Genomic DNA, 142,858 nt, shown 5'->3' with positions numbered 1-142,858 from the left:
TTGCTGCTAATCCAGCCAGAATGAGATTTAAATGCCCAGTCAGTACTGATATCAGAGTAGCTAGCAAGAGAATAGAGATTGGTATCAATTATTTTATGTGTGTCTTTGTCTCTTTCTCATTTTGAGATTTTCCCCAACATGACAAAATTTTCTCTAATTACTCCTGATTCTTTAGCCCAGAAGCAACAGGTTTTTCCCAAAGCCAAACATAGTCTCCTTTGACTCATGAGAAGTATGAGCCTCTCCAACAATTTTGTAGGACCTTTTTTTAAAAGGGACTCTGTTGTTTTCCTTTAGAAATGGAAACTTTTAATATTTATAGGTCCTGATCAACCTGTCTACTTAGTTTGGTAAACATCAGAAGAGGCACATTTACTCAATAAATTAGTATATGCCTATCAGTCTCAGGGGCTCAGTGATATTGCTATAACCTAGGTGAATTAACCATAAGGTGAATAGCAGATATCAGAATAAGGGGAGCTGTCTAGATGGAAGGTATGGATAAAAGACAAGATAATTTGGGCTGTTCTCCCCCAAGTCACAATGAGTTTTATCAGTCAACAGGTTGACAGTCTTTTAGTTCCTATCTCTATGTAGTATGGGGGCCATGGGTCTAACCAAAATCAGCAATCCTGGCCAATTTATGTCTGGGAATCATTAACTAAGTGCTGGACTTTGTCAAGAGTGAAGCTAAGGATGAGGACCCCTCAGCTTCCTGGACACCACAAGGTGGGACTCTGGCCCTGGGTGTGCTTAGGAGCCAAGGTCTAGGGACCTGGCTAGGGAACAATTTCTAGTAAACCTATCCCTAAGGTCCCCTGATTCTCCAGGATTTCCCTGTTTCTCAAAAGCCAGGAAAAAGATTCTAGGAGTTTTCTAGGAAGCCTCTATTTCACAACTCCCAGTTATTGTGATAGAAACTCCCTTGTTCCTGGTAACTATGGGGGCCAGCCATGGGGCAAGCACATAATTATAAAGTCTGTATTCTTATCTCAAAAGATAAACTCCCATATCTTTCCTTTCTCTAGTACAACCAGACATTTGAAGTAGGCACCAGTGGATAAAGGTCAAGATGAATATTGGTTGCTAATCTATAGTCACACCAGCTAATGCCTTCCCTGTATCAGTCTTGCTTAGTTCCCAGGTCCAGACCTGAGGGTAGTGGGGGTTAGACTTTTACCAAACACAAGTCTCAGGAGGCAGAGGAGCAGGGAATGGTAGGGCCTGGTGCCTGGTGGAATATTAATCATAATGGGTCCATAGTCAGGGAAACAGAACATTTGGCAGCAGTGTCTGTGGCTTACACTTTCTTGGCCTGGGTGTGGTGGATCCATGATGTTCTACCAGCTATCTTCACAGCCATATGAGTGTGGAGAATCCCTGTGGAGAGTCCTTTTCAAGTTGGTTCCAGTGCCCCCTTGGCTACCCACTTGAGCCAGATGGTTATCACTGGACTCAGACAGGGGAAACTGATGGCAGAACTGGAGGTGGACTGAGTCTCTTGGCTAATCCATTGAACTGGAGTGCCTGTGGTGACTTAAAAGGAATGTTTAGAGAGTTCTTCCAACTGCTGGTCTGAACCTGGGAAGCAGTGGGGTAGGTCTTCCAACATAATCATATAGAGAGTAAGTCCCTCCCTATATGGGGTGTGGTGGGCCCAAAGCACAACACAGGAAGGAGGTCTATTCACCCTTCACTGGACTCCAATGAGAGTGTTGTTTGAGATTTTTTTTAAATGTCCTATTTTTGGTGGTGGTGTTTTGGTTATTTTTTTTTAACCTGCCCAGAATTCTAAGGTCTATATGCACAATGAACTTTTCAACCTATGTGTAATGCTTTAGCTATTAATTGAGAGGTTTGGGCTATGAAAGGCAGGATATTGTTCCCATTGCTGGGGGAGTCCTGGAGGAGCTCCCCGCTCTCTTTCTTTTTTTGGTTTTTCAAGACAAAGTTTCTCTGTGCAACTTCCCTGGCTGTCCTGGAACTCACTTTGTAGACCAGGCTGGGCTCCAATTATCAGAGATCTGCCTGCCTCTACCTCCCCAGCTACTACTTGAGCAGTTTCAATCTAAGTGGGAAAAGCATTTGTGAAAACTATAAAGTACCTTTACCTTCCCCTTCCAGGCCATATTTCAACGAAGTCAGTTTTCCCAAAGCTCAGTGCAGTGCTGGTCTCTCATTTGAACTCTTCCTGGGTAAGGGTTCTCTGCTTTGGATTCACTTGAGCACAAACCTGGCATCTGGCTGAGACATTGCCCACTAGTCTAAGTATAACATACCTTGGTTTGAGCCACTCAGGTTTTGTGAACCCTAGATGAGTAGTGTGGTGAAGGTCAGTTACCAAAGTCCTGTCATGTGTTTCTGGGAGAATGATCTTTTCCTCTGGTGTCCTCCATCAACCTGTGGGTTTGAGCTGTCCATTCCTTCCTTTGGTTGACCCATAGAGTCTCAGCCTGCACCAGGCTGTGGTTATGTCATGAGAATATCAGTTGGCCCCCACTGGTCTTAGGACCTTTTGTCAGGCAGCCATGCAGTGGCCCTGTTACCACTTGCCTCAGGGAAGTCATCTTTTTGTTGTTCATGGAGTGGGGCAGCAGAGCATAGCTAGCAATTTTTTTTGTGGGGGAAGCCAAATAGCCTCTAGGAGGGCCAGTACTTTCTCTTTGTTTTTAATGTCCTTTCCCCTGGCGATGTGAAGCCCTCTTTCTCTATTGATCATACTGTGGATATGCACAATAGTAAAAAGCATGGTGACTGTCCATGTGTATGGTGGTGGACTCTCCTTTTTCCCTCCTGAGAACCTAGGTCAGATCAATCGGTTCTGAGCTCTACACTGAGGTTCCTAGCTTGGGCCCAAATTGTTTCAGTTAAAGTAACTACTGTAGCTTCCATGTACTTGGCTTCATCTTTCATTTCATTATAGTCATGGATGAGCACTCGCAGGTCATCATCAGGCAAAAGGATAGCAGGATCGATTGTGGTAACTTTTCAAACTGGACTTAAAGGTGATCCAAGAGCAGGGCCCTGTACTGGGTCACACAGGCATTACACAGCCAGTGTTCTGGTGTTCCTCAGAGGACTGCCTCAATGGCATGGGGTCTGTGAGTATATTTGACCCAGAGTTAACTTGTTTTTTTCATTAGCTCTTAGATATGTGGGCCATCCCACATATCTGGCTACAGGGTCCAGATATGTCACAGAATGTTTCCACAGCCCCAAAGGGTGTGTTTAAACCCCTTTTACAATGTCTTCTCTTTCATGGGAAAACAGATGAAAAGGTTCTAAGGCTTCTGGAAGTCCTAGGACTGAAGCTGAAGGCCGGGCAGCTTTTAAAGCCTCAGATGCCTTTTGCTTAGACTCAGTCCAGGGCAGGGGTTCAGCGCCCCACTTTGTGCTGGTGTAGAGGCCTTACTATTCTACAAAGTCTGGTATCCAGACACAATACCTAGCAGCACTTGGGACTTCTTAAACCTGCCTCTTAAGTCTTTGGAGTTGGGATCTGAAAGATGGCAGCAGACCGACTCTGAGAGGGACCCCTTTTGCCTCCTCTACACTGGCAGCCAAGATAGGCAGCCTCTGATGTACAAAGTTGGGCTTTCTTAGCTGACATTTTGTAGGCAGGGTCTGTAACTCTTGCAGAAGTCCCTCAGTGACCTTTTATATTGTTTCCCCAGGAAATCTCTGGTTGAAGGGCAGAAAGTCAGTGCCTTACAAAACAGGATCAGGGAAGTTTTAAATCTTTGGGGCAACCTGGTCCGTGTAAATTGCCCACTGTAACCTCTCTCTGAGTCTGTCCTTTTAAAACCTCTGCCAATGGGAGGCTGAAGAATGCATCTTTCAGATCCAAAACAGTGCATACCTCTTTCTCTGAAAGAATCAGACTCCTAAGAATTAGAGGTCCCAGGTTTCTTCACAGGCAGGAGAGGTATATAGGAATACCAGAGTAGCTGGCAGGGCACCAGGATGCCTGCCTCTCTAAGTCGGGCAATATTGACTGTGATTTTCCTTTTGTTTACTCTGGGTGAGGGTATCTGAACTGGTTAGTTGAACAATTAGAAGAACTTGGTGTTTGGCTAGTCCTAGGGGTTTGTCTCTGCCCAGAGTGCTGAGAATCTTTGTTGTCAATCTGAGAGTTCCACTGTATCTTTTGATTGTAGGTAGGACTGGACTTTCAGATGAGATATTCTTTGAACAGAGGGCAAGACACCAAAATGTTGCTGCATGTCACCATCAGAGAAGGTGGTGATGTTATGCAAAAGCTGTTGTCCTAATCAGCTCTCTAGTGTTAAATGACTTTTGAGCTACCTCCAGCAACTGGAACCTACTTACACCTTTAACTTTTTTTAACTTTATAACTGTTTTTTCTAATACCTGGGGCCTACTGGGTGACAAAAAAAAAAAAACAACTTTTTTTTTTTTTTTTGCAGCTGTATTTAATCTTCCAAAAAGGACTAGTGAAAATTGTTTAAAGTCTCCTTGGTTAGTGTTGGACAGAAAGGAAAATATGTTCTGTCCAGCAGTGATTTCCCCATCACCAAAAGCAAAAGCAGAATTATCTAAAAGGTTAGTACATTTAGAGACTTCCCCAGAACTATGGACTTTGATGGATTAGACCTTTGTTTTCATTTTGGCAGATGATACTGTCTATGTATCAAGTTTTATAGCCTGAATGGTACTTCCATCATGGAGTAAGCTGTGCTGAGGTCTTGGGTCCCGTTACAGTATGCAATTAGCATCAACCAAGCTGGGATGGACAAGTGGTCCTGTATGTGAGCAAGCACTTCTCACATCCTGACAATAAAAACAGTAGCTACTTCATATTTCTTTGATATTTCCAGTAGGAGTATAGATGAAGAAGCTGTTAATTATACCTTCAAATCTCTAAAATGGATGAATAAATTCTGCTCAGATGAAGTAAACATGAAACTTAAGATATATCTGAAAGAAAATCCTTTACTACTTTGGGAGCACATTCCCCATGGAGGAATACTCCCTTAGCCTAGAGGCAGGAGGGAGGGCCTCGTCCCTACTCCAAATGACTTGACAGATATTGATGATCCCTCCTGGAAGGCATCACCCTCCCTGTGGAGTGGGGGGGGGCAGGTGGGATGGGAGGGGGAACAGGGAAATGGGAGGGAGGGAGAGGGAACTGGGATCGATATGTAAGAAAAAATTATGTATGTATGTATGTATGTATATATAATCCTTTACTCGAAGAAATAAGATTTTTAACTAAAAACTGACATCCAAAATCACTAGAGACAAAATTCTCAACAAAAGACATGGCTAAACCTAAGAAAAAGTTTATGATGTGCTGTCTCCTTCACAAGATCACCAGCAAAGGTCTGCCTACATGCTTGAAATTTCACTAGTACGAAATTACTTATTCAGGAGGTCTTTGTTTCAACAAACACTTATTAAAACTCAGGTAAGAACAGAAAGTATAATGTCACTGTATGTGGCTAGGGCTGCTCCCAAAGTCAGCAATCAGTAAAAATGTAACACAGGTAAGTTGTCATGTTTTAATTGTCAGACATCAGAGGCACTGATGCTCAGTGTGGGGACAAGTCCTCTTCTTCAGCTCTCCAGGTTCTCCTAGGAAGAACAGTGAGAATCTTAGTCAAAAAAAAAAAAAAAAAAAAAAAAAAAAAAATGGTCCTCAGAGCTGTCTAAGAATCCAAGGAAGTATCTGTAGATCCTGCCAGGGACAACCACATCTTTTACTACAACTTCTACTGATGCCAGAAATGGAAAGAAGTACTGGAAATTAGTGGAAACTCTATGGATTATTAAGATAAAGGCTTAGTGTTTGTTTTCTAATGAGAGGGAACAAGAAAGGATATGGATTTGACTGGGTGGATGAGGAGGTGCAGACATCTAAGAGGAGTTGGGAGAGGAGAAACCAGAATCAGAATATACTATATGAAAAAAATCTATTTTCAATTAAAATTAATTTAAAAAAATACCTATTTTTTTAAGTAGAGGTGCCCAGTGGTAATGGTGAATGCCTTTAATTCCAGCACTTGGAGGAGGGGGCAGAGGCAAGTGGATCTCTGAGTTCAAGGCCAGCCTGGTCTACAAAGAAATTTCCAGGACAGCTAGGGCTACACGAAAAACCCTGTCTGGAAACAGACAGACAGACAGCCAGACAGGATGTTCCCTATAGTCAACTGTAGATAAGACAAACTGCTGTTTTTCTTTGAAAAACAATTTTTTTTTCATACAATGCATTTTGATCATGTTTTCCCCTTCCCCAATTCATCCCAGGTGCTCCCCAAATCCCACCCACCCAACTTTATGTTCTTTCTCTCTCTCTCTCTCTTTAAAACAAAACAAAACAAACAAAAAACAAGAAACATAGACACAAACACAAACACAAAGTAGAAACCAAAATATACAAGACTGACAAGAAATAAATTCCCAAGCAAAGCAAAATGAGACAAAGTCTACACAAATACCATTGAGTTTATTTTTTATTGGACAGCTACTCCTGGGCATGGGGCCTACCAGGAGGTATGGTTAATAGACCCAGTGAGACTCCATCAGAAAAACAAAATAAAACAAAAAACCCTAAATTTTACTTTGCCAGCGGGTATCAATTATGATTGGCTTCTTGGTTAAGGGTGGGAACACGTGTTCATTCCCTGTCTCAGGGCTGGGATTACATTTTGCTTGAAGTTATGCAGGCTGCCTTGGTCTCTGTGAGGTCATATGTGCATTAGCCCCATTGTGTCTGAAAGACACTGTTTCACAAACTTGTTTTTCCTAGGTAATATTAAAGATTACTCTGCAGGCTGGGAAAATGTCTCAGTAGGTAAAGTGCTTGCCATGAGCACAATCATGAGGATCTGATACAAATCCCCAGAGCACATGTGGTAGTATGCACCTGTAATCCCAGTGCTCCTACAGTGAGGTGAGAGGCGGGGCAGAATTCCAGACACTCATGGACCAGCTAGCCTGGCATATGCAATGGAACTAAAAGAGACCATGTATTAAATAAACAGTCAAAGGCAAGGACTGACATCCAAGGTTGTTCTCTGGTCTCTACATATGAATTGTAGCATGCACGTGCCTGAACTCATGAGCATACATATACATATCACAGATATACAACACACACACACACAAAGATTATTTTAAATTTCCTCAACACATATTAAAGATGTTCAGGAACAAAGACTCAGAAATGTACCAGGAAGCAGAGTAAAGCCAGGCTGAGATGAAAACTCCATCATCAATAAATATACTTTAGAGCTGATTATATATGGTAGAGATTAGCTTTACAGCCAGTGGTCAACATTTCAGGCAGTGTTGTCCAAACCTCACAGGCTGAGCTTTTATTTACCTTTTCTACGAGAACTTACAGAAAGGTTAATAATTAAGAGTCCCAGTTATTAAAACCAAAACAGCACAAATGCCTAGCAAAGTGTGGGTGGGGCTTAACAAAAACTTACCCATCCTCCCTGGTCCTGGATAAATTCTCGGATGGCTGTATTCCCATTGATCATGCCTGTCATGCAGCTAGCCACCTGTCTTGCCGTTTCAGGAGCCTTACGGACCACATATTCAAGAAGTTTCACTGACACTGCCAGAAAGGCTCTTTCAAAAGCTAGGGTGGGGTCTTGAGTACACCAGGCCATGCTGAGAGACTGGACTACATCCCTGAGAACAGTTCCTGCCTGTGGAGGGAGACAGGCTCTGTCAGTGTGGCTCAAACAGGCTTGGAGTCTGCAAGTCTAAGAAGTACTCTTCAGGAAGTGGCCAAGGTTCCACTGGTAGCCCAGGGGAATATTAGAGGGCAGATGAACAAATTTCTTAGTTTTAGCATTTTGATACTTTAATATTAGAAAAACATTAAATACCCCCATCAAGCTCATGATTTTAGATATCATTGGGTAGGATGAACAAAATACTGTGAAAGAAAACTAATAAGCACATCATAGTGAGCAGGTCAAACTGTAAGGGCATTATTTCTATGATTAGGAAATGTTTATCAAGGTCTAAAGTTAAAACAAACAACAAAAACCTCTTCCTCCCCAAAAAAATTAGCACAAAGACTATTGGGTGGAGTCAAGGTAGATCTTTGAGGTATAAAGGGGGCAGCACTTGTCAGATCAGAATGTTAAATCTTAAAAAAGCTAAGACTAGAAATAGCTTCAGAAGGTACCTATATCTGAGGATTTTTGTTTGTTCTTTTTACATTTATGTATTTACTTATTTCGTGTGTGTGTGTGTGTGTGTGTGTGTGTGTGTGTGTGTGTGTGTGTGTGTACACAGGCCACAGTGTAAATGTGTTAGTTAGAGGACAACTTGCAGGTGAACTTCTTTCCTTCCACACAGGCATCCCGGGGACCAAACTCGAGCTCTCAGAGCTGCCAGTAATTTTACCCAGTCATCTCTCATTGACCCTATATCTTAGTTTCTAAGTATCATTTTTCACTGAAAGAAACCAGAGTTGCCTGGTTCAGAATGTCTAATATAAGACCTTCTGCTAGAAATTAAGCAAATTTGAAACATGACAAAGAGACAAGTCATGTGGTTCTCTCAACAAGACAGGACAAACTCAACTTTATTCAGGGATATTCAATAACATTTCCGATCATCTTGAATTGTCAAGGTCATAAAAATATATGAAAAGACCGAAGGATCAATACATACCAGGAGACTAGGACCCATAACTAAATGCTGCATATGAATCTGGCTTGGATATTTTGCTATAAATTATATTGTTGGGACAAGTGGCAAAAATTGAGTGGACTATCCAGGTCACAGTTGTGCCTTTAATTCCAGCACTGGGAGGCAGAGGCAGCTAGATCTCTGTGAGTTAGAGGTCAACCTGGTCTGCAGAGCTAGTTCTAGGACAGCCACATCTACACAAAGAAACCATGTCTCAAAAAACAAATCAAAACAAAAGAACAAATCAGTAGACTCTTAGGATTCAATGCTATTATATATCACTATCAGTTTCCTGGGTTTGAAGTTACATTGTGGTACTATAAAAGAAGGTTCTTACTTGAAGGGAGTATAAAAGTATTAAAGAGTGAGGCTCTATCCTATTAATTACTCTCAAATGACTGGAGAAACTCTCCATACCAGCAGTTCTCAACCTTTGATTTGCCACCCCTTTTTGTGGGTGTGTTAAATGATCCTTTCACAGGGGTCGCCTGAGACCATTAGAAAACACAGATATTTACATTACAATTTATAACAGTAGCAAAATTACAGCTATGGAGTAGCAATGAAAATAATTTTATGGTTGAGAGTCACCACATTAGGAACTGTTATTAAAGAGTTGCAGAAGCTTGGACATTGGTGGTGCTCGCCTTTAGTCTCAGCACTCGGGAGGCAGAGGCAGGAGGATCTTTGTGAGTTCAAGGCCAGCCTGGTCTACAGAGCTAGTTCCAGGACAGGTTCCAAAGCAATACAGAGAATCCCTGTCTCGAGAACCACTGCTTTTTACCATGCTTCCAACTTGAGTTTGAGTTTGAAACTGTTTCAAATGTCTTTTTTCCTCCTTATTTTTGTTATTATTGTTGTTGTTTTGTTATTGTTCTAAGTATAGAAATAAAAGTAGACCTAGTTAGTAGCCATATAAGATAGCCTCAAGGCCAGCAGTTGGAAGTAAGATTCTGTCTGAATGTAACCCAGGCACATCCCCTATGCTGTCCATTAGGAAGAATAAAGTGTGCCTCTGAAATCACCTAGGTTCAAATTCTAGCTTTAACATTTACAGAGTAAGTTTCTTACTTGTTTCCTTATACCTCCGTTCTTTGTATATTTAAATGGTAGCAAGTCAGGAAGTACTTAATGAATACTATTGTGTATAAGGAACATTTCAAAAGTATATGAATACCGAAAGGAAGAAAACAAGTTCGGTATTTGCTTTCATGGAGCTGTGTGCTGATTGAGAAAGATCGCTCTAAGAATAACAGCTGTATAATAATCCACACATGAATGCAATGATTAAACAATGAGATGTGGTCATGCAAAGTAATATGGACTAGCTGCTGTTGTTGATATAATCAGCAGCATGACTTGGAACATTGTCTTTATAGCTATACAGAGTCCAAGTGCTACCGCCAGTAATCAAGACTTCTGAGGCAAAGCCAGCAGATTTCCTTAAGGGTTTCTCGAATTGCGTCAGACTTCTAAACTACAATATTTCTGAATCTTACTACTGGACTCTGGGATGAGGGGAGAAGCTGACTCCCAGAAGGGTTAAGCAGTTAAGCATTAAACTGATGAATAATGGAGCTGTTGAGATAGGTCAAGAATTAAAGATACTTGCCACACTAATCTGGTGACATGAATACAATCCCTGAAAACTACACAAAGGTGAAAGGGGAGAACACCACAAAACTGTCCTTTGGCCTCCACAGATATGCAGAGGCACATGTGTCCCTCTGCCAACACCACCCATACACATACAAGAAGGAAGAGGAAGAGGAGGAGGAAGAGGAGGAGGAAGAAAAAGAAGAAGAAATATACATATACATAAAGGATTATTTTCCAAGAATAGGAAACTGTGAGTGAGATCTATGCACACTAAGGACAGCCCTGATGATTTGATGAAGCCTATGAGTTCCTTCCTATAGTCCCAGATTGTTATTAATGTCTAAAGAATTAGCAATCACATTTCTTTCTATAGCTTCTTGAGCAAACATAAACCTCCAAATCTTCACTAAACATTTCTATTCCTAGTATACAGAAGTAAACAACAAGGAAGGAAGGAAGGAAGGAAGGAGAAAATTTAAGTTCCAAATAGAACAAACAGCAGACAATATTAAAAATCAAAAATCTGACCTGTCCTTGAATGGTTTCTGCAATGACGTTATTGGCAGAAGCTTCCAGATCTCCATTGAACTGGTCACCCAGCATTCGAAGGCGACCAGCAATAATAGACACATCAAAAGAGCAGGCCTCTCCTAAGACAAAGAAAATACCTTCACCATGCTTGAAGAGATGGGAAGTCTCCTAAATCTTGGCAAAAGGGAAATGTTCTCGTCTTATTTTCTGGTTTGTTGAGACAGGTTTCTCTATGTAACCCTGGATATCCTGGAACTCACTCTGTAAACTAGGCTTGCCTATGCTACATTCTCAAGTTTTTAAAAACAGTTTGGCATCATTTGTTCTCAGTAGTTGCAGCCAGATAATCTTCTTTATTGAGAAGCTCTTTCCTTTCTAATATTGCCAACAATTTAGGACTTCCCTTTGAAAACTTAAGAGGAAACAGAGAAAGTATGTTCTGACTCCATTACCCACCTGTGTTCACCTCAGAGTAGGGGCCTTACCTGAGTATGGTTCATCTGAATCCAGTAGATTCCGGCTAGCAACCTGTAATGTTGGGGTCAAAAGATCTGTGAGTAGAGCATTCATGACACATTCTGTTTGCTCCTCAAAAGTCTGGGGGTTCTTCATTTTAGACATTTTCCACAAACAAGTGGTTTTCCACTCAGCAGAAGGTTAGAAAACCTGGCAAACCAGTTGTGCCTGCCTGCCTCTTATTGCTTCCTAACTGGGTATGTCCTAGAATCATTCCCACTAACTTTTTTTTTTCAAGAGTAACTGCTCAAAAAGGTACAATTCTCTCAGTTCCGTATCTCTGAACCACACCCTTGCCAGTACATAAGATTAATGAATAGCTTTTATAGATAAACAACCTATAACTAAAACAGAATTGAGGAAGATTCTCTTGAGCAAGTTTCTTAAGAAATACTTCCTGGAGCTGACAGCCACCAATGGCCACCTCTTCATCCTTTACATCTGTAGGTTGCCTCCCTACCCCAGGGCCCTTGCCCTCACCCCACTTCTGCAGAAGGTTTCAACATTAAACTTGCACAATGTCTTTAAAACCAAGAGTAGTGGATTTTGATAAAACATGGAACAACTTCCTAACTCCAGTCAAAGCTGTTGCCATGCTGGAATGTGTTGAGAGATCAACATGGAATGGCCATTTCTCAGATATCTATGCTTTACGTGTGGCCTATCCTGAACCACTTGAAGAAAGGCTTTGATGCAGAAACATAGGTTTTTACTTTAAATCATGTTTGGCATTTGCATAAGAGAGCTCTGGAGTCAGCAAAGGGGGTGAAGTGGAGGAAAAACTCACCAATTTCATCACTGTTTTCAAATACATCGATGAAAAAGATATTTTTCAGACGTTCTATGAAAGAATGCTAGCAACATTTCTAATTTATGGGTTGTCTATGTCCATTGATTCTGAAGAAGCCATGTTCCATAAATTAAAGCAAGCCTGTTATGAGTTTATCAGCAAGCTGCATTGGAAACCAAGACACAGGGAAGATTAGGGCATTAGTTTCCAAATATATGTCCTTCAGGCTGGTGCATGGTCTCTCACTCAGGCTCCTTAATCCATATTTGCAATTTGCCAGGAGTTAGAAAAAAGTATTCAGATGTTCGAATTACTTTATAGTTTAGCATTTCAGTGGAAGGAAACTGGCATGGTTACATCATGTCTGTACAGGTGAAGTTAAAATGGACTATTTGGGAAATCTGCCTGTAGCTATGGTTACAGCATATCAATGGCAGTTCTTCTTGCCTTTAAACGCAGTGAAACTGTCAGTTATAACTTCAAGACAGCACCCAGATGAACAAAAAGGAACTGACCACAATGATCAAATCATTACTTAGTGTAAACATGATTAACCATGATTCAGAAAAGGAAAACATTGACACACGACCTTCATTTTCATTAAATATGAGCTTCAGCTATAAGAGAACAAAATTTTAAAATTCCTTCATCAATGAAGAAATATCCATCACAAGAACTGGAACAGCCTAGAAGTGCTGTTCATCATCCGCATCATGAAAGCATGCAAGGTACTTTGGCACAGTGCCCGCAATCCAGAGACAATCAGCCAGTCAAGAGCCATGTTCAGTCCCAGATCATTGTGATTCAGAAGTGCATAGAAGTCCTGCTAGATAAGCAGAACACGGAGCAGTTGAGCATCGGCAGACAGATACTCTCACATCTCGTGACACCCGTCCTGGTGCTGGTGTTAGATTATTGGTATCACCATTTGGTGTGTCCCTGTGGGGAAAAGCGGGCCTGTGCCTCCATACTGTGGTCATTTGGCAGCCCCTGTTTTTCTGGTGTTTACGTTATCACCAATACTACATCATGAGCATCAAAGAGAGTGAATGCCTAGAGCTCTTTCAAGCTCATGTCATTATGACATTTCTTAAAATAGTATTTAAAAACTAGTTAAGTATTGCTGAATTGTGGGGTATGGTTGGGTACTGTTTTCCCCTCTTCCTGTTTGCAGTTGATGTGTTTGTGTTTTTTTAATGTTTTTTTTTTAATTTATTTTTTAAATTCCAATCCCAGTCCCCCCACTTCCTTTCTTCCCACTCCCTCCACTCCCCCCTCCTCCCATCTGCTCCACAGAGAGGGTAAGGCCTCCCATAGGAAGTCTACTAAGTCTGTCCCAACATCTAGTTGAGGCAGGACCAAGGCACCTCTACACTCCCACACCCCTGTGTCTAACGTGAGCATGGTATCTCTCCATATAGAATGGGCTCCACTAAGTCAGTTTGTGCATTAGTGTTAGGTCTTGGACCCACTGCCAGTGGCCTCATATATTGTCCCAGTCACACCATTGTCACCTATATTAAGGGAGTCTAGTTTGGTCTTATGCAGATTTCCCATTTGTTTTTTAATGTATCTTAAATGACATAAAATAAAAACTTAAATATTGTAATATGACAATAACCTAATAATTGTCGGGCGTTGGTGGCACACGCCTTAAGTTACAGCACTTGGGAGGCAGAGGCAGGTGGATCTCTGTGAGTTCAAGGCCAGCCTGGTCTAAAGAGCTAGTTCCAGAACAGGTTCCAAAGCAATACAGAGAAACCCTGCCTTGAAAAACCAAAATAAATAAGTAAATAAATAAATAATAAGAAACATAATTGAACATTAAAATGACGACCATGATGTTGCTGCTTGTCAAAAACAAAAACAAAAACAGATGCCTTTTTCTTTTAAGATTTATCATGTATAGTGCTCTGCCTGCATGTGTGCCTGCAAGCCAGAAGAGGGCACCAGATCTCATTATAGATGGTTGTGAGCTGGGAATTGAATTTAGGACCTCTGGAAGAGCAGAGAATGGTCTTAACTTCTTAACTGGCTAGTCATCTCTCCAGCTCCCAGAATGCCTTTTTTTTTTTTTTTTTAAGGAAGGAAGGGAGGGAGGGAGGGAAGAATAAAACAAAAAGAAAAAAATACTTCCTGTTAGGTTGTGTATCTGATGTAATCTATAGGGAAGTTTTTGAAGCTATGAAAGACCAGCATTCAAACGACAGCTATTGACAAGTCACATAGCTTCTTGTGCTCTCGAGATACAATGGACTATAAGAATATAAAAGTGAGGTGAAGCTTGGGGCCTGGGAAGCGTTCCTTAGAGTAGTAACTAACACCTGGGGTTAGTTCTAAAGGCTAATAGGGATTCATTAGGCAAAAATAAAATAAATAAAGGTAGAAGACTGATGTGGAAGGATGACAGAGATAAAAGCTAGGAAAGTGGAGGAAACACTTGCTTAGGTGTTTGAAAAATCAGAGTGATAATAAAATATTTCAAAGGGGAATTCTATGAACTAAGATAACATTATGTGAAATGATGTGACACTATCTGGTATGTGGTAAATGTTAAATATCTTGTTTAGCCCAAGGTTTAGTGATCAGGAAACAGAGATTCATTCCTTAACAATAAGTTTGTCATAAAGGATTAAACTTCATTATTGTTTTAGAAGATCTCAGGATTAAATACTCACCTGTAGTGGCTGCCTACATGTCTTTTTGTGAGCCTTGGCCTTTAATGTTTGAACCATCTCTCCAGCCCTAGGCTGCCTTCTTAATGCAGCTAACCCCAGATTTGAGGTCTGGGATTCAGATGCATCATTCAAATGTACCCACAGACCTAACACCCAAATTTGTCTTTCCCAGTGAAATTAACTGCTTTGATTGTAAGAGATTCAAGCATAAACTGTAGGCCAGTTATTCAGAATGGGATTTCTACCCTACAAAATAATCAGATATTCTATTTTCTTCCCATTCTAAAACTAAATAAATAATACACACCTATTAGACTGGCCATAATCCAGAATGGGACACCACCAAGTGCTGGAAAGGATGTAAAATGATAGGAACCCTCATTCATTAATTGTGGGGATGTGAAATGGTAGGATACTTAGAAGACAGTCTGGCAATTTAGAGAAAGTAAGAGAGAGTGAGAGAGAGAGAGAGAGAGAACCCACAGCATTTTTATTGCCATACAAAATAGGAATTGCACTTTTTGACTTTTAACTAAAGAAATGAAGATTTATGCTCCCCAAACCTGCTTGTGGATGTTTATGAAAGATATGTTGTTGGTTTTTTTTTGTTTGTTTGTTTTGGTTTGTTTTTTTTTTTGTTTGTTTGTTTGTTTGTTTGTTTTTTTTTTTTTGAGGTAGGTTCGCATGTAGCCTGGGTTGGTCTCTAATATACTAAAAGCAACCAACCATTACCTTTTTTCTTTCATCCCAATGCCTCCATCTCCCAAATAGAATTGTGTGTCTACCACCATATCTGGTTTATGTTGGAAGCCCAGGGTTTCATGAATACAAGGCCAGCACTCTACCAACTGAGTTATATCCCCAGCCCCATTCATGGAAGCTTTAGTCAAGGAATGAGCAAGTCAACTTCAACACACACAGACGATGAAATATAATTCAGCACTAAAATGACAAGCTAATTATCTGTGAAAAGAAAGATGGAATTTAAATAACTGAACTTTGCTACATAATTGATGAGGTAAATTCAGCAATTATAACAAATGTTCCACTCTGACTGGGCTCTCCCACATCAATCATTAATCAAGAAAATAACCACAGACCTGCCTACAAGTCAGTCTGACAAGGGCAATCCCTCTCGAAGTTCCCTTTTTCCCTGAAGTTTCTTTTTTCCCCAACCACTCTAGTTTCTGTCAAGTTGACAAAAACTAATCATAACTGTAGGGTAAAAGTGCCAGCCAAAGAAACCCACCTTGGCCATGACACCAGAGCCAACTCTGTCCCTGACCAATGGAAACACAAAACACCAATCCCTGGGCACCCTGACTCTGAACCCAGAGCTAGTGAAAGAAACACACCCAGTATCTGAAACCTGGGCCCCGGGAAAGAAACGCTTTATCCCTAAACCCAGAACCAAAGAAAAACACCTTGACCCTGAAACCAGTGCCAAGGAAACACACTTTGCCCCTAGAATCAGAGCCAGTGAAAGAAATATGCCCTGGCCCTAAAATTAGAGCCAAAAGGCTAAAATAGACCAGTAAAAGAAACACAGTTTGGCCCTGAAATCAGAGCCATCTCTGCCCCTGATCCACTAACCAATCCTGGGCAGGAAAACTAACCAATCCCTGAGCAGAGAAACCACCCCTAAGTAGCTCTGTATAAGCCCCTCTGCCTGTTCAGTTGCTGGTTGTTCTTTCCCATCCTGCCAGAGGCAGCCACTCTCCTGGACTCCCCAAATAAATCTCTTTTTCCAAAGAGTCTCCAGCTTGGGTGAAGATCTTCATTTGCCAACACAGAAGAGCTTGCTGAAACATCCCTAGGAGACTAGGCAGAAAACCTTGCTGAGGCGTTCCCTTAGGGGGGCTGAGCAAGGCTGAGCAGAACTGATGTATCATCAATCCTAATTTCAAGCTCTATTACAGGGCAACAGTAATTAAAAAAAAAAAAAAAAAACAGTATGGTATTGATACAAAAACAGACAGGTTGGTCAATGGAATCTGATTGAAGACCCACAAGTAAATCTACACACCTATAGACATTTGATTTTTTTTATAAAGCTAGAAATTCACAATGGGAAAAAAAGAAAGGCTCTTCCACAAATGGTGTTCCAACTGGATGTTAACATTATTAAGAATCAAATAGATCCATATCTATCACTCTGCACAAAACTCAAGTCCAAGTATATCTAAGACCTTAACATAAAGCCAGATGCACTGAACTTGACAGAAGAGAAAGTGAGAAATAGCCTTGAACACTTTGGCATAGAAAACAACTTCCTGAACAGAATACCAATAGTGCAGGCACTGAGGTAGACAATTAATGAATGGGACCTCATAAAACTGAAAAGCTTCTATAAAGCAAAAGACACTATCAATAAGACAGAATGGGAAAAGATTTTCACTGACTCCACACCCGACAGAGGGCTCACACCTAAAATATATAAAGAACTCAAGAAACTAGATATCAACAAACCAAATAATCCATTTTTAAAATGGGGTACAGATCTAAACAGAGAATTATCAACCAAGGAATCTCAAATGGCTGAGAAGCACTTAAAGAAATGTTCAACATTCTTAGCCATCAGGGAAATGCAAATCAAAAATACTCTGATAGACCATCTTACACCTATCAAAAAGGCCTGGTGGTGGTGGTGGTGCAGGCCTTTTATCCCAACACTCGGAAGGCAGACAGATCTCTGAGTTCAAGGCCATCTAGGGCTGCGGAAAGAACGCTGTGGAAAGAACCCTACCTTGAAAGAAAAAACAAACAAACAAAAACCCCAAGTGACAGCTCATGTTGGCAAGGATGTGGAACAAAGGGAACATTCCTCCTTTGCTGGTGGGAGTGCAAACCTAGTACAGCCACTTTGGAAATCAGTATGGCGGTTCCTCAGGAAAATGTAAGTCAATATGGCAGTTTCTCAGAAAATTGGGAATTGATCTATTTCAAGACCCAGCTATACCACTCTTGGGTGTATATACCCACAGGATGCTTCATCCTACCACAAGGACACTTCTTTAGCCATGATTATTGCAGCTTCATTCATAATAGCCAGAAACTAGAAACAACCTAGATGTCTCTCAATGAAGAATGGATAAAGAAAATGTGGTGCATTTACATAATGGAGCATTACTCAGCTGTTAAAAACAATGACATCATGGAATTTGCAGGCAAATGGCTGGAACTAGAAAAGACCATTCTGAGTGAGGTAACCCAAACCCAGAAAGACAAACATGGTATGTATTCACTTATAACTGGATATTAGCTGTAAAGTTAAGGACAATCATAACATAATCTGCAGACCCTGAGAGGCAAAATAACAAGGAGAGCTCAAGGTGGGATGCATGGATCTCCCTGGGAAGGGAAAACAGATTTTGCAGGTGGGTTGGGGATGGGTGGGGATAGGAACAGGAGGGACCAGCCAGAAGGGTAGGAAAGAGATGGAGGGAGAGATTACTGGAGAGACAATTAACATCGTGGGGCAGTTGGGTGGTGATGTACAAACCTAGTGCAGTGGAAACTCCCTGGAATCTATGAGAGTGACCCTAGCAAAGTCTCCTAGTAATGGGGGATACAGAGCCTTAACTGACCAACTTGTACAACCAGGCAAGGATGCTAGCAGTGGAGCTGGGACATCAACCCAGCCACAAAACCTTTGACCTACAATCTATCCTGCCTGCAAGACATACTGGGACAATGGTGATGTGGAATTTGTGTGAGTGGCCTACCAATGACTTGTCCAACTTGAGGTCCACACCAGGAGGGGGAGCCCAAGCACCTGACACTGCCTGGATGGCCAGGAACCAGAGGCTGACAGCCCAGAGACCCAGGATAGACCTAAACATGACTGGCAAAAAAAAAAAAAAAAAAAAAAAAAAAAAAGAAAGAAAGAAAAAGAAGTCAATGAAAGGATTCCTAAAGATATTCTGCTATACTCATAGATTGGTGCCTAGCCCAACTGGTATCCCAGTGATGTCAATCAGCAACTGATGGGAAACCTACAGCCAATCTCTAGATGGAGCCAAAGGAACCCTGAAGAAGATGGGGAAGAAAGACTTTAGGAACCATGGGGGTCAAGGACACCACCAGAAAACCCACAGAATCAACTAACCTGGGCTCATAGGGCCTCAAAGACTGAACCAACACACACAGATCCTACATGGGTCTGAGACAGGTCCTCTGCATATTCCTTATGCTTGTGTAGTTTGGTGTTCTTGTGGGACTCCCAACAATGTGACTGGGGGGGGGGGGTTGGTGTCTCTAACTCATTAAGACTTGGAACCCTTTTCCTCCTACTAGGTTGCCACATCCAGCCGTGGTATAAGGGTCTATGCCAGTCTTACTGTATCTTGTTAGGACATGTTTGGTGGATATCCCTGGAACAGACTTTTTTTTTCATAAAAAAGGGAAGCAGAGGTGTTGATCTGGTGGAAAGTGAAAGGGGAGGTAGGGTAGGGAATAGGAGTAGTGAAGGAAAGGGAAACTGGAGTCCAAAATAAAGTTAAAATAAAATTTTAAAAAGTGGCAAGATAGAATTTTGTTGTTTTGTTTTTCAAAACAGGATTTCTCTGTGTAGCACTGGCTGTTCTGGAACTCGCTCTATAGATGACTGGCCTGAAACAGAGATTCAGCCGCCTCTGCCTCCTGAATAGTGGAATTAAAGGCATGTGCCACCAGCACCCAGCCAGAATAGACACTTTAAATCAGGTCTATGGTTGTAGAGATGGCTCAGCAGTTAAGAGTACTGTTTGCTCTTGTTGAGCACTTCGTGTTAGTTTCCAGCACCCATACACAGCAGCCAACAACCATCTGTAACTCCAGGTCCAGTTGATCAGACACCCTCTTCCGGCCTCCATGGACCCTCACACACATGATGCACAAACACATATACAAGTTAATAAATCTTTTCTTATTTTATTATTTTTTATATGTGTGGGTGTTTTGCCTCCATGTATGTCTGCACCATGCACATGTCTAGTACCTGCCGGCCAGGGGAGGGGGCGAACAGTTGTGAACTGCCATGTTGGTGATGGGAAGCAAATTCAGGTCCTCTGAAAGAGGCGCTAGTACTCTTAACTGCTGAGCTACCTCTCAGGCCCCATTAATAAAGCTTAAAAAAAAAAAAAAAAGTGGCAGAACAGTCTATTCATTGTCTGTCTGTTTTGCTACTCTAACCACAACAGCTGACATTAGTCCCCTCAAAGCCTTGTCTCATTATAGGATCCTGGCCCAAGGCCCATTTTCTTTCAACTGCAACACTGGTGTATATTGATGAATTGTCAGGAGTAAATTCTCTTAATATGGAAACCTCTAAGAAAATAAGTCATGTTCCCTTTCTCCCCCAAACACCCATTAGCTCAGAAAAAAATAATTAGAACCCTCACCCAGATAAGGGAAAAACATGTAACTGTCACTAGTGCATAGCAACAAAACTATCGTCAGTTAACTAACATAAGTGACTGCCCCCAATGGCTTTCATGAATACTCATTTACTACTTGTTTACATGAGTTACATAATGCTTACCTACCATCTAAGGCTGAGATTGGGCCATTGTTCTTAGCAGACAGCATGAGGTGCCCTCAGGATTTTAAAAGATAAGCAAGCATCCATTTATATTACATCATCAAGCCACTTGTACACAGAAGCTAAACAGAGCTACTAAGGTGGAAAATGTTAGGAATGAATAAGTTCATGGTACACATGAATGTTGGTCATGTTGTTTACAAATTAGCTAAGCCAAGTACTGGAAAAATCAGTACTTCTCTGAGATCATTTTAAAGTATACTTTCCAGGGGCTGGTAGGATGCTCAGTAGATAAAAGCACTTGCAGAACAGGCCTGATGTCTTGTGATGTATCCTCAGAACACAGTGGAAGAACAGGATGCTGCCCTGCAACAAAAAGTTGTCTTCTAATCTCCACCAGCATCCTTTGAGAGGCACACAGCCTCCTCTCCTGCCACCACTCCCTACCAGTAATAAACTTTTTAAAAATCTAAAGTATACCCTCCAGGTCAGGCGTAGTGCTGCATACCTGTAATAGCAGGACCTGGGACTGAAAGGCAACATGGGCTACCATAAAACAGAATATCCTGAGCTATATACAGCAAGTTCTAGGACAGCCAGGATACATAGCAAGATCATGCTTCCAAAACCCAAAATAAATAAATAAAAGTACATCTTCCAAAAGCAATTTCCCAGGGCAGGGAGATGGCTCAGAGGTTAAGAGTACTTGTTCTTGCAGAGGACCTGGGTTTGATTCCTAGCACTCACATGGTGGCTCAAAACCATCCATAATTCCAGTTCCAGGTCATCTGATGCCCTCCAAAAGCACCAAGCACACACATGGTACACTGACATACATACAGACAAAACACTCACATAAAATAAAATGAATAAATATAATTTTAGCTCTACCATGTATGCCTCATACATTATAAAACAGAACCAAGTAGAATTTTTTTGTTTTGTTTTGTTTTGTTTTTTGAGACAGGGTTTCTCTGTCTAACAGTCCTAGCTGTCCTGGAACTCACTCTGTAGACCAGGCTGGCCTCAAACTCAAAGAGATCCACTTGCATCTGCCTCCACAGTACTGGGATTAAAGGCATGCACCCCTACCCCCAGTGTAGAACTTAACTCGTAAAGCTCCAAAGTGGCATCAGCTTAGTAGAAATATGGGTAAGCCATGTATAATTTTCTTAGGTTGACAATCCAGCTAAAATGTTTAATTTTTTAAAAGTCAACCAATTTATTGAATCTCCATAACTGCATCCTATATCTTCATTCTTAAAATTGATAGAACTTGGGGGCTAGAGAGATGGCTCAGTAGTTAAGAGCACTATCTGGTCTTCCAGAGGTCCCGAATTCAATTCCCAGCAACCACATAGTGGCTCACAGCATCTAAAGTGCTATCTGGTGCCCTCTTCTGGCCTGCAGGGATACATGCAGATAGAACACTATACATAATAAATAAATATTTTTTAAAAATAGATAGAACTTTATTTTTGGAATTTTCTTCACTACCTACATAGACAAGTCATGCTTTTACTGAATAAAAATATGGGTGAAAGTCATTCTGAAGTTCCAGGTCAGCCAGGGCTATACATTAAGACCCTGTCTCAAAAACACTAAAACAATGCCCATCATGCAATTTACATATCAAGACAGGAATTCTTGAACCAAGCTAGTAGATGAAATGCTACCATAAGCCCTCCAAGATGTGCCTTAAGCTCAGTTTGTTATGATCTCTGCTTTCATAGGGAAAATCTGTCATAAGAAACTCTTTTCTGTACATATCACCCATGGAACTACATGTACATTTCTTTTACAAATTAAAATCTGATGACAGGGCTGAAAAGATGGCTGAGCAGTCAAAGCAGATTACTATAAAAGTTGAAGATACCCAGAACCCATAGGGCAAATTGTCCTCTGACCTCTATACATGTACCATGGCACACTTATACACAATAAATGTAAGAAAAAAAATCTGATGACAAAGAAATGCTTCCCTTCATTCTGACTGCCAAATCACTTATAAAGCCAAATCTGAGGCTAATGTCTCAGCTCTATACTCTAAACATCTATTTTCCCATTCCAACTGACCTTTAACTGATGTTTCTTTCTGTTTTCTGGAGTTTGGTCTTAATACAACTTGCTGTCATTCTTTTGCATCTACAGCATTAGTGATATCACTGTATAAAATACAGTCAAGTGTAAATAAAATAAAAACTTGAGCACAAAGAATAAGAAAACAATGGCAATAGAACTGCTACAAATATGAATACCAACTTAAAAACATTTTCATAGTTATTATTTATTTGGTGGGAGCAGACACACTTATGACACAGTGTATGAATGGAAGCCAGTTCTCTCCTTCTATCATATGGGTCCTGAGGATTGATATCAGGACATCAGGCTTGGTGATAGGTGCTTTACCCACTAAGTCATCATGCCAGACCACTAATTTTTTTTTTAATTTTTAAAAATGTACTTACTGAATGTAATGGAGTATACTTTGTGCCACAGCATATGTGTGGATGGACGTCAGAGAATAAACATGTGGAAGTTGGTTCTCTCCTTCGACAATGTGGGTCAGGGGTATCCAACTCAGGTTTGCAAGCTTGGCAGGAAGCACCTTACCTGCTAAGTCATCTCACCAGCACTCTTTTTTTCTTGACAGTGTTTCAAACACCCTATTGTAGCTGACACTGACCTGAACACTGGGATTACAGGCGTTTACCACTGTACTCCATTTTATGTAGTGTTGTAGATGGAACTCAGGGTCTGTGCATGCTAATCTACCAACTGAGCTAACATCCTCAGGTCATGGCAGCTTTGATAGCTTGAATAAAGATCCCTAATGAAGGCAGAGATTGCCACAGAAAAACGTCCTGAAAGAGCTCACAACTAAGAAAGACATACTACGTGTTGAGACATGAGAGTGAGGAACTGTTCAGGCAAGAAACACATGTTAAGGCTCGGGATGAAAGAGCACTCAGAGAACTGCAATAAACCAGTTTTTTTTCTTCTTTGGTAAACCACTTTGTCAGAATAGAGGATGTTTCAGGAGTGGTGAGCCATGACACTGAAGAGATACTCTAGATTCAAGATCAAGAACTTTTGGACCGCTGGGCAGTGGTGTTGCATGCCTTTAACCCCAGCACTCAGTTGGAAGAAGCAGGCAGATCTCTGTGAGTTCCAGATCAGCCTAGTCTACAAGAGCTAGTTCTAGGACAGCCTCACAGAGAAAAAAAAAAAAAAAAAAAAAAAACAAACAAACTTTTGGATCCTAATCTAAAAAGCATGTCTGGAAAAACAAGAACAGTTTACTTAAAAAAAAAAAAAAGACCCTCGAAAATGACATCTACCAATACACCCTCTAAAATAATCTCCATCCCATCCTTACCCCCTACCAATTCTACTGTGTAAAATTCTCCTTTACAAGTAGGATCAATCCCTGACAGGCTACTGTGTAAAATTCTCCTTTACAAGTAGGATCAATCCCTGACAGGCTAGAATCGAACAAGGAAGGAGACATTGAGTAAAACATAAGAACTGTGATTCCCAGATTGCCCATTCTCTTCTGCATTTGATAGGTGGACTTACAAGCAGCTCTACAAGAAAATGAAGGAACTCTGAAAGCCATTCATATCACATCAAGGCAAGCAGCAACGCAGTTAAGATTTTATGTCTCCAATTGTTCCTATCACAGTTTCTAATACAGAAACAAAACCATGGAGTGTTTCAGTCCTGGCCTCACTCTGTTTCACAGAGATTTGCATTTCTGAGTTCTCAGGCTTTAAAAGCAATTCAGTTAAGAAGATACAACCAGTATCATCCTGAGCACTGAGATAGGCTTTCCAGGGCTGTGCTCCAGCCCTGCTCATTGCGATGGTCTGAACGTTCACTACTTTTAGAGCCATTTGGAGAGTGTCCGGCTGGACTTCTCCCTGCCAAGGAAACACCTGTTGATGAGTAACTTTGAGATTAAGCCATGTTTTCTCAAAATACTCAGCAGTAAGCTGGAGATTGGGGACCAGCATGAGAGCTTCAGAATCAGGAGATTCTTGTATTTCTTCTTTGTTCTCTTCAGAAATCAAGTGACCTAAAAGAGTCAGAAAGCTTTTATAAGAGATGCTCTTAATCAGCATTTTTACTTTACATTCCAAAACATTCAATGTGCTACCCTTGTACTCCTAGTACTTGGGGTGGAGGATGAAAGCAGGAGGATCAAGGGTCAAGGGAAGCCTTAGGTACACAGCCAGCTCAAGGCCATATTGTGTCTCATACACATAAAAGCAAAACACACTTATACTATGACTTCTGTCTTCAGATAAATGGCTTAAATAACCAATGATGAACTCCCCTCGCAAAAGATTCAAATTCAGGCAGCAGTCTGAAATAGCTACAGTATTTTACTTCCCACCAGTCATCACATGGAAAGCTTTACCATGTAAGGTAAACACTATTTTTACCTGGTGTGGCCAAGGATGCATTGACAGGAAGCTCAAGGCAATGACGCTCTACCTTCTGGCATTTAGAGATAGTTGCCCAGTGGGCTTTGCCATACACTGGCACCAGTGTATTAAAATCTGAAGCCCAACTATTCACAGGTCGTTCTGGCTGATCCTCCAAAAGTCCAAGAGAAGGGTCAGATTTAGGACTGCACAGGATCTGTTTAACTTTATCAATGCCAACTAACAGGAGACGATAATAGAAGAGACCTCGGTCTCGTACAGCCATGTCCTTTTCTTCCTCTGAGAGAAAACAATGAATTAAGTTAAACAAACCAACAAACAAACCAGCACCCTGCTCTCTTCCAACTTTGTGCCAACCACAAGAGGAGAAAAAAATGAAGAAGGCAAGATACATTAGAAATTATCATTTCCTTCTCAAGTCTCAGACATGATTTACCAGACCATGAAAGCTATGAAGACTTTAGTATGAGTCTCAGCAAGTACTATTGCTCTGGAAAACCTACCTATGCAGTAATGTAATAGACGTCCCAGCATGTCTTGGCACTCAGCAGGGCGTGAGAGAAAAAGGCGCATTAGTGCAGTCAGTAGCTCCATCTTAACAGCAGGAAATGTCTCTGACTTCACATTTTCTACAAAGTCTTCCAACACATAAGGAGCATTGGGGATTTTTTCCCCATGGACCCCAAGTAACCAAATAAGTGCCTGTTTCCCCTAGGAATGAGAAAATAATAGATGCTTAATATATGGCTGTCCAAACAGAGGAAACAGGAGACAGTCATGGGTTCTGCTTTTCCCCTAGTGCCAGCCGATAAACTGCACCCTTTCACTGGTGTCAACTTTGTACTGCATGCCCTGCTCCACTACTTCTCTAAAATAAACAAGAGTGAAATTCTAATGCACATGGGCCTGGGGTTAGAGATGCAATGCAGTTTGCAAAATGCCAACTTAGCAGGCGTAAGACCCTGAGTTTGATGCCCAGAATCACACACACACACAAAAATAATACTGTGTGTGAGGTCCAAAAAAAGAAAGCCAGGCGGTGGTGGCCCACGCTTTTAATCCCAACACTTGGGAGGCAGAAGCAAGTGTATCTCTGTATCTCTGTGAGTATGAACCCAGCCTGGTCTACAGAGGGAGTTCCAGGACAGGCTCCAAAGCTACAAAGAAACCCTCTCTCAGGAAAAAAAAAAAAAAAAAAAAAAAAAAAAAAGGGAAAAGAAGAATCATTAAACCGGGCCCCAAACTGAGAAAGCTTTATTTATTGATTAATCAGCATGGCCTAACAAAAGTTTTGAGTTTCCCTTTGCGCATTATAGCATTTTTTTCTTTCCTTTTTCTGCTTTCATCATCTCTTTTTGATAGTGTCTCACATAGCCCAGGATAGTTATCTTGCTTAGCCCAGGATAGTATCGTGCATAGTCCAGGCTATCATCAAACTCACTGTGTAGCTCACTGACTTTGACCTTGGACTGTAATCCTCCTGCCTCCACCAGCAGAGTGAGGGGTTATAAATGTGATCCTCACACCCAACAGGGTTTTCCTGGAACTCATTCTGTAGACCAGGCTAGCTTCAAACTCAAGAGATCCACCTCCTCTGCCTCCTTGTTGTTTTTTCAACTATGTAACTCTGGCTGTTGTGGACTCAGTATGTAGATCAGGCTGGTCTCAAACTCACAGAGATCCACTAGCCTCTGCTCCCAAGTGCTGGCATCAAAAGTGTGTGCTGAAGTTTCATCTTTCAATAGAAACTACTGAGAGAATTTCTTGAAATCTTTTTATGAAAGTGGTTATTAGAATATTCACAGACTCATCAGTGACATTTCTTAAAAGACCATCTGTCTAGGTGTCCCCACCCTAGATATTTAATTTAGCAGTCTCCATGGGGAGGAAGAAAACAAATTTCTGGAAAAAAAAAATACCATGCAGGCCAGACATGGTGAAGCACACCTTTAATTATAGCATGCAGGAGGCAGAGGCAAGCCAGTCTAGTCTACATACCAAGTACCACACCAGCCATGGTTATATAGTGAGACCCTGTCTCAAAAATTAACAAACAAAAAAACTGCCATCAACAAAAAAAACTCCATGGTGTAAATCTCTGACTCATAATTATTCAAGAGGACAGTGGTATCAAAGAATTTGTCATTGAAACTATAGATAAGTCTCCTTTTTATAATTTGTGGGTTATTTGTGTCCCAAAGAGAACCTAAGACAAAAGCAAGCCTGAGTTCCTACTTGGACCCAGGATGTTAAAAAGAGTAATCAGGTTCTATTTCAGGGTTAGGAACTGTCTCAGTGGTGGAAATAATTACCTAGCCTGAGTCTGGTCCCCAGCACCACAAAACCAAACCAAAAGCAGACCCCGTTTCAGAAGGCATGGTCCTACAATCCCTTCTATGATTCCAAGTAAAAAGAGGATTATATTCTACCTCACTGTCTTGAATGTTCTCCTCACAGCCAGGCAGGGCCTGACACACAGCTTCAGTACACTGAGGGCACAACCAAACCAGGTCTCGGAAAGTCTGCACCACTACTGCAATAAAGCCAGGACAGAAGAGCACAGGGTTAGAAGGTCCATGCAGGAAAGAGTCCCAAGAAGAGTCATGTATTTGGATTACATTTCTGACTGAATTTCTGGAAAACAGGTTTTGGAGGGGTGGTTATTAATTAATTGAGAAATGGAAGATACACATGAATTTTACACACATCAAACTGAATAAATAGTGAATAAATAGAAAAGTACTTAGTAAATACAATGCTGTGGACAAATGTGGGGTAGTGTTGCTGACAGACACTGAACACAGTCCTGAGACTGGTGGCATGAACAAGGTGCCTAAACTGCAAAATTTAAAGACACACGACACTGGCACTTATATAAGCCTCAGAATAAGGTCTTCCTAAATCCTTGCTTGCCTCACTTCAGCCTAGTCTTGGAAGCTGGATGAAGCTCTTTTTGAAGCGGTGTGAAGATAAAAGAGCTTCCTGGTATCCTAATTATCCACAGTACAGTCCTGTCACTCCAACAGCCAGAAGAGGCTACCATGTTAAATCTATAGAGCCTATGCTTCTCTGATAGCAACAGATGATGATGCAAGGACATGTTTAAGTCTAAATAATTGAAATTCATTTAATAAAAATTTTTTTAAAAATAACTACTGTTAGCTAGGTACTTGATTAAGAAAGAAAAGAAGGGAGAGAAGGCGGAGGGAGAGAGGGAGGGAGGGGAGGAGGGAGGGAATAAAGGAAGGAAGGAAGGAAGGAAGGAAGGAAGGAAGGAAGGAAGGCAGGAAGATTTACTTTTAGAAAGGCAGGCATTACCTGTAGTGATGTGTTCTTGTCGGAGACTCAGCAACTCTGTTAGAATCTGTACACACTGGTCTGTGTAAGTCTTGGCAATGCTACCTACAGAGGATGGAAAGGTGAAATTCTAGCATGTTGTTCTAAAACCATTTCTCATTAGTCAGAGGCAAACGCAAATTGCTGCAGCAGGAGGTTCATAAATTAGAGGCTAGTCTGGCCTACACAGCAAGACTGTTTTAAAAAGGAAAAACAAAGAAAAAAGACAGAGATGTTAATGATGATTAATCTTCACTGTCAACTTACTAGATTTATAACCACTATAGAAACACACCTATATGTATGTCTATAAGAGTGTTTCCAAAAAGGTTTATCTGAATATGACAGGCACCACCATGTGGGTTGGGATCCCAGAATGAACTAAAAGGAAAAAGTGAACTTAGCACCAGCATCCATCCTTCTCTACTTCCTAATGAAAATGCAGTACAACAAGCTGCTTCATGCTCCCGCCATGCTGGACTGCATCCCCTCAGACTGTAAGTCAACATAAATTCTTCTCTCCTTAAGTAGCTTCATATCAGGCATTTTGGTTATAGGAATAAGAAAAATAATTAACAATAACCAAGTCATCTTTAAAAGAAAAAAATCACTAATTACAATTAAATTAGATTCTAAGGCTTGTACAGGGAACTATGGTTAAAATGAATTCAGTTTTTTTTTTTTTTTTTTTTCAAGTGACCAAAAGAAACCTTATGGAAAAGGAAAAAGATCCCCATAACACATGGTTGAAAGCACAATAACAAAGTACAGGATGCAGTTTTTGGCCTGTTTGTTTGCTATATCACCTAGGGTGGCCTTGAACTTGTGATTATCTTGCTTTGGTCTCTTGAGTGTTGGAATCACAGGCACATAGTACTTTTGACTGAGGCACCCTTCTGGATGCAACACACTTGAATAGAAATATTACTGTTGGAGATACATGATAACAATCTTTTAAGTTTGGAAGAATTTTTACTGTCTTCTTTGCCTCTAGCAACTATACTTCAAATATGAGAGTTCTTCGTTCTCCTCTACTTAGTTTTAGCCCTCTCAATCTTAGTTCATCAGCTGTTTTCATTCTTTGAATGTTTCAAACCTTTTAGGTTCCAGACGAGAAGTCAGAAAGTCTCTAAAATTAAGGAATTACTCTGTTGATCTAAACTTAGCACTATATATAGCCCTTAATAGAAGCAAAGGACTTTTAGTCAAGAGAGATGGCTTCCACTCAGTTTAGAAACTACATGGTCTTTTGGACACTTAGCAACCTTTTTGTACCTAAGTTTCTTCATCTTTAAAATACCCACTATTCTGCCCGGTGTTGGTGGCACATGCCTTTAATCCCAGCACTCAGGAGGCAGAGGCAGGTGGATCTCTCTGAGTTCAAGGCCAGCCTGGTCTACAGAGTTTCCTCCAAAGGACTACAGAGAAACCTTGTCTCGAAAAACAAAACAAACAAAAAATACCCACTATTCTCGATTGCCTTACAAGACCATAAGATGATATGTATGTATGTATGTATCACATTTTGGATAGAAGGTAACATAAAAACAGTATAAATTTTAAGTATTGTTCAAGTTACCTATACTGTCTACCTTGAGAAACATCTGCCTTGATTTAAAACAACACTTTTCCCTTGCATGTAATCATGACCCAAAACATGACCCAAAATAATGATATTTTTGTCTCTGAAACAAGACTCATTACTACTGTCCTCTGTTTCCCTGACTGCAGTCTTTAGCAGGCTAAGCTGGGGTCACAAGCAGTAAAAGCAGCAGGTACTGTACCTATGGCAAAGATGGCGGCCTGTGCAAAGTCAGCAGCCACATCAGTGCAGTACCCTCGAAGCTCTTCTAGCACCTGCTGTACATTCTCATCATTCACCAGCTCGCACAGCACTTCCACCTTCTGTAGCTTGATATAGTGAGGCTCCGAGTAAGAGCAGAAAAACTTTTTGTAGTGACTGCTAAAGTGACCTGGCAAACTATGCAAGACTTGGCGGACATGACAGAGAGCAGCAAAACAGAGCTCACGGCTCTCTGACGAACAGGCAGCTAGCAAGGGTCCCTTGACTCGTACAAGCACATCAGCTTGTACATGGGGGAACTTCTTTGCCAAGATCAGAAAGAGTTTGGTGGCTCCCATCACCACACCTGTGCTGCTGCTCTTGAGATAGCTGTCCAACAAATTGAGAATATCAAACAGTTCCTCCTCACTCCGAGGTTGGTAGCGGAGCAGAAAGTTCAATACCTCAGCCTGGCCCCATTGATCCAGTTTTGACATTCTGTCCAAAATGAAAACAAAAGCACTACTTTAATAACAAATGGAACATTCTCCATACAACTGCCATATAGCTGTTCATCATTACAAAAGGGAGAGACAACTCTTAAAATAGATTATGACATGTTTGAATTCTTTTTACATTTTAAAACATAAGCTTTATTGTCCACAATAAAGGCTGTTTAGATGGCTCAGTGAGGAAAGGCATTTGTTACCAAGCTTGCTGACCTAAGTTCAATCTCCAGAATTCACATGGTGAAAGCAAAGAAATGATTCCCAAAGTTGTCCTCTGACTTCTAACACATGCCACAGCACATGCTTGCATGGACACGGACACACGGACACACACACACACACACACACACACACACACACACACAAATAATAATGAGGTTTTTTTTATTATTATTATTCTAAGGGGGCTGGAGATAAGGTTCAATGAGTAAGAACATGCACGACTCTCCCACAGGATATGAGTTTGATCCCCAGCAGCCAACCATATCAGGTGGCTGGCAACCACTTACAACTCCCACTCCAGGAGGATCCAACCCCTCTGGCCTTTGGGGGCATCTATTTTCACATGCAATTATCTATATACACATACACAATTAAAAATAAAACATTAATCTTAAAAAGAAAACCCAAGAAAAGTAGATGGTACAAGTCTAAAACCAAAGATATGATCAATATATTCTAGATCCAAAGTCTCTAACATTAATTTTTTTCCAGTACTGGAGACCGAACCCAAGGCTCATACATGCAAGCTAGCAATTATGTTTTGTTGTTGTTGTTTGTTTTTTCCAGACATGGTTTCTGTGTAGCCTTGGCTGTCCTGGAACTTGCTTTGTAGACCAGGCTGGCTTCAAACTCACAGAGATCCTCCTGCCTCTGACTCCCAAGTGCTGGGATTAAAGGCATCTGATACTACACCTACCACTAGCAATTATTTTACTGCCGTACTCTATATTGTACACCTCAAATTTCAGGTTTTCTATATTTTTCCTAAGGTTTATTTATTTTTATTTATGTGTAAGTATTTTGCCTATATTTAAGTGTATTCATGCATGTCTGGTCCCCCTAGGAGGCCAGAAAAAGGTGTCAGATCCCCTGACCTAGAGTCATAGGCCGTTGTGAGTCACCATGTGGATGGTAGGAATTGAACCTGGTTCCTCTGGAAAAGCAGTCAGTGCTCTTAACCACTAAGCCATCTCTCCAATAACCCAGATTTTCTAAATTATAAGATAAATGGCTCAGTTTGGGGGGACATAATAGGTATTACAGAATGAATTTATCTCCACAGCTTGCTTCTACCATCTTTACATATCAAAAAAAAATTAAGTCAGATAAGAGAAATTTTCTCAATAAATATGAGGAAATTAATAATTGCAGTAAACTGGGTAAAAGTGTTTGCTATATAAACCTAATGATTTGAGTTCTATTGGAACTGACATGAAAGCGGAAGTAGAAAGTCACCTCTTCTAAGTTGCCTATTGATCTTCATACTTTTGTTGTAGCATATACACAAACCCACATCACCACCCCCATGATACACAATAATATTTAGTTTAATTCATCAACAAGATCTTACCATGATTCATATCTCATAATAAAAAGAGCATCCAAACCTATTTAAGAGATGGTGGGCAATGGGCTTATTAATGACAACACCTCCTTCCTGTTTTAAAATTTCTTCTAGAGACCTCAGACAGTTCACAACCACAATTGGATCCTGGTCACGCAGGAGACTGTATAACTCATTGACTAGAGCACCATCTAAAACAAAGATCAAAGATTACAAATAAAAGAAAACTTGAGTCATAGGGATAGAAATAGAGTAGCAGCTCTAGGCAGACACAGTTACATCTCTGCTAAAACAAAAACAAAAACAAAAACCAAAGGCAACAAATAACATCATTTTGGGTACTAGACAGGACATCTAAATTAAGAAATTAATTTCTTTCAAAGATTGAAATAAGGAGCTAAAACAAAAACAAATAAAAACAAGCATCTGATTTAGAGAGACATACAGTCATGGAGAAACATTATTACTTTCTGCCAAGCAACATAGTTTTTTCTTCCAAAATTATATACAGCAATAGAGACACAAAAAAATATTGGGCAAGGTAGATGCTCTTACCCACTTCAGAGTCTCCATGAAGATTATGCATCTTGGCACAGCCAAGGACTGCCACTCTTCTGACATAGGAAGCCTTATCCCGCAGACCATTAAGAACAGGCTGTTGGATATATTCCTGCACACCAGGCATCCTAAGAAACACATCCTGTAGTGAGGCAGAGCTTGAAATGCTAGTTTTGACATAAGTAAGCTCTTCTTCAATTAACAAAGGTTTCATTTACATTTAATAATTCATGCCTGAATTTATCTATCTGATCACAAGAAATTGGAGGGGGGCTGGAGAGATGGCTCAAATCACTGACTGCTCTTCTAGAGATCCTGAGTTCAATTTCCAGCAACCACATTGTGGCTCTCAGCCATCTGTAATGAGATCTGATGCCCTCTTCTGGCATATGTGCAGGCAGGTCACTATATACATAATAAATAAAATAAATCTTAAAAAAAAAAGAAAAAGAAATTGGAGAAAGCCTCTATCAAATTTAAAAAGCCATAATTTGGCTTTTCTTTTGGAATAATGCTACACAGCCAGAACAAATTATTACAATAATAACTGATTAAACCTTTTGTTTTGTTTTGTTTTGGAGACAGGGCTTCTCTGTGGTTTTGGAGGCTGTCTTGGAACTAGCTCTTGTACACCAGGCTGGTCTGGAACTCAGAGATCTGCCTGCCTCTGCCTCCCAAGTGCTGGGATTGTAGGCATGTGCCACCACCGCATGACTCTGATTAAACATCTTTAACCGAATGAAATTTAGAACTATTTTACCAAGATAAAAGTTTAAAACCATCTTTAATAAAACCATGAGATACAGCTTAGAAGGTCAAAGCAAGGGCTGAAAATCTGAGTTCAAGGAAGAACAGTATTTTCCTTAGTATTAGGGAACTTAAGCTGTCCTCATTAAAAACCTGCTAACTCATTAGCCACTCAGGACCAGGCAAGGGATAAAGTGCTCACCTGAGGCTACACATACTCCGTAGTGCCAGTCCTCGAACCATTGGATTGGGGTCTGAGCAGTCTTTGCATAGTGTATTGATGGCCAAGAGTGCCAGATCTGGTTTCAAAGGTGCATATGTGCCCATATACAGATAAACCAACTTTTTCTGAACAATATCAACAGTGGCACTGGCCTTCACCATTTCCATGAAAACACCAGACATGTCCAAACCCTGAGTCATGTGCCTGTAAGGAATACAGAGAGCAGAAAGAAGTAAAACACACAAGCCCCAGTCTGTAAGAGGAGTTTTATAATAAGTTCTGGTTATCTAAATTATGATCCTTCAGAGAGCTGTAAGTAGGTCTACCTTGTCTATTACATCACACAAAACTTCCTATTATGGGCCTGCAACTGTTGCTCTGTGTGTTCAACACTGTTGAATCCTTAGTACATTCCAATGAAATGATATGGGGATGGAACATTCAACTTTAACATTCCGGGGATATGCTATGGGCACATCTTTCAAAGTTATAGGCTGGAGAGGGAGATCAATAGTTACTTGGTAATTTCGTTGCTCTTGCAAAAGAGCTGGGTTCAGTTCCCAGCACCCACATGGTAGCTCGTAACCATCCAAAACTATAGTTCCAGGGTGCCTTCTGGCATACACAGGCAACAGGCATATGTGTGATGGACTTACATATGCAGGAAAAACACCCATACACTCATCTTTTTAGAAAGTAAAAATAAAAAGCTGGCCATGGTGGTGCACAACTATAATCCCAGTACTCGGGAGGCAGAGACAGGGGGATCTCTGTGAGGCTGAGGCCAGCCTGGTCTATATAGTGAGTTCCCAGGACAGCCTCAAAGCAAAATAGCAGGTTGGAGGAGAAGAATGCTGGTACTATTTTGGTCATATCTTCGAAAAACTATCCAGGTAGAAATGCCAAGCAAGCAAGGGAATATATAGGTCTCAATCTTTAAAAAAATAAAAAGGAGAACTGGCAGGTCAGTGGTGGTTCACACCTTTAATGCCAGGGCTCAGGAGGCAGAGGCAGGTGGATCTCTGTGAGTTCAAGGCCGGCCTGGTCTACAGAGAGAGTTCTAGGACAGATTCCAAAGCTACACAGGAAAAACCCCTGCCTCCAAGAAGAGAGAGAGAGAGAGACTATTGTAGGAAAGTCATTGAACAAGGAGTCAGCAGTGTAACTGCTGAGCCTGACACGAAGAAAAGCTCTCAGCTGGATAGGGAGAGTGAATTGACAATCCAGAAATGCAGTCTTAAGATACGGCTGCCAAGTTCATTTATTTACTTTTTCAGTGTGGTTGCGGGTAGAGAGCCCAGAAGGGAATTAGAAGTCGGGCAGGATGGGGAAGGTGGGGGCGGGAGTTAGAATTCTAAGGTGGGTTGGTGATACCTAATAACGCGCTGGATGACATTCCGGTAGCGCAGCCTATCAGTCTGAATGTGAGGGTTACACAGAGCCTTCTTCAGTTCCTTCACCACGTCCTCGGAGCCAAGGTATGGCATCCTCGCCAACCGTCACGGGACAGCTTCCACCGACCCGTGGCGTAGTCGTGGGCTCCTTCTAGTCCCGATGTGGGAGCCTGAGTAAAGGAAATGTGGGTCAGTGAGAACACTAAAGGCGAGGTGTCACTTGGCAGCGCCTTCCCCATCGCGGAACACTCCATCCCTCGGGCCTCTGCGAGCCCGGACCTTGACCCTTCAGGCACCGACCCAAGCCCCGCAGGCCGTTCGCTCTGTCCAGCAGACTTCCTCAGCTCTGTAGGCCCAGTCAGGCATGCGATGCCCCACCAGCGACAGGCCGACTTATCACAGCCCGGCCCTCCAGTGCTAGCCGCCCAAGCCATGACACAACACCCCAGCCAGCTTCCTGCGGAAATCCCGCCCCCTCGCCCTGGCACTCACTGAGCCCCTGCCCCAGGCACGCCGAGTGCCGAGCGCAAGCGGGACCGACCTTAGGGCGCCCTTCCCTACACGCACTCACCGCTCGGCGCAGGCGCGTAGCTCATCGGAAATCGGCTACTTGGGTCTGTCTCCTCGCCGCCGCGCGCACTTTGTCAAAGTGGGGGCCTGGGTTCCCGCGCGCGGGTGTGAGTGATGCTCTCCGGGCTTCTTCCGCTTTCACTGTGGCCGTCCCGAACGAGGCCACCTCCTTTTTCCTCACTAAGCCTCCTCCTTCCATTTCTGGGTTGTTTTCCCCTTGTTCTTGCGTCCGCATGTGGCCGGGACGCTATCGTGGAAGCTTCACGCAGGAGTGCTGTTCCCGAGAAGACTCGCCAACCCTACCACCATGAACGGGGTCGTAATCCCCCAAACGCCCATTGCTGTGGACTTTTGGAGGCTGCGCCGTGCTGGAACCGCGCGGCTCTTCTTTTTATCGCACATGCACTCTGACCACACGGTGGGCTTGTCTAGCACTTGGGCACGGCCCCTCTACTGCTCCCCAATCACCGCCCACCTCCTGCATCGTCGCCTCCAGGTATTGGAGCTGGGTTTGGCCTCTGATTCCTAGTTCAGGAATCTGAGTGGGAACTTCTGATCTGTCACAGCTTGGGGATCACGGAGTGGGCGCCATAAAGACTTGAGTTTTTACAGATGTGGAAGTTGATCCCAGAGTAAGACTAGCCTCCAGCTAACTGACTGGGGATTTTTAGCTGTAAATTTAGACAACGAAATTATTTACTATCTTTTCATGAATACTAAACCAGTGTCTCCCTAATTTGCTTTTAAGAATCCACCAGACTGAGGAAGTAGCTCAGTGTTGGAGCATTTGTTAAACATGTGCAAGTACCCTAAGTTACATTCCCTACCCCCCAATCAGTAATTCATCTACTGTGCTAAATTTAAACACACACACACCAAACACCTATTATCCAACTTCTTTCATCTTGTCTGATTCAGTAGATGTGGCTGGTATAAGTCCTGACTAGAATTTTCTCTTGACAGTTGTCTCCCACCCCTGCTGGAATTATGATAGAAAAAAGTTTGAGAGTCTATATCTCGATTGTTTTTAGATTCTGAGTTTAAATTGATACCAAGGGTGGGGAGCCAGAAGAGGAAGGACAGGTTGTTTGGGAATCCTTTTAACAGCTTGCATGAGAGTGTTTCAGGCCTTGTCAGCTTTACTTGATGGGTGTTAGTCCCTGATCCAGAAAGTAGACTGAGATACTAGTGTGACCAACTGTTTCCACAGGTGTCTAAGCAGTGGATCCGAGCCCTAGAGATTGGTGAGAGCCATGTATTACCTCTAGATGAAATTGGGCAAGAAACCATGACTGTAACCCTTATAGATGCCAATCACTGCCCTGGTTCTGTCATGTTTCTCTTTGAAGGATACTTTGGGACAATTCTCTATACAGGTGAGCCTTTCCCCAAGATGTCCCTCTCACTTTCCAGCTGTGTAATTTCTTTTGGTTTTTTAAAACAGGATTTCTCTGTGTAGCTTTGGAGCCTCTCCTAGCACTCACTCTGTATAGACCAGGCTGGACTCAACACATAGGTATCGGCCTCCCACTGCCAAGTGCTGGGATCAAAGACATGCATCACTACCACCCCGCCCAGCTGTGTGATTTCTGAAGCTTTTTCACTCAGAAGAATAGTCCCTGTAGCTTCATCTCATATAGGCACAGTGACCCTTTTCAACTGTTTGAATATCTAAACCTTGTTAAGAATATGAAAATAAGCCAGGTGGTGGTAGCATGCACCTTTAATCCCAACATTTGGGAAGCAAAGGCAGGGGGAGTCTTTCTGAGTTCAAGGCCAACCTGGTCTACAGAGCTAGTTCCAAGACAGCCAGAGCTGTTACACAGAGAAATCCTGTCTCAAAAAAAAGAATATGCAAGTAAAAACACAAGAACAGGCTGGGTGTGGTGGTGGCGGTGGCAGTGGTGCTACGTGCCTTTAAGGTAGAGGCAGGGGAATCTCTACAAATTCAAGGTCATCCTGGTCTACATAGTGAGTTCTAGGACAACCAGGCCTAAGTAGAGAAACCTGATCTCTCAGAAAACAGAAACAAGTGGCCTGGAGAGAAGGCTCAGCAGTTAAGAGCACAGACGTTCTTCCAAAGGACCCTGGTTCAATTCCCAGTGCCCAAATGGCAGTTCACAACTGTCTGTAATCCCTGTTCCAAGGAATCTGGCATCTTTTCATAGACATACATGCAGGCAAAACCCTAATGTGCATAATAAGTATATCTTAAAAACAAACTAAACACAACAAATAAGCAAAAAACAAAAAACCCACAAGTGCAGGATAGAGATATTTTTACAAAGAAGCTATATTGGAGGTAAAGTTCAGTGCCAGGAAACAGTTTTTCCATAAACCAGTAACCAGTGTCCATCTGTTGCAAGGATGGGAGAGGCTTGTCTTCTGTCCATTAGTCTGCCCCCTTCTCCCACCTCCTGTATTGCTCTTCCAGGTGATTTTCGATATACACCATCCATGCTGAAGGAGCCTGCCCTGATACTGGGGAAACAGATTCATACTTTATATCTTGACAACACCAATTGCAATCCAGCCCTGGTTCTTCCTTCCCGACAAGAAGCTACTCGGCAGATTGTCCACCTCATTCGACAGTTCCCACAACACAACATAAAGATTGGTGAGTGGTTTCCTTTTCTCTCATGCTTAGTGAATCCAGATTCTTTGAAGGTGCTCATTGTTTTCAAGTCTTTGTGCAGGTCTCACCTTTCCTGTAAAACCTACTATGATGAATGAACCTCCTAGCTGGCTTGTTGTTTAATCCCAGCACTTACCAGGCAGAAGCAGCCTGGTCTACATAGTGAATTCCAGTGTGAAAGACCCTGTTTAAAAAAAAAAAAAAAAAAAAAATAGAAACTGCCCACTATCATCCTCAACCCTTTCCACAGCTCTGGCATTAAATCTACGGTCTCACATATGTTAGGCAAATACTATACCATTGAACCCTCTTGTTTAAAATGTTTTTATTTTTAGTGCTAAACTTATTAGCATGTGCTAGCTCAACCAGTTTTTATGGTGCTGGGACTGAGCTGAGGGGTTTTGTACATGTTAGGCAAGCACTCTGTCAACTGAACTACATCCTTAGCCCCAAACTTACTCACTTTTTATAGTATTCATCACCTCCAAGTATATCCTGTACAATTTAAATATGCTGTTTCTTATATTCCCAATAATGTACACACATACCAATGTGAACTAAGACTCATTAAGAAACCCTTAAGATAGCCAGGTGGTGGAGGTAGCACACACCTTTAATCCCAGCACTTGGGAGGCAGAGGCAAGCGAATCTCTGAGTTTGAAGTCTGCCTGTCTACAAAGTGAGTTCCAGGAGAGCCAGAGCTGCACACAGAGAAACCCTGTCCCAAAAAAGAAACAAACAAACAAAAAAGATAGCTAGGCAGTGGTAGCACACACCTTTAGTCCCAGCACTTGAGAGGCAGAGACACAGAAATTTCAGAGTTTGAGGCCAGCTGTCTACAAAGTGAGTTCCAGGACAGCCTGGACTACAGAGAAAGCCTGTCATGGGGAAAAAAGGAAAGAAAGAATGAATGAAAAGAAACCCTTAAGAGGGCTGAAGGGATAGCTCAGTGGTTAAGAGCACTGGCTACTCTTTCAGAGGACCCAGGTTCTATTCTCAGCACCCACATGGCAGCTCACTCCAGTTCCAGGGGATCCAATCTCTCTTCTTACCTCCAAGGGCTCCTGCACACATGTGGTACACAGACATACACACTCAAGCTCATGTACATACAGATAAATTAAACATAAATATTTTTTTAAAAAAAGGAAAGAAACCCCTCAAATTTAAGAGGAAGCTTTATGTATCAAGAGAATCAGCAGCCAGTGTGACAAGTACATAGTAGGCAAAGAGGCTAGAAAAGCAGGAGGGGTTGTGGTGGTATTAAGTCACTTTGAATTGATTCTTATCTCAATAAAGAGCTACTGAATGGCTTCAAGTAGAAGAGGAACAGTATCCACTTAATTGTCTCATAATATATATTCCATAGTTTCCATGTTTATTCTTTTTAATAAAGGAATGTAGAGTCTAATTAAAGCACCTAATAAAAAGGTGCTTTAAATAGGCACATTGAAAAAAACAGCTGTTGGCTTATTCTGGTGACTCCACAGTGACACACAATATTTTGGGGGCTTTTGAAGTTGCTTTTTGAGGTATAGTTTATGAAAATCAACTTCTTTAAAAAAAAAAAAAAAGATCAACAACAACAAAAAACAGCTTTTGTTCTAAATAACTTCTTTGGTTGTTCTAAAAAATTATAGGTCCTCAAAGAGTTAAACAAAATCTTAAAGCATATGTCCCAACTCTGAAAGGAGTTTCAAAAATGGCCTTAAGTAAAAATAATGAAAAAATTATATACTTTTCAGGGTAGCTAACAAACTGATTGAGAAATATTCCTAATCCTCAGAATGACTGAACTATTCATGAAGAAATGCTATCTCACCATTCTTGAAGTATGATGTGTAGAATTTTCTTGTAGAAGCACAGTGGGTTAGGAGAGTGCCTGAGGTAGGGCTTGATTAGTTTTGCAAATATATAATAAATCCTGTAATGTGCCACATATCCTATGGGCAGGGTTATAAAATCCAGATAGAATATGGTGTCTGACTTTAAGGGTTTCCTGTCTATTAAGAAAGTACCCAAAGATGGAAAAGGATGTATAGAGAGCAGAGAACCTTTTGCCCAAAAGGTGAAATTTGAATCATAATCAAGGGGAGTGGATATAAAGCAAACATTTTTAAGTTCACAGTTTAGTTGTGAGCCAGTAAAGTCTGAAAACAGCAGTTAAATAGCATATCCTGATCTGTTACCACAGCCATTGCTAAAGTTCATGTTTGCATTTCTTCTGGGTGTGTACCTTTTAGCCTTCCAGATGGAATTTCTACTTCCAACTTCTCATCCAGTCATTTAACAGTCCTGCAATTACTTTTTTATCAAGACGTGTTTTGATCACAGTATTCTGATGATTGAAATGTATCACTTTCCTACCTCACACTGTTCAGCAGCTCCCGCTTCATCTACAGCATTAAGTTCTAACTCCTTTTCAGTACTCGTGTGGCCCACTAATAAATGATCTGATTTGTCTTTCTAGTGTCATATCTCACTAATCATCTTTACCTTGGTAACACTGAGGTGGTCCTTCAAAATATTTTCTACCATATACCCTTTTCTTACTAGTTAACCCTGATTCATCTTTTAAGATACAGCTCCATTTCCTTTCAGCAAGAATGGTCATCTCCCATTAATTAGCCAAAATGACAAGCACAAAGGGAAAGAGGAAATGTTCCTGATGTTTAGGCTCTCAGCCATGGAGTTATTCCCTTGGGTGGGTGGGTGGATGGGTGGGTGGGTGGATGGATGATGATGGATGGATGGATGGATGGATAGATAGGTAGATAGATAGGAATGTTCATGCAGGGGAATATTAGCGACATCAAGGGACTGGGTTCTGTCCAAAAAGGAATATCCTATAGGTGTTCCAATGACAAAACTGAAGAGTCTCTAGCATTACCCATCATGCTATTGGCATTATTGTAAACAAGCAAGTTAAAGATAAGATTGCCAAGAGAACTGATACACATTGAGCACATGAAGTGCTGTATGGAGTGAGAGATCACAGGTGAAGGAAAATGATCAGAAAAATAAAGGCCAAAGAGGAAGGTACCTGAGTCAAACTGAAGTGCCCAGCTGATCTATAAATTCATGGCTTAATAGATATAAATAAATTAGTTGCCTCTTGATTGTACAAGTGAGGTTTTTGTTGTTTTGTTTTTTAATGGAATGCTTCACAAATTTATATATCATCCTTGTGCAGAGCCCATGCTAATCTTCTCTGTATCGGTCCAATTTTAGTGTATGTGCTGCTAGAGTGAGCACGAGGTTGTTTTTGTTTTTTTAGTTAAATGAAAGTGTTATTCTCTCCCCCAAAGAAATGTTTAAATTTTCCATCACCCCTCCCCAAAATGGACTTGGCTCAACTGTCATATGTCATTTCCTAATTTCATCAGCTGGTAGCTCCTTCTATGCGTTTATAACACTGTATACCTGTGTGTGACATTACCCAGCATTACGTTGTTTGTGAGTCTGCAGATAGATAATACTCTTGGAGAGCTTAAGCTTTTTTAATCTGTTTCCACAGGCCTAACACTTGATACTTTGTCTTGTTGACCTGAAAGAATAACTGGATTTTGTGTACTCCATACCGGCATCTGCTATGTATCTTAAATGCATGACCTTCTTAATATACTTCCTGGATTACCAAATAGATTTTACATATTATTGCTGAATATTTGTATAGTGATATAATTTATTAAAGTTTGCCTGAGGATTCAGAAAGCAAAGTTAGCCACAAGCCATAGCAGCCAGGCAAGCACCATAATTCCAGCAGCCAGAAACTAGGAGGTGGTGGCACACATCTTCAATCCTAGGACTCAAGATTAAGAGGTAGATGATTCTCTGTGAGCCTAAGGCCACCCAGATCTACACAAGATTGATCCAGTCCTAAAGAGAAGCAGCTCACACAAAGATGATCTTAGTACCTGGGATCACATGCCTTTAATCCCAGCATTAGGAAGGTATGTAAGACAGGAGCAAGGAGTCAGTATCAGGCATTCATTCTCTAGCCACACTGAAAATAGAATTCATTCCAGCTGTGCTGAGGAGACAGCAGGATCAGCCCATTCAACCTGAGGTCGTGGTAAGAGCTAATGACCCTCTACTTTGCTTTTCTGTTCTTCAGCTTGAAGTTTGAACCCAAATATCAGTCACTGGGTCTTTTATTTATACTACACATTTGGTTGATCAGGAGTCTTTAATACCTTCATGTGGTAATATATTATTTATGATGTATTAAAGCTTGCCTGAAGATCAGAGAAGCAAAACAGCCAAGCCAGTAGATCTTACCTCTACTCAGCTGAAATGGTAATCCTGACTCCATAAATTCTCAGAGGCAAAAGATCTCAGTTCCTTTCTTCCTCCTGCCTTTTATTCTTTTCTCTGCCCAGCCATATCACTCCTGTCTTCACCTCCCTAGTGTTGGGATTAAAAGCGTCTGCTGAGATCACCTTTGTGTGAGCTGTTTCTTTTAGGACTGAATCAATTTCCTGTAGTCACTGTGGCCTTTAACTAACAGAGATCGGCTGCCGCTTAATTCTGAGTCCTGGGATTAAAAGTGTGTGCTCCCACTTGCTTGGCTAGCTAGTATGGCTGCTGGGATTAAAGGTGTATATCTCCACTGCCTGAACTCTATGGTCAGACAAGTTTTAATAAATTATAAATAATGTATCACCACAATTCCTCAGCTGGGTAGAGGTAAGATCTACTGGCTTGGCAGCTTTGCTTCTCTAATCTTCAGGCAAGCTTTATTAATCATAAATGATATATCACCACATCTCCCTTACCTTCTTTCTCTTATTTTCCCCACCCCCTTGAACATAATTTAGGACTCTATAGCCTAGGAAAAGAGTCACTGCTGGAGCAACTAGCCCTTGAGTTTCGGACCTGGGTGGTATTGAGTCCTCAACGCCTGGAGTTGGTACAGCTGCTGGGACTCGCAGATGTGTTCACAGTTGAGGAAGAAGCTGGGCGCATCCATGCTGTAGACTATATGGAGATCTGCCATTCTGCCATGCTTCAGTGGAACCAGACTCACCCTACCATTGCTATTCTTCCCACAAGCCGGAAAGTACGAAGCCCTCACCCAGACATCCACATCATCCCTTACTCTGACCATTCATCTTACTCTGAGCTTCGGGCTTTTGTTGCAGCTCTGAGGCCTTGCCGGGTGGTGCCCATTGTTCGCCAACAGCCTTGTGGAGAGTTCTTTGAGGACAGCTCGAGTCCTGGGCTCCCTATACTGATGATCCCACATTCTGTGCAGCAATACATGTGTTCCTCCCCTAGGGAAACAAATGTGCGTTGGCAGTTAGAGAGGAGACTAAAGAGGCCAAGAATCCAAGGTGTTGTGTTTGAATCCCCTGAGGAAAAAGCCGACCAGGTTAAAGTTGACAGAGACACCAAGCACATGAAAGAAACCCTCTCACCCTGGCCTGGGGACCTTGAAAAGCTCTGCCCCCATCCTCTTCGGGCCAGAAAGCAGTTGTTCCCAGACTTCTGCAGGAAAAAATGTGATGAGCCAGTCCTTTCTTGTGACTCCAAAAAGAGGGTGACTATGTTGACTGCCCCATTGGAATTTTCAGTGCAATTACAGCCTGTAGATGAGTTTATCTCTCCAGAAACCAAGGAGGAAATTGGTGTAAGGTCTCACTTGATACCTAGAAGAGGCAATGGCTCACCAGCTAGAGGGAACCCAAGTGACTGGATAGGCTATGATTCTCTCCAGTCTCACATTACCAAAGACACTCATCTAGCTACTGAGTCCAGGTGCCTGGCACTAAAATACCTTCTTACTCCAATGAATTTCTTCCAAGCAGGTTTCTCTTCCAGGAACTTTGACCAGCAAGTGGAAAAATACCAGGAGAGTACAGTATAACAATCCTATTGGATCAGCACTGCAGTTTTGAAAACAGTGGCTGATGGCTAGTGGCAAAAGTTTGTTTGGTGTCTTCCTTTATAGAATCCTGTGCTCACACTGGAGTAGCTCTTCTGAAGTTTGTTTGTGGAGTTCTGGTGCCTATGAAACTCTTAGCTTTATAGCTGACTATTTATGTTAATTTTATTATATTTAACAAACACTTTTCATTATAAACCATTCAGTGTTCATAAGCACATTTAAAGTTCTTAGAAGTTCCCTAGCAACTTAATCTGTTCAATTTGGTTTAACCCAGTTTTTCTTAAACTTTTATCAACATGCATTTTTTTTTTTTTGTTTGCTTTGTTTTTGTTTTGTTTTGTTTTGCTTTTTTGTGGAAAAAGTAGAATCTGGAAAAAAAAAAAAAAAAGAGCCAAGTTTTTCCCGTGTCTTACTCTTTGAGTCTCCTTGTCTCCTTCATTTTACAAATTGTGGTGCTAGAGGATAAGTGATAGCCTGAGTAGCATGTTCTAATCATGAATGTCACTGACTTGCTGTGACCCATTCCAGGTAACTTCCTGTCTCTGCCTCAGGGAGGGAACAGGAAGCAATGAAGAGGCCTTGAAACTTGAGAAAATACCACCTTCCTCCTTCATAGTGGGGGTTAGTAGCTATCATGAGAAATCCATCTGGAACAGTCATTTGGGGGCTGGGGACTCTGCACCATGGAATAAGCTGAACATTAAGGCCTAGAATATGTCTGAACTACTGGATGCTTGGAGACACTACTTTGTTAAAATAAAGATATAAAAGATAAATGTGTTGCCAGATATTCCTCTGATTGTTCTCATAGCTGGAATTTTTTCCCCACCCCCACCAATTTGAGTTAGGAAGCCAAAGAGTGCAGAGCTTGTTTATTTTAGTATCCAGGGGAGAGACCAAGGAGCCAGCTGGCTGGAACCAGTCAGAGTGTGCCATTTACCCTGTCTTGCTTGTAACCTAACAAAATGCCAAACCAGCAAGCAAACCAGATGATAGCACAGCCCTAAGGAAATGTGCTCTGGGAGGGCACAGGAGAGCTGGGCATGTGGATCAAAGCAGCTTCTTTTGGAGCCTTGAACCTTAGCAATGAAGAAGACATCTCTTACCGGAGGGAAGCAGTTTTGCTGCTTTGGAAAGGAGAGGTGAAATTTAGAGAGCAAAGGCGTTGCTCTTGGACATACTGTCCTCAGTGCTGTTTTTGTCAGTGACCTTCCTATAAACCTCCAAGGGCCTCTCAGGAGCTGCAGCAAGTGAGACGTGGTACAACAGGAAACCTGGACGTTGCCTGGGCTAGAACCCAGGGTGCCTGGCAAATGGTTTAAACAGAGGAACCTTACTCAGCAGTAAAGTGGTGGCTGAGATGCCCCTCTCCCATGTTTGCTATGCACATTAATTTATTGGTGATTCCCTAGCTCAGTGTCTGGTACATGACAGTATTTGAAATGCTGGTTTTTGTAGCTGAAGGTATGGTGCTGGTAGGATGTGTTTACCAAGCTGAAGTCCTGGGTTCTATCCTGAGTGCCACCAAAAGATAGCAATAGTAATAATGCAACAAAGACTTGATTGTCTTAGCCTTTGTTCTTCAAAACAATTCTCTATAAAAGTACAAAGTAAGCTGGGTAATGGTGGCACACACCCTTAATCACAGTAGGGACAGGTGGATCTCTTGACCCCCTCCCAAAAAGAAAGAAATACAAAGTAAAATAAAATGTCTTTCATGTAGATTGATGGCCCTTTTTCTAGTCTTTCTGAGGATTTAAATATTAAATCTACACACGTTCAGATAGGATAATTCACACACATGTGTGCAGGCACATGCTGATAATTTTTTTTGTTTTTAATGTAAAGGGTACTGGAGAGATGCCCTGGTGGTTGAGAGTCTTACTGTGCTCTTAAGGACCTGAGTTCAGGTCCCAGCACTCACAGCAGGTGGATCATGACCACCTGTAACTGGAGTTCCAGGGGGCCTGGTGCTCTCTGACTTCCATGAACAACTGCACAACTGCACGTGAACTCATGCAGTCTCACACAATACACATAAATAAAAATAATTTTTAAAGGGACCAGTGAGATGGCTCAGTGGATAAAGGCACTTGCCACACTGGTGAACTGGGTTCAATCTCCAGGACCCACATAAAAGGAGAACTGAGTCCAGAAAGTTGTCTGCCAACTGACTGGCATGCGTGCCTGTCCGTAAACAGTAATGGCAGGGGGACTGAGAACACTGTTGTATATGACTTTAAATTCTGCATTTTACTTAATTTCTTAATTGCAATTCAAAATGTCAATATCAAAAATGCCCATTTTAATAAGATCATGTCTGGTGAATACATGTTAATAAACCATTCTCAATATAAATTATTATAACAATTTTCAACATTTGTATGCTGTTTGTTTTTTTAATCTTTTTTTAGATCATTTTGTGTGTATATGTGTTTAGTTTTATAAATGTTATGTGCATTTCATGTATGCCTGGTACCTACCCGTGGAAGTCATGAGAGTGTGTTGAATCCCTTAGAATTGCATTTATGGATGGTTATAAGCCACCATATGGGTGCTGGAAACTGAATGTGGGGGTCCTTACCTCTCCAAGAGCAACAAATGTTAACTGCTGAGCCATCTCTCCAGGCCCTTTATACTGTTCTTAATTACAAATGTTACAATGAACTTTTCTCTTGGCAGTGCTGGGGATCAAACTTGGCATTGAGCATGCTAGGCAAATTCTCTGCTGGTGAGCCACATTTCCAGCCCTACAATGTATTTATGCATATATGTTGGCATTTTAATTTATAACCTTGGAGTAACTTTTTAAAGAATTACTATTTTCTGTTCTTGGTGTAGATTATGACAAATTGTCCTCCAGAAAAGTTTCCATTATTTTTATAGAAGCTGATAGCAAGTTCAAATGAAGTCACTAGAATGACACACTAACGTGTGTCAATTCATATTGTGTTGTTGATTAGTGTTTAATATTTAGTGCTTGCCTTCTCTAAAATTCCCTTAGCTCTCTCACTTCTGGTTGACTCACAGGTGGCTGGAAGAGATAAAGTAGGTCCCAGCAACAGGGCCACCATATTGCTGTTATCTTCTAGCAGCAAGGGGGTCTGCCCACTTTTGGCACATGCTGTGTCATACATGTTCCATGAAGCAGATGGAAGCAGAAGAAAGCAGAATGAAGGGCTTTGAGGAATTTAGTTTTTCATAGTGTGTTTATACTTTAATAATGAGAAAATTCCATGCCATTTTACTAAAGTAAAAATGTCTGACATGATAGAGATGGACAATTGCTTTAATTTCATGGAACTCTCATATTTAAAAACACTGTGTCCCATCTGTCTGTAAGTCACCAATTAGAATTACTTTATTTTTAGAATCTAAGGATGACACCCACCCCTAAAAAAATATATGAGAATCTTGCAATTAGGTTGGAAGGTGCCTGGAAAAGAAAAGCTCCCTAGAGACTCATTACTGACTGTTTCATGATCAGTGGAGAACTTGTACTTTTCCACAGGCTCAAGTCCATTTACAGGGAAAAAAGAAATCTGTCAGGCAGGTTTTGAAGGACCATCCCTCACTACTGACCCAGATTGCCCTTCGTGGTAGGAAATAGGAGACATGAGTGGCTTTTTGTTTGTTTTGTTTTTAGAAAAGAGGTTCTGACCTAGGTTCTCCAAGGCAACTCCAGGAGAGACAGTTCTTTTTGCATTCTTTTTTATCTGATTATTTTTGTGTGTATAAGTGTTTTTCCTGCATGTATGCCTGTACCACATGCATGTCTGGCTCCTGAGGAAATGGTGAATTTCCATATGGCTGCTGGGAAGTGAATGTGGGTCCTTTGCAAGAACAGCATTCTTGAAGAGTTTTTGTTTTGTTTTTTCAAGTCAGGGTTTCTCTGTGTAGCCCTAGCTATCCTGAAACAGACCAGGCTGGCCTCAAACTCAGATATCCACCTGCCTCTGTCCCCCACCTCCCAGTGCTGGAATTAAAGGTACTTCCACACCAGGTTCTTGAATTCTGTGTGGGTCTCCATGCACATTTTTGCTGCTACCACTAATGAGTAGTTGTCTGTTCATTGCTTGCCTTCCAAAGAATCCTACCAGAAACTTCTTTATCAGGGGTTTGTGGTCTTTCCCTTTCTCTTCCTCAGGACATCTGCCTATACTGTACTGAATGTGCTTTTCTCATTTACCATCAGAGTTTACACTGCCTTCGAGGTTCAGTGTCTCTTTTGACCATAGTGCTTTTCTTTAACAATACCCCTCTACCTTGACTATTTGTGTTAAACTTTCTTTTCTTTTCTATTTTAAATTGTTTATTTGTCAGTATGAAGGCATATGCACATGAGCACCCTCAGAGACCAGAGGCATTGGACTCCCTAGAAATAGGGTAATTGGAAGTTGTGGGTTGCAGAATATAGGCTATGGAAATAAACTGGGGTCTCTCGCCACCCCCTGCTTTCTCATCTTTTATCATACCCGTGGTCCACTAGATCACATGAATTTTCCCAAATCTTGTCCGTGTTTCTAATTCTAGACAGGTAGCTTTTTGAATCACTGTTCAATCATAGAAAATTTCTGGCTGAGTTTAGGTTAGTCATAACCAGAAGGGCTGTTACCCAAAGCAACCAAGGATACATTTGTCCAAGTGGAAAAGGACTGGAGTGAAATCATGGTAAGTTTCAAATGTTATGGTGAGTAAGTTTAACTGGGAAATTCTCAGACATGGCCAGGGCCAACAGAAGAATAAGTGGTAGATCCGAGGTCCCAAATCTAGAGTTACACAGAGCAGAGGAGGCTGGGACGATCATTTTAGAATGCTGAAGGTAAGTGGGGCTAGGTGGTGTGTTTGATCTGATTCTGGGTCCTACACCATCTTTATAAATCATTGGCTTTTAATCAGTTCTGAATTTCTTTTCAACTCCTACATAAGAAAGGTGGAACCACTCCCTGGAAGAGAACATACTAGTGTCACCACAAATGCTAACCTGTGGTTTCTTTAAAGCTGCTTTTCATTTCCGTGTGTCCTTGATTCCTCTTATGTGTGCCTCAGTGGTTATTCCAAACCTTTATGATTCAAACTGTTGTGACATATAAAGCCTTAGGAAGAAATCTAGAGTACCAAGCCATGATATCCTGAAGCAGTATCCTTGAAACAGAAATATGTCTGGTTGTTCACCCCCATCCCAAGGACGGCAGAATTGCATGCTTCCGTACTTTACAGCTCCATTTAAACCCCATCTTTCACGAGTTCAGTCTTTAAGATCTTATCCTACGCTTCCTTTCTTCCTTCCTTCCTGTCTTCCTTCCTTCCTTTCTTCCCCAGATTCTCAAGTCTAAGTCTGTGATAAGCAAATTCCTCTGTCATTATCTTACAGTCTCTCTTACCTCCCATTGCTAAGTTGAAGACTGGTTGTTGTCTGAGCACACTGCTTTCTGGCTAGCCTCTCTCAAAGATAAGCTATTTTGCCAGCTGCAATGGAACATTCCTATAATTCCAGCACTTAGGAGGTGGAAGCAATAGACTTGAGAGTTCAAGGTCATCCTGTGCCACATAACTAGGTTTAAGGCCAGCCTGACCTACATGAAGCCCTGTCTTACCCTGTCTCCCACAGAACTGCAAAAGCCACTTTTCTATCCCCAGAGCTTAAGGTAAGGAATTGGAGTTAAGGTCCTTGCTTCTCTTGCTGCTTCCTATTACCCTACTTCTACCCATGATAATCTCTTCTTCAAATGGCTACCATCTGGCTAGAGTATCCTTGCCTCTCCTAGTTTGTTAAGGACGGAGTCGCTGCCTCCTGAGTGCTGGGATTAAAGGTGTGCACCACCACCCCTGAGTGAGCTACCACAACTGGGTCAGTTGGATGTGTAGGGAGGTTGTTTTTGCCTCTTACCCCACCCTGAGTGCTAGTGTCATAGTGTGCTTGTCTTTTACATGGGAGCTTGGGATCCACACTCAGGTTTTCATACTTGCTTGGCAGGGTGCCAGGGATCTGAACTTGGATCCAACATGTTTGTGTGACAGGCACTTTACCAGTGGAGCCATCTCCAGGCCCCCAATTACCAATTTTGAATATTTGTGGTTTACATCTCCCAGACTTTCTGATTTTCCAGTGGCCATCACTGGAAATGAATAATAAGGGTAGTTGCAGGAGACCTCTTAAAAGAAATTCTCACCTTCCTCTTTCTTCTCCTCCATTCCATTTTTCAAGACTGACCTAGAACTATCTCTTAACCCAGGTCAGACTGAAACTCACAATCTCCCTACTTTTCAAAGTGACTTTCAAAAATAATAGTTTTAAAAAAAAGTTAAATTCACAGCTATCAATACAAATTCCTTATTATGAGGTTTTGGTTTTTCAAGTTAGGATTTCTCTGTGTAACCCTGCTGGCTATAATGGAATTCCATTTGTAGATTAGGCTGGCCTTGAACTCACAGAGATCCCCCTGCCTCTGCCTTCTAAGTGCTGGAATTAAAGGCATGCACAACCATCGCCCAGAAACTCTGTTTTATAGTCAACTGAATTTTAGTAGCTTGGGCACTGTGAATAAACACTTGGTAATTTACTCAGCAAAATATATTAACCTTCCGGGCATTGGTGGTGCACACCTTTAGTCCCAGCACTCATGAGGCAGAGGCAGGAGGATTCTGTGAGTTCAAGTCCAACCTGGTCTACAGAGTTAGTTCTAGGACAGGCTCCAAAGCAATACAGAGAACCCTGTCTCGAAAAAACAACCAATCAACCAACCAAACAAACAAACAAAAAAAAATCCATATCAACTATGTCAAGAATTGTGCTATGTAAAGGGCCCTTTCATGAGGGCCTTTTTGCTTTCTGAGTCTGTAGGAAGCATAAAATTATGTGGAGGAAATAATATTCAAGCATTAAATTTCTAGTCCTTGTTCTGATTCATTGTCTTCTCCCTGGTGGGTCTCTGTGTGCCTCCCCAGAACATTAGTTTTGTTTTGGGATGTTGCTTGGAATTGATAAGGAAAGAGGTGGAATGTAGGTGTTAAAAGTTTATGTGGGAGTTGGCAAAGTAAAAGTGAGATGCTACAGAGCAGTGGGAATGGGATAATGAAAATGATGACCAAGGGAAAGGAAGAGAAAAACTATAGTCTTTGGTTTTGATTAAGGGTTGGTATATGATAAAAGGGAGAATATAGTGTTTTTGTAGGGAAAGGAAGCCATCAGAAGTAATTAGAAGGAGGGTCTACATAGTGAACAAAGATTAAGAATTTAAGATTGTCCTTCCCCAGACTACTCTCCAGTTTGATCTGTCTTTTTTGTTGTTGAAGCTGTTTTTTTTTTTTTTTTTTTTGATATAGGTTTCTCTTTGTAACAACCCTGGCTGTTCTGGGACTTGATTTTTAGATCAGGCTGGCCTCAAACTCATGGAGATCCAACTGTCTTTGCCTCCCAAGTGCTGGGATTAAAGGTGTAGGCCACCACTCCTTCTTTTATTATTGAGGTGAAATTGTGTGCAATTAGCTAGCTATTTTAAAGTATGCAATAAAGTGGCATTCATTGCATTCGTGGTGTGCAATGAACACCATTCTCTAGTTTCATGTTCTACTTCTTTTGATCCCTTGTATTTCAGTCTTCCACTTAAATCTCATAGGCATGCCCTTCCTCCAGACTCCTATTCCACCAAAATGTCATTTTCTCTGGGACCGGGACTCCAAAATGTCACCCCCAGAATTCATGCTAGATTTGGCCTTTATAAAAACAATTAAGTGGCCAAAACTTGTCTTGGTTAATCTAGGGTAAGTGATAGAGAAAGTAATCAAAGCAATTCTCTTCATGACTTCTAAAATATAGTTAATGTGGATAGCACAGATCCAAGTCGTTTGTTTCTTTTTTTCAATATTGAGAGCTAGAAAAAGGCATTGCCTAGAATAGGCTTGATCACTCAGTTGGATGAAAGTTTCTGCCCAGCTGACAGCCGTAATCCCAGAAGCATATTGCTTCTGCCTGCATGGTGCCTAAGCTTGATCTCACCAAGATTAGTAGTGGCTGTTTAATTGTCAGATCCACTGGGTCTACCAGCCATCTTTCACTTCTCAGAATCTTTCAACACTGCAGATCAGCATTTTCTTTTAGAAAAACATCAAAGAGACTATCTCCTATTATTAGATAAGCTAAAAATCCCTGAAAATAGAAAATGTATCCCACAGTGGCTTAGTTAAGAGAAAGTCTAGAAGTGGGGGCATTTCTAGGTTTATTCAGAAGCTTAATGAACAACTCATTCCATTGTTCTTGTCCCCTAAATGCTCTCTCTATTACTTTTCATGAGCTTTAGGCTGGGGTCTGAATACCGTTTTCTCAGAAAGCAGACAGATACAGGTCTGGCTGCAAGTGACTTCAGGCTCTACGCTGCTCTTCCAGCTTCTAACAGCCCCATCTCCCTTTCCAGCAGCTCTGCCCTTGTCTGGGAGGAAATGCTTCCTCTGCCCCTCTCACCAGCATTCCTCCACCCCCCCCCACCCCCATCTTCCTCCACTGCAGCCAGCTCTTCCTTACTACCACTTCTTTCTTATTACTTCTCTGATGAAGCCTCTAGCAGCACCTCACTAATTCCCCAAATTGGAGTCTACTTGCCTTACTAATCCTGGTATGGAGTTGGGGGAGCTAACTGTCAGCTCCTTCAGTGCACAGGCTTCATTCACCATTTCATCTTCAGTTTCTAGTAATGTCTGGCACACTGGAGCTATCCTATGGACATTTCTTGAAGGAATAACAGGCTTGTGGCTGCACTAAACTTTGAAGCTTTGTTGACATGCTCAAATATGATCTTCTCTGATGATCTTCTCTGACTTCAATATTCAAGTCATGTATATTTGAATTCATTTTTCTTCACTAAACTGAAAACTGTGGGAGGGAAAAGACTGTATCTTACTCATCTTTCATCTGAACTAGTGTCCAGGGAGTGGTCTGGCATGAAGGATTTTGTTGGATGAATGAGCAAATGACATTAGCAAGGAAAAATACTAGACTTTAAAAAGTTCCCCGAAACTCATAAAATAAACAAACAAACAAACCAAAACCAAAAATCTCCTAAATTGGGCTGTAGTGGTATACACCTTTAATCCCAGCACAAGGGAGCCAGAGGAGGTGGATCTCTGTGAGTTTGAGGCCAGCCTGGTCTATGGAGTGAGTTCCAGGACAGGCAAGACTACACAGAGAAACCTTGTCTCAAAAACACAAAACCAAAACCAAAGTTCCCTGAAGAATGAGACAGATTGAGGAAAGGAGTTAAGAGCAATGCAAATAGAAACTAATTATTGTAATAAGCAGCAGATGATGGTACTAGAACTCGGCAGTCAGTCAGGAAGGGTTCTCTACAGGTAAAAATTGAGATGTTTTAAACACAAAAGGGACATAGCTTGAGAGAGTAAATTAGGAGTCAGTCATAGAGTTCTGGTGAAGTAGGGCAAAATGCACAATTCATGACTAAAGCCTGCTTTTTAAGCAGGATCTGCTCAACCCCAGGCCTCAAGTTTCTGCCTTTTTCTTGGCTCACTAAGCAGACATGTTCATTCATTCTTGTGTCTTGATTTTTCCAGGGCCAGGCCAATGTGGGGACTTCATGTTCTCTAAACAGTCAAGAAGGAAGTTTCTGTGAAAATAAGCAAACAAACCTGTCCTGTGGGATTGAATGCTTTTGCTAACCCTGGCTCTCCAGGGAAATGAACTTCCCTGTTCCAGTGTTAAGAAGAGAAACTCAAAAGACTTTCCTTAAAAGGTATTGTAGGATAGTTAGAAAATTTTTTGTGAGGTGAAGATCCAAAGAAATCAAGGATGTATAATGAGTGAGGTCTCAGAAATATAAGAGATAGAAAGGTAGGTTTTCTAGGTCTGCTCCCTGCTCAGAGTACATGTAACTACCCATGGTGGATTCAAACAGTTGCTGACTTTAGTAACTGTGAGATGGAACATATAAAATCTCTCTCTCTCTCTCTCTCCCTCCCTCCCTCTCTTTCTCTCTCATCAGTGCCTCACTCTAGACCAACCTGGCCTCGAACCCACAGACATCCATCTGTTTCTGCCTCCTGAGTCCTGGGATTAAAGGCGTGCGACACCACACCTTACTCTCATAAATACTAGTCTCTAAAAATGTTCCCCATCTTAGGAGTCAACAGTTTACACAGCAGAAGATACATCTGAAGTTCTACAGAATCTCTTGAGGCTGAGTTAGCAGCTGTCTACTAAGATAACCTAGTTTTCAGTGTCTATTATTATTATTATTATTATTATTATTATTTAGAACGTTGTGCCAATCGCGCTGTTTCCTAAGTCCGCTGCCTTTCTACCTTCTGTAGAGGTAAGACAATCTGTGTTTACTGCATGCATTGAGGAGCTGAGTTCGGGGTAGTTATTTTCTTGTATTTTCTAACATACCGCAATGGGAGCGCTTCAGTATAGGGAGGCGTCGACATCCCTTTTGCTGCTACAAAGTACTCTACATGGCAGCGAACAATTGAAGCCTAAACTGAGAGAATTCTTCATCCTTCCTCGGGGGTCTTCTCAGGTAGCCAATGTCTCCTCCCCGCGATGCCCAATCGCTACGATGCGGTTGTGTATGGGGGGAATTACACTGGTTTGGGGTGATGTCACACTGGCTGAGATGACATCTAGCAGCGGGAAACCCGACAGACACCAGATGCCGGTAAACCATCTCGGAGACTGCTGAGCGGAGAGGGGCGGGGAACCCGGTCCCCACACACGGTCCACGCTGGCTCCCCACGGAGGCCCATCCGCTCCTGCGGCCGGCGGCACGAAGCAATGACTCCAACCCGCCCGCTCCTCCGCACTTCCGCCTCAGTAGGTGTCATGGCGCTAGGTGGCTGAATGGTTCCGGCGGGGAGGGGCCGGCCGGATGAGGGCGGTCGCTCGGGGCTCCACTTGTCGGGTCTGGCGACAACGGCAGCAGCGGAGCGAAGGGCCGGGCCGTGGCCCCGGACGGCAGCGGGAGGCCGAGGCGGGAGCGCGCGGCGCTGAGGCGGCGGCGGCGGCGGGAAGGGGCCGGGCGGCGGGGCAGGCGGGAGGCTGGCGAGGCTCCGGCCGCGGGACGGGCGCGGGGACGGCTCCGGGGGGCGGGGGCCGGGGCCCGGGCCGGCTCGAGCGGGGGGTATGATGACCCGGCGGCGGGGCCCCGGATCGCGTCTCCTCCGCCGCCTCCTCGCGGCGGCCCCGACTCGCGGCTGAGAACTACACACACCGGCGGTGAGTCAGGCCGGGCGAGGGCCTGGGGCCCGGGCGTCGTGGGGTGGGCGCCCCGAGGTGGGGCCGAGCGGGCCGCGGACTCCCCCGGGCGGCCGGCTTGCACCGGGCGCCTCTTTGGGCAGGCCCCGCGCGGCCCTGGGCGCTGCGCCCCGCTGCCTGGTGGCGAGCGGCGGGACGCGACTGTGGGCCGGGAGAATGCAACTCCCCCTGCCTCCTGCCACTTTCCTCCCGAGCGTGCTGTTGTCCTCAGGTGACGGGCCCGCCAGGCTATCTCCCCACTCTCCGGATCCCCGCCCCTACCCCTGGCTGCGGTGGCAGGTTCCCAATGTGAAGCTTGTGCGTGTGCATGTCACCCCACTGCCTGTCGTCGCTGTACTTCTGGCATATTTGTGCATTTGGGGACCGCGGAGCCGTGTCTAAGAGAAAATCGTGATGGTCGGGTTGGTGTGGAAGCTTTCCTGTTGTCTTCGCTTATGTTCTGTAGTCGTGGAGTTTGTAATTTGTGATGGTGGTGAGGCTATGTGGGGGCCAGCCTGCCTATATATTTATCTTTTCAAGGCAAAGTTAGAGATCTTTTTCAAAAGAAACTTTTGCAGCCCGTCGTTGTTTTCAAAGCCAAAAACGACAACACAACCCCCAAAACGTTAAAGGAAAAGATGGAAACAACGAAAAATTCTTGGGTAGGGCCCACACTATTCTGGGGAAGAGTCTCCCTTTTTTCTTGGCAACCGAGACCTAAAACTTGGTCTCCAGGAGCGTTGGTCTAACCTCCAGTTTGTTGTGGTGACGAACTATGAGCTATGGCCTGTGTTTATGCTGGGCGCGCTTTCTTTCCTGTTTGAGGATGGGACTGAGACTGAGAGGGGGGTGGGGTGGGGTGGGGTGGATAACCCCAGGCTCCAGTAAGTAAATCTTTATGTAACCACTGACTCAGTTGTGGATACTCCTTTTAAGATGCTCATTCTTGTCTATTAGTGACACTTGGAGAAGTAAGTCTCTGTAGTGTAGTGCAGCCACATACTAGTTAGTTTCAAGCATAGACTTCGCTGCCCCAGACCGCCCTTTCTTCTTGTTTCTTAGTAACTCTAATGAAAACAGCAGCGTGGCTTCCTGCACAAGATGAAGTGGGGTTAAATTAAGTGCCTGATACCCTCAGCAAAACCTACAATTTTGTTGTTTGTGCAAAGCTATTTTTGATTTATGGTCTGTAAGGTTTTTTTTCTTTTTAGTTTTGTTAAGATTACAGGGAATGCAAACTATTGTCAGTTTTTTTTTTTTTTTTTTTGGTAAGGCCTAAGGTATTCTGTAAAACAATTAAGAACCTAACTAATCATTGTTACTCAGCAGGTTATTTTGGGTATTTGCATGCAATTTTCTCTCAGTGTTGCCATATGACAAAGGCTTTACGATGCTTGTCTTGGCTTGAAGGATATGTTGGTAAAATATTTGCGATTGAATCTGGAGGCTTCCAAACTGCTAAAGCATTTGACAGAGACGGTGACTACTGTCTTGTATGTGTGTTGGTTCTGCTTGGTTAGTAGTTTGCGATTGCCTCATGGATAGTTGAGCTCTGGCCTTGTATTTTACAGATTTTAGAGCAAGCTTATTGGTAATAGATTTAAAATCAAACCAGATCTTCCTCCTGAAAAAAAAAAAAAAAGTCAAAGTTCACATTTGTCTGGAAAACAGAATTCTTTCCTTCTTTGTTTTTGTTTTTATAAGCACAGATCCACCAGTGATTTGTTGGTGGAATCAGTGAGCCAAACCTGCCTGTGATCTTCTTATACTTGGAACTTGTGCAGCTTGTTAGTTATGTATTTTAATTGGTCCTTTTGTAATTTGAATAATTTCATCAGCCTGAGCAGCCTGATGTCAACTGCCCTTTTCTTGACTGTGTGACAACAATCTATGATTTTGTTAGGCTTTTTCCCCTACACGTTCCCCTTCAGTTTTCCCCTTACTACATACACTTCATGCTGTTTTGCACACAAGTTATTAACATCATTTTCCTGAGCGAACACTTAATCTTCTTTTTGTTTGTTACTAATGCTCTTTGGTTGACCAGGCTGACCTCACACTCCTGAGCTGAAGGGATGGTCCTGCCACAGTGTTACTGAAACTTCATGGTGTTTGGTGTGGGTCTATGTTTTGGCTTTGATTTTGCCTTTTGTCTTTCTTTTTAATTGTAGAAATTCAGCTAGTGTATGCATAATGTATTTCTGTAGTACATGCTTTGTTGCATTTATTCAGAGTGTGTGTGTGCCAGAGAGGACAAATTACAGAAATTGGTTTTCTGTCATGTGGGTCCAGGGGATAGAACTCATGTTTTCAGGCTTAGCAGCAAGTGCCTCTACCCATTGAGCCATTTTGTTGGCCCTCTAGTACCTTTTACAGTTTCCTTTTCCTTTTTGGGTGCATATCACTTCAGCAGCCTTCTAAGGTTATTGAATAAAACATTGTATTTCTTTGGGTTCTTTAAAGGCACCTGGTACCATGTTTTCCTTGTTGCTTAATGAAAAGAAACCAGGAGACCTGACTTCTTTGCCAGCATTTTGCTCATTAGCTCTGTGTAAAACTTACTTGGCCTTTTTGAGCCTCTTTTTTTTTTTCCATATTAGAATTAGAGGATTTTAGAAAGACTTTTTAAAGTCTGTTAGCTGTAAAAGTCTAGTATTTTTTTTTTTTTCTTTCTACTTCTTCTCCAGTCAAATACATTTCCTTCCTCTACATAGTTCCTCATTTTCCATATCTCTTGGATCCCGGCAAAAGTCACCTCATTCTTCTAGAAAGAGCCTCATCTACCTCCCATCTGTCAAACCATTGTTCCCTTACTTAAACCCTGCTTCCTTTTGATCTTTGCTGGCTGATCTGAACAGGGCCCTCACTTGGCATTGTGTTTGATAGTGATCTCTATTTTAATCTTATGTTAGAAATTCTTCAAATTCTAGTTTTCTTTATTTCAAACTTACATAGTAAAATAATACACTTTCCAACAAAGGACCTACTTTTCTTTTGTTCAGTTGCTATAGATTTGTTGTGCAAAGCCAGTCTAAACAGGTATTGAAACTTGGAAAAACATTCTACCTAGGAGGAAAGCATTCTTTAGCCAGGTACCAAAATACATCAGAGCATTTTTTAAATGGCTGAAGGTACACAGAGTAATAGATGCTCTCCTTGTAGCTAACACCACCTTTCCCACACCCTGTTTTGCAATACCAGTTGGGAAACTGGCTTGTCACACAGTCCCATATGAAGGAAGTATGCTGCCAAGGGGTGGCAAACGATGATTCAAATGTTGTTCTTTAGGGTTTTAAGTTTTTTTTTTTTTTTTTTTTTTTTTTTTTTTTTTGCTTCAGTGTAACTATGCTTAGAAACAGTAATACATTACTACAGACAAAAGACTTTAATTCTGTCACATCATGTATTTCTCTAATTCAGTCAGAATAATTTCTGAGATTTCCCTACATTTATGTATGGAGCAGTAGTGTGATGTCTTTATAGTCAGTCATGCTAGGAAATACTTGGTACTAACTGTATGCCAGCCATTATAATGGATGCTAGCAAGAGGAAAACTGTAATGTTTCACTACTCTGCTATTAAGGATCATCCTTACAGAATTCAAACTTGAGAAAAGAAGCTCACAGTTATTTATTTATTTATTTATTTATTTATTTATTTATTTTTGAGGCTTTGGAGCCTATCTTGGAACTAGATCTTGTAGACTAGACTGGACTAGAACTCACAGAGATCTGCCTGCCTCTGTCTCCTGAGTGCTGGGATTAAAAGTGTGTGCCACCAATGGCTGGCTTTGGCTTTTATTTATTTATTCATTTGTGTGCTTGTGTGTGTGTGTGTTCGCGTGGGGCCAGGGACCAGATATCTTCTAACATGGTTATGGGGATTACGTTCAGGCAGGTAGGCTTGTGCACCAAGTGCTTGTATCTGCTCAGCTATCTTGCTGGACCAGAAGTCAACTTTAAAACATTTTTGTTTCTTAGATTTATTTAATGTACATCAGTGTTTTTGCTTGAATGTGTATGCATACCATGTGTATGCCTAGTACCTGAGATCAGAAGAGGGCGACAGGTAAGCCTAACTTAGTTGCATATGGTTGTGAGCCACCATGTGAGAACTGGGCACTGAACCCCAACCCCAGGTCATCTGCAAGAGCAACAAGTGAGTCAGCCATAGAGCCAACTCTAACCTCCCTCCCCCATCCCCAGAGTTAACTTTTAGATAAATAAGTCTAAATGGTGATACTTAAAATCCAGAGTGGTTCACAAGTTATGTGAACTATACCTACTTGCCTCTTTGGGGTCTACATTTGCTTTCTCCATTCTTCTACTCTGTCCACACAGATTGTCTCTTGTGTCTCTGTGTACTAACTGTTCTTCTCTGTTGTTTAGATCTCATATTAATGCCAAGATCAAACAAGGCTTTCCATGACCTATGTTTTCTTCCTTCATAGCTTATCACTAGTTGAATCACTGTGTCTCTTATGTCTAGAACAGTCTCTGGCAGACAGGCAGCAGGTCCCCAATATATGTTTGTTAAGGGACTAAATGAAAGCAGTGTAACTGTAAAGAAAGCAGCATGTGCTATGGGAGCATTTATCAGGAGCCTGACCTACTATAAAATAGCCCTAGGGAAGATTTCTCAGTATTTTTGTCTGATTAAGTAATCCAGTAGAAGGAAAAATGTATGTGTTTTATGTAACAGCACAGTTAGTGTTCTGTGTCAAAGTGGTGTTCCAGGTTAGTAGTCTGCTCACAGCTGCGTGGCCACTCAAAGACCCATGCTTCTTCCATCTGGTTACTCTACCATTATTTGCATCTTGTCTCAGGTAGAAGCTTGGGTGTTATGAGCAGTTTCCCGCAAGCCTGGTCCTTGATCTGCATCAGTCCTAAATAACACACAGATTTTATATTAATTATAAAGTTGTTGGCCTGTAACTAGTGTTTTTTATTGGCTAGCTCTGTCTTAAATATTAATCCATTTTTATCAATCTAAGTGTTTCCATGTGGTCTTATCTTACCAGAGAGAGAGTCTGGACCTCTTCTCTCAAGACTCTACGTTTTGACTCCTCCTTACTACATCTCCCAGAATCCTCCTTGTAGCCTTAGTCCCACCTATCTTGCCTTCTTATTTGTCAACAGTGCTTTATTCATTAACCAATAAGGGAAACATATTTACAGAATGACATCTCCCATCACTTGGGTCTCTGAAAACTTAATTCACTCTTTGTTTTCCACTGGTGAGGAAGACTGATCAACATAATCTAGCCATGTGCCTAATAAAGGAGAAAGTAGATTTTTTTTTCTTTAATACAAATCAATAAGCCATAACACAATGACGTGAGATTTAAGTGGGGCCTAGGATACATAGACTTTAGGGAAAGAAAAGGCTAAGAAAGGAAATGAAAAGCACATTATATGTAAAGGAACTTAGGCTAGAGAAGTCAAGGACTACCTACTCTATGAAGCACTGAAACTTAGAGAGCGCCCTGGGAAAAGAGTAGGTCAAACAAATCTATAAAAGTAACCATGGGCCAGATTCTATAAGGTCTGCTAATAAAAATTTGAGCTCTTGGGCTTTGTCCTGAAGGTTCAAGTGGGGGGATAGATGTATATTTTTTTCCAGATGTACATTTTTAAAGCAAGCTTCAGCTAGGAAATGAAGAGTAAATTGGAAAAGTGAGCATGGGCAGGGTGCTTAAGAGTACAGTTTGGGGGAGACCAGTAAGGCTGTTCAAGTTAGTAGTTCAGAATTTAAGTTTCAAGTAAGTAATGCAGGAGGGCTGGAGAATACTTGAGTGGAGTAGCAAGATATTTAGGTTACTGGCAAAAGAATTTCTTTTTCAAATTTTTCTTATTTTATGTGTATGGGTGAATTTACCCATGTATGCCCATGTGGAGACCAGGTTGATGTTCTGTCCCTGTTTATTGGTAGTCATACTATTTTTTGAGATAGGGTCATCTCAGTGAACCAGCTCGCAAATTGGGCAAAGTGCTCCAGGGCAGGGATCCACTTCTTTCTCCCCCCCAGCAACAGTGTGTACCCCATGTATTAAGAATCTGAACTGAGGTCCTCATGGCTCCTCATGATTGTGCACTTTACTCCCCAAGCCATCTCCCTAGCTCCTTATTTTACAAAACATGTAGTCTTGGGCTGGGAAGATGATTCAGTGGGTAAAGCTGCTTGCAGTACATGCCTGGCCTGCTCACCTGAGTTTGATCCCTGGAATCTAAAGATGGAAGGAGAGAACTGATTTCGCAGAGTTGTTTTCTGGCCTTACCATCACATCATGCCATACACACACTCACTAATATAAACAACAATAAATAAAGCATGTTCTTTTACTTACCTGTCTAATCTATTGATAAGAATGTATGTCAGAGTATATATTGGAGAATATGTATGTACTTTCCTGTACATGCAAGCCAGGACAGCTTTCTGGGAGAACTTAATATAAAATATTTATTGGTTTTAGTTATTTAGGTCAACAGTTGTTAAATTGTGTCAGAGAAAGATGACTTTAAAAAAAATCACAAATTTGTTATAGGTGTAATCCCTTTAAGTCATTGGAAAGTGAATTTTGAAGTGAAAAAAACTATCTTCATTTACATTGAAAAGAGTTGTGATTTCCTTAACGGAGCATTATATACAGTAAAATATCCAGTCATTAATTCTGCCCATAGTTTTGTTTGAGAAGTCTTGCCTGGAAAAATAATTGATCCCCATTTGCAAAGGCAGATTTGTGGGGCAGTATCTGTGCCTTTTAAAGCCTTGTTTCAGAGCAGAATATAAATAACAGTGTTGCTTTTTCTAGGCCATTTTTGATTTTTGTTTTCTTCTCACCTTGTTACTGAGGTCTGAGTGAGTGTTAGCCATGTGAAGAATCCTGGTGCTAAAATATGTACCTGTGAGAAAGGCTAATGAAATTCTGCTTGCTTTTTTTCCCCTTGCATGGGCTAGGTTTGTTTTTCTGAGTATGTTTTTTCAAAATGTCCTAGAAGATATTTTCCTTTCCCTTTTTTTGGGGTTTGGGGTAATGTTGAGTGAAAATTTAAAGTCATTAGTATTTACTGTTTTGTTATAAGATCAAAAGTTGATAATAGTGTCACTCTAGTAGCTGCAGTATTTTTAAAGACCGTCTAGTTATGCATGTTACAAAAAAAAAAAAAAAAAAAAAAAAAAAAAATGGCCAAGAGTGGTGGTTCATGCCTGTAATTCCTGCACTCGGGAGGAAGAGAAGGAACAGGGGTTCAAGGTCATCCTCAGCTGTATAGTGAGTTTGAGGCTAACCTGGGCTCGGTAAGAAACTGTCTTAAAAAATCATAGTAAGCAATCGGATATTTCATGAATCCTTTCCAATGTTACTTTATGACCTTATCATTTTTGTTTTTGTTTTTTTGTGAAGTAGGGTCATAAAGCCTAGCCTACTGTAACCAAAGCTAGCCTTTTCTGAGCCTCTTGCTTTTATTATCTGATGTGCTAGAATTACAAGTGTGTGTCACCACTGGCCCATGACCCTCTGTCCTTTTATATAGTTGCTGCAAGCTATAAATTTTTATATTAAACTTTTTTCACTACTTTTAGTTGCATAAATATTGTGCTCCATGTTTTTGGATGAATTGTTAAATTTATATTTCAGTAGGGAAAACAAATTTGGAAGATTTACTTTCTCTTTTTAGTTTGGCTCAATTTTATGATAACAAGTAATACTTTGCATATATTTTAATAGGCAAATTTTGTAAAGGAACTACTTAGTTTCAGTTGTTCTTTTTTTTTAATTTTTAAAAGATTTATTTATTTTTATGTGCATTGGTGTTTTGCCTGCATGATGTCTGTGTGAGGGTGCTTGGATACCCTGGAACTGGAGGTACAGACAGTTGTGAGCCCCCATGTGGGCTGGAAATTGAATCCAGGTCCTCTAGAAGAGCAGCTAGTGCTCTTAACCATTGAGTTAATCACTCCAGCCCCAAGACTTTTATTATATTTGGTTTTACATTGGTGATGTAGGTAGGCCAAAATGCTTTGTATATTCATGACCTCTTAAGTTGAAGTGCACTGGCCTTAGCTTTTGATTTGTCTTCCCCCCCCCCCTTTGAGGGTGATATAAATCATGGAAACTCTTGCTTAAAGTAAATCCAAACCACATTTTAGAAATTGAAGGTTGAAGATGCGTTTCTTCTTTGCAGCTGACTACAGTGCAGATAGTTTTAAGTTGTAATCAGGCACAAAGAAGTGCACACATTTGCTCCCCTCTTTCCTTTCTATGCAGTGCCAAGGATCAAATCCAAGGCCCTTTGCCTTCTAGGCAGACACTATCTCTGACCTCTGCTCCAGCCCCTACACAGTGCTTTTTTCATGTTCTGTAACATCTTTTGCTGTGTTTCCTTCCTTTTTCATTGTATATTTTCTTGTGACTTGTAAAATTGTACTATGTGGTTTAGAGTGGAGACTTTACCTATATCTTAAGAACCTTGCAAACAAAAGAGAAGAAAGAACATGTAAAAAAACAAAAACAAAACCAAGCATTTGAAAATACTGCAATTTATATATTAGTGTTAGTGATTTGTAGATATTGAAGTTGGTAGGCAAGAGTCAAGTCTTTCTTCCAGCAAATAATGTGTTTGTATTACATTAACAGACTCTGGAAGGATCTGGGTGATAGAAGTGAGGAAGAGAACAGATGGTACCTGTCCTCATAGAATTTATAGTGTGGGCAGGGGTGTGGCACTAACTAATTTAAAATTATAAGAGAAGAACAGCAGATTCATAGTGGAAGAGATGTAGGAATGGCTGTGGTATATGTGTGGGGCGGGGGGGGGGGTGGCAAGGGAGAGAAGAAGTTTGTGTTAGGAGGTACCGGATGTTGAGAGAAAATGGAGTGGCCTTGCAGGAACTGAAGAGCTGGGTATGATGACATATACCTGTAATCTCAGCCCTTAGGAGGTTGAAGTAGGAGACAAATCAAAGTGGGGGACGCTGGTCGGCAAGAACATTTTGAGAGTTTTTTTGGGAGAGGGTTTTGAGTTTGTGTTTGCAGGCACAGAGTGTGTGTGTGTGTGTGTGTGTGTGTGTGTGTGTGTGTGTGTGTGTGTGTACGCTAGAGGTTAATGTGTCTTTCTCAATTGCGTTCCATCTTACTTTTTTGAGACAGGGTCTCTCACTGATTCAGCTGTACTTACTGATTCAGCTAGACTAGATGACCACCACACCTCAGGAGCCCTGTCTCCATCTCCCCAGTGTTGGGATTACAGGTGCATACTTGTGCCTGCTGTGCCTGGCTTTTTATGTGGGTGCAAGGGATCTTAACTCAGGTCCTCATGCTTGCATGGCAACACCCTACTGATTGAGCCATCTTCCTAGCCCCTTGGTGAAATATTTTCTCCACCCCTATGTACTGAGGATGAAGTCAGTGTTTTGTATATGTTAAGCAACACATGCTAAGCTAACATCCTACTGCTGAGGTATCTCCCCAGCCACTGCCACACCTACTCCTTTCTTGTTGTTCTTGTTGTTTTTGAAACAGGATCTCTCACTAAGTTACCCAGGCTGGCCTTAAACTCAGCTGGCCCTCAATTTGTGATTCTCCTGTTTCTCGGGATTAAAGGCCTATACCACAAGGCCTGTTTTGAAGATCTTTAACTTTATGCCCAAAGTAATGGAAAACTTCTGGGGGAAGTAGGAAGAGAGGTTAAGAAAAGAGAACAGTTATATATCTAGCTTGCAGTTTAAAAGCAAGGTCCTCCTCAGCTACATAGCAAGCTTGAGGGCAGCTTGGATACAACAAAAAACAACCCCAACAACAAATAAAAGCCTAGAATCCCCTGGGTGTGTTTAAGGCAATTCTTTGGAGGCTGTTTGCATTTTGAACTAGAATGGTAGAGGAAATTGGCTGACTTAAGCTGTATTTAGGATATAGATCCAGACAAGTAATAGTTTGTTAAGAAAGGGAGAGGAGTGAGTCCAGATAATGAGTGTGTGCCAGGAGCTACCTCTTTACCTGTGCTAAATACTAAATTCTCAGAATAGCGCCATGAGATGGCTATTGTTATTGCCGTTATGTAGATGAGGAAGCTGAGGCTCATTGCTCAGTTTTGGCTTGAGTCAGTGGGTGTTTCCTGCCATACCATAACTGAGATAGAAAATTGAGAGTGGAGTGGAGGCTTGTAAAATTTAATTTTGGACATGTTAAATTTGAGATCTTATAATCAAGTGGGCATTTGGATAAGATTCATAGGTTTGGTAGGAGGGGTAGGAGGAGGAAGAGAAAGAGGGTTTTGGATTTGAGACAAATTTTTGAGAGTTTTGTTTGTTGTTGTTTTTTCTTTTGAAGATGACATACTGGGTTATAAAGAGGGAAAGTACAGAGCTAGGAAAGGAGTTTACTGTAGAGCCCAAGGCCTCTGAAGGTCCAGCTGGTGAGAAGAGAGCAGATACATGTGGCATGGTGTGAGTTCTTTGCTAAGTGTCTGGGCTTTAGTCTTTAACTAGCCTTGAGTTTAGTCTTTTGGCTTACTGAACTTTAGGTATTTGCGGGCTATTCAGGGCAGCTGGACTGTTCTCACTTCCTCTCCCCATATCTTTCTTTATATTTCTCTCTCCCTCTTTTCTCCTCTCTCCTTTCTCTCTCTTCCTTGTTCTTTTTCTCTGACTCCATCTTACTGTGTAGTCCAGTGTGATTTCACATACACATACGATGTGCGTGTATGTGTCTGGGTGCATATGTCCTAGTAAGACTGTGAAGGTCATAGGGACAACTTGTGGGAGTCAACTGTCCTTCCATGAGTGTCTTGGAAGAAAACTCACATTGTCAGCAATTGCCTTTACCTACTGAGCTTTCTAAGAATAACTTTCTGTAGAGAGATCTCTTCTGCAGAAGATACTCTAGCCTTATTAATCTGATTGATTTCTGTTTGGTGGCAGTCTCTCCAGTACTGGCAAGCAGAGCACTATGATGTGTGACTTGTGCAGGGTAGTCAGCCTTTGCTTTGGAATGTAATGGACACTTCTGTCTGTGAATGTTGGTTAAGACCGAATTAGCCAATATGTCGTTTATCAGCTACAAGTGTTTTCATATATGCTGTTGGTAAGCTTTGCATCATGGACCCTTGTGGTCTCATTCTTCCTTTCTTCCCATGTAGGTATGGCATCACAGCTGCAGGTGTTTTCCCCCCCATCAGTGTCGTCGAGTGCCTTCTGCAGTGCGAAGAAACTGAAAATAGAGCCCTCTGGCTGGGATGTTTCAGGACAGAGCAGCAACGACAAATATTATACCCACAGCAAAACCCTCCCAGCTACACAAGGGCAAGGCAGCTCCTCTCACCAGGTAGCAAATTTCAATATTCCTGCTTACGACCAGAGCCTCCTCCTCCCAGCTCCTACAGTGGAGCATATTGTGGTAACAGCTGCTGATAGCTCAGGCAGTGCCGCTACGGCAACCTTCCAAAGCAGCCAGACCCTGACTCACAGGAGCAACGTTTCTTTGCTTGAGCCATATCAAAAATGTGGATTGAAAAGAAAAAGTGAGGAAGTCGACAGCAACGGTAGTGTGCAGATCATAGAAGAACATCCCCCTCTCATGCTGCAGAACAGAACTGTGGTGGGTGCTGCTGCCACGACCACCACTGTGACCACGAAGAGTAGTAGTTCTAGCGGAGAAGGGGATTACCAGCTGGTCCAGCATGAGATCCTTTGCTCTATGACCAACAGCTATGAAGTCTTAGAGTTCCTAGGCCGGGGGACATTTGGACAGGTGGCAAAGTGCTGGAAGCGGAGCACCAAGGAAATTGTGGCTATTAAGATCTTGAAGAATCACCCCTCTTATGCCAGACAAGGACAGATTGAAGTGAGCATCCTTTCCCGCCTAAGCAGTGAAAATGCTGACGAGTATAATTTTGTCCGTTCTTACGAGTGTTTTCAGCATAAGAATCATACCTGCCTTGTGTTTGAGATGTTGGAGCAGAACTTGTATGACTTCCTAAAGCAGAACAAGTTCAGCCCACTGCCACTCAAGTACATCAGACCAATCTTGCAGCAGGCGGCCACAGCTTTGATGAAGCTCAAGAGTCTGGGTCTGATCCATGCCGACCTTAAACCTGAGAACATAATGCTGGTTGATCCAGTCCGTCAGCCCTACCGAGTGAAAGTCATCGACTTTGGCTCTGCCAGTCACGTTTCCAAAGCTGTGTGTTCAACCTACCTGCAGTCACGCTACTACAGGCAAGTGCAACATACTGGAGATGTGTCCTCATGTTTAACATGCATAGCATAGAATTCTAATTATACTACTCAGGAGTCTACTTATTTCTAGATTCCAAGATGGGAACAAGATTTGTTTCAGCTTCTTACATGTATATGTGGCATTCCTATAAGTAACATGCTTTTCTTGCTGAGATCCTGTTTAGTACTAGCAAAATGAATTCATTTAATTCTCAAGGTTGTTGCTAGCTGAATTCTCCCAGTATCTGGTTCATTCTTGACTACAATTACACTTAACTTCCCACTTAAAGGAATGACTGTACAAGATGATACATCTGGGCAGATGCTGAAGGGTTTTCTTTAGCTCATACCTTGGCATGTAAAATGTCTTGGGACTACCTTTAGGTTTAACCTTAGCAGCAGTTTATTCTGGTTTTGTTTTGTTTTGTTTTTGTTTTTTGAGACAGGATTTCTTGGTGTAGCTTTGGAGCCTGTCCTGGTACTCTCTCTGTAGATTAGGCTAGTCTTGAACTCACAGAGGTCCCTCTGCCTCCCTAGTGCTGGGACTAAAGGTGTGTGCCACCACTGCCTGACTTATTCTGATTTTTTTTTTAATTATAGCAAAAATTGTATTAGATGATGATGTGATTTTCTGTTTGAACATTTCTACAACTTATTTAGTTAAACTAGGATAGCTTGACCTAAGTACACTAATGATTTTTATTTCTAGACTAGTACTTCTAATACAAGGCCCTTTTATTATATTAAAATTCTTTTAACAGCACTTACGTTGGCATACACAACTTTGTGTATACTATAACCAAGGCTTTAAAAGGGGCTTTTACGCTGGTCGTTGGTGGTGCATGCCTTTAGTTCCAGCACTTGTGAGGCAGAGGCAGGAGGATCTCTGTGAGTTTGAGGCCAGCCTGGTCTACAGAGCAAGTTCCAGGACGGGTATCAAAGAAATACAGGGAAACCCTGTCTTGAAACCCTTCCCCCCCAAAATAAAAGAGGTGTTTTTACTTCTGAGATCCTTATCTGGTTATTAGTCCTAAAGAATCTGACATTAATTTAATAAATTAATATTAAATTGAAAATTGATTGTGCAAGCATTCAGTCAAGAAATGAAGCATGAGCTGGGATATGTGGCTCAGATACAGGACTTGCTTAGCCTGCATGAGGCTGAATTTAATGTGCCTCCCATCCCAAATAAAAAGCCTCTACCAAAAATAGGAAACTATAAAATATGTATTTATGTGTATTCTCTTAGGTAGGGGTGTGTGTGTGTGTGTGTGTGTGTGTGTGTGTGTGTGTGTGTGTGTGTGTGTGTCTTTTTTTGGAGCAAGGTCTTGTTATGTGGCCTGGAACTTGCTGTGTAGAACTCCAAATCGATCTACCAGAGTATTAGGATCAATAGATTTATTACCTATTTTCTTTAAATTTATATAAAATTTATAAAATTTATATAAATTTATATAAAATAGTATGGGTGTTTTGTTAGTATGTATGTCTGTGTACCAAGTGTGTACCTGGTCTCTACAGAGGCTAGCTAGATCCAGTCCTTTGGCACCATGTGAGTACTGGGAATTGAACCCAGGTCCTCTGGAAGAGAAGTCAGTACTCTTAACCACAGAATCATCTCTCCACCTCCATCCCTAGAAGTTATGGTTTTGAGGTTAATCTATTCTGTGGCAACCATCAAGGATGCCATTCCTTCTGTTGAGAAATAATGCATTGTATGTAAATGCACATTTTGCTTATCCATCTTTTGATAGGCTCTTGGGTTGTTACTGCCCTTCAGCTGTTGTGAATGAAGCTGCTTTGAACATTGCTGTACATGTATCTAAGTTCTTATTTTTAGGTCTTTTAGCCGTAGAGCTTGAGATAGATTTGGTAGGTCTTAGGGAATCGTATGTAGCTCTGAGAAGCTACTAGACTTTGGCAGAGGCTTTGCTCTTACATCCCTACCAACAGTGAATGAGAGTTCCAGCTTCTCCGTGTTTCCTTCAACACTTGTTATTTTCTATATACTTTTAAAGTAGTTATCTTTATGGTTATAAAGTGGTATCTCAGGTAGTTTTGATTTACATTTTTCTAATTAGTGATATTTACGTTTTTCATGTCCTTATTGTATACCTTACACTTTTTAGAGAGATATTTATTCAAGTCCTCTGCCCAGATTTTCAGTTGGTTTTATTAGGTTTTAGAAATTAAAAAAGAAAATACATTCTAGATATTAATAGATATGATTTGCAGATATCTTGTATCCTTTTATAGCTTTTGAACCTCTTGCTAGTGTTTCATATACAAATGTTTTGACCCCTGATGAAGTCTGGTTTGTTTGCTTTTTCCCTTGTTTATTCTTCAAGTGTCGCGCATCACAAATCCATTATCTCCAGTTTTCTTCTGCAAGTCTTAGACTATTTAATTTCAAGTTAACTTGTTTTGGGGACAAGGTTTTTGCTATATAACTCTGGTTGACCTGGCACTCACTTGGTAGCTCAAGCAGGCTTTGAACTCATCAGTCCTCCTTCCTGCCTCAGCCTCCTGATTGCTTGGATTGATTGCAGGAATAGGCTACTGCACCTTGTTCAATTTTTATTGTTTAAAGTAACGGTCCAGTTTAATTCTTTTGCATGTGACTTAATTAGTTCACGAAATGTCCTTTGCTGTAAAGACTGTCTGTTGGCACCTTTGTCAAGTTTATTTGACCACATATTTAAGAGTTTATTTCTGGGTTCCCTATTCTGTTGTTAGTCTCCATATGCCTGTCTATAAGCAGTTGTTCTCAACCTGTGGAGCACGACCCCTTGGCAGGGGTCAAACAACCTTTTCACAGGGGTCACATACATATATCTTGTCTATCAAATTTATATTATATCAATGAAAATAATTTTATGGTGTGTGGGGGGGGGGTGGTCACCACAACAAGAGGAACTGCATTAAGCAGTCAAAGCATTAGGAAGGTTGAGAACCACTGATCTAAAGGATAGATTTTTCTATTTTTTTTCTTAAAAAAAAAAATCATAGGATTTAATAAACATAACATTGACATTGCAAATTTCTTTGGGTAGTGCAGTATTGACAGCTTAATGATAGTCTTTTAACCCATCCTCACTTAAAAAAAAATCTTCATAGTTTTATAAAACCATGACATATTTTACTTGAAATGAGGCAAAGACGCTCTCAGGGCTTGTGGTTTCCGGTCTCATCCTGCTGTAGTCAACCTAGGCTAATTTTGAAAATTTTCACTTCAGTTTACTTATGACTTGGGAGATTTAGGCTCCAACTACATTTGTGTCTGATACTCCCCTTTGAGCACCCCCCCCCCCCAATAGTATGTACAAATGCACCACAAGCTTACAGGTGTGCTGAAGAGCTGGTGCTGCCCCACTTCCTTCCCCTGAGCCCATCAGCTCAGGCAGGAGCTTATCAGCTCTGAGTTGGCCTTGGTGCGCAGGTGTTCATTAACTATTTGTGTGCCCTCTCAGAGGTAACCAAGCAGTTTTAAAACAAAAGGGCAGAACAAAAGGAGATGCAAGTGATTTTATGAAATCATTTTTTGATAGAATCTTTACATAAAGACTAAAAGTGATTTGTGGGACAAGTTATTCTTCCCAGCTTTCTCTAATTTGCAATCCATGTGGCAAATTTTTAATTTTAAGCTGCTAATCTTTGTACTTTTAATTTTGGCTTTGATTTTATTAAAACAAACAAAAAAAAAAAAACAAACAAAAAACTCCCCAAGGTTTTCTAAGTTTTAGAATATTTTTCAAAACTACTTATAAATTTGGTTGTTGTTGGCTTTAAGAATAATTTCAAGGATAAGTAGGGAACTTTCTTAAAAGTTCATTCTGATCCTAAGACATCACTGTGCAAGCAGCTCAGCATCTAGGGTTTGTGACTCGATCTGTGATTTACCTGAGTGCTGTGTTATCTCACAGTAATACTTGATACCAAGTGTGACAGATGGAGAGCTGCTTAGACAGACCTCCTTCATCACTGGTTTTGTCCCCAACAGGCCTTAAGCATCCTCATATCTCTTTGTTGTCATATTCGAATTCACTAACATCTCACATTTCTGTCTTTTGTAAACCTCTGTGAAACCCTTTTGGCTGGTGACGCTACCTTCAAATCCAACCTTCTACCCTTTCTTTTAACTTTACATTGCTTTATCCCAATGTTAAACATATCCAGATACTAGCATTTGGCAGAAATTTGCCACACTTAGCCATAGGCATGGCTAAATGATCCAGGCAGTGGAAATGTTTTTGTTTTTGTTTTTTAGCCTGCTAAATGTAGACTGACTCGAAGGAAAGTTGCTGTCTTTGGTTGGGGCTTGAGCTTTAGGGACAGAGGTTTGCCACACTTACAGTCCCAATGCTTTACTTTTTGTAAACAAACTAGCCAGCATTTGTTTCTAGCTCAGATCACTTTGTTAGTTATGGATGGATGTTGCTTAGAGGAGAAAAGTATAGTTTAATTTATCCTACACAAACAATCTAATTTCCTGTAACAGTGAAACTACAGTTTCAATCTAAGCCACAGATGCAGGAAGTTGGACTTTATGTAACATCTCTAATCTGGTAAATAAGTAGGTTTGGTGCCTCAGCAAAGGGAAGAAACTGAATGTTCATGAAAACAGCCAGAGAATGATTTGTGCTCAGCTTGCTGTGGGTGCCAGTGAACTAGGGCTTTGTGACCTTGGAAGAGCTTTTCAGTATAAAGTTTAAAGTTGGGAGATGAATATGCAAGGGCTGCTGTTTCTGCCACTTAGCTATTGTAAATTAGTACCTCTAGTGTTTGTGCTTTAAAGATGGGGGTTGTATCCTCTAAGGCCATCCTAATACTGCAATTCTTTCATACCTTTATTTATGTTGTGGTGACTCCCAACCATAAAATTTTGTGGCTACTTCATAACTAATTTTGCTACTGTTATCAGTCATAAATATCTGATATACAGTCTATCTAATATGCAAAACGTGTAGTGGTTGAGACCCACCGGTTGAGAACCACTGTTAAAAGGCAACCTACTACTTCCAAAGGACAATTAGCAGCATTTTCCAATTTGAATAAATATTGCCAAGTTTGTTGTTGTCATCTCTAGCTTTCTCCTACACTTGAGTATATAGTCTTTTCATTGCCTCATGTTTTTTACAATGTAACTGGAAACAGTAAAATGAGTTACCAAACTCATCCTTCATTTTTCCCCCTTCCTTTCTTCCTGTTTTATTTCCAGAATCTCATGGTGTAGCTTGGGCTGACCTTGAATCGTCAATCTTTGTGATTTTTTTTTTTTTTTTTTTCCCCTAAGTACTGGGATAACAACAGGTGTGTGCCTGGCTTGGCCTTCTTATACAGATAGTAGAACCAGGGTTTTCATGTTCATAGACTTTTTTTCAGTACTGAGGGTCAAATTCAGGGCTAGCACATGTTAAAAATGTTCCCTACACTAGTCTACCATTCCAAAGACTTTATGTTAAGACCGGAGAGTTTAAAGAAGGCCAAGAGGAAAATACAATGAGAATGAGAAGTTCAACAATTGTAATCTCAACTTAGAGGTGCTGTCACTGTTCCGTAAAGGGGAAAACATTTGGTTCTCACTAGCAAGTGGTTAAGATGAACATGTTTAGGCCCCAGTGATGAAGCTCCCACTGTAGCTTTCTTTTTTTCCTTTTTTCTTTTTGGTTTTTCAAGACAGTGTTTCTCTGTGTAACAACCCTGGCTGTCCTGGAATTCACGCTAGACCAGGCTGGCCTCAAACACACAGGCTGGCCTCCTGAATCTGTGATTAAAGGTGTGCACCACCACTGCTCAGCCCCTGAGGTTTTCTCTAGTAATTGCCTTTGTGTAAGGAAAGAGTTGCTATCTTGTGTGAGATCTCCCTGAGAATCCTTAGCTGCTTTAGTCATTCCAGAACCAGGAGACCAGATGAAAAACAGATTCTATCCAAACATCACTGTCTTGTTTTTGTAAATGAGGCTGGAAATAGTGTTTTCTTTAAGCTGGTGTGTGTATGTGTGTGTGTGTGGTGTTTTAAGAAGTTAAAAACTGGACTGGCCAGCCATCCCCTCCTGATCTACCTTTTCAAAAAGGTCTTCCTATAAGGTAGGCCTGCTAAAACCTCCGGATTCTCAGTTGATGCTTTGGAATGTTCTCAGCCCAGTTTTTATTTTGGCACCAAGCCATGTGTACTTGCCCTGCCAGCTATTTCTGGCACTGTCATGAACTTGGAAATTGATGTTGCTACTCACTGAAAGTAAGGCATTTTTTTTTCCTTTTCAATTTCAGAAAAATATATTTTTTCTGGGTAGTCCTATTCTCAGCTTTATTAATTCTCCTATCAGACTTATGTGATGTTAAGAACATGCCATAATGGTTGGAATTTAATTGAAAATTTGAAATTCCATCAGTCATAAATAGCAGTAGTTAATGTCAACATCATGCATCACTTTTTCTTCTTCTCTCTTTTTTTCTTTTGTAAGTTGGGTCCTAGAACTACCATGTAGACAAGGTGAGTCTCGAAGTTGCAGTGATCCTTTTTGATGGGATTGCAGGAGTGTACATGTACACCCAGTACGAATATGGTGATTGAGGGTTTTTTTTTTATAGTGAGCACAATTGAAGTTCATATCAAATGCTACAAAAACTGGTTATATTATTTGTTGTACTCTAGCTGTCTAACAGAATGAGTCTGAATAGGTCTAGATCTACTATTTCAGGGTAAGGATCAGAAAATGTCTTAGAATCTCTGGAGACCTACAATCTACCTGTTTCTTAAGGGTGTTGATGTTTAATTACTTGAGGAAGTTATCTTTTGGGAAAATACCCTAGGCAAGGCATGGTGATGCATACCTGTAGTTCTAGCACTAGGAGACCAAGATAGGAGAATCCCAAGTTCAAGGTCAGCCTGGGTTATAAAATGAGTTCAAGGCCAAGTGGGGCTATGTAGCAAGACCCAGTCTCAAAACAGCAGACAGCCAAAGCCCAACAACAATAGTAACCAATGAATCTTTTTACCATCTTTGCTCAAACAACTCAACACACACACACATACACACCACATAACAATAATCATGTATTACCTGAAACTAAAATTGGAAAAACCTAAGCAGTCTATGAGGATACATGGCCAGTTAGATGGCTCTTCTTTCTTTTACATGAGGGAGTTGTATCAGGAATATATTTTCAGACCCAAAATTTTTAGATTTATTGGAAGGACAGGAAATTTTTAGAGAAAGTGATGAAGGTATCAGAATTCAGATCCTAGATTCACGATGCCCTGGTGTCATAATTTAGTAGTGTAGCCTCAGACAGTAATTTAACCTCAGTTTCATCTGTCAAATGGAGATAGTGCTTTATCTCACTGATTCTAAAATGTTCTAATTGGTTCCAAGATACAGCATTATATGCCATGTGAAAGTAACATTGCCACTAAACTGAAACATATCTTCATTTGTAAGATACTAGAAAGTGAAAATGTGCAACTTAAGAATTGCTGACATGAAACAATACTTGTAATTCAACATTTATAAAGAATGTGGGAGTGTATAGCACATGGTATGTATGCACTGCCATTTATCATTGTCATTACTGATATCCATGTTACTGTTGCCTTTTGCTGCCCTACCCGTCTTTGTTGTTAGAGAATCAAATCAACCAATTGCATATGCTAAGAAAGAAATATGTTCTACTATTGATATGCACTCAGAGCCTTTGTCATTTCTTTTTTTAACCTATTTTCTCCAAATTTTATTTTCTAATATTTGGGAGTTGAGATTTTAGTGTTTTGTTTGTTTTTTTTTAATTTATTTTGTAGGGGAAATATGTATGTGGAAGTCATAGGATAACTTTTGCACCATGTGGATTTTGGGGATAGAACTCAGGTTCACAGGCTTGGCTGCTCTTTTATCCATTGCACATAGTATGCACTGTCATTTTAGTCATAGTTTAAGAAAAATCCATTTATGCATGCCACCTTCCAAATAAATGAGTGAAGGTGAGAATGTAGTTAGTATGAGTGTGTTTAATTTAATGGAGTCAGAACTGAGATCCGTTCTTGCTCTATCCCTTACTGACTGTAGTTTTTAGTCAAGACTCTCCTGTCTGTTTCCTACTTTATCAGCGGGAGTAATAATTTCATTTCAGATGTGTTCACCTGTAGAGTATTCTTCTTAGTTTATTGATTATTGTTCTTGAAGCATTAATGAAAGTCAAATTTCTAAAAGTGCAGTTTTAAGACTCAAAATAGTGGTACTGTAATAATAATAATAATAATAGTTATTATTATACCTAATATTTGCATATGCTTATGTGCCAAGCACTGGTACAAGATTTTGTTAATTTATTTAAACTTTGTAACACCCCTGTGTGATAGGTACCCCCACTGTCTGCATTGTATATCAGAAACCCAAGTTAGATGGTGACAACTACTAAATGATGGCCTGAGTGTCAAACTCTCATAGGTTGGCTCTTGAGTCTGCTGCAAATATCATTTTTCAGAAGTCATTTTTGTCATGAAGGTAGTAAAAACAACTAATGTGATAAAAAGAGAAATTATTTATGATCTTTTATTTATAATTTTAATATTTAAAAAGTTCTTGTGACAGACATTTTCCCCTGAGTTTAATATAAACTCCTTTATCATTAGGATCTGCCTTGAACTGTTATAAGATTGGTTAATGTCTTTATTTAGTCAATTTAATATGCTTACTCAGTGTATTATTACAGAGATATTAATGTGAGCTACACAGATTATGCTCTATATTACCTTTCTGCAGTTCAAACTTCTAAATCTCCCCCACCCCCCCCCCCACCCCACCCCTCACCCCAGACTGGCTTTTTCTGTAGTCCTGGCTGTCCTGACTCTGTAGATTACAGAGATCCGCCTGACTGAGTGCTGGGATTAAAGGCATGTGCCACCACTGTCTGGCTAAAGCTTTCTCAAAGTTCTGAGTTGTGTACTGATGCTTTCCAGTTTATTAAACAGATGTGCCTGATGCTGATACTGCAGCAGAATTCAGTCACCATCCATAGTTGATTTCCCCAAGTAATGCTTGTTGCTTTATCTTGTATCTTTGTATTTTGCTAGAGCCCCTGAAATCATTCTTGGATTACCATTCTGTGAAGCTATTGACATGTGGTCACTAGGCTGTGTGATAGCTGAGCTGTTCCTGGGCTGGCCTCTTTACCCTGGTGCTTCAGAGTACGATCAGGTAAGAGTGTTTATTCAAATGGATATGGAAAGCAGCACACACTCAGACTGCACAGATCCCTTCACACGTACAAAGAATATAACAATTGGAAAAAACAGATTACACAACATAGGAATATTGAAAAATTAAGGGTGTCCTAAGTGCATAATGTAGATGTGGACAAATTATCTATTTATATAGATACCTACCAAACATATGTACAAATCTTTAAAAAATTGTTTTTGAGATTACAATATAATTAAATCATTCCCCATTACAAATCTATTCTCTCTCTCCTTCTCTGGTTTTTTGAGACAGGGTTTCTCTGCATAACTTCCCTGGCTGTCCTGGAACTCATTTTGTAGATCAGGCTAGCCTCCAACTCAGAGAGATCTGCCTCTGGAGTGCTGGGATTAAAGGTGTCTGATATTATAGTGTGGTTTTTTGTTTTGTTTTGTTTTTTTTTTCTCCCTAATTTTAACATGGCTTGCTTCTATCCAGCTTTGGTAACTTAAATTACCCAATCTACCTTTTGCCTCTGGGCTTTTACATTTTTTTATTCTATATCTCTTTTCTTCTTACTCTGTGACTGGTTGTGTAGTTGGATGGCTGACCCTTGGCATTCTCTTCTCCTTTTCTTATTTTTCTCCTTCTGTTTATTCTCTGCCTAGCAGCCCTGCCTGTCCCTCTCCTGCCTAGCTATTGGCCATTCAGCTCTTTATACAGAGCAATCAGATGTTTTAGTCAGGCAAAGTAACATAGCTTCATAGAGTTAAACAAATGCAACATAAAAGAATGCAGCATATCTTTGCATCATTAAACAAATATTCCACAGCATAAAGGAGTGTAGCACATCTTCAACTAATATTCTACAACAGTGTGCCACCGCTGCTCAGCTTCAGATTTACTCTTAAAAGGTTAAAACATTTCAAAAACTTGCACATAAGACCACACATGATGCCATTTTTTATTTGGAGACAGGGTCTTTTTGCATAGAGCCCTGGTTGTCCTGGAACTCACTAGGTTGACAGGGCTGGCTCTTGCTTTCTGAGTGATAGGATTAAAGGTATGTGACACTAAGCCCAGCCTTGATACCATTCTTAACAGGAACTCAAGCTTTACAATATAGTGCTAATTCATAATTTAGTGTATACTGGGCTATTGTAGGCATTTTGTAGTCATCTTTTGATGTTGACACACTGAACTCAAGGTGAGCATCTAATTAAAATTCTACATACTGCTTATCATTTCTGCTTAAGGTAGCTAGGAAAACTTGGTCTCTTGTGTTTCTTTTCACAAAAATGTCAGTCACATGTTTTGGTAAGGTTTCTGGTCAATGCTAGGCCATTAGTATTTAAGTTTTGGGGGATCCAAAATAGTCAGTAGAGCACCTGTCTAACATGTGAGAGGGCTAAATTTGATACCCAGCATTGGTGTGCAGAAGATATGTACAAATTTTTGACTATAAAGAAGGAAGGTTGGTGCCTTATCCCTTGTATTCTTTAAGGGTTGGTCAACTGTTATTACTAGAGCAATAGATTCTAGAGAAATAAGTGTGCTAGTGAAGTATTTAGATAGAGAAAAAGGAGTCCAATTGTTACTGAAGAGTAAAAACATTTTTTCTTGTCAGGCAGTGGTGGCACATGCCTTTAATCCCAGCACTCAGGAGGCAGAGGCAGGTGGGTCTCTGAGTTCTAGGCCAGTTTGATCTACAGCATGAGTTTCAGGACAGCCAGGGCTACATAGAGAAACCCTGTCTTGAAAAGGAAGAACAAACAAAAATAATTATTTTTACTGTCCATTAAGTTGCGTTTTTATCTGTGTGATCAAGAAGGATTTTGTTTATATTATATATGGTTGGCATTATTCTTGCTCTGTTGGATTTACTCTAGTCAACTGTATCAGAGTTACGAGATGAGAAAGAAAAGTATGGCTTAACTGGAGTTCTGGGAGTAAACTTTGGCTCACTTAGAACTGTCAATATTTTATTTTATGCATAGCTCAGAATGAAGCAACTGAACACATTAGGTTTCAGAAGCTGTGCTACAGATTAGGTCTCTTCTGAATAGGTTTTAAGAGAGCCATCATCTGAGTTATAAAACATTTCTTTGAACTTATGTTGTGGAGACTGACCTTGAACTCCCAGTCCTGGCATCTCTCCCAAGTGCTGGGATTCCAGGTGTGTGCCACTTTGACTGACTCATAGGCTGTGAAATACTGCTACTGTGTTAAAACCGGCCAATTTTAGACGACAGGCTACCATTTCATAAGAAATTGGTCTGTTGAAAATTTTGTAGTGGAAATAATTTGAGTTCTCATTTGTTGCTCTTTAAAAAAAAAAAAAAAAAAAAGAGCCCACATATTATTGGCAGCTCTTTAAGAGTAGAGACTTGCATGTCACCAGTCTTTCATCAGCTGACACCGCCCTGGACACACACACCAGATATATGAGTTCTGTTTTGTCTTGTTTTGGAGAAATAGTAATCTGTAATTAGAGGGGGGGGGGAAAAAGAGCAAAACATTATTTTCTCAGCTTAGAATTCTGTCACATTTTTTAACTGACTTGAAGTAAATTATAAAATAGGTTGCTGATGTTATAAGTAGCCAGTTATGTTGTGCTTTATAACTTTTTAATCTTTCCTACCTTGTAAAGGAAAAACAAACAAACAAATAAACAAAAAACCCAACTTTCTGATTTAAAAGAAAAGAATATGAGGGTTAGGAAACGATGCAAACCCGTAATTGGAATTGAATCAGACATTGATTCTTAGTCCTTCCTAAACCCTTTTGAGACTCAAATGAAGCTGAAGCCCCCTCACTCCTAAAAATCTACACATTGTTTTTGTACAACTTGAGGGGATTCTTGGGTCCTGCCCCAAGCACTTACGGCCTCCAGGAATGCAGTCCTTAGTCCAGCTATTCAGTGGCACCCGTTGAAGCTTAGCCACAGGTTAGTGTAAATTTCCTAGGAAGTGGAAACAAGTACAACTGGATTTAGAAGCTGAGATAGCAATCAGAACTTTACTTGTAAAGAAAAAGGATATGGTCCTTGTGAAAATTTCTGTGTAATATGTTGATGGGCGATAGGAGGAAGTAGTTTGCTGTGCTGAATAAATAGGATGCTGCTTGGGAGCAGGGTTGGGGATAGTTTTTCTTGGTGCATCTGGGTAATAAAAAAGGACTCATACGGCAGAGTCCAGCTAAGGGCTTTTTGTTTGCTTTTATAAAAACAACTTTATAGGGTTAGAATTCACGTATTATACATACCAACCATTTGAAGTGTACAGATTAATGGGTTTTTAGTGTGTTTATAGGAATGTACAATCATTATCAGTTTTAGAACATTCTGTCATTCTTTAATGACACATATCCATTGGCAGTTAATGCCTTTTTCCATCCAAACTCCTCAGTTTTCTTACCTTTACACAAATACTAAGCTATTTTTTCCTCTATGTAAATTTGCCTACTCTGGCGTATCATAAATATTTATCACATAGGAAGTGTGCTCTGTGATAGACTTTTTTACTTGTATTAGAACATCACTTTTATGGCTGAATGATGTTCCATTTGTGTGTGTGTGTATTTATTCTGTTATTCTGTTATTAGCAATACACTTTTTTTTTTTTGCTTATCATGAATAATGCTTCTGTGAATATTGGTATCAAATATCAAAGTCTGGGGCTAGAGAGACTGCTCAGATGTTAAGGGCCTTGACTGTTCTTCCAGCGGTCCTGAGTTCAATTCCCAGAAACCACGTGGTGGCTCACAACTATCTCTAATGAGATGCCCTCTTCTGGTGTGCAAGCATACATGCAGGCAGAACACTATACATAATAAATAAATACATCTTAAAAATCAAAAACAAATATCAAAGTTTCCCTTCCTCCTTCTTTCCCCCTCTGTCCTTCCCTCCCTCCTTTGTTCTTTTCCTCTTTGATTTAATAGTGCTATATAAAGCCTTGCATATACTAGGCAGCAATGATTCTGCCAAATGAGCAACATCCCCAATATTTGCATATATAGTTTAGAATGGAATTACTAAGTCATATAGTAATTGTACTTTTTCTGAAGGACCACGAAAGTATTTTTGACAGAGACCTCAACATTTAATTCTTTACAACATAGATAACATCATTTTAAGTTTTTCTAAGATTAGTCATCTTTTTGAGTGTAAAGTGTTATTTCATAGTGATTTAGATTTGCCTTTCCCTAATGGTTAATGAGACTGTGTCTTTTTCCATTTGCTTCTTGACCATTTTATGTCTGTTTAGGTTCATTGTGTCCCCCCCCCCCTTTTTTTAACTATGGTTTTTGGTTGCTGAGTTGTAGAATTTTTTTGGGGGGGGGAGATAGGGTTTTCCTGTGTAATAGGCTTGACTATTCTTGAACTCAGAGATCTGCCTGCCTCTACCTCCCAAGTGCAGGGATTAAAGGTGTGCACCACTACCACCTGGCAGATTTTTCTGTTCTAACTATTAATCATTACTGAATGGGATTTTCACATCCCTTCCTCCACTTTTTGGGCTATCTTTTTAGTTGATGATGATAGTGTTTGGTGAACAAATTTTCTTTACTTTGAAGTCTAGTTTGCCTGTATTTGTACTTTTTGGTTTTATATCCTAGAAATATTGCATAATCCAGTATTATACAGCTTCCTATCAGATTTCTTCTAATAGCTTTATAATTCTAAGTTCTGACACTTAGGGTCTTTGATCTGTCCTGACAATCATACTGTTTGGGTTACTATAAGAACTCATTGATGAGTAAATCATTGTTTGCCCCCAGGTAGGCTGTAGATTAAGAAAGACATTAAGAAAAATTACATGCTGATAATTGTATTCTCAATTCAGTACCTCTCAGTTATATTCACTGTTTCTATTGCTCTTGAACTGGTCTAGGCTGTCTTCATTATTTACTCTGAATTGGAAACTATTCTGGCCTGTTCCAGAAATCTAGTTTTGTTTTTTTTTTTTTTTTTTAACTTTTTATTAAAAGTCTGATATGCGAGAAAAAAGATTACACTAAAAATATTTCAAAAGTGAGTTGTCTTTGAAATAATACTTACTAAGTAAATATTTGGGTATTTTTGTGGCTGTGCATTCTGGTATAGATTGTTCACAGTTGTATTTCAATTGTGTTGATCAGAGAGTTAATTTCTTCATAATACATCCCTTTCCTGACTAGAGTTAATATTTCAGTGTAAAAGCTTTTGATATTTGTTTTCTCCTTGAAATTGATGTTTGGTTGTTTTAATTTTTCAGATTCGTTATATTTCACAAACACAAGGCCTGCCAGCTGAATATCTTCTCAGTGCTGGGACAAAAACTACCAGGTTCTTCAACAGAGATCCTAATTTAGGGTACCCACTGTGGAGGCTTAAGGTATGTCTTCCCTACAACTTTAAGTTTAGATTTTAGTTAATAATTTTTTGACTTAGAGGGAGGAAAGTGGGGGTATGTTTGTAGGAGGAAACCCTTTGAGAAATGATTGTATTATACCCATTAGGCCTATATATGGATAAACTCAAAGGAGCCAGTTCAGCTGGCTGAGGATCATGCTCAGTAAGTAGTGTGGGGAGCTAGAAAAATGTAATGACTACTACAGAGAGATCTCACCAATGCTGTAAGCCACCCTAATTTTCTAACTGTTATGTTCAGGTCTTAGAGATTTTGCTGAAATAAGAGTCTCTTTTTAATTTTGAGCTTACTACTTCAGTGTGAGAAATTAGTAAATCTCCTGATACTCTGCCTGTTAAACAGTATTGGGGCCTGGTGTCCATGTCCAAGAGGCTGAAAGAGAAATGGTGACATCCCATTCACCTGACCTCCTTCAGTACTGTGCGGTATCTCTGCTGCCACACCTGTTTTAGTACCATTGCAAGGATGCCAGATAGTAAGGTCACGCCTCTCCACTGTAAGATCTTCAGATTACTATCTTTGCCATCTATAGCTGACAAGATGACATTACAATCTCTTTGTATTCTGGCTTCAGATTAAAATAAAAATGTGAATAATATAGTTTTTTCAAAATCAATGTTTTACAGACACCTGAAGAACATGAATTGGAGACTGGAATAAAGTCAAAAGAAGCCCGGAAGTACATTTTTAACTGTTTAGATGACATGGCTCAGGTGAGTGTGACAAGCTTAGAAAGGTGGGAGTTTACATGGTGCTTCAGTCAGACTCGCATGCTTTTCTTTTGCTATGTGTTAAAAGAACATTTAATCCTAGTAGTGGATACTTTAAAGATACTTGATGGAACTTCCCTAGCCCAAATGCACCGAACAGAAACATATCCTCAAGTATGAAGCTCTTTGAGCACCAAGTGGAACTAAAACACTGAGATATTGGAGATTTCAGAGTTGGGATTTGGGGCTGTTCAACTGGTGAAGTCTGTGCAAATATTCCAAAGTCTTTGTTTTTTTTAAAACAGGGTTTCTCTGTGTAACAGCCCTGGCTGTCTTGGAACTCACTCTGTAGACCATGATGGCCTCAAACTCACAGAGATCTATCTGCCTCTGTCTTCCAAGGCTGGGACTAAAGTTGTGCACTACCACTTCCAAAATCTCTAATCCGAAACACTTCTGACCCCAGGCATTTTAACAAGAGTCAACCTGTGTGTTTCTCCCTTACTTTTGCTTGCTAGGCTTGTTTCTTGCCCTTATTTTAGAGTGGTACTTATAAAGGGTTCTTTCTTGTCTCGTTTCTCTACTAAATAAAAATGGCATAAGAGCTTACATTTACTGAAAATGCTTATTGTGTTCCAAATTTAAACACATTGTACAATGCTATTTAATCTTTCTAATAGTAGAAGCTTGTATATTTCAATAATAACAAACATTTTTTTTTTTTTTTGGCTTAATTTTAATGCCAAGAATCAATTCAGCTCTGTTGTACCATGTAAGCAGAAGAGTTTCCTCCTGTGGAAATTTATTCTGTAATTAAACTTTATTTCCCCAGATTTCCCTTTTCTGAAGTACTGGTATTAAATATCTGCTTTCTCTTCTTTGAAGAGAAAAGTAGACACAGTAAATCCTTAATCTATTTAATTTAAGTGGGGGAATATAATATTTCTAATTTCCTTTGGAAGGTAAATATGTCTACAGACTTAGAGGGAACAGACATGTTGGCAGAGAAAGCAGACCGGAGAGAATACATTGATCTCTTAAAGAAAATGCTGACGATTGATGCAGATAAGAGAATCACCCCTCTGAAAACTCTGAACCATCAGTTTGTGACAATGACTCACCTTCTGGATTTTCCACATAGTAACCAGTGAGTATGGTACAATCTGGGGGCTTTTTGCCATGATGTGGCTCTTGGTTTAGTTGCCATTCTATTCAGGGAACTTTTAAGTTAGCGGTTAATTTTGGTGCCTGTGTATTTGGGTCACTGGTGCTTTTCTTACTGAAAAGTTGTGTGGCTTAAAGAGAGGTCTTTATTTTTCTTGTTACCATTAAAATCCTTGATTCTTTTTTTTTTTTTTTTCCCTCCTGAAAATATTTGGAGGAAATACAATGTTCCATGGTTGTCTTGAGTTTTTTATTGTTTAAATTTCAGATTTATTCAATACATTTTTAATCTTTTTCAGTGTTAAGTCTTGCTTCCAGAACATGGAGATCTGCAAGCGGAGGGTTCACATGTATGACACAGTGAGTCAGATCAAGAGTCCCTTCACTACACATGTTGCTCCAAATACAAGCACAAATCTAACCATGAGCTTCAGCAACCAGCTCAACACAGTGCACAATCAGGTACTCAGTGAATGATTGTGAAAACTCAAGCCTAAGTGGGACAGAAGGCAGTAAGACAAAGAAAGCAGTCCTTGTGTTGGTTTTTTTGTTGCTTCTTAAGCATTTTCTATTTGAGGGCCCAGGCAAGATGGCTTAGCAGGTAAAAATACTTGCCATGCAAGCCTGAAGACCTCTGTTTCATCATGAGCATTCACAGTTAAAAGAAAAAACTGGTTTCCAAAAGTTGTTTTCCTACTGTGGAACACACATGCCCATACTCAAAACTATTATTATGCACACACACCTTCGATAATAATAAAGGTCAATTCCAAGATTCAACCTCCTCTATTTAACAAAAAAGAATTTTCTACTTGGCAAATGTAATGAAAGACCAGCTAGACTGAAATACCTGTCAGTCATATGCTGATAGCCTACTCCATATCCTTATAAGTCTTTGTATATATGCTTTCTGAATATTGAATTCCTTGTTGCTGCCAGTTTACTAAGTTTAGTCAAATAACCCACTCTTTCCAATAGGATTTTACTTACTCAAAGTTTCTTTGAATAATGATCTTAAAAGGGTAGTATTGTATTTTCTTGCCAATAAGAAATGCTTAATCTTAGTTTGGTCTGCTTTTAAGACAGAAATATTGCAGAAGTTGCTGAGTTTTATATAGTTAACAATCAGTGCAACACCAAAGAATAACCACTTGCCACTCTTTATGTGCTTACTCATCTTCATAGTATTTCTTTATTATTATTTACTTTTGCACTAGAGATTGAATCTCAGACCTCTTGTTTGCAAGGCAAGCACTGTGTTACTGAGCTGTGTATTCCCAACCCTAGAAAATTTCTTAAGTAGAAAGTTATTTCAAAAATAGCTAACATTACATTTTAAAGTTTTGTTCTGGGCTAGCAAGATGGCTCCATCATGAGTAAGGGTGCTACACTGAGTTTGATTCCCAGAACCATCTTTTTTTTTTTTTTAAATAAAAGCACTATGTGTAGTGGTGTATCCTTAAATCCCAGGTAGTGGTAGACAGATCTCTATGAGTTTCAGGCCAGCCTGATGTACATAATGAATTCCAGACCATCCAGCACTACAGAGGAGGAAGACCTTGTCTTAAAAAACAAACAAAAAGGGGCTAGAGACATGGCTCAGAGGTTAAGAGCACTGGCTGCTCTTCAGAGGTCCTGAGTTCGATTCCCAGCAACCATGTGGTTGCTCACAACCATCTATAAGAAGATGCGGTGCCCTCTTCTGGCATGCAGGCTTATATACAGATGGAACAATGTATACATAATAAATAAGGATTAAAAACAAACAAACAAAAGAGCAGTGGGTGGTGGCACTCCCTTTAATCCCAGCACTTGAGAGGCAGAGGCAGACTGATCACTGTCTAAGTTTCTTTTTTGAGGCTAGGGCTATAGCTTAGTTGGTACAGTGCTTACTAACATGTGTAAAACCCCTACTAGATGTGCCCAGCAGTGCACAGAGCAAGTATGGGGATACATGCCTATTAGTCCCATACTCGGGAGGTTCAAACAAAAGGATCAGGGGTTCATATGTCACTCTTGGCATGCATAAGGAGTTTGGTCCCTGCCTGGGTTACCCAAGAGCCAGCCTCAAAAGTTTTTTTTTTTTTTTTTTTTTTAAACAAACAAACAAAAAAAAAAAAAAAAACAAAACATTTTAAGAATATATGCTTATTTTTATCTGCATCTTATACTAATGTACGTTTATGATCCTTTTGTTTAGGCCAGTGTTCTAGCTTCCAGTTCTACTGCAGCAGCTGCTACTCTTTCTCTGGCTAATTCAGATGTCTCACTGCTAAATTACCAGTCGGCTTTGTACCCATCGTCTGCTGCACCAGTTCCTGGAGTTGCCCAACAAGGTGTTTCTTTACAGCCTGGAACTACCCAGATCTGCACTCAGACAGATCCATTCCAACAAACATTTATAGTATGTCCACCTGCTTTTCAGAGTAAGTGTGAAAACTCCTCTGTTTTTACTTAGTATTGCACTAGACTTGCCCATTCTAGGCAGATCTAGTTATTTAGTTCTGATCTTTGACAAGTTTAAACTGATGATAAAGAAAACTGGAATTGGGAGCTGTCACAAAGTAGTTTCCCTTTATATTGATTTTCCTGTAATTATGATACTGCCTGACAGATTAGAGGAGCTCAGTGTGTGTTTCCATAACTGAATTGCCTCAGTGTTTTTGTGCCCATTGAAGCAAAATATCATTTATCTTGTATAAATATGTCTAAGTATGTAGAATATATGAATCTTTAAATTGCTATAATCAGAATTGTTATGTATTCAATCTAATTTCATTCCATTTTAAACTAAAATAAAATGTTACTTTATTATAGGATATAAACAGTTAAGAATATAGAAACTAAAAAATTTCATTCAGTAATACAAATCATTATTTTTGAACTGAAAAATTATGCAAGCAAGCTGTAGTACTTGTGGGGAAGACATTAAGACATCTGCTTCAGCCTATGACTCATTCTTCAAACTCCATAGCTATCCCAATAAGATTAATTTTCACATTTTAATGCTTCCTTACTTTATTTTTTTATTATTATTTTATAATCCAGTCTGTTCAGTTCTGCCCCCCGCCCCAACATGGGAAACATGTGTTGAATATTTTGGGAAGCTATTTGAAAGGTTAAATTATTTTGAATCTTTTCTGACAACACATTTGGCTTTCCCTTAGGAAGTCGGTGTGAGACCGGTGTAGTGGCTCACCCCTGTAATCCCAACAGGAAGATTGTGGAGCCAGTCAGGCAGTATAGTAAGATGGTGTCTTCCAAAAATAGTAAAAGTAAAAACAATAAGGCAAACTCAGACAACAGACACCATATTTTCTCTTGTATGTGGACCCTAGATTTAAAATCCCCCCTCGCCCCGTCTCCCCCTCTCCTCCATGTGAATGTGTATTTATATATGTGTCTGAGGGTCTTGAAATTAGAAAGAGAATGGTGGTGGGGAGAAGAGACCTTACAGGAGGTGGGAAATAGAGAGGGTAATGGAGTACATGTAAATTGGAAAGCAGAATGGGGACTAGCTGGGAGAAGAAGGAGAACCACCTTCAGGGGGAGCGGGGAAGAATAGGACAATAAGAGGATGAATGGGAAGAAAGTGTCATGATGTGTATGATGTGTATGAGGATAAACCCACTTTGTATGCAAACCTAAAACCGATTTTGAAAAAAGAGAAAGAAAAACTTGGTATCCTGTAAGAATAAGCCAAGGTCCAGACTTCTCATAGCTTTTTATATAAAAGCAGGTAGCATTTTTATCTTTTTACCTCAGTTAAATATTGATTGTGACTTTTGTTTGTTTGGTTTCTGACAGAGTCGAAGCAAGCTGAAGGAAATGAGGGGCTGGGGGAGACTGAGAGCTTACCGGGAGGCCAGGAGAGCGATAGCGATGTAAACCAGGGAGAGGCCGCAGGGAGAGCGGAGGAGCAGATTCACCATCCGTAATGCAAATTTAGCCCAACTTACCAAATTATTCTCTATATGTACCTATAGGAGTAATTCTATATTTGGGTTGTCACAAACTGATACTTCTATAGAACTTAGCAAATTAGCCATTCCTCCTGTCACCCTTTCCAAAGTAAATTCTGCAGGAACAGTTTTCAGACGTGAGATTCTGAGGTACTCTGCTGCTTCTGAGTTTTTTAACAGAACAAAATGCAAACTGAGGCAGTAGAACAGGGAGTGTGGGAGAACTCCTTTTGGTATAATACAAGCTTTGGGGGGAAGTTTTTCTAAGAAGTCTAAGCTCCTAGATAACCTTAGGAGCTAATAGAGCAGATTTTAAAATGTTTGGAACCAGAGGGAGTTTGGAAATAAAGGAAGTGATACCTTAAATATATTATTATATATGCCAGGCAGTCCTTCTACACTTATCGTTTATCCTTATGTATGGATGGCTCTAGGAAATGAGTAATATCACCCTGATCTGTAAATGATGAGACCTGCTAATGACCAAAGTATTCTAGTCATTTATGGTAGATCAATTGAAACCTAGGCAGTGGGGTTCATCACATAAGCATTGAAATATCCCATACTGCCTTTTGGTAGTTAAACCTAGGTAGTTGTATAAAGTTGTTGGCTGACTTACCAGCCTCAGCTATATGCTGATTTCTATCCAGCTGTCCTCTATTTCATGTTGCTCACATTTCTGTCTTTTACAAAATGGCCTCAGTGAAAGTAAGTACAGCAATCAAGCATTTATAGTTTAGTACTATTCCAGCTGACTAGTATACATATTTTGCCCCGTGGTAACTAGTCTGTAACTTTTTTCCCCTTTTACTTTATCACTCTGGGAGCCATAAATGAGGTCCTGTAGTGACCATTTCCTCCCCAAGTTTGATTCCTCAGTCCCTACAGGTTTTAGGAAGCTCTAACACAACACTGCCTGGAGGTAGTCATTCACCAAAGACTATAGACAAGGGTTTTGAATGGCTTAGCTCTCCTATTGGATTATATTGCCTAAGACACCTTGGCTGACATCTTTTAAATTTTAATATCCTTATTAGTTTCTATTTTTATATCAGTAGCACTTAACCAGAAAAATTTAAACTGATTTAAATTTGATTTTACTAATCTCTCTTTGAATATTCCTAGAATGCTTTTTTCTTAATCACTAATTGTTACTAAATTCTTCACAAATTACTAACATAGAAAATTGGAAGACTGAAAATAGCAGTATTATGTGCTATAAACTATGCTCACTTGACACTTCTGTAGTAGTGTTAAGGCAACAATAAGGCTGGGGATAGTGGCACACAGCATTTGAAAGATTGAGACAGTAAGATGACAGTGTTGTAGTCAGTCAGGGCTACATAAGAAGACATTGCTGAGTGGGAGTGGGCAAAGAGGCAGAGAGAGATTAAGATTGGTAGTAGTTTTAGCATCTTCTAATTGAAATGCTTGTGCCTTCACTTAGCAGAATTGTAAGCATTAATAGACAGGAGGCATGACAGAAACTTAAACTAGTGAAAATGCTGATAGGAGTAAGTTATAAATCTTCCAGGGCTCTTCAGCAAAAAGAACTGTGTTGGCCCCTTTCCTCCAACACAAGACAACACATTTACAGGAAACATTTATTTATAAGTAAGGCATAGGCACTGTTTTCCAGCAGCAATTCATTCTCCCAAATGAGGATGCTACTGACAAGAACAGGTTTCTAGAATAAGAAGTAGGTTTCTGAAAATCATATAGGTTTCTATGTGCCTGTTATTTCTAGGCATACTTTCTTCATTTTCTGTTGATTTTACTTTTATCTTTAGATACACTATGTGACTAATTTTTGAAGTACATTTTTTTTTTTTTGAGGAGGAAAATAATCTTTAAGGTATTTTACACAAGAGGGTAACAAGTTATAAATGGTTGAGTTATAGTTGTGTTCAATTCTGTTTTTGATAGATCACGGTCTTAAAAGCACTTTCTTCCTCACCCATTCCCCTAGTGATGGAAAGAAACTTAGAGTGGAAATTGTTTGGCTTTTGCCTATGCTGATAATGGGAATGTGATAGTATTATAACATTAACAGTTTACATTCCCTTAAGCCAGCCTTTGCACTTATTTAACCTGAAGGGAACAGAGCCTCCTTTTTTTTTTTTTTTTTTTTTTTTTTTTTTTTTTAACTCCAGTGAATTCTGTGAATGAAAGGGCTTTGTCTTAAGTGTCTAGAATGAAAACCTGGAAAAAAGCTAAAATACCCCCAACAACAACAACAACAACCCACTCACAGTATTCTTAGACCCAGCAAAGAAACTTAACTATGATGTTTTTTTCCATCAGCTGGGCTACAAGCAACAACAAAACATTCTGGATTCCCTGTGAGGATGGATAATGCTGTGCCAATTGTACCCCAGGCGCCTGCTGCTCAGCCACTACAGATACAGTCAGGAGTACTTACTCAGGTAAAAGCCAGAACAACATCTTCAATATTGCTGAAAGTGAGAATCAGATATTTGATTCTGTGATATATATATATATATATATATATATATATATATATATATATATATATAAAAATAATTTGCTTTGATTGTAAGATCTGTCTTGCTCATGATTCAGAGGTGTTAAAATGAAACATCTATAACAGAACAGAATACTTATTCCTGTCTGTCTTTTGCAACTCTTCCATTGCCTCCTTATATTTTAGACCTTGAGAAATGGTTAAGATAGTACACATGCATTTTTTTTTTTTTTTTTGCTATAAAATTAGTGTTTCATTCTTGCTCTTCTGGTGTCCTTTTTTGTTTAGTTTTAGAATTTTATAACAGTTTAAGGCTAGATCACATCAGGATACCTCCTCAAATATAATCCTTTATTCTTTGTGTTTAGTAGAAAAACTTTAAAATGTTATATTTGCCAGATGATTGAGAAACTAAGGTCACAGACAAAAATCATGAAGGATTATACTTTGAATTCTATATTAATGTCTGTGGCCCATGACGTACAAGAAATTTTCAAATCCAAACCTTACTGTGTGAGTAGGAGGAAGATTTCTTCATAAATGAAATGCCTATGTTTTATAGAAGGGATACTCTGAATCTGGTCCAAGAAAGATTCCTACACTTTTTTGCCTGATAGCATCGACTTTTGGCCTAGTGGGCCAAAGCCATGCAGTGCTGAAAGGGAAAAGTTGTGTTTGGCATATACATTTTAGGTGATAGGAAATTAGTTCATTGTCAGTAATAACTTGGGGGGGAATGAGAACCCTTCTGAATCCAGATAACCTGCCTCGGGTATTTCACTCACCTGCCTAATCTACATTTCAGGGAAGCTGTACACCACTAATGGTAGCAACTCTCCACCCTCAAGTAGCCACCATCACACCGCAGTATGCGGTGCCCTTTACCCTGAGCTGCGCAGCAGGCCGGCCGGCGCTGGTTGAACAGACTGCTGCTGTACTGGTAATTCCCCTCACTTGATTGTGTTACTAACAGAGTTTCTTTGGTTTCTTTCTTTTTTTATTTTTTTCCTGTTTGTTTTTGTTCTGTTCTGGTTTTCTTATTTAAAAGAACAAAACCAAATTAGCTTAGTCTTTGCAGAGGAGCATGGAAGCATGTGCCATCTTGTGGCTGTGTTCTTGCTACATCTTTAATGTCATATTATTTCCTCCCCAACATTTGCTGAAGCACTGTTTGAGGATCAGTGTGGTTCTTCTTTGCCAGCCAAGTGTGGTTAAAGCTCTCTGTGTAGCTGCAGGAGAGCTTCAATCCTCACCTGTTTCTGCCCTCATCCTTGGCCCTTGAAATAGAAGGAAACGGCCTTCCATTGGCCCACCATAGATATCCAGATGCCAAACTTTGAATTCCCTATCAAGCTAGCTGCCCCCTTTTGTTATTTTAATCTTCTTAAACAGTTGTGTATATATATAGAAATGTTTAAAAGCTCTTTACGTGTTGCTTTATCATTAACATTAACTTCCTTCTGTGACTGTCTGAAGATAGTACTTTTGGAATTCATGATCAGTGGAAACTTTTATCTTCTATTTAAAGATGTTCCCTTTAAAATACACTTATAGATCATATTGATCGAAATTAAAGAAGATCTTACTTGTAGGGATGTTTTTGAGAAATTATTTGACAAATTCTAATACAAAGATGGAAACATGGCTGACAACATTGCAAATATAATATCTTTGTTATTAGAAGTTCTGAGGGAGGAGTTAGTGCTAATAACTGCAGCTGTAGGTGAGTCCAGCTTAGAGATGGAAAAACAAATACAGCTTGCTTTGAAATGCATTTCAGGATTTGTAACCTTCAGAGTGAGGTTGGATGTTTGTTTTGGTTTATTTGAGTGAGTTAGAATTATTTATTTTAAATCCAGCATTTCATTTTTTGAAATGTATAATTAGGGAAGCCTCTTCCAGCCTAAATGATATACTATTGAATCCCCTGTTCTTATCTTTCATGGTGGATTTAAATTTTGTTATCTTTCAAGTATTTATGAATAAAAACACAGAAACACACTTGGATGGAACTTGTTTGGTTTTCAGTTTACAAGTCTTTGCCACCTGTGGATTGTTTCTCATATGAATAAAACCCAAGTGCTAGGGAGATAGGTACAATTTCTCCGTGGTTGCTCACTTAGAGTTTTGAGATTGGGAATGTCAGTTGACCCCTTACCTTTGCTACTCTTTTTAAGTTTGCTCTAGCCATTTGTTAAGCTTTGCATATTTTTGTTCTTTCTCTGTCAAAACAGTTCGTCGCTTGGAACGCCAGATTTCTGCCTCACATTGGAATGTTACTTCTTGCTTTGTATTAAACTACATGCTTTGTCTTGTGCAGGTGTTGGCTTATGGAAAGGCGCATGGTGTGACTTAACATCTTCTCTTGTTTTCTGTTTTGTTCTGTTTTGTTTTAAATGCTGCGTATGGTAGCAGATGTGTTTGCAGTTTCTCTGCTCAGAGGGCTTCTTGTTTGGGACCAGTATTTGTACCAAGTGGATCTGTTACTTGCAGAAATATTTTTTAAACTGTTTTGATAGCTTTGCAATTTAAAGTTCATGAAATAGAACCATATGTACTAGCAGGTAATTGCACTACCAAATTCAGGTTTAAAAAGGAAACTTCCAAATCTGTTAAAATATTTCTTCAGAAAATGCCAGTTTCTGTAAAAAGTACAGAAAGCATACTTTATTAGTCTATTGGAAGTACAATCATTGTTTCTAAAAAACTAGAAGCACTCTATTTTCCTGTAGTGATTAGTTTCGTGTTAAAATATCGTTTACGAATGATACATGAAACATTTTTGGCAACTTTTAAGAATAATGTACCTTTCAACTTATTTAAAAAATTTTTGCTCATTGACTTACTTTTTAATTATAGCATATAGCTATAAATAATGTTTTTAGTTCTTTTGCTGACATCAGCTTATTTACCAAAGGATTTGGTATTTGGTCATCCATGTCTGCTGCATTTTCTACCCTTCTAATAAAGGGAACAATTCTGCCCTGTACTTATGGGTCAAATTGATCTGTTATCCTATCTGATTGGCCTTCAAATTTTAGAATTTCTATTTTTTTTAATCCAAAGAGAGTCCTCTTAACTCTTTCTAGGGCTGTATTTTATAGTTTTTTATTCACCAGGGTGTACCTGAACGTTCAGGGACCTTTGTGTTTCTTAGTACTCTGCTGGTCAGGTTATGGTGATAGCCAAAGGAGAGCAGTTTGCTTCTTCTCTTCTCTGTGCTATCTCTTTTTTTTTTTCTCTCTCTCTCTCTTCCTTTTTCTTTTTCTTTTATCTCTGCAAGTTAACAATCTACTTTTTTTTTTTTTTTTTTTTTTTTTTTTTAAGATACACATTTTTCTTTCATCTGAAAAACAAAATAAAAAACTAAGAATGAGTCAAGTCTGGATCTTTTTATGTATGTTTTGTTGCAGCAAGCCTGGCCTGGAGGAACACAACAAATTCTCTTACCTTCAACTTGGCAGCAGTTGCCTGGGGTAGCTCTACACAACTCTGTCCAGCCCACTGCAGTGATTCCAGAGGCTATGGGGAGTAGTCAGCAGCTAGCAGACTGGAGGCAAGTACCCTGCTTCTCTGGGAAATGTGTATGGGCAGGATCCTGTGGAGTAGGAATAATTGATATGAAGAGACTAGAAAGAAAATTAGATTTTTATATTTGAAATCCTTTGAGAAAAGGACTCATCAGGCTAGAAAAGAAGTCATAAGAAAATTTGAAATGTAGGAAAATGCAGGTTCTGTGGTCGAGAATCATTTACTTCATATTTAAACAAGGCCTTAAGTGATTAGAAAGAGGCCAGGCATTGGTGAAGCACGCCTTTAATCCCAGCACTCTGGAGTCAGAGGCAGGAGGATCTCTGAGTTCGAGACCAGCATGGTCTACAAAGCTATCTCTAGGACAGCTTCCAAAGCCACAGAGAAACCCCTATCTCAAAAAACAACACAAACAAAAAAGTGATTAGAAAGAACATAGTGTGATCTTAAACCCTTCTAATCCCAGTGACTGATGGTAAAAGTAAAACGCAGCAGTGCTTGGTGTCTTAATCTCTAATACCTGTTTGTTCCTGGTTTTCAAGTGGTTTGGGGAGTCACTCTTCTGTTTCTTTATGTTGGGACAGGAATGCCCACTCTCATGGCAACCAGTACAGCACTATCATGCAGCAGCCATCTTTGCTGACTAACCATGTGACGTTGGCCACTGCTCAGCCTTTGAATGTTGGTGTTGCCCATGTTGTCAGACAACAGCAATCTAGTTCCCTCCCTTCAAAGAAGAATAAGCAGTCTGCTCCAGTCTCCAAGTAAGTCTCTGTTAGAGCTTATGGTTAAGACTTTGGGAGTTATAGTGTCCACATTCAGCATGTTGTAGTATAGGTATTTTGGGTATGAAATAAGTGACTGCCAAGTTGAGCATGAGCTGACCTTTTCATGTGGGCAGGCACGTCCTCAGTATAATCATCCTTTATCTCTGTGTCACTTTGAACCTGGGCCACCTTTGTATTGTTTTGCTTTTTTGTTACATTTACTGTTTGTGTGATGTGGTATGAGACTGTGTGCTTGTGATGCACATGCCATGGCAGATGTATGTAGGTCAGAGGACAAAGTACAGGAGTCAACTGTCTGGCATTGAACTCAGGCTTGGTGGAAAGCACCTTCACCCACTGAACCATCTGGCCACATGTTTCATTTTTCTGCCTACTTTTTTACAAGGTGAAACTTAACCTGTGGACAAAAGTGCATAAAAATGTAAGTTCTTTTATAAACACTAGTCAGAATTAGAACTTCGATAATTAAATATATTGTCTTAATGATCAGAAAAAAAAAAACCCAATAAACAGAAAGCAATTAGGAGGTCAAAAGAAAAGATGTACAGTTGGGAGGGTAGGGTAGGGGACCAAATAGTCTTAACTTGTGAATTTTTCCTACAGATCCTCTCTGGAAGTTATGCCTTCCCAAGTTTATTCTCTGGTTGGGAGCAGTCCTCTGCGAACCACATCTTCTTACAATTCCCTAGTCCCTGTCCAAGATCAGCATCAGCCAATCATCATTCCAGATACCCCCAGCCCTCCTGTGAGCGTTATCACTATCCGCAGCGATACTGACGAAGAAGAGGATAACAAATACAAGCCCAGTAGGTAAGCCTGGCAAATGGTTGCCCTCCATTGCCTTCTGTGACTGGTAACGTCAGCATACCCTTGGTCTTTCACTGATAGCTTTATTCAAGGGCAATTTTGACTAAAAAAATAAAAGAACAATCAGAAAAAGTAATTAAGTATGTCAGTCAAACTTAGAAGTTCTGGAAACTGAGCCCTGTCAAGTTTTCTGTAATGTTATTTATCAAATAGATCAGTCTTCTGACACATTAGAGAGGTTTGATATAGTTACTCTGGCTTGAAATGCATGTTAAACCTCAGACATGGTCCTTGCCTTCAAGGCTATCTTAACAGAGCCACAGTAGACTCTGAGAACAGTTCATTGGGATAAATAAGGTAGATAGATTACTTGAAATTCCTATCTTAATGTGGGAAGGCTTTGTTGGGGAAGGTTGGACCCCTCTTCTAATATGGTCTGAAAGCTGAAGAACTTAAATATCAGCTTTTCCCTTTTATCCTAGCATTTTTGCAAGTGTATTAGTTACTTTTATGTTGCTGTGATTGAATGCTGTGACAAAAAGCTACTCAGGGGTGTAATGATACATTTTGATGTAGAATTTCAGAATGGATAAATATGGCCATTTTATCGTGGTGGAAAAGATATGGAAGCTGGAACATGAATCTGGACTGATAGGAAACTGGCTGATCACACTTGATCCACAGAGAGAAGCTAGGAGTGAGGCCAGGCTATAAAATCTCAAAGGCTGCACCAGCGAATACTTTCTCTAGCAAAGCTCCACCTCCTAAGGGTTCCATAAACTTCACACACAGTGCCATCAACTGGGAACCAAGTGAGCTTATGGGGGCACGCCTCATTCAAGCCACATCATCAGATCCTTAACTAGGTGGTTTACTGAGGGGAACCAGTAAGTTAAGGAACTGTTGGAATGGCTAATGCCTTGATCTGTGTTAAGTTCTTCATTGAGCTTTTAGTGTTAGGTATAACCTTGATCTATGATTCACATGTGAAATTAAATTAAGAGACTTTACAGAATTATAACTAGAGTTAAAGTTCTATTATTTCTAGGTGTGGTGCCACATGTCTTTAATCCCAACATTCAGAAGCCAGAGGCAGACAGATCTCTATAATGAGTTCAAAGCCAGCCTGATATATATTGCAAGTTTTTGGCCAGCCAGAGGGCTACTACACAGTGAGACCCTGCCTTTAAGGGGGGGAAAGAGGGGGGGGCTGGAGAGATATGGCTCAGCCGTTAAAGACTAGGCTCACAACCAAAAACATAAGGAGGGGGGGAGACAGCTATGCATAAACAAATAAGTAAATAAAATATTTATATTTATGCTCATGTGCCTATGACTTTGGGTGCTTATGGAGGCTGAAGGAGGACGTGAGATTCCTTGAAGCTAGAGTTGCAGTGTTCATGGGCTGCCAGACTTTAGTACTGGAAACTTAACTCTAGAAGAGCAATAAGCACTCTTAATGAACCATCTCTCCAGCCTGCTAAGTAAAGTTTGAATGAACTTAGAGAAACAAAGTTAGGAAGCATTTTGGGCTTTCAATTCAAAAGGACTATATGAATAATTGTAAACTTGCAAGTCATGTTTTGAAAGAGACTATTGAACTGATTTGGGGAAGAGAAAAAAATCAACCTGGAGAGGGAAAGTGATAGAGTAATAGCAAAAATTATATATGAGGTATAGCCAGCATGATTTCGTTGACTAAAGCCAATCCTATTAAAGTTAAAAAATAAGGAAGCTGAAGATAGGAAAATGAGAGTCATGAAGGAATCTTCCCCCCCCCCCCAAAAAATATAGTGAAAGTGGGCAGGGTAGTACAGTAGACACCTGTGATTCCAGTATTTGCGGAGCAGAGGCTGGAGGATTTTGAGTTTCTGGTCATGCTGGGCTACATAGCAAGACTGCCTCAAAGAAACAACAAAACCTATTGTGAGACGTTAGATTAAATTGTCTAAGGAAATGATAAAGGAGAAAAAGTGGTGCTTGCAGAATATTATTGAAAGAACTATGAATGAGAACAGGCAAGAGGCAACATGGAGTAGTTGTGGACTTCAAAACCGTTGTGTCCTGGGTTTGAGTGCTGCCTTTTTACCATTTATTCTTTGTGTAACCTTGCATGAATTCCTTGACTATGTTTTAGTTTCCTTATTTACAGAATGGGAATGGTAGTGCCTATCGTTCAGGGTTAAAAAAAGATTCCCTGGCTAGTGTAGTATATGAAAACAGTGTCTGATGCAGAATAAATACTTTTTGGCCATTTGCTGCTGGGGTTACTGTCGTCGTTGTTAGGAGAGAACCACAGACCATGTAGGACACATTGCCTAAAAGGGCAGTTATAATTGATTTTTTTTTCCTCCTCAGCTCGGGCCTGAAGGCGAGGTCTAATGTCATCAGTTATGTTACTGTCAATGACTCTCCAGATTCTGACTCTTCCCTGAGCAGCCCATATCCCACAGACACTCTGAATGCTCTCCGGGGCAACAGTGGGCCACTTCTGGAAGGACCTGGCAGGACTGCCACAGACGGCCCTGGCACCCGTACCATCATTGTGCCTCCATTGAAAGCACAGCTTGGTGACTGCACTGTAGCAACCCAGGCCTCAGGTAAGTAGGATCTTAGCAGTTAGAATTGAATTTTCCTTAGGTGTGTATATTTTTAATATTTAGTAATACTATGCCAGTGGTTAAGATTAAGCATAGACTTGAAAAGTGCTTAATTCTGAAATAAGTTCCCTGTAATAGGAAAGTTTATTTGCATCATTTTATCTTCCTACATGTATTTGCTTGGATTAATATGAAAATGAGGTTGTGTTTAGTGTCACTCTAGTGTTTTAGATATATTCACTTCTGGTGGGAAAAAGTTGAGAAGATGGATCTTAACTAGCAGGAAGAGAATCTAGTAAGCAGTTTGGCCTGTTGCAGGTATTTGGATTTGATGATTTAAAATAGCAAGGGCTTGATAATATTAAAGATGACTATGACCTGGAGATGAGTTAGTGTTTAAGAGCGCTTCCTGATCTTCCAGAAGGCCTGGATTTGGTTCCATCGTACCCACTTCAGGTAGCTCTAGGGGAAACAACCACCTTGTGGACTCTGGACACTGTCAATCATAGACATACATACACATGCATAAAAGTAAAATCAATCTTTTAAAAATGACTTTAATATGCCCTTTAGACTTTTAGTCATAGCAGTGATGTTTGGTTAGTTTCATTTTTACCCAATTAACTCCGCCAATTTTGCTATTGGGTACCGGTCCTTAATTTAGCTGTTTAGTTGTGCAATAACAAGTTCTGATTTTATAACAGAAGCTTGCTTTTACTCATATGACTTCCCACTGCAAGTATTTCTGGTTGCTAGACTTGCATGGATCCTTAGATCAGGACCTTGGAATTCTTAGCATCCTATCAGAAGTTTTCAGGAGACAAACCTTTCTTAACCTCTAGAGAGAGGCCCAGCAAAGGTTAGGCAGTAGCTTCCCATTGGCAACTTTATTGCAAAGGAAGGTTTTTGTTTTAATTTAGGCACAGTGGCTGGGCCCTAATCTATTGCTATTTCAGCTAACTTTGCAATTCCAGTTATCTACCTGTTTCTCTAGCAGCTGCCATAGCTAGCCTGTTGGGAATCTGTTTCCACAGGCACTGGCTCTGTCACTGCTGCTAAAAGTAGCTTTAAACCTCTCTATTCTGTTTATAAACAAGACTTGCGATTCAGAGGCTGGGGTGAAAGCCTGCAAGCCCAGAGACACTGAGGAGCAAAAAGCTACCCTTCTCTCCTTGCTGGCATCTCCAAAAGCCCTGTGCGTCCTCTTCCCCCAAACCAGAAAAACCTGTGCCACTCCAAATCCATCCTACTACTTCCTGTGTCTCTCTGTCTCTCCTGGATGCCCTCTAATGCTCTATGGTTAGTTTGCTTTCTGTCAACTAGTTGCTAACTCAGCCTCCTGACCCATTTAATTTAATTAACACAAATGCAAACTCAGGGTTCACATTGTGTGATATCCCCCAACAGAAGAGGAGGGATGGCTTTTGGTGTTAGATTAGCTATCTGTGTCTTACACATAGTGTTTGGCTATGGATTATACTACTTATTGCTTATAGGTCATAAAAGGGTTCTGATTTAAGAACTTGTGTTAAGTCAATGTGCTCTTCTGTAGAGATAGTCAGCTGCCTTGGAGACAAGGTTGAACATGCGGATACCAGGTTTCTGAGTATAATTATTAGGACTTATGCATGAACAATATTAATCCCTAATAATATAGTCCACATTCCAGTTTTCCTACTGGGAACATATAAGGAAGCCAGCTTTTATATTCTAACACCCTTTAATTTCTTAGAGTGTGAAGGCAGTACATACCTGTTGTAGAACATTAATTTAAGGTGTGTTACTTTTGTTTATGCTCTGGAACATTTATTTAATGATCAAAAGATGTATTTGATTAAATACAATGTACCTGTGGTCAGGAGGCTGGGTCAGCAACTAGCTGCCAGGAGGTTTAGGGAGGAGCCAGGTGGATAAGGGGTTATAGGAGGGGTGAGAAGGAGCGCAAGGACTTCTTGGGAGGGGGATAGGGGAGGAGGACATCAGGGGTCACCAAGCCACACAGCTGCACAGCAATCCGTGGCGTAAGAGTAAGATTTACAGAAATAAGAACAGGAAAAGCCCAGAGGCAAAAGGTGAATGGGATAATTAAATTAAGAAAAGCTGGCAAGAAACAAGCCAAGCTAAGGCCAGGCACTCATAACTAAGAATAAGACTCCTTGTGTGATTCATTTGGGAGCTGGATGGCAGCTCCCCAAAAGGAATAAAACAACATACAACACATACCCAAAGGATAGACTTTTGCCTTCATCATTGACCCTTTGGATCTTTAAATATTCTAAGAATTACAAATGTCTTTCTGAGCTCCCCATTGTCACTTCTTATTTAACCCATTCCTATATAAAACTGTAGGTTCATTGGAGATATAGAATGTTTCCTCTGTATTTCTAGTGTTTCCTTGTATGTATTAGGAGATTAGATAATTTTACTTAAGTAACCATTTAAGGATTTTTGTGTACTTTGTGACAAGACAGAAAAGAAATGAATAATGCAGTTTATTTTGTTCTGGCACAAATGTAATTGAGGGGAGTAAGGGATACTGAGACCTTAACTTGTGCAAACTACAGACAGTTGTGGACTTAGGTGATTCTCTAAGGTTAGGGCAATGATGCTAACCCTTGACCCCTTTATAGGTCTCCTTAGCAGTAAGACCAAGCCAGTGGCCTCAGTGAGTGGGCAGTCATCTGGATGCTGTATCACCCCCACAGGGTACCGAGCTCAACGAGGGGGGACCAGCGCCGTGCAGCCACTCAACCTTAGCCAGGTAAGCGCTAGGGGCTGCTACCTTCTGTTTGAGTTCTCCCCTGTTGTTACTCTCTGGAGAACCTTGCTTCTGGCTGGACTGCTGAATAAAGCCAAATGAAGCTCCTTTTGTGTTCTGTGGCCTGCGTCGTACCTGCATGTGCTTCGTCTCTTCATTTGATCTGTGAGTGTGTTTGTGATGTACTGCTCCACCATACTTGCTTTGGGACCAGATTCTCTTCATCTCTAGGCCACAGATAACTTGAGCCTTGTATGAGAAGTCACTTGAATTAGCTGGTTCTAATCTTGCCTGTTCCTAGAGTTGGGTGTATCCTGCCCTGCCATGTGATCCTCTGATGGGGTAGTAAGGGGTACTCTATTCCATTTCTGTTCCCCTTTTTCTCAACTAAACTTTGGTGCTCGTGTGATATCAGAATGAGGGTTTAGCTTTGTTGGGAGAGAGTAGAAAACACATGCAGGTGCAAATGGAAATTGAGATAGTGCATGTACTCCAGGTTCCACACTTTAAAAGGGCTGTGGTGAACTTAGAGAGGAGAGCAAAAGACAGCAAGAAAGGTTAAACAAACCACTGATTCCAGGAGAGGGTGCGTTAAGTTTCTAACACTTCTCTCATACTGTCATACTTGTGAGCAAACTGTTGCTTTCTTGAACAGAGTTAAGATCTGTTCTTCCACGAGGCAGAGGCATAATTGACTATCTTCTAACAGCATCTATTGCCAGGTTGGGGGATTCTTTTGCAAGGCAGTCCAGAAACAGTACACGTCAGAACTTCAAGGTCTTTGGTGCTATGAACTAGGGTAACCTCAAGGTTCCTCATTCCCTTCTTCCTCCTTCCAGAACCAGCAGTCATCGTCAGCTCCAACCTCGCAGGAAAGAAGCAGCAACCCTGCTCCCCGCAGACAGCAGGCATTTGTGGCCCCGCTCTCCCAAGCCCCCTACGCCTTCCAGCATGGCAGCCCACTGCATTCGACAGGGCACCCACACTTGGCCCCAGCCCCTGCTCACCTGCCAAGCCAGCCTCACCTGTATACGTACGCTGCTCCCACTTCTGCTGCTGCACTGGGTTCCACAAGTTCCATTGCTCATCTTTTCTCCCCCCAGGGTTCCTCAAGGCATGCTGCAGCTTATACCACCCACCCTAGCACTCTGGTGCACCAGGTTCCTGTCAGTGTTGGGCCTAGCCTCCTCACTTCTGCCAGCGTGGCCCCTGCTCAGTACCAACACCAGTTTGCCACTCAGTCCTACATTGGGTCTTCGAGGGGCTCAACAATTTACACTGGATACCCGCTGAGTCCTACCAAGATCAGTCAGTATTCTTATTTGTAGTTGAGCACCAGGGAGGCTTCATGCTGCCTGCTACTGGCCCTGAGTTCTTAATGGGCTCTGGTGAACATCTCCATTACCTTCTCTTGAAAGTTCCTAGCCAGCAGCCCATTCTGCAGGGGTCCACTGAAGCAGAAGGCTTTTCTCTAGGGAACCGCTCTCAGTGTTGACTGCATTGTTGTAGTCTCCCAAGTCTGCCCTATTTTTTAATTCTTTATTCTTGTGACAGCATTTTTGGACTTTGGAAGAGCTCAGAAGCCCTTCTTCTGCAGTTTCCGAGGAAGAACGATCATTCTGAAGCTACCCTCTGATGTATATTCTGTCTCACTGACTTGATTTCTAGAAATGCTTTTAAAAACAACTGAAGACCTTCTTTACTTTGTTTTATTAAGATTGCTGGTCATAGGAAAAATGCTGATAGAAGGATCTGAAATCTTGTAACAGATGAGAAAAAGTCATTACTTTTGTTTGTTTAAAAACTAAGACTTCTTGCCTTTTATTTTAAAGCAGCTTATACAGGGCTGTACTTTTCCTGTCAGGCATTTCTCCTCAAAAGTTGATCTTTGCTAATGGCACATTGAAACTTAACATGATTTGGTTATTTTTTCCATGTTGTGTTTCCTGATTGGGAAGTTATTAGTACTTTTGGCAAAAATGGCTAAGTTTGCAGTTACTTTTGTGTTCATGGCAGAGTGGTGTTAAAAAGGCAGCCCACCACTTGGCTAGGATCTGTGCCCACCAAGGACTCTTTTAAATGAAGCACCATGAATTCCTTCTTAGATTATTTTTTTAAAGTCCTCTTTCTCTCGGTGGTTCGACTTAAATTCTCCTACTAGAAAAGCCAGTGTGGTGGATTTTTTGTTTGTTTTGCATACAATAGTGTGCAGAATCTCTAGGATGAGATACTGGCACTGGTGAGCTTTGCCTAAGATTTCTATGAATTTTCAATAACATGCCTCTGTGTTTTCCTCATCTCCCCCTTCTGTTTCATGTGACTTATTTGAGAGAAAAGCTAGAGAAACTAAAAGCAGTTGTGTATAGCTTTTCTACTTTAAAGTAGCTTCCTTTGTATGCCAACAGCAGATTGAATGCTCTCTTATTAAGACTTATATAATAAGTGCATGTAGGAACTGCAAAAAATATTTTAAAAGTTTATTACTGAATTTAAAAATATTTTAGAAGTTTTGTAATGGTGGTGTTTTAATATTTTGCATAATTAAATATGTACATATTGATTAGAAAAATATAACAATTTTTCCTCTAACCCAAATTGTTATTTGTAATCAACTGTGTAGTGATTACACTTGAATTGTGTATTTAGTGTGTATCTGATCCTCCAGTGTTACCCCGGAGATGAATTATGTCTCCATTGTATTTAAACCAAAATGAACTGATACTTGTTGGAATGTATGTGAACTAATTGCAATTATATTAGAGCATATTACTGTAGTGCTGAGTGAGCAGGGGCATTGCCTGCAAGGAGAGGAGACCCTTGGGATTGTTTTGCACAGGTGTGTCTGGTGAGGAGTTGTTCAGTGTGTGTCTTTTCCTTCCCCCTCTCCTCTCTTCCCTTATTGTAGTGCCTTATATGATAATGTAGTGGTTAATAGAGTTTACAGTGAGCTTGCCTTAGGATGGACCAGCAAGCCCCAGTGAATGAACCCCAAGCTGTTCGCTGGGATTTAACAGAACAGGTTTAGTAGCTGTGTTGTGTAAATGCATTGTTCTCAGTCTCCCTGCCAACAGTGAAAAATCAAAACAGCAGCTTTCCTTCTTTTTTTCTTCCCCACTTAAACTGGAAACACCTTTCTTGATAGTTTAGGACAGTCACACATACAATGAAGTCTAGAATTGTAGCACATGGGCTATTCTTCGCCCTCATCATCTCCTGCAGCACTATCTGCCCCAGCCCCCTCATTATCCTTCTCTTGGGCAGTCATGTCTTCACCGGCTTCAGAGAACTCCCCCTCCTCCATGTCCTCACCCACACACCAGTGCACAAAGGCCCTCGTGATCTAGGCTGTGGTGTTGCTCAGCATGCACACAGCTCTCTGGACCTTGGCTAGGTCTCCACCAGGCGCCACAGTGGGAGAAGGCTGGCAATTAATGCCCACCTTGAAGCCAGTGGGGCACCAGTTCACAAACTGGATAGTATGCTTGGTCTTGATGTGGTGGCAATATCAGCACTGACATCTTTGGGAACCACATCACCACAGTACAGCAGGCAGCCCTGTGTTTACCATGGCGAGGGTCACGTTTCACCATCAGGTTGGCTGGCTCTAAGCAGGCACCGGTGATCTCTGCTGGTGGAGCAGCTCTTCCTTCTTTACTGCCACTTCTGTCCTGTTCCATTTTGGACCTTTAGCTCAGCTCTCATGGAAGCATCCCCTGTGTGGCTTTCTCACTCTGCCTCAGTACCTGGCTTCTGTAAGAGTTCAGGAAGCAGGCGAGAGTAATGAAGCCAGTACTTAATATGCTTATTTGAAAGTATGTGCAATTACTTAGGATGGGATTTCTTTTTCTCTTTTCCCATGTGGTAGCTCTTTCTGCGCATAGGTGATATTACTAGTAAACTATTTGCTTGCTTGTTTTTTTTTTTTTTAAGGCATATAACAGATGTGTTAATACCAAAGAGCCTGTTGTATTGCTTAACATGTCCCCATACTATGAGGAGGGTTTTCTAGAACGACTCGTGACAAGAAGCTCACAGAAAGGCTTCTGAGTCAGTGAAGAATATTAAAAAGAAACCAAAGCCTCTTGAATCACCAAGGTTTTTGAGGTTTCTTTGTAACAACATGTACATTCTTGGGGCCCTTCAAGCTGTGAAGTTGTCCTAGTATTCAACTCCTCCATGGATTTGGGTCAAGTTGAAGGTATTGAGGATGAGGACATTCCTGCCCATGAAGGATCTGCAGGGAGAAGGTTAACCCTAAGCTACAGATGTGTTCCACCTGAATTGAAAATGACATTTGAGTGATAATTCTAGGATTGGTTCTGTATAGAGATGGTGTTAGGGAGGTGCAGGATGGAGATGGGAGATTTCATGGAGCCTGGTCAGCAAGCTCTGGACCAGGTGAAACACTGAGGAGCTGTCGACGAATTCAGAGTTTCTTCATCATGGGGAGTAAGGTTTTCCAGGGCAGGGCAGGTAGTCAGTACAGCCTGCCAGGAACATGACCTATTTTCTTTTTCTTTAATTATTATATTAAGCTCTGCATTCAGCAATCTGTTGGTTGAGATAACCACAAATTTATTTGTGTAGTTTGTCACTAGTGTTAAACAATTTAAGTCTCTGTGTGTGTGTGTATGTGTGTGTGTGTGATATCTTTGTGTCTCCTTTTCCCCAAGCATTCTGGTTTTCTTGTTTAAATACAGTTCTAGTTTCTAGTCAGAACATTTTTGTATCTTATCTTTCCTCTACAAGGACAAAATTTACTGTTTTTGTAGGAATGAGATGCAGGGAAAAAACAAACCAACCCCCACCCTGCCCCCTCTTCTAATAAGCAGTTTCTGTAGATGGGAGTCTTAAGTCCATGGGAGAAGAGAATGCCCAAGCATCATCACCTCTAACATCAGACTAGCAGTGTGACTTACAGACTTTGAGGTTCAGTCTGCAAATTAACATTTTACATTGTCCAAGATAACCCTCCCCTCTGCTGAGTGGTTTTACATTCATTCTGTCCTGGGGCTTAAACATTGACTGCCCTGCTGGCATGGAAGGAAGCCCTATGAATAATATAGTGAGTAGCTGACCTGGGTCAGCATTGCCTGACCTTGAACTTGCATTTCTGGCTTCTCCCTTTCCAGTTGAGGGGAAATGGAAAGGGTTGCATGGAACCACGCAGGCACACCAGGACACGTAATCACTCCAGAGTTCCTAGTCGTTCCTAGGAGTTGATTAGTATTGTCATGTTCATCTGAAATGCCAACCCTAGGAATAAGAACCCCATATCAAACAATTCTGGCCATTCAGCCTGCTTTTGAGGTTGCTCACCCACCATCCTCCACTAGAGGGGCTTAGCTTGACTGCCCTTAGCCAGGCAAGCACAGTAAAATCTGTGTTTTATTCTGCATTCTTATGCAGAGATCTATTAGTTGAGATGGTTTTTTTTAGGATAGGAAATGAAATTGCCTCTTAGTGACAGGAATGGCCGAGCCTGCTTTGTATTTTGACTTTTTTTTTTAACTGATGGATGGTGCAGCATGTCTCCATGTCTCCATGGTTGTTTGTTGCTAAACTTTATATAATGTTGTGGTTTCAATTCAGCTTGAAAAATAATCTCACTATATGTAGCAGTACATTATATGTACATTATATGTAATGTTAGTATTTCTGCTTTGAATCCTTGATATTGCAATGGAATTCCTACTTTATTAAATGTATTTGATATGCTAGTTACTGTGTGTGGGTTAAACTTTTTTTCCTTTCTCCCTTTCCTGGTTGTGTGCTTCCTTTTACAACAAGCTTCTAGAAACAGGTAGTTCTGAGAATTACTGAGCTATGTTTGTAATGCAGGTGTACTTAGGGAGTATGTAAAATAATCATTTTAACAAAAGAAATAGCTATTTAAAATTTAATACTAACTATGGGAAAAGGGTCCATTGTGTAAAACATAGTTTATCTTTGGATTCAATGTTTGTCTTTGGTTTTACAAAGTAGCTTGTATTTTCAGTATTTTCTACATAATATGGTAAAAAGTAGAGCAATTGCAATGCATCAATAAAATGGGTAAATTTTCTGACTCTGGCTGTTTTTACTTCCAAGTTAGGACATAAAGGTGATCAATAAATGGCATCTTTGTGGAGTGACTACACATTCTTTTTGAAACTCTAGCTGTAGGGGTTCTGGCCTTTGTGGGCACTTGCATACATACATACATACATACCTACACAGACACATAAAAAAAATCTTTAAAAACAAGGAGAACCTCTGATCAAATTTCTCTTGATTCCAAAGTGAACAGAATTTCCTCCTGAAAAGAAAGAGGAATTTCTCTAGATTAATTACTTGGAGGCCCCTGAGTAAATGATGTTTACTTGACTTCTTTTTTGATGTATGTTCCTAACTTTACAGTGGCCAGTTAATTTTCTTTGGGCTAATTTGCAGTTCTAGCTGGTTAGAAACGAGAAACACTGTGTCTGGAGAGAAGGGTTAGCAGTTAAGAGTGTGGACTGTTGCAGAGGACAGGAGTTCAGTTCTCAGCAACCATGTCAGGCAGCTCACAGTCTCCAGGAACAGTGCTCACAACCTCCTATAATTCAGCTCTACAAGATCTGATGGCCTCTGATCTCCACAGGTACTTGTATCACATGCACATTCTACATACAGCCACGCAAAAGTGTACATAACCTTAAAAGTCATAAAGTTGTAAAGAAATGAGAAATACCCTACTGAACTCTAAGAGAGATGACAAATAATTTGTTCTCTCCCAGTGATAGGAAGCTCCGAATGTATTTGTTTTGGTTTAGAAGGTGCAGAGGACTTTGTAAGTATCTTTTCAGGTTACTCCCCTTAAATCCATGAATGTAAATTAGTTTGTCCCTGCTGCACCCTCCTGCTTTGGCAAGGGAATACCTGGAAAGCTATGTTGAATAGCTCTCAGGCCCTCATTTAACTGCAATCCACCACTCTGCCCCCAATAACAAAAGCACTTAACAGCCTCATGTTTTATTGTTGATTTTTATATTTCTTTCCTTGGGCTAAATCAGAGATTTGATACTCTATAGGGAGCCCTGTATTTTAAAGAAAAACTAGCAAATTCCATCCATTTGGCTTGCTTGGGTTGAGTTTTTCCACTTGGGGTACTTAAAGTCCTACTCTGATTTCCCCTATTTGTCGTGAGAGATGGCCCCAGGTGCTCAACACAAGGTGGCGCCAATGAGCTATAGAAATTTGACTTCACTTTGCCCCCCAACCCCCACCCCCTCAAACCTCATCTGTGTTTCTGGCTTCACTGAACAAGGCAGAGAATGCTTTCTGTTATTGCTGGAGAAGGGGAGGATCAATGAAGGGTGTCGGGTTCTTACTAAGTCAGCACTGGGAGCCCTCCTAAAAGAATGGAGTTTGCCGAGTTGTCCTGGGGTCTCAGCCTCCTGCAGTTCCCTCCCTTCCGCTGTGTGACAGCTCAGAAGGCCTCTCTGCCTTCAGATTACCATCTCTTCCCCTTCCCGAGGAGCTTACAAACCTAAGCTGCTGGTGGTTAAGGCTTCTGGCCACTGTGCAAAGGGGCCATCTGTGTTTGATCAATCCAGGCGGGAAGGAGGGGGTGGGGGGTTGTAAAGAGACTGAAAGCATTCCAGAGGAGTGAGAGACACTCAGAGATCAGAAAGAGGAGGTACCGCCCCCACCCCGCCTCCAAAGCTAACGGACTGGAGGGAACGAGGCTGAATGCACACTCCTACTCTGGCCCCACTTTAAGGCTGCCATGGGGCCCAGCGCTCCTCTGTTGGTTGTCGTCTTTTTGTCATGGACGGGACCCCTTCAGGGACAGCAGCACCACCTTGTGGAGTACATGGAACGCCGACTAGCTGCCTTAGAGGTGAGGGATTCCTTTCTCTTCTAGCCTAGCCTGGAATTATTCTACATCTGTCAGTGCAACTAGTTGTCAGGGCTCTGGGAGTGACAAGATCGGGCACTGTTAAAAGGCTGCGGAAAAGTAAACAGCTTAGTAGTGGGGAGCCTCCTAATTACAGACTCTGTTTCCCCAACATCAGACAATTGCATAGCAAATAAATGCAACACTTTCCCCTCGGGATTAGATGGAATAAGGGGACAGAGTGGAAATGAGAATCGGGCTGCATCTCAGAACTGGCTGGCTGTAGTGTTGAAGTTTCCCAGGTAATCTGCCTGCAACTTCCTGTGTCTTCCCGGCACCCCAATGTCCACCCCCCCTTTAAACAGTTTGAAGTCTGTAGAGTCTTTATTTCCTGGAGGCTCAGATCACAGTGCAGGCTGAAGGACTCTTATTTAGGTGAATTAAGCCTGGTTCCTTGGATGGGTTACTGCCTGACAACTAGTCTCCTTTGCTTTGGGAGCAGCAGGGGCCATTGGAGCCTAACTGAGTTTACTCCCTTTCCCGGTCTTTACTCCCTTGGCTGGGCCTCTGCTTGCCTGGAAGAACTCTGCAAGCCCGCCCTCTCCCTGACTCCCCATTCCTTCAGGAACGGCTGGCGCAGTGCCAGGACCAGAGTAGTCGGCAAGCTGCTGAGCTGCGGGACTTCAAGAACAAGATGCTCCCTCTACTGGAGGTGGCCGAGAAGGAGCGCGAAGCGCTCAGAACCGAGGCAGACACCATCTCAGGCAGAGTGGACCGTCTGGAACGGGAAGTGGACTATCTGGAGACCCAGAACCCAGCTTTGCCCTGTGTGGAGCTGGATGAGAAGGTGACTGGAGGTCCTGGGGTCAAAAGCAAGGGCCGAAGAAATGAGAAGTACGACATGGTGACAGGTAAGTGATGTTAAAGAGGCCCAAACAGTCTCAGAACTCCTTTTCCCTGCTTCTCTTCTCCTTGTCCAAAGCCACTGTGGCTCTGTCTTCCAGAATACGTTTTGAGGAAACCCCTAATGACAAGTCCACTGAGAATTTTTAGAGGCCCATGCCTTATTGGTGACCCCATCTCTTAACCCTCCATGAATGGACATGCCCAGGGAAATGTCTCCCTGTGATCCAGATGGCCCACCTTGGGGGAGTTCCTGCTATAGATATTTAACTCTTGGCCTCTGTGTCCCTCTCCTGTGCTCCTCTTCCCCACCAGACTGTGGCTACACAATCTCTCAGGTGAGGTCACTGAAGATCCTGAAGCGGTTTGGTGGTCCCTCTGGTCTGTGGACCAAGGATCCGCTGGGGCCAGCAGAGAAGATCTACGTGTTAGATGGCACACAGAATGACACAGCTTTCGTCTTCCCAAGACTGCGTGACTTCACCCTTGCCATGGCTGCCCGAAAAGCTTCCAGAATTCGGGTCCCCTTCCCCTGGGTAGGCACAGGGCAGCTGGTGTATGGTGGCTTCTTGTATTATGCTCGAAGGCCTCCTGGAGGGCCTGGAGGGGGTGGTGAATTGGAGAATACTCTTCAGCTGATCAAATTTCACCTGACAAACCGAACAGTGGTGGACAGCTCAGTGTTCCCCGCGGAGAAGCTGATACCCCCCTACGGGCTGACTGTAGACACATACATTGACCTGGCGGCTGATGAGGAGGGCCTTTGGGCTGTCTATGCCACTCGGGACGATGACAGGCATTTGTGTCTAGCCAAGTTGGATCCACAGACGCTTGACACAGAGCAGCAGTGGGACACACCGTGCCCCAGAGAGAATGCAGAGGCTGCCTTTGTCATCTGTGGGACCCTATACGTTGTCTATAACACCCGCCCTGCCAGTCGGGCCCGTATTCAGTGTTCCTTTGATGCCAGTGGTACTCTGACTCCTGAACGGGCAGCACTCTCTTATTTTCCACGTCGATATGGTGCCCATGCCAGCCTTCGCTATAACCCCCGTGAGCGCCAGCTCTATGCCTGGGATGATGGCTACCAGATTGTCTACAAGCTGGAGATGAGGAAGAAAGAGGAGGAAGTGTAAGCAGCTTATGCTTTTGACTCTCCTTTCCCTCTCACATTTATATTCTTATTAGATCTCCTGCTGTTCACTCTTCAAATGAAGGCCAGTGGTGGCTCATATCCCCTCATTTTTAAATGGTAACCAAATTCTCATAGTCCTTTTGTTTTATGCAGAACTCCAGATCGTAAGGAATTTTTAAGAACTAAAACCAAATCTTCACTCCTCCTCTCTCCTGCCCTGTGTCCACAAATTTTAGTCCCTGACCCAGAGCCCTGACCTTTGGATAGCAGTGTGACCCAAGGAGACATCTTTGCACTCCTTCAATCACCCCTCGATGTGGGGGGATGGGGCACCCCCGTTTCACTTTGTATGGCAACATTTTTCATTAAAAGGAAAACCCACCATTCCTCCTGTGTGTGTTTGGGGTAGCCCTCAGATCAGATCAGAGTGCCTGTGACTGTTTTCTTCCTGCTGCCATGTTAGGGATTGGCTGGGCTCTGCTCGCTCTCTTGGGAACTTCTCTAGTTACATATTTTACTGTGGGGCGCTTTAGGAGGCTGAACCAAAGGCCTCCCCCTCCACGCCCACTGTACTCCACAGCAGCCACACAACCTCTGACTGCTGGGCACTGGAGCCCAGGGCCAGGGTTTCCAGTTCCAGCTCTTGGTGGATTTTGAATCAGAAAGTGGATCTTACTGGCTTTGAAGCCTAGTGTAGAAACCAGCCTGCAGCACACAAGTGAGTCTCACCTGCAGTGGATCCTGTCTCCAAGCCCAAGTCCCCACACTCCCACCTCCAGCACTGGCTCGTCCCGGGTCTGGGTTGCACAATCCTTGGTCTGAACCACTCGATTTTCCTGCTGCCGCAGCGTCTGCGGTTTGGGCAAGGAGGAGGGGCAGTGACCATCCCAGATGTTGGTCTCACCAGTTCTTCAACATATCCCCTTCTCTCCACCCTTGTCTGCCCATCCTCCTACTCTAGTCCTGGAAGCCTACTGAAGTCTGCCCTGGAGTCTTGGAAACTTAACCCCTGCTGGTGTAATACCCTACCTAACCTTATGCACCAGATTGTAGGGGACAATCTAGAAGGAGGAGTTCTAGGCTTTGGACTCTAGTCTGGGGACTCTGCTGGTCTGTGCATGATGTCCATTTCCCAGGCCTCATCCCCATGCTCAACTCCATCAGGCTGGCTGAATGGATGCCCTGGCTTCTGTGGGGGCATTTACCTCAGGCAGCCCTCTGGATTATTTACCAGGAGGGAAGGGGGGACAGGAACACAGCCTTCTCTCCAAAGTATAGCCCTCCTTCCGCCCCAGGATGGGGTGGGTCAGGCAGGGCCTGGGATCCTCCCTTTGTCTTTCTTCTCTCCTCAGGCAGAGCTGCTCCTGACGTAGGTTGGTGAGGGAGAAAGGCAGCCGAGGCACCTCACAAAGGCGCTATTGTAGGGAGCCTGACGAGGGAGGGGGCTCTCTCCCATTCAATTCTCTCCTAATGTGGGGCTGGCAACAGTAATCACTGCCTGTCAGCCCATAGAGGGGTCTGCCCACGGAACATCTGGCTGCAATGCAGGGCACATAGGAGGGTTGCGGAGGAGGGAGCTCTCTGTGGAGGTCTGGAGAGCAGGACCGGGGGATGAAAGGTACAGTGTGGTGCCGTGGCAATGAGCATGTGTAATGTGCTCGGGCACCTCTCTGCTTGACTGTGAGTCTGAGCAACACTGTGAGACCATGGTATTGCGTGAGACTGCGTGTGCACAAATGTGTGTGTCTATTAGGCTGAGTGCATGCAACTGTATGGGATTCTGTGTGTGAGAAAGACACTGTTGTGTAACTGTATGCATGTGTGTTGCCACATGGCAGTAGTACTTGTCTCCTTCCTGGTGTGACTGTGTGCCTGGAGGGAAACCAATGCAGGGTGGGACTGGGGCTGTGGGGTTTTGTTGATATAGGAGTGGCTTTTTGATAACCCAATGGGAAGAGCTCAGATGGTGTATGTAAAACAAGTGCATGGATTGTATTTTTAATGCTTCACCCATTTCCTGCAGACTGGAACCCCCTGTCTCACACATCTTTCTTTGCCCAGAATCCTTAATGGGGAGAAAAAAAAAAAAAAAAAAAAAGCACTGGCTTTTGCTTTTTGTTGATTTGTCTTAAAATTTCCTTGGAAAGGGCAGAGACCGGGGCCTTGCCGCTTGGTCTTTTTTTTTTTTTTTTCTTCTTCTTCTTCTTCTTTCTTTTCATTTTGGCTCTTGAGCAGTGGCTGGGGCTATTTTGGAAGTCTTTCAGAAGGTGAGGCGTACTGTGTGGGCAGATCCTGTGAACTGACCAAATTTGTTAAGCTAAATTATCTGCTGCTCAAGGAGATAGTCTTGGCAGCTGAAACCTGTCAAATCAGCCTAACTTACTCCATCCACTAGACCTCCCAGGACTTCCCTTGGCTGAAACAGGCCAGGACCTCTTGTTGTTGACCAAAAGAGCCCAGAGGGCAAAAGCCCTACTGGAGAAAAAGGAGGTTGAAAACCCATAGAGAAGTTCTACATCTTTCCCCAACCTCAGGCCAGAGGATAGCCACCCTTAAAATCTGGGAAGGGCTGCAGCTCTGGAGACACTGCCAACTATTGGTTGAGCTGTGCTCTGCCATCATGAGTCAGGCTTGGGAGGACCTTCTCATCCCACCCCAGGCCCCAAACTCCCTGCCTTACCATGCAAGCTCTCCTTGTTTTCGCTGTGCTTACCTCCTTGGTGCCCGCCAGAGAAGCTGAAGAGCTTGTCTGCCCATGTTAATGGAGGTCCATGAGCCCCAGGTGGTGGGGAGAAGCTGGACAAAGACGGAAGGATGACACTGACTCAGCTGTCATTGCCTCCTCTGTGCTGGGCTCTGAGCTAAACAGGAACCAGAGCCCTTTCCCTTGCTCCCTCCTTCAGCCTCAGATTTTCCAGCAACCCCCCCCCCATTTCTGTCCTTGTACAGGCACCTGTTCCTGAGGTTTCTCACAGCTCTCTATTTGTCTAGCTGGCTTAGTTCAAAACACGTTCATTTTGAGAACTGCTGCGACTGCTGTAGTGTTCCTTCTGGCCTTTACACAGGGCCTCTAGGGCTTTCTATCTAGCCGGGGTGGCTGCTTTGCTGCATGCTCTTGGTAAGCCTGCCGTGTCTTCAGCTAGGGGGCAAGACCTGGGATCCCCTTGGTCCCAGCAGCCTGGGAGAGGATACCATGTCCTCTGCTACAGCCACCAAGGCTGGTAAGCACTCCCCCTATCCCCCTTCTCCCTTTCCTTCCATTTCTTTTGTGTATAGGTGTGTCTTGTCTGTGTGTATACCTGTGCACCAGTTACATGCCTGGTGCCCACAGAATCCAAAAGAGGGTGTTGAATCCCTGAAAGTGGAGTTCCAGATGGTTGTGAGCAGCCATGTGGGGACTGGGAATTGAATCCAGGTCCTCTGAAAGAGCAGCCAGTGCTCCACTGCGGAGGCATCTCTCTCCACCTCTTTAATGTCTACACTCAGAAGGCAGAGCTTCAGAGATTAAGTCTTTATTTATGGATTTAATAACCATACAGAAGAATGAAGCATACATGCCGGCATATCATCTAAAGGGCAGCGGAATGAGACAGGAAAAAGGAAGTGCTCCCAGCCCTAGCTCACCAGAACTACTAATGGCCACCCACCTCTCCAGGATAGTCCACAGGATCTCTGGGGTCTGCCCCTTTGAATATTTGCCTCTCTGAGAATAGACTCCCTGACTCCTGAGCACAGCTGTGATGCTCAGGGAGGGACAAGTCAAGTTCTCTTTTCTGGGCCTTTTAGAAACGACAGGTCAGAGAAGTTAGATCCAAGGACACTCCCCCTCTAATTAAAAATGCCTTCTCTTTGGAGGCACTTTTGTGTGCTACAGGGAGATGAGGAAAGCCAGACAGCGGGCCAAAGTGGACATTTATAGAGAAGCAGGCAGGAAAGAGGGGCTGGTCAGTGTTCATAGGCTGCCTGCAACCATCCCTGGGGGTGAGGGACAGGATGACACACATTCTGCCTCATAGGTCCCACAAAATAAGTCCCTTCATGTCCCCTTGTTTAGGTTTGTTGGCTTTAACTCAGTGTGACTGGGTTTCTGTTTCCTGCAGTCCAGTGACTTTTCATCTTCATCTTATCTCCCAACCAAAACAGTTGTACCATGCCTGAGCTACTGGGAAAAGAGCTGTGCCCTTGCAGGAATTTCTTCCCTGAGTATAACCCAGGAAGCATACAGAATAATGAAAGAACCTGTGCTAGGCCCATGGCTCTTAAGCCAAGCTTCATTCAAGCCATGCTTCCTCCATAATACCTTCCACATGACCTAGTCACTTACTTCAATTCATTCATGGCGGTCACAGTTTGGATCTTTAAGTTTTGTTTCATTTTACGTGCATGGGTGTTTTTGCCTGCATGCTTGTCTGTGCAGCACTTATGTGCTTGCTGCCCTTGAAACCAAAAGAGGCTGTTGTACGCCCCTGGAATTGAAGTCGCAGAAGGCTGTGAGCCACTGTGTGGGTTCTGGGAATTGACACCAGATCTCTAGAAGAGCAGTCACTAAGCCATAACTCTAGCCCATGTAGTTTGCATATTGAATACCCCTGCAAAGTGCTGAAGGCTTGGTCTCCAAGGAGTTAGTCCTTGGAGACAGTTTTGGGCTCCTAACCCCTTCATCTCTCTTCAGGGCCACTGTAGGAAGCACCTTTCCTCCAGCACATGCTTCCCCACATGATGCTCTGCCTTGCCACAGGCTCAAAGCAGCCAGGCTAACTTATCATGCACTGAAGCCTCATCTATTTGATCAGCATGACTAGACCTAATACAATAGTGTTGTCTTTCCATCCCATCATTTTAATAGGCTCACAGAGACTTCTAATCAGTTATAAATGCTCAGCCTTGTTTCTCTTCACCTACGTTCTTCTGTATGTCCTACTTGTGTCTGGCTGGCTGGCAGCTATCTGTCCCCAGGAATTTTCCTCTCTCTCTCTCATTCTCTTCTTTCTTTTCTTCCTGAGCCCTAGATTCTTCCTCCTATTCTCTCTGTCCACCAGCCCCGCCTACCCCTCTGCCATCTAGCTATTGGCTATTCAGCTTTTTATAGCTCAATCAGGTGCCTTAGACAGGCAAAGCAACACATCTTTACATTGTTAAACAAATACAGCATAAACAAATGCAGCACACCTTTACATAGTTAAAGTAAAAGCCACAACATTAACAAATGTAAGATATCTTTACATAGTTAAAATAATATTCCACAACATTTCCCCATTTTTGTATAAATAAAAAACAGGGCTTCAACCCTAACATAATAAAACTATACACAATAAGAACAGTTATCAAGGATTACATTTACAATATCTAGTCAGTTTGTATTTGGCAAATTTAGAGAAAATACCCCATTATTTAAACCTATCTTGGCGAACCCAAAGTTTTGTACCTAATTTACCTTCTATTATAACTGAGGAAAACTGTAACTATAATTACCTAGTCTTCAACTCCATCAAAGACCCCAGAAGGAGATAATATTACCTGAGTAAACAGGAAGTGCAACACAAGCCACTTCCAAAACTCTAGAAATGACAAAGACATCTGGCTTGACAGTCACCCAAGGTTCCTCAGCAACACTGGAGCATCCATCTGCAGCCTACAGGCCTAGAATACCTGGCACACTATTCTATGAAGCAGGAATTTTGAAGGACTGTTCTACCTTGTCTTGGCAGATTTTGGCAGTCTTTTCCCTTTGTGTCCTGCTTGTCCAGTTTATACAGCATACTTTCAGCAGTCAAAGCAAGGGCAGTTTCTTGTCCAAATGGCTAGCTTTGTCTTATTAAAAGCAAACTCCATGTGGAGGTTCTTAAATGCCCATCATTGGTACTGCCAGGAGCAGGCATGCCTCTTGATCATGAAAAACCTGTATTAACAAATCATTTTAAATGCCATATTCTGTAGGTGTTTGAAGCATTTGAAGAGCATCTGTGATAGTTTTTCAACTCTTTGCTCTTTGGGGGCCACCACTCAACTCCTAAATAAATCACAGGGAGTCTTTATTCTTTCTTATGAATGCCTGGCCTTAGCTTGGCTTGTTTCTAGCCAGCTTTTCTTAACTAAAATATCCTGTCTACCCTTTGCCTTTCTCTATTCTATGTACCTTTCTTTACTTCTTACTCCGTGGCTGGCTGTGTGGCTGGCCCCTGGCTTCCCTTTTCTTGCTCCTTCTTCTATTTATTCTCTCTACCTAGCGTCCCTGCTTATCCTTCTCCTGCCTAGCTTTGGCCATTTACCTCTTTATTTAGACCAATTAGGTGTTTTAGACAAGCAAAGGAACACACCCTCACAGAGTTAAACTAATGCAACATGAAAAAGTGCAACACATCTTTGAATCATCAAGCAAATATTCTACAGAATAAACAAATGTAACACATCTTAAACTAATATTCCATAACAATCTACCTATCTAAAATATATCCATTTAACCTTGAAAACATACTTAATATGACCACAAGTTTGATTATTATAGATGACTAACTACTAATCTGCATTTTGTTGTTGTTGTTGTTGTTGGTATGAGTACTCTGTCTGCATGTATCCCTGCATGCCAGAAGAGGGCACCAGATGCCATTACAGATGGTTGTGAGCCACCATCTGGTTGCTGGGAATTGAACTCAGGACCTCTGGAAGATCAGTCAGTGCTCTTAACTGCTGATCCATCTCTGAAGTACCTATACATTACATTTTAAAATGAGCTGCATAAGCACAATACCCCAAACAGAGCTGAAACATATAGTGTAACAAAAATAATTTTAAATTTGTATCAATATACCAAAATTGATACAATGTAAAATATTTGAGGTTAATAGTTGTCTTTCTATCCTATATTCGTATATCCACCCAAATGATGGCAAACATTCATAACCCACCAAATGACCAAAACCACCCGACCCCACCTCTTGGGATGTGGGTATTGTGTTCTCTAGCCTGCTGCCTGTTGCTGGAGGACAATGACATCTTTAGGGGACCCTGAGAAAATTGACATCATGGTCAAGTCCTGGAAAAACTAGTTGTAACATTTGTTCTCCATCTCAAAACGGTTCCCATGCAGAGGGGTCAGCATTTATACATCACTAGTCTTGTAGTTTTTCTTGGTTTATTTCTTTATGTCTGCAGCCAAGATTTTCAAGAGGTCTCTGCCTGGTCAAATCTGATCTCTCTTAATCTTGAAGGAATTCACAACCTTTCATTTCCTGTGGAAACAAAAGCAGAATCTCTTAAACCCACACAATGCATTTCCTGAATTCCATTTAAAGTTAAGACATCCTTAAAGTATCTAGGCTGGTTTAATTCAGCAGTCCCTTGTACAATTCTATGTCTCTCAACAGCTTCCGTTCACTCAACAGCATTCAAAAAATTCAAAGTCAACACATCATCATACAGGATCCATCATACAGGATCTGTATTTCTCATCTTTACGTGTCTTTTTTTTTTTTTCTTTTATATTACTTTACTTTCTCATTACTTCATTATTTTTAAACTATTTTTTCCTATGACTGTCTATACCCATTTTCTTTTCTTCCTTAAGCCTATGTACATTTTTAAACACACTGTAACCTATTTAGAGCTTTTGTTTTGTTTTTGTTTTTCCTGTCTGGATCTGTCTTCACTGCATGTTTCTAGCCTTTTTTGACCAAGTGATCCAAATTTTAAACTGCTAAACGTCTTTGCACTGGTGACTGGCTTTGTCCAGCTGTGGTCATGAAAGCTGAACTTTACCGACAACCCACCCCCACCCCCTACCCCCGGAGCCTGGCCAAGAGCTGCATTCAGCTGGGAACTGGGTGTAACTGGGAGCTTCATTCAACTCATTCAACTGCCCCACTTTTAGGAAGTTGATGCCTGCAGTGTGGCAGGCTAAGTTTTTACTTAGCTTTTTGTTTTCATTTAGTGTGTTGACACCATCATTGGTGTCAGAGAACCTTGGGGAGAGTTTCAGGTCAGATTCTGCCCTCTAATACAAATTATTTAAATCTATATAAAAAAAAATATCTACTCAGTGTAGGATTCTTACTGTGGGGTAAAATACAATACATGCAAACTCAGATGGTGCAGACAGAATGTGGTGGATCTCAGTTATCATCTCCTTTGGGCAGTTTTTCCGATCACTTCCACTCTCAGGCACACAGGGTCAGGTACCTCTGCTATGAGCATCTATTCACTCAGCTGTTATCACAGCTATTTGGTTCATCTTTGTGTCCTCAGAGCCTAATGCAGAGTCCAGAGAAGAGGATCAGTAAGTACTTACTGAATAAAAGACTGTTTGTATCTATGTATCTAGAATTCACAATACACTGTGACCCTTTGGGAAGAGTTCCCAGAGGATCTTGTGTCCCTGGAACTCAGAACCTGACTTGGGAGTGGTTCATAGTGGGCTAATAATCAATACTCTTGAGTTTTTGTTCAGTTAGACAAAGACAATCAGCATATACACATTGAAAGTGATCCCAGTCCAACTGCAGGGCATCCCAGTCTTCCCACTGTGGTGGGATCTCAGGAGAGACTAGCCTGTCTGCCCTGAGGCTCCAAGGGAGGGAAAGAGTGAAATGGCAGAACACAATGGGAAGTGTTGGGGCTCTGGAGTAGTTAAGCCCGGCTTCAGATCACTGCCCTTCCACTTGCTAGAGTGCGACTTTGGAGCAAGTTATTTCATCTGCGTCTCACTTCATCTATGCAGGGGACGCAATTCCAATGTGACAGATTGTCATGAGAATTAAATGATCTCCGTGGGGCAGTGAGTCCAGTGCCCTACACAGAGACATCACTGTCATTTTGTGTAGAGGCTTTGAAAATAGCAAAATGTTCATGGTTTTCTTCTTTGATCCTCACAATAATCCCAGGAGACAGAAAGGTCCTAAGAAGCTAGGAACTGTAGGAATTAATTTGTTATACAAAGATTATGGCTGATAACCATGGGGACTGGAATCTGTCTTGAAGGCAGTGGAGTGGAGTATAAACAGCTGGAGATGTAAGCTTGGGTTGAATTCATATCTTTCCTTCAACATGAGCTAGCCATGCACTTCTGTACAAACTACTTCCCTGAGTGTCAGTGGGTATTTCTTGTCTCAGAGATTGTTTGATGAGTAGATGAGCTAGTATGTATTAAATACCCAGCAGAGCACCTAGTAGGTGCCCAATAAATGTTCATCCCCAGGCTTATGTCACTTGCTGCCTTGATGCTGGACAGTGTGCTTGTGGCCACCTCTGTGTGGCATTTATTATAAACCATCTGTTTTGAACCAATGGCTTTCAAGCTGCCATCCTCCATTTACACATTGGTCTGTCCAAAGATGGTACTGTGCCCACCACTGATGTCTGTAACAGTGGAGTTGATGGCATTTGGCACCAGGCATCAGGGAAGAAAACAAGGCAGGTCGTAGTATGTCCCATCTCTGTGCCTACACCAAACTCTGCCAGAGGTGAGTGTGTGTGTGTGTGTTTGTGTGTGTTTGCAAATGCGTGAGCACTTGTGCATGGTTTAGTTTTATATTTTTTTAAATCTAGCTTTTCTTATCTACAACATTTTGTAAGGCATTTCAGTTGTTTAGCTTGTTTCCCTGTGGTCATCACTATTGACTTTTCTTTTTTAAACTTAATCCTGTTGTTGGTTTGATATGTTGATGCTATTGTAGTTGCATTTCATCTTACATATATTTATTATTGTCCAGTTGGACTTGAGTTTTGTTTTGTGGCTGCAGAATTTTTGTGTTTCAGACCTGAAAACCCATGCGGTTATCAAATTTAGCTGTTCTCCATCTATTCCTTTTTAGAGAGAGTTAGTAGAGAAAGACCACATAGTTGGAATAAGATGGCCTTTCTTTTTTTAAAATGAATTTTAACTTATTATTGTGTGAGAGAGACATATGCATGGTGTGTGTGTGTGTGTGTGTGTGCTCTGGAGGCTGGAGGACAACTTTTGGGCATTGGTTCTCTCCTCTCACCTTGGTAACATAAGGTCTCTTTTGTCCCTGAAAGCTTCTGTTGATTGTCTTTGTTCCCCTCTCATGTCACCATAGGAGTGCTGGGATTGCAGATGACAACACCACAGCCAGAGATCAAACTAGGTCATCGGGCTTGTGTGCCAGTTGTTTTCACCCATTGAGCCATCTCCACAGGCCTTGAAGTAGTCTTCCTAGGTGACTGGATCATATACCTGAGGGTTCTGACTCTGCTCCTCATTGGCTCTGTGACCTTCAACAAGATGCTGACTCTCCAGTGCCCCAGTTTGCTCACTTGCAACACAGGTGCTGTCACCAGGACTGGGTGCTATGCTTTGAAGTGGAATGCCCCCCACAAGCTCATGTTTTGAATGGTTGTTCATCAGCTGGTGAGACTATTCTGGGGGAGCTGTGAAGGCTTTAGGGGGTGGAGCCTAGCTAGTGGCAGAGGTAGGCCATTGAAGGTTGATAGCTTGTCCCTTGCTTGGACCACTCTCTGCTCTTTGTCCTGCAGCTCATGAACTTGAGCTGATCCCATGGAAACAGTAAGTGTAAGTCTTTTCTTCCTTAAGGTGCTTCTGCTAAGTATTTTGGTCACAGTGATGTAGAAGTATCTATTATTTTATGTTTCAAGTCCCAATGCATGAAACATCCTACATTCTTGGTAAGGACTCTTAGGTTTCATCTGCTTTGACTCCTTCATCCTTTTGTTGTTGAAACTGAAGTTCACAGAGCCTTTTGAGGGCAGGGGCCATGCTTAATCTGTCTTTCTAGCGCCAGGATTCAGGTAGAAGCAGGTGCATTCTGGTGGGAGTGGTTTTGTAAATGTGACCAGTTCCCAGTGACATAGCCACAATTTAACTGCTCTTGATGTCTCAGTTTTTGCCAAGTTCAATTTCTGTTCTGTGCCACCATGCCAGAATGCCATCAGAACCCATTACAGCATGTAGAATGTAGCTGCTTCTGCTTCTGCTTTTCTGCTTTGTGTTTCCTCTTGCTGCTCTTACTGTCACCTGGCAGCTCTCCCTGTAATCAGTAGATGAACTTTGAGGGATCCTTCTCACTATTTTAACCCAGCTGTCCACTCTAGTCTGCAGCAGAACTGAAGTGAGAAGGATTTGAGAGATTGAAAATTGCCATACATGCCAGGTTATCACTCCCAAGAAGGAAGGCAGAGCTTTCCAGAGACAAAGACACCACCTGTTTTAAGTTGGGCCTCAAAGTCATCTGGTCCATCCCTTCCCACCTTCAAGACAGGGAAATGTATCCTAGCTCACACACCCTGTCTTATTCCTCCTGTATTACTCATTTACTTTTGACTTATGAGGCAGGTACCTGTTTTATGATGGTAGTAGCTGAGGACACAATGGTTTCTAGCCCCTGGAATCATGACTCAGTGACCTGGATTTGTAAGCACCTTTCCCTCCCAGCACTGGGGAAGTAAATATACACAGATGTGAATTCCCCCACTGGTTTCTAATTATGGCCTAGCAAATTTGCTTCTCTTTCCCACTCTGTCTTTTCCAGCCCTCTTTAGTTGTAATTGAAGTAATATAGTTTTACTGTCACATGTTTGCTAGACAACTATGGCAAGCTTAAAAAATGTAAACCGGAAACACTTAGGATAATTAAATAGTAAGGGAAGACACGGGGGAAATACTAATTGTGTCAGTGGATTTTAAATTGAGATAGGAATAAGCTCATTTAGACCCAACTTCACTATTCATTTGAAAGCCTGTAAATTACAGGCAAATGATTGGCCGTAAGTTGTGATTTATGTTCTGGGGGTTTTTAATGAGGGCAAGCAAGGCAGAGAAACACCCTTACCAATTTGCCTGGAATTGACAAGGCCAATTTTCCTCTCTGAGGGCTGTGTAGTTGGAGAACCACTGGAGCCTGGAGTTTGTGGTCAGCCTGGGCGACTTAGGAAACACTCTGTCTCAAAAGAAGAAGGAGGAGGAGGAAGAGGAGGAGAAGGAGGAGGAGGAAAAGGAGAAGGAGGAGGAAGGAAGAATCCAACACTGACTTGTCTCCATACCCATGGGACATGCTGGTGGGACAGTATGTCACAAAGTAGGACAGGTGTTGTGTGGTGGGGCGATGTTTTTCTCCTGTTTTGCCTGGGGTAGGGAATGGATCAGCTCTGGCAGCCCCTTAGCCCAAGCTGAGGAACCCCGTGAAGACTTTTTCCATGCTCACACCACTGCTGTGAACTGGGTCACTGCAGGAGGCTGGGGTTGACTTTTCGAAGAGTTTCTCCTGCCATTTGACACATGTGTTTTTACCTCCTGGTATATCTTTGTTTACAGATACAATTCTCCAGACCAGGCTGTGACTTTGTCCCTTTCTTTGGGGAACCAGTCTCTTGCAGTCTGGGATAATAAAATTCTTTTCAGCCTTTAGTGCCCAGTGGTCTGGCTCATTTGAGAGTGAATAAAATAGCATAGAAAAGGCCTGGGGGGGCACAGAGGAAGGAATGGGGGGGTCTTTGGCTTCGCAGGGCTGATTCAATGGTCTCTGAGTGCGGGAGGTGAGTGTCTGTCTTTCTCCAGGTTTATGTTCTTCCAGAAGCAGTTGTTTCTCTCCTGAACATAGCACCACACAGTGGGCAGCAGCCAGGAGACAGAAAACAACAGGAACACCGCCCATTTGCTGATGCATAGTGTTTTGTTTTTGTTTGTTTGTTTGTTTGTTTGGCTGTTTTCCCCATGTTTACCTCCCCTGAGCATTCTGAATTCACCTGGGAATTCTTCTTTGCCTCGAGCCACAGCTTCTGCAGGACACTCACCTCTGACCCCAGCTGCTCAGGGAAACTATTAACAACAGCACGGTTGGCTTCTTCAAGCCACTGGACATACTGCTGTGGGGCAGGCCTTGTCTTAGCCTCCAACCCACTCATCCCAGCAAGCTTTGTGCTGGGGGCTGAGGAGCTTACAGCTTACAGAGAAGGGGTGGGTTCAAAGGCTCAGAGTGGGATGAGTCTAGAAAAGAAAGTGTTGTTTCCCTCTGCTAATTAAGCCCACCTCAGCAGTTTAAGACAAATACCCCCAAGAAGAAGACAGCATGTGGTGAAAATTCTGAGGAGGAAGAGGCTGTACTCCAATGAGGGATATTTGGAGAGATGCCGCAGGGTGGAGGTGGGTTTCAGGAAAGGACAGGGTATCCAGGAGGAAGGATGAGTATGCCCATGCCAGCGGGGTGGGTTAGTATAGTATGGTAACAAAACAGAACTAAGTTAATTCTGTGAGTCTATAAGTGGCCTCTGAAGTGGTAGAAAGAAATATTCCAGAAAACAACAGCAAATGAACAAATAACCATCAAGGCTGCATTGCTGTGGGGACTCACTTGAATCAAGGTAAACACACTGAAACTGAATATCAATGAATTAACAATGAATAATTTGCCTTGTTTAATACCACAAGCCTACAGATGAGGATACAGAGATCTGAACTCGGCATGTGTCTGGGGTCACACACCATTGCCCCTCACAAGGGCTCTCTCCAGAGCCAGAAGTCTGTGACACTTAGTCAGCACAGGCACACCGACTATAGAGAGAAGGAAGAGCCAGTTATCAGGAAGAAAAGGTAATCTACAGATGCCCAGAGATAGCACACAGAACAGAATAGAGGAGAAAGCAGGCTATAGGGGACTTGTGAAATGTATTTTTGATTATGAGCTATTTTGCATACACAGAAAACAATAAAACGAGACTTGGAACCATCACTCAGCCTTAATGTGTAATCTTGCTGCAGATCTTTGTCTTAAACAGATCTCAATATCTAGATACTGCTAACGTCTTCCTTACTTTCCTACTCTACTCGCCAAAGGCCATTAAGTCGATATCATCCCCAAGTCTTTTGCATGGGGTGTGTGTGTGTGGTGGATGTGTGGGCCGAAAGTTGATGTCACTTACCTTCCTCTGTCACTCTTTTTTGATACAAGGTCTCCTGTTGAACACGGAACTCACTGATCAGGCAGACTGGCTAGCCAGAAAGCTCCGGGGATCTGCCTTTCTCTCCCAGTGCTGGAGTTACAGATTTATGTTGCAGCACCAAGCTTTTATGTGGGTTCTGGGGCTGAAGTCAGGACCTTGTACCTGCATGACAAGTACTTTACAGACAGCCATCTCTCCAAGTCCCTCCCATGCCTTAAAAAATATGTTTGCTGCATATACCTGTGTGTGTGTGTGTGTGTGTGTGTGTGTGTGTGTGTGTGTTCAAGTCTGGTTTGGTCCTGTACTCATTATGTAGCAGAATGACCTTAAACTCTTTGGTGGTTGCATGCAGAGTGGGCATGAGTTTAACAAAAGCTAAGCACTACATATTAGGAAGAGAACCAGGAAAAGCCAGAATAAAGGACATTTTAAAACATCTGAATCAAAGCCCACTAAAATCCCTCCATATGCTCACAAGACCGTCTTCCAATGCCTGCCTTATTGGGCTCCTTGTCTTTTTTTTTCCTCTGGCCTCCAAAGTGATGAATTCAGAGTCCACTCTTATGCATTTTGATAGTTGGAGTGGCTAGAATCATAGTGTAAGCCCCTTTCTGGTGGGTTCTGTAGACATACAGTTACATTATTCTGCTTTGCAAGTTCTTAGGCAAACCTTATAAAAAACACAATTCAGCCAAAGTCTTCTTGTGTTCTGTTTTGCATAGAGAATGATCTACTGTAGTTGGCTGTGGTCACATGTTCTGTTCTCAGAGGAATGCCTACAGGGTCTCTTCATGGTCACATATTACTAGAAACATGGGGAGCTCCATATTGGGCACTATATGTTACCAAGGAAACTAGGGTTTTGAGTTCTTGATCCCATAAATAAATGAATTTAGAAATGGATTTGGAAGGAAGCTCATGAACAATTTTCTTTGAGTTTGAGAGAGAACAGGCTAGGGAAGCTGTAAATCTCAGCAGCAGGGAAGAATGAGGGATGGAGAAGAATAGAGAAAGCTGGTATGTTCAGCAGTGGTGGTCAACAGGCAGCCACAGGGCAGATGAGGCGGGGGGGGGGGGCGCTGCAGAGAAAGAGTGAGACCAGAGAGAGCCTCAGGGAGAGCATGTTCAGACTTGGGACAAATACCTGAGAGAAAGGATAGGAAAAAGAAAAAGGACAGGTTTTGCTGAGTAACTCAGAAAAGTGGGTGCGTGGAAGCTCTACAAGCAGCCAACAGCCCTGGCTTCCCGCCTCTACCTCCTGTTAACAGTGTCTTGAATTCATGCAAAGAGTATCTATAAACACATTTGTGCATTTTTTACCATGATATTTTTGAGATTACCTATAATGATGCATATAGCCTGCTTCACTGACCTTTTAAAAACATTATTATTATTATTAACTATTATTATTTAGTGGTGGTGGTGGTATGTGTGTGTGTATGTGTTTAGGTCAGAGGACAACTTTATGAAGTTTGTTCTCTCCTTCTACCCTTATGTGGCTTCTGGGGCACAATCTCAGGTAACCAAGTGTTTTTCCTACTGAGCCATCTCTCTGGTCCCTGGTCCACTGACTTTAATTATCAGTGTATTAATAAACCAGCTCTCTTTTCTACCACCCTACGTTTCAGTCATTACCATTTCTCCCTGTTAGCAAGTGCTGAATGAACAAGCTTGTCTGTCTCCAGTGCCCACATGAGGGTCATTCCTTGGACCCTTTCTTAGATATGTTTATGTTGCAGGATTAGTATTCTCTGACAAAAGCAACTCACAAAGGGTTTATTCTAATAGCCTCGCAGTTCAAGGAGACAGTCCATCATATCAGAGAAGCAAAGGCAGGAGCTTGAAGCAGTTGGTCACCTCACATCCATAATCAGGAATAGAGAGCAATGAATGCACACTGTTGACCAACCGCCTTTCTCCATTTGTATACTCAGGGGATTCCAGCCAGGGAATGGCACCATCCCCAGAGGTGGGTCAACCCACCTTAATGAACATAAGATAACCTCCCCGCCAACCCATCTTCCAGATGATTCCAGATTTTGTCAAGTTGACAACACTATCAAAACCCCCAAGAAGCAGAAGCATGCCTGTGGTATAGGTGTGTCTGCCTGTAGCTTCCCTGGGCACTGCCACAAATAAGGATACCACTGCTTGCCTGACTTCTGTGGCCCCAATCCTCTTCCACTTAGTGTCACCGGCCTAGTGGGTGTGAAATGCTATTGTTTTTATGCTAATTATCAGAAGAGGGAAAATCTGTTGTTTTGTGTTTTTGAGACAGGTTGGTCTTGAACTCATAGCAACCTTCCTGCTTCAGCCTCCCCAAGCAAGGAATGCAGAAAGTACCTAGACCTGGAGAGACCTTGTCCGGGAAAATCCCAGGCACGCTGGGAAAATAACAGAGAACTGAACTGCTGGAGTGAACGGTGAGGGCGGGGTGGGGTGGGGACAACTCACAGCATAAGAAGAGGGAAAGAGCTAAACCTGGGCTGAGGGAAGTGAGAGGCCATGCATTGCAGTTCATCCTTGAGTCTCCGGCTCCTCCTTTTGAGTTGTCATCTGGAAATGCTAGTTACAACCTCATCCAATAGCATCTTTCCCACTTAGACTATTTAAATGTGGGGAGGGCTTCGCAGATGATGGCTCAGTGACTCAGGACACATAGTGTTCTTGCAGAGGACCTGAACTCGGTTCTTAGCTCCCACATGGGGGGATCACCAACACAAAAAATCCAGCTCCAGAAGGATCCAGCACCTCTGGCTTCCATGGCCACTTACACACACATGCACATACATAATTTACAAAAGTTTTAAAGCCATAACACATACATACATACACAAAATCCTAGCACTTTGGGAGAATGAGGTAGGAGGATCAGGAGCTCAAGGCTAGTGTCTACCACATAGTACGTTTGAGCTACCTGATGTCCTGTTTAATGAAGAAGAAGAAGAGGGAGAGGAGGAGGAAGAAAGACAAGAGTTGGGGGGGGAAAGCAAAGGAAAGGAAGGTAGGTTAGGTCTGCTCAAGTTAGCCTTGTGCCTAATCACATGTTGGGAGTACACAACCTAGTCCTGAGGTGTTCCAGCAAAGACCAGAAGAATGCTGGCCAGAGCAGTATAGAGGACACACCTATGAGTTAGGATTTCTAGCTGTGATAAAACATGAGGACCTGGAGCAGCTTGGAGAGGAAAGGGTTACTCTGTCTTACACTTCCAGATCATAGTCCATCACAGGGAAGTCATTGCAGGAATCCTGCAGCCAGGAACTGAAGCAGAAGCCATGGAGGGTGCTGCTTACTGGCTTGACCCTCATGGATTCTTCACCTAAACCTAGGACCACCAGCCCAGAGGTGACACTACCCCCTGTGGGATGGGCCCACTCACATCACTTGTCAATCAAGAAAATGTACCAAAGTCTTGCCAACAGGCCAATTTGTTGGGGGCATTTTCTTAATTGAGGTTCCCTCTTTTAAAACAACTCTGGCTTGTGTCAAGTTGACATACAATTGGCCAGCACAGAAACTAGATGTCCTTCACAATATTTTCCAGAATTCAGTTTTCCTCACATTTTCAATAAGATGAAAGAAGTTAAGGTCAAGAGTGGAAAGGCAGGCTGGGGAGATGGCTCACCAGGAAAAGAGTTCTTGCTTTGAGAGCAAAATCCAGAATGCATTACCACTCCAGCACCAGGAGATAGAGAGACAGGCAGATCCCAGGAGCCTGATAGACAGCTGTCCTGGTTTGCTTTCTATTGCTATGGTAAACATCATGACCACAAATAACTTGAGGAGCAGAGGGTTTCGTTCATCTTACAGTGCATCTTACATAAAGGGAAGTTAGGGCAGGAACTCAAGGCAGGAACCTGGAGACAGGGATTGAAGCAGAGACCACAGAGGGGTGCTGCTTACTGGCTTACTCTTGATGACTTACTCAGCTTTCTTATACCATCCAGGACCACCTTCCCAGGTGTGGCAGGAGCCACAGTGGTCTGGTTCCACATCAATCTTAAGAGAAATGCTCTATAGACTTGCCCACAGGCAATCTGATGGAGACAATCCCTCAGCTAAAGTTCTCTACAATCCCTCAGCTAAAGTTCTCTCAGACTGACAAACCAGCCAAGCCAAAGTGGAGAGCTTCAAGCTCAGTGAGGTTACCTGTCTTAATAAGTCAGAGCTGGTGTAGTATCACATACTTTTCATCCCAGCACCAGGAGGCAGAGGCAGGTGGATCTCTGTGAGCTCAAGGCCAGCCTGGTCTACATAGTGAATTCTAGGACAGCCAAGGCTGCATAAAGAGAACCTGTCTGAGAAAGAGAGAGCGAGAGAACAGGACACTAGACTATATACCTAAATACACATGGGCACATCTAACACACAGACACAGACACAGACACACACACACACACACACACACACACACACACACACACACACACGAAAGAAAGAGAGAGAGGAGAGAGAAAAACAGAGACAGAGAGGCATTGGAATGGAGGTCACCAGGCAAACCTCCAATGTTGCCTTTAAGCCGTGGTTCTCAACCTTCCTAATGCTGTAACCCTTTAATACAGTTCCTTGTGTTATGGTGACCCCCTAATCATAAAATTATTTTCATTGCTACTTCATAACTTTAATTTTGCTACTGTTAATGTGTTGTAATAAAAATATGTTTTTCGACAGTTTTAGATGACTCCTGTGAAATGGTCATTCAATCCCTAGGTTATAAACAACTCCCTTTAAGAAAGGGGAGAAGAACCAGGTGTGGTGTCACAGGCCTTTAATCCTAGTGCTCAGGAGGCAGAGGCAGGCGGATCTTTGATTTCCAGGCCAGCCTGGGGTAAAAAGCCAGTCCAGAACAGCCAGGGCTACAGAGAGAAGCACTGTTTCGAATACCCCCCCACCTCACCCCCACCCCACCCCCTATTCCATCCCCATGCCCTCCCCCCCAAAAAAAGAAAAGATAGAAGATGAAAATACTCTTGACTGCTGGAGTCAGGGTCATGTGGAGGCCTGTCCAACCTGACCCAGCCCTTGGCCTCAGGTGAAGCTGAAGAGGAAGTTTGTGTCTGCATTTCTGCTTAAGCATCCCTGACTATTTTCTCCCAGCCCTGGCTGGGTTTGAAGCTGATTTGTTTGCATTTCTGCGGCATGCAGTACCTCACTGGGCTGCAGAGGGAGAGATTTGCTTTGCACATGATTTAATTTAGGGGTGAGGTAATGAGTTTGCTCCCCTGAGACAAGGGGCCTCCTCAAGCCTTGCTGAGCAGGGTTAGGAGCAAGGAAGCTGCCCTGTGGACCTTGTTAGATGGCTCTCCTGTTCACATGATCACAACTGAGGGGTGATTTACAGTAACTCCTGATATTAAAAACCTCTCACTGAGACAACTAAAATGAATAACGCTCTGTGGTGAATTTGTTAATGAATTTCTCTGCTAAAAACGGGTGGGGGTGGGGGGGTAGACTAGGGAGAAACAAAAGTGTGTTGGGTAATTCTATAAATCAGTGTTCTTGAGGACTCTGAAAGAAAAATAATCAAACCACTTAAAAAAAAAAAAAAAAGAATCCTCACATCCTGTTCTCAGCTAAGGACAGTCATTAATTTCAAGGTAGAAAATAACTTGACACCCTTTTGGTATTCTTAAAATAAATAAGCAACTGCCTTTTGGAAAAAAAAATGAGGTTTCGATCTCGAGCTTAAGTAATCTCACTGGCTCTGATTTGCATGTATATGATAAAGTGTGGCCCTATTCTGGAGGTTGATTGCTGGAAAGTTGGACTAGTGTGGAATGCAGATGTATGCAGAGGGACAAGTGAGGAAGCCATGGAGTATCCTGTCAGCATCTCTGGATGCTGTACCCATCCACAACCCCTCACCTGATGGGCCAGGGTGTCTTGTGTCAGCCCAGTGGCCAAGGCTGGTTTCCTAGGTATATGGACTATACAGTTGCAAACATGCCTGGGTTCCCAGCTCACAAGGGCTCCAGGCTGTTGCTGTCTTGGAATTCTTAGTTTTTGAAAATAGGAGCCCAGCTTCTCACTTTGCACGGATGCTGTCAATAGCTGGCTCTGCCGGGGACTCTTTCATGTCAACATATGTCATTTGGTCTTTGCCATCTCTGGCCTCTTTTCAGGAGGCAATGTAATGAAAAATATTCCCCAAAAGGATATATATATATATATATATATATATATATATATATATATATGAAAAATTTGTCTGACTTTTAGGAAGATAGACAAGTTATTGCTCTTTTAAATAGGCTAATTAAAAATACAATACATGCTAACTGTGGAAAGTGTGAAAGAAAAAGAAATCATTCCTCTTTACAACAATATGCCTTTCTAGTAATTTTATACTTATTTTTATTTTATTCGTGTATATACCACTGGAAATATTCAGGAACAATGTCCTAGAAGATGTTTTTAGATTTCTCTATACACTAGGAGGAAATTTCCCATGTCAATAATTTTTCTTCAAGAGAGTTTTATGGCTGCTTAGTGTTCTGTTGCATAAAAATCTCATCGTTTACTCAGCCCATTCCCTGACTGTTGACCATTTATGTTTATTGCAAATAACACTCTGTATTAGTTACTTTTATCATGGCTGTGACAAAATACCCAACAAAAGCAACTTTGAGAAAGGGGTTTATCCTGGGTCACGTCATGGAGGGGAAGGCACAGTGGCAGGTCACACTGTCTGCAGTGGGGAGACAGCCGAACACTGGTGCTCAGCTCCCAGCCTCCTTTTTATTTGCTCTGGGACCCCAGCCAATGGGATGGTGGTACCCACATTTAAAACGAGCCCTCTTGCCTCAAACCTCTCTGGAAACACCGTCCCAGACACACCTAGGTATTTCCTAGGTGATTCTGGTCTAGTCAAATTGACAATGGGGACTGAGCATCATACACTGAAGAGAACACATCTACTCAAAGAAAACAAACCATGTTACCATCCTGGGTTAAATTCCTAGAAGTCTAATCTATTAAGACCTCTGACACATATGGCATAGCTGCCCCCTGGAAACTTTCATGCACAGTTGAAACGAAGCTGTGGGGTTCTGCTTGGTTCTCTGAGTTCTGCCAGCCAACACTGCAGTTTCTCTCTCTCACTCTCAGTGGTTGTGGACTGCCCCGTGCTGTGGTAGCTTAGCTAATTCGCCCACTCATCTCACACTTTTCTGGAGGTGGTTTGGGCCTTTCCTGCCTCTGCCAGCGCTATCACAGCTGAACCCACAGCCCTCTGATGAGCTCCCTAGAGCAGTTCCATTTGGTTGCTGAGGGACAGCAGCTCTGTGCCCCTGCAGAGTCACCACTGGGTACATTCTAGAATGCAGGGCTTGGCTAACATTGTTTCTTCTTTTTTCTTCATCTTCTTCTTCATAGTCTCCTGGGGTGAGAGACATAACATTGAAGCTCTATAGCTCAGTCTACTGCATCTCCAGTGGAGAAAGAGCCTCAGGGAGGCATCCCTGAGGCAGGGCTGCTGCTGTCTCCCAGATTATTGCCACATGTCAGTGATCTCTGCTCATGTTTGCAGAATGAGTGTGCTAATTTTCTTATGATCATTTAGGCTTGTTCTTAGGTTTGTAAGAAAGAGAATGGTGGGCAGCTAAGTTGTTTACTACTGTGACCGTGTGTGTGTGTGTGTGTGTGTGTGTGTGTGTGTGTGTGTGAAAAGCTGCCACATGTTACTGGTAGGGAGGGAGGCCTGGAGATCTCTTTGAAACCAACAATGGAAATATCTGGATGGTTCCATTCTGAGTCTGTGGCCAGCGTGACTCCCAGAAGCTGGCTTCTGCTAGGCAAGAGAAGCAACTAGGCATGAGGTTGGAGGTGGGCTGAGAACCAGCTCTGCAGCAAACCCTAAAGCCTCCTTAGAGTGAAAAGGGCTTCTTTTGCCACTTCGGTCCTGGGGCAGTGGTAGAAGGGGATATAGACCCTCTCGTGCTGTGGTGATTTCCCCATCTGTTAAAGATGTAAGATTTAGAGTTAGACTGTTAGGTTGTTTTCCCTGGGCTAAATTTCTCTCTCTGCCTAGGAGGCCTCCTCTTACCCCAGTCTATTCCCCTCGGTTTTATGCAAAGTGATGCTGGCTTCTGGGTTGGGATGAAGGATGTATACAGCTGTGGGTTGGCTCATTATCAGGCGGAGTCATCAGGGACTAAGCAGTGGCCTTGGGTTCTTCCTCGTGTGCATCCTGCAGCCATTGTGGGAATTACAAAAGGCTGAGGTCTCTGCAGCCCACCATACTGAGAAAGTCTACAGGGACACTCAAGGCCAGTGAGGGTGGACAAGGACCTTCAGCCCCTGTCTATCTTCTTTCTTAGTAAACAGGAGCTTCTCAGACTGGGGCCAAAGGACATGTGTCAGGTTCTGCAAGTTCTCCAGAATTTGCTTCAGTTTTGAATTCTCAGTGTTAGGGTATGCTGTCCAAGAGTCCTTACACCATTTGTAACATGAAACTCACTGCTAGCCAAGGCTTCTGCATGTGTGCCTGGAGATCCTATGAAAACCTCCCTCTTTAAAAGGACTGACTTCTACACAAGTTTGCGGAATATTCCACAGTGCTTCTAATGAGAACAACTGTCTTATGGAGCTTTTCATCAGTGGCAAATACCATGTGGTGGCTCATTTCACTTCAATGGCACTAAGAGCTAGGCATCACTACTGCCAGGTCCATTTGGCAAAGTAGGAGGGAGAAGCTTAGAGGCCAAATGACTAACCGATGCCACATGGGACAGTTAGCCATGACCAAAATGCCAATCTGAACCCAAAGCCCATGCCCTTAGATCTGTAAGAATTACCCTTGAGAGGCATCAGTCTAGGTGATGAGGAGACAAGAATGGAATGTGGTTACACAAATGAACCCCAATGTTCTTGTTTTGTTTTGTTTACGCACCAGGAAGGGACTTAGCCTGTACACACAGAATCCCTAAAGGCCCAACACTGAGGCTAAGGCAGAAGTATCATGAGCTCCAGGCTAGCCTAGGTTATATAACAAGACCCTGTCTCAAAAGAACAAACCAAGGAAAATGCCCGGGGAGTACATAAGCACAGCAGTGAGACCATCTCTAATTTAAGGGCTAGTGTTTTACAAAGGCAAGAAAGAATTCCCTCCAGAAGTGACATTTTATTGAGTTTCTCGTATGTTCTTTACTGAATTCTAGAGAGGTACATGCCCTGCCTTTTAAGAGCTCTTCTGGAGCATGGGATATCATGGGATGGGACCTCCTGCCTGGTTAGGCTCCTCTCAGCTGCAATGATTGAGCAGCTAGTCAAAAGGACAAGGGGCACCCGGGTCAGAGGAAGCAAGTGGACTGAGAAAGCTGGGAATGCCTTGGCCCACCTGAGGGTAAGGATCGATTGGCTCCTCTTTCTCAGGGCAGGGAGCGTGGCTCGGATGGTGTGTCTGTCTAAGAAAAACCTAAACGGCTAGCCTAAACTCACGTCACAGACTTTTAAAGTTTTTTTCTTTTTTTTCCCCTGAGAAATCTGCATAGCTTCTTCATCTGATGCAAAGTGTTAAGAATAGGCATTGTATTTTTTAAAAAGCTGAGCCTGGCCTGTCAGAGGCTTCCAGAGAGCTCCAGGAGAATAGTTACTGCAATGTCAGTGATGAGAATGGGAGGGCTCAGCTAAGTCTCCTGGCTCCAGCCAGGTCACACAGCTTCTAAGTGGAAAGCAAGAGCAAATGCACAGCTATAGATTGGTAAGGATAAAGCATCACTTTGGGTGCTGGAGTATGGTCTTACATCTGGAGAGAAAAGGGGGTAAGTTCTCCTTGCCACTGCCGCCTTAGTGTGTAGGTATAGTCCCAGCTCAAATGAAGGTTGCTGTCCAATCATTCGCCAATCAGAAAGGAGGGAGGAGACAGAGGGGGCGTCCCCTCAGGAAGGCCCCGCCCACTAGTGTGCAGGGTTCTGCAAGTGCAGAAACTTCTGTTTTGCATCACAGGGTCAGGCTTTGCTTCCATGGTGAAATCCCCCACTAGGCCAAAGGCCTGATGAGCAATGCTGGACCAATAAAGACTGGTTGCTGGGGAAGAAACATTCTCCGGTGTATGAAGTTCTCAAACAAAAGATATAAATTGGGGTGGAGCAGCCGAGTCATCAAAACCAAATTGGCTCCAGGTGGGGACCATGCAGAGCCGTGCCCCATCTGAAAGGCAGCTGCCGCCCATAGCTTGCCAATTCTCCCCACTAGGGAATGTGGGCTCAGGGTTGTCTTATTTTCCCAAATATTTTAAAAGCCACAAATCTGATTTTGTATGTGTGAAATCTTCTGACTTCTGAAGGTTGGCAAAAATGTCCAAAACACAGTGAGTTCCAAACGACACCCTTGGAGGGCCACATCTAGCTTGTGGGCCATGATTTGTGTCACTTTGCAAAGAGTTTTAGCCTCCTGGGGCCCTGAGAATCTGATAGAAATGCTTGGGCATCCCCCCCCCCCCAGAGGAATGGGAAGCAGATAACACATTTTACACAAAAATCTTTACTATAATATCTGTTTGTTCCTTTGCCTCTGAAACCATCCTTTTCTAAAGGTACAGTTTACAACGACAAAAGGGACAAGGGCTTCTAGACCGGAGAGCCGAAACCTCAGACGGTACAAGCTGAGCTGCTGGCGAGTGGGTAGGGCTTAGGCTATCTTTGAAAGAGACCTTGGAGTCAGTGTGGTATCAATGAGTTAACCTATGAGTCCTCGACACTCACTTTTCCTTTCCTATTTGATTGTTGATTAATTATTTTTGCAATGGTGTCCTGCTATGTAGACCAGGCTGACCCCTAACTTAAGATCCTCCTGCCTCAGACACCCACACACTGGAATGACAGGTGTGCAGTACTACCTACAGCTTTTCTCCATGAGTCTCCTCTGTAAAGAAACTCAGCCTGGGAAGTTTCCACAAGGAAGCAGGGGAGAGTCTGCGATGCTCAGACTCTGGTTTGGGTGGTAGAAGGTCAGGAATATAGAGGCTGGGTGGTCACTGGAGTTTGGAGAGTTCATCAAAATTAACCAGAGGGAATGAATTGTTTTTATATTCTTGGCTGAAGAAGATGGGTGTGGATTTAGAGTTGGAACATCCTAAATGCCAAGGCTGTCTGCATCTAAGACAGGTATTCCTTGGAAGAGGTTCTCCTGCCAGCCAAACAGATGCCCTAGCCAGGCTCCTGAACTTTCAAGGATGGCTGACAGCCCATCTCCAGCTCAGTCTATTAAAGAATATTGGTCTGCCCTTAACGGCTAACTGGGAGGAGCTGAACTCCATGTACTTGTCAAACAGTAGAACACTGAGATCCCTGCAGCTCAACATTCACCAAATGCTCAGTTGGGGGGGGGGGGGAGAAGCAGTTATTGCGGTAAATAAGGATCAGGATAAACAAATAGGCCGAATAGATGTTTATTCAGGGAGAAATAACTTACAACCTAGACAGATGAACACCAGGAAATTCAACCCGATCCTCTCCTGTCCGAGTCACCCCAGAAAGAGAGAGCGCCTTCCTGGCCCCCTCCGACCTCCTTCCTCAGGTCATCTCCGCCCATCGCTCCACCCCCCAATGGGCGTGGTCAGTGCTACAGAAGGACTACCTCACTACAATTCCCCTTTTAGTCTAAAGAAAAGATTTAGGCTTAATACAAAACTATATACAAAACAGTGAATAACAAGTGTGCTCTAAGAAAAGGAAAATCGAGAACAAAATGACCTACATATCTAGTCCTAGGGTGAGGGCATAATGGAGTTTACAATAGAGTTGTCCTAAGCTGGAAAACGTAAGTCTAGTACCTAATATATCTAACTAGGAAGAGAGAATAATAGTTGTGATAGTTTAATCTTCAACCTCATCAAGACCTGAGAAGGAAATTAACAATACTAGAGTAGACAGGAAATGCGGATGGACAACTTCCAAAAGGTGCAGCAAGGACAGAAACAGCAAGCCACCTGAACAGTCACCCTAGGTCTCACAGCGACGTTGGTACACCCAGATTTGGCTAAGGCCAAGAGAACTTGACAGACCACAACAACAGCAGGGAAATAGAATGGCTGTCTTACCCTGACTTGGCAAGGTCAAGCAGTCTTCTATATTTGTCTCCTGCAAGCACATAGGACTGCATGTCCAAATCAGTGGTCAAGGTGGGGGCAATTCTATGCCCAACAGGCCATTAGCTGAGGCGAGATTGAACTCCAGCAGGAGCAACATCAGTGTCCAACATATTTTCGGGAAAGTGCACGGTGCTGTCAGGAGCAACAGTGTCTCATGTCAATGGAGTACTAATATTAAAACATTTAAATGCCATGTTCTGCATGTCTATGAAGTGATTGAAGATTAAGCATCTATATCTGACTAATCTCATAGGTACAGGAAATGTGAGTGAAGATAATCTGTAATACTCGGGAACTTAGCTAAAAGACTGATTAAAACTTTCCTGAGTAAAGCAGGAACAAATACTTAAACAATATAACTATTTACATATACCTACATGTAAATCCCTAAAATAGAGGTAGAGTATAAGTGTCAAGACAAGAGGTAGAACTATAAAGGGCAGCAAGATAAATATCCCAAATTGTATCAATATACAAAATGTCTTGAATACAGGAAAAGTATACATACATAGAATATGGTAAAAAATAATGTGCATAAATATTATAAGTGGAAACATTTAACACAATATAACAAAATATAAACTTAATTTTACATAGCTTACCACATAGGAATACATAACAATGTAAGCTGTAAAATACTATCTCATTCATACTCAAATTCTCAAGGAAATAGGCTAATCTACTTATATCCCATCTAAACCATACCTTTACCCACCATTCCCTATTCCTGTCTAAAAGATAAACCCGAGTGTAAGCATCACCCAATCCCAAATAACTAAAACCAACCCAAAGATGATGACTATTATCCCAAAATTCCAAGGGTAGGGAAAGGGGCGTAGTCATATTAAGATTACTTCCTGCTGAAATGGGACGATGATTGCTCCAATGGATCCTGTAGGAAGAAAATTTTTAGCAACCAAATTTCTCAACAGAACTGGCTGTGACATATGTAGTTAGTCACTGTGTGGCAGAAAATTCTTGACTGTAGTTCTATTTGAAACTGGCCAGGGTGTAATAAAAAGGTGCACCATTACAGCTAGCTAGTCATGAGTTGTCTCGAGCAAAACAGTCTCAAACCGGTTTTAGGGTGATGTTTGTAGTTCCGATGCATCAGGTTGAGTCAAGTGGAAATGATGATGTGGGGCCCCATCTTCTTTCCGGAAAGTTCAAAGACTGCTGTTAGGAATCGTTATTATTCCTTGTGGAAAAGTTACACATCAATATTAAAGTAAAATTTTCAAGTTTTAAGGTATGCATTAGGGAAAGACAACAATAAGCATTAAAAGTATGTGAGAAAATTAGGATTTCAGAGAGAAAATTGCATAAGATATGAGTCCCCAGATTTTGTTTTCTTCTGCCTTACACCAATTGGCTTCTTGATTTAAGGCAGAAACCATGAATTTAATCTTAACAACATGCTTGAATTTAGAGAAGGAAAGCCAAATCCAACTCCAAAGCCAGCATTGGTTTACAAAATTTGGGACTTCAGGAATACTAGATAGTAGAGAGAAATAGATTTCTATATAGAAATAGTTTACTACAATTAAATATATATATATATATATATATATATATATATATATATATATATTTTACCATATATCAGATTCTGCTTCCTTAAGTGATTGTTTCTGAAGAGCTGTCTTCTCTTCTGTAGGCACCTACATGTTCAGTGTCTTTTGGCTGTTTGATGATAGGTTTTCTCTGTTTTCCTGTAAAAACAAGAACAGAACACTTCCCCTACCTTTGAGAGGCCTCCGCACACCTCATAGGACCTAGTTTGTTGGATGACTTGTCATTTCTCTTCATTAAGATGTTTCTCTTGTTCAACTCGGATCTTGATTAACTTAGATGGTATCCATAGTTTTTCTTCTCCTGTAGATACAAATGCAAAACAAGAATTGCCATGGTCATGATGTCTCTTTATAGCAATAGAAACCATAACTAAGATACTCATTTATGCTCCAACTTTATCCCAACTTTCTAAATCTCAGTACTTTAAACTTATCAAATATTCCATCAGTTTCCTACAATGGAGATAGCTGCTTAGAGAAGGTTCCTAGCATAGTTCTGTTATCCTCAAGGCCTGGAACTTATCAAAACTGAGGTTTTCCTTCACTCATACCCTAGAGGTTCTCCTTGCCTCTCTTATTTTGAATTTTCTGGTTCTTGTGTTTTAATACACCATGAATTGCATACATTAAAATGAAATGAATGGAAGCTAATGGAATGCGTTCTTGGCATTTTTACTTAATCATTGGATGTATCATATTTCTTCCTTTAACTCTACTTTCATTCCCATTCATTATCTCATTTTTAGGAACTCCTGATACCACAGTGTCTCAGGGTTACTTTACTAATGCTCTGATGAAACACCGTGACCAAAGGCAACTTTGGGAGGAAAGGTTAATTTGGTTTACACTGTTCATGATCTAAGGAAGTCAAGACAGGAACTCAAGCAGGGCAAGAACCTGGAGGCAGGAGCTGATGCAGAGGCCATGGAGGAATGCTGCTTACTGGCTTGCTCAGCCAGCTTTCTCACAGAACCCAGAACAACCATCCCCGTGATACTACCACTCACAATTGACAGGGCCCTAACCCATCTATCACTAATGTAAAATAATGCTCTCAATTTCTCAATTGAGGGTCTTTCTTCTCTGATGACTATAGCTTGTATCAAGTTGACATAAAACTAGCTCACACACACAATCAGTATATCTTTGTTAACTAACCCAAATCTCTTTTTGAATAAGGAAAGGCATTAATACCTGAATATGTCCCATGATCATCAAAAGTGATGGGCTAAAACACAACATAAGACAAAATTCTTAAGCAGGAACTAAGAATGAGAACTCAGAAATGAGAAAAGGACCCTTGAGTCCCAAGGGAGGTCAAGTGAGTTACTGAGAGGGGGGGCTGTGGAGGTGGCCCAGCAGATAAATTGTTTGCTGCACAAGAATAAGGACCATAGTTCAGATCCCCAGAACCCATGTCAATGCTGGGCAGCTGGGGTACCCTGCCTATAATCCCAGCACATGGGAAGTAGAGACAGGTGATCCCCCAGAGCAAGCTGGCTAGCTAAACTAGCCAAAATGGCAAACTCCAGGCTTAAGCACCAAGTCTTAACTCAATATAGAAGATGGAGAGTGATCAACTTGGCCCCTTCATATGTATGCACATGTGCCTACACACATGAGAACATGCACACATATTGAGAGGTGGATCCAGAGCTGGGAACCGAGGACAACGAGAACAGATTTAACCACAAAGCCAGGGCAGTTTCCAGGCTTACGGAACCTTATGGTTCCACAGAGCACCAAGCTGAGGTTAGGAGGGCTGTGGACACCTGTGTTCATGCACTCTGGGCTCCCTTCCCCATTCCCATCTCTACTAACTGTGTTGGCCCTCCCTCCTGGTTCTTGGGCACAAAGCATTCTTGCCGCTATTGGAGGAAGCCTGCGAGAGGAATGTGGGAGTGGATTCTCCTCAGTGGTGCCTGTCTCATGTCAGAGCTGTGAGTAGCTGTGGATGGAGTATCATTTCAGCAAAGCTCTCTTGTTGCATCCACACAAATCCCTTTACCAGGGTCATCTCTATTCCTTCCCAGCATCTCCTTCCCAGCATCTCTCGATTCCTTCCCAGCATCTCCCTCTCACCTATGGCTCTACTCTCTCCATTTCCCCCTAGTCCTCCCTTGTGGACCCTCTAGCCACATATCTGTCCCAAATGACCCTTCCTGTAGTTTTTTCTGCTGCTTTGTTTCTCAACACTGCTGTGGGAGCCACTTCCTCCTGTGACCAGTGACTTTTTGGGTGGTTTCAACTTCAGTCTTGATGATTGCTGGATTAAATGCATCAGTGGTTAACTCCAAGTCACCAGTAATGCATCAGTGTCACATTAAAGGAAGCAATAAAGTGGCTTCCCCTTGCATTTAACCAAGGGTGAACCCAGATTTTAAATCTCTATTTCATGTGCTCCCTGTGTCCTCTGTCCTAACAGAGGTCTCTTCTGTATTTATTAAACTGTGCAGAAAGCATCACATAGGGGAGGAATGGAATCTTTTATAGGAATTTTGAGCAGAGATTTTTTTGTTTTGTTTTTAAATAAGGAATTAAGTCACTGGCTCCAACTGACCCATACAATAAGCATCGTTTGTTATGGACCAATATACAGATGTTGTATTCAACATTTATAGTGAGTAGTCATTCATCTTAGAATATTGCCTTCAACCTCTGTATCCACAGCTTTCAGCAAATGATGCATGTGCATTGTTCTGGGGCAAAGGCATGGGAAGAGTATGCAATTTAAGATTACAGCTATGCATTAGTTTAGATTGTAAAAGCTGATTACATGGAAAATCCAAGGCAAGTAAGGTTGATTGTTACATCTGAAAGCAGCTCCAACAAGCAGGCTGAGCACACAATAGGATAGCGGTTTTAAGTGACTTCAAGGTGAACTGGTAACTCTGGCCATGAGGTCCAGCAAAAGCCCCAGTCTTAAGAGAGATTTTTTAAAAAAAATCCTAATGCATGCCGCTGTACGCAGCCTTTGCCGCCATGTCTTCCGGGGCGAGCGTGAGCGCCCTGCAGCGCCTGGTGGAGCAGCTCAAGCTGGAGAGGATCAAGGTCTCTCAGGCGGCCGCAGAGCTTCAGCAGTATTGCATGCAGAGTGCCTGCAAGGACGCCCTGCTGCTTGGCGTTCCAGCTGGAAGCAATCCCTTCCGGGAGCCCAGATCCTGTGCTTTACTGTGAAGACTGGGAAGGAAGAAGTTCGCTGGGGAAGCACATGGCGATGGATGACTGCGCCACGTCCCAAGAAATCAGTGTTCAACAGCTAAATCCCTTTCTCCCTTGCCTGGTCCTAGATCCGAGTTCTACAGGAATTAGTTTGTTTTAATCTCACCACCGAATTTACTAAGCTGCATCCCTTCCCTCACAGAACCTGCGATGTTCTGCCTGGGATATAGATGTGTTTTACTTACTGGGTATTTGCATTTTAGGAGGGAAATGTTTATTTTCAAAAACTGAGTGTTTCCTAACATTTTTATAATGTAATAAAATTTGTTCTTAAGAATTTTACAATTACTAAATGAAGACAAAGTATAAAATTAGGGGAATAATTGATATCCTGATTTTTTTTTTTTTTTTAAGGAGACCATTTCATTCCTTAATAAGACTTGGGAGATGCTCCTTAGCCAACTGTAGCATTAGGGTGCCCATCCTGAGATTGATTAGATCTTTCTTTAGTCCCTTGAGTTTACAATTGTGTTTGTAACTCTTAGAAATGTGTGTATGCCTTTAAAAAAAAAAAAAACGTTTAAAACGTGACCTACACTGAGAACATTGCATGCAATTGGTTTAAAACAAAATGAAAATATTACAACCTAAAAGAATTAATGTCACAAGTATGTTATGGGGTAATGTGCCTTTGATTTAACTTGGGGGATACTTTTAGAAGGAAAGTTTGTGTTTATAATAATCTTTGAAGAACTTGGAAATAAAATTTTTGCCTAATTAAAAAAAAAAAATCCTAATGCATTGCCACAGGTGTTATTTGACTTGTCTGTGCTGCCTATAGACCTCTGATTCCTCATGAAATCTTTCTCCTCCTTGATTTGAATGATTGATTTACTCATTTATTCAGTAAGAACTGGGCTCAGGCTGGTCTTAAACTCTTGGACTCACGTGATCCTCCCACCTGGTAAGTGCCAGGATTATAGGTGTGTGCCACTCCTCCTGGCTCATTCATTCTGATTTTCCTCTCTCCCTGCTCCTCCCTCTTCCCCCTCCTCTTTCCTTTCTTTCCAGAGTTCCCATTTCTCCATGGCTCTATGTCACAGTGCTCCAGGTGCAGATATTCCAGCCCAGAGTCCTCTCTAGTTGTGTGTGTGTCTATACTACCCCTGCTCTCCAAACTCCATCCCTCCCAAACAGCATTCAATGTCTTGCCCACACTGCCCTTCCTCCTGCATTCCCTATTCTGGGGAAGATTTGGAAGACACACAGCCAAACACCATGAACACAATCCTAGATTCTACCTCTTACCCTCTTGGGATTCTCTGTCTCCAACCTTACATATGAGTGTGCTGGGCAGAGCTCATACAGCTCCTAGATGGGCTCCTCACCCCTGTATTCC

General features: G+C 41.7%; 4 protein-coding genes, 1 long non-coding RNA gene and 1 other non-coding gene across 11 annotated transcripts; 2 read left to right on the top strand and 4 right to left on the bottom strand.

The window, feature by feature from the left end:
• Positions 1-5,211: 5,211 nt before the first annotated feature.
• On the bottom strand, positions 5,212-11,765 carry Bcl2l15 (BCL2 like 15). The gene is made up of 4 exons (XM_051199211.1): positions 11,292-11,765; positions 10,804-10,925; positions 7,455-7,679; positions 5,212-5,595 (listed from the first exon to the last, which is right to left on the bottom strand). Exons 1-4 carry the CDS (start codon positions 11,425-11,427, stop codon positions 5,578-5,580), a joined length of 501 nt encoding a protein of 166 aa, XP_051055168.1. The 5' UTR covers positions 11,428-11,765; the 3' UTR covers positions 5,212-5,577.
• Positions 11,766-23,949: 12,184 nt separating this feature from the next.
• Ap4b1 (adaptor related protein complex 4 subunit beta 1) lies at positions 23,950-35,203 on the bottom strand. 2 transcript variants are annotated; one of them, XM_051198777.1, is made up of 11 exons: positions 35,180-35,203; positions 34,860-35,049; positions 33,465-33,689; positions 32,513-32,643; positions 32,001-32,148; positions 29,883-30,379; positions 28,081-28,164; positions 27,192-27,295; positions 25,266-25,473; positions 24,760-25,041; positions 23,950-24,389 (listed from the first exon to the last, which is right to left on the bottom strand). In XM_051198777.1, exons 2-11 carry the CDS (start codon positions 34,970-34,972, stop codon positions 23,962-23,964), a joined length of 2,220 nt encoding a protein of 739 aa, XP_051054734.1. In that variant the 5' UTR covers positions 34,973-35,049; positions 35,180-35,203; the 3' UTR covers positions 23,950-23,961. The 2 variants fall into 2 exon arrangements, with proteins under 2 accessions (XP_051054734.1, XP_051054735.1); XM_051198778.1 differs by lacking the exon at positions 33,465-33,689.
• A 275-nt stretch (positions 35,204-35,478) lies between these two features.
• On the top strand, positions 35,479-44,750 carry Dclre1b (DNA cross-link repair 1B). The gene is made up of 4 exons (XM_051198920.1): positions 35,479-35,945; positions 36,660-36,825; positions 37,884-38,066; positions 42,905-44,750. Exons 1-4 carry the CDS (start codon positions 35,757-35,759, stop codon positions 43,951-43,953), a joined length of 1,587 nt encoding a protein of 528 aa, XP_051054877.1. The 5' UTR covers positions 35,479-35,756; the 3' UTR covers positions 43,954-44,750.
• LOC127233147 (U6 spliceosomal RNA) lies at positions 41,233-41,339 on the bottom strand. The gene has a single exon (XR_007835451.1). It is a non-coding gene; the product is annotated as a U6 spliceosomal RNA (small nuclear RNA).
• Positions 44,751-53,320: 8,570 nt separating the features above from the next.
• On the bottom strand, positions 53,321-54,663 carry LOC127232694 (uncharacterized). The gene is made up of 2 exons (XR_007835421.1): positions 54,374-54,663; positions 53,321-53,591 (listed from the first exon to the last, which is right to left on the bottom strand). It is a non-coding gene; the product is annotated as an uncharacterized LOC127232694 (long non-coding RNA).
• On the top strand, positions 54,657-111,045 carry Hipk1 (homeodomain interacting protein kinase 1). 5 transcript variants are annotated; one of them, XM_051198887.1, is made up of 17 exons: positions 54,657-54,796; positions 66,352-67,429; positions 76,500-76,623; positions 81,864-81,983; positions 82,646-82,732; positions 83,692-83,876; positions 84,193-84,355; positions 86,094-86,319; positions 90,160-90,281; positions 91,146-91,280; positions 93,754-93,896; positions 94,456-94,635; positions 95,263-95,469; positions 97,825-98,066; positions 100,697-100,827; positions 109,311-109,596; positions 109,904-111,045. In XM_051198887.1, exons 2-17 carry the CDS (start codon positions 66,354-66,356, stop codon positions 110,722-110,724), a joined length of 4,248 nt encoding a protein of 1,415 aa, XP_051054844.1. In that variant the 5' UTR covers positions 54,657-54,796; positions 66,352-66,353; the 3' UTR covers positions 110,725-111,045. The 5 variants fall into 5 exon arrangements, with proteins under 5 accessions (XP_051054844.1, XP_051054845.1, XP_051054848.1 ...); XM_051198888.1 differs by lacking the exon at positions 54,657-54,796 and adding an exon at positions 55,026-55,198 and having other exon boundaries at positions 84,193-84,253; XM_051198886.1 differs by lacking the exon at positions 54,657-54,796 and adding an exon at positions 55,046-55,198.
• Positions 111,046-142,858: the final 31,813 nt, after the last annotated feature.

The sequence above is a fragment of the Phodopus roborovskii genome, unplaced genomic scaffold, assembly GCF_943737965.1.
Source record: "Phodopus roborovskii unplaced genomic scaffold, PHOROB, whole genome shotgun sequence".
Lineage (NCBI taxonomy): Eukaryota > Metazoa > Chordata > Mammalia > Rodentia > Cricetidae > Phodopus > Phodopus roborovskii.
Note: the sequence above shows the minus strand (reverse complement) of the source record. Positions and strands in the feature narration are given on the sequence as shown.

What these genes read in the sequence shown, in the direction of transcription:
- Ap4b1 (XM_051198777.1), bottom strand. Translation starts at nt 34,972, where the DNA reads ATGCCATACCTTGGCTCCGAGGACGTGGTGAAGGAACTGAAGAAGGCT. An exon ending in GTCATCCAGCGCGTTATTAG is followed by an intron (nt 33,690 to 34,859) that starts GTATCACCAACC and finishes TATTCCTTACAG; the next exon opens with GCACATGACTCAGGGTTTGG. An exon ending in TCTATTACATTACTGCATAG is followed by an intron (nt 25,042 to 25,265) that starts GTAGGTTTTCCA and finishes GTTTTCTCTCAG; the next exon opens with AGGAAGAAAAGGACATGGCT.
- Bcl2l15 (XM_051199211.1), bottom strand. Translation starts at nt 11,427, where the DNA reads ATGTCTAAAATGAAGAACCCCCAGACTTTTGAGGAGCAAACAGAATGT. An exon ending in TTCAGATGAACCATACTCAG is followed by an intron (nt 10,926 to 11,291) that starts GTAAGGCCCCTA and finishes TCTTTGTCTTAG; the next exon opens with GAGAGGCCTGCTCTTTTGAT. An exon ending in CAGAAACCATTCAAGGACAG is followed by an intron (nt 7,680 to 10,803) that starts GTCAGATTTTTG and finishes CTCCCTCCACAG; the next exon opens with GCAGGAACTGTTCTCAGGGA.
- Dclre1b (XM_051198920.1), top strand. Translation starts at nt 35,757, where the DNA reads ATGAACGGGGTCGTAATCCCCCAAACGCCCATTGCTGTGGACTTTTGG. An exon ending in TCCTGCATCGTCGCCTCCAG is followed by an intron (nt 35,946 to 36,659) that starts GTATTGGAGCTG and finishes CTGTTTCCACAG; the next exon opens with GTGTCTAAGCAGTGGATCCG. An exon ending in ACAACACAACATAAAGATTG is followed by an intron (nt 38,067 to 42,904) that starts GTGAGTGGTTTC and finishes AACATAATTTAG; the next exon opens with GACTCTATAGCCTAGGAAAA.
- Hipk1 (XM_051198887.1), top strand. Translation starts at nt 66,354, where the DNA reads ATGGCATCACAGCTGCAGGTGTTTTCCCCCCCATCAGTGTCGTCGAGT. An exon ending in CAGCAGCTAGCAGACTGGAG is followed by an intron (nt 93,897 to 94,455) that starts GCAAGTACCCTG and finishes ATGTTGGGACAG; the next exon opens with GAATGCCCACTCTCATGGCA. An exon ending in GAAGTACGACATGGTGACAG is followed by an intron (nt 109,597 to 109,903) that starts GTAAGTGATGTT and finishes CTTCCCCACCAG; the next exon opens with ACTGTGGCTACACAATCTCT.